General features: G+C 35.5%; 6 protein-coding genes and 2 long non-coding RNA genes across 12 annotated transcripts in view; 1 reads left to right on the plus strand and 7 right to left on the minus strand.

Moving 5' to 3' along the window:
• Positions 1–1,076: 1,076 nt before the first annotated feature.
• On the minus strand, positions 1,077–1,807 carry LOC136806758 (uncharacterized). Its single transcript, XR_010846604.1, has 2 exons — positions 1,660–1,807; positions 1,077–1,465 (listed from the first exon to the last, which is right to left on the minus strand). It is a non-coding gene; the product is annotated as an uncharacterized lncRNA (long non-coding RNA).
• Positions 1,808–5,995: 4,188 nt separating this feature from the next.
• Positions 5,996–7,439, minus strand: LOC136806744 (uncharacterized). Its single transcript, XR_010846598.1, has 2 exons — positions 7,318–7,439; positions 5,996–6,402 (listed from the first exon to the last, which is right to left on the minus strand). It is a non-coding gene; the product is annotated as an uncharacterized lncRNA (long non-coding RNA).
• An 11,302-nt stretch (positions 7,440–18,741) lies between these two features.
• Positions 18,742–23,336, minus strand: LOC136806745 (uncharacterized). The gene is made up of 4 exons (XM_067063330.1): positions 23,214–23,336; positions 21,366–21,476; positions 20,055–20,174; positions 18,742–18,903 (listed from the first exon to the last, which is right to left on the minus strand). Exons 1-4 carry the CDS (start codon positions 23,260–23,262, stop codon positions 18,803–18,805), a joined length of 381 nt encoding a protein of 126 aa, XP_066919431.1. The 5' UTR covers positions 23,263–23,336; the 3' UTR covers positions 18,742–18,802.
• A 5,897-nt stretch (positions 23,337–29,233) lies between these two features.
• LOC136806746 (uncharacterized) lies at positions 29,234–64,730 on the minus strand. 4 transcript variants are annotated; one of them, XM_067063333.1, is made up of 10 exons: positions 64,530–64,730; positions 62,051–62,719; positions 61,204–61,495; positions 60,699–60,790; positions 55,610–55,840; positions 46,058–46,102; positions 45,058–45,661; positions 45,005–45,027; positions 31,701–31,790; positions 29,234–30,331 (listed from the first exon to the last, which is right to left on the minus strand). In XM_067063333.1, the coding sequence occupies exons 1-10, from the start codon at positions 64,687–64,689 to the stop codon at positions 29,724–29,726; spliced, it is 2,814 nt and encodes a 937-aa protein (XP_066919434.1). In that variant the 5' UTR covers positions 64,690–64,730; the 3' UTR covers positions 29,234–29,723. The 4 variants fall into 4 exon arrangements, with proteins under 4 accessions (XP_066919434.1, XP_066919436.1, XP_066919432.1 ...); XM_067063335.1 differs by lacking the exon at positions 31,701–31,790; XM_067063331.1 differs by having other exon boundaries at positions 45,005–45,661.
• Positions 64,731–70,836: 6,106 nt separating this feature from the next.
• LOC136806747 (uncharacterized) lies at positions 70,837–89,853 on the minus strand. 2 transcript variants are annotated; one of them, XM_067063337.1, is made up of 8 exons: positions 89,732–89,853; positions 89,315–89,450; positions 84,880–85,415; positions 80,862–81,177; positions 79,950–80,032; positions 77,428–77,706; positions 72,379–72,474; positions 70,837–71,885 (listed from the first exon to the last, which is right to left on the minus strand). In XM_067063337.1, the coding sequence occupies exons 1-8, from the start codon at positions 89,841–89,843 to the stop codon at positions 71,269–71,271; spliced, it is 2,175 nt and encodes a 724-aa protein (XP_066919438.1). In that variant the 5' UTR covers positions 89,844–89,853; the 3' UTR covers positions 70,837–71,268. The 2 variants fall into 2 exon arrangements, with proteins under 2 accessions (XP_066919438.1, XP_066919437.1); XM_067063336.1 differs by having other exon boundaries at positions 89,315–89,453.
• A 15,115-nt stretch (positions 89,854–104,968) lies between these two features.
• LOC136806748 (actin, non-muscle 6.2) lies at positions 104,969–107,319 on the minus strand. Its single transcript, XM_067063338.1, has 2 exons — positions 106,816–107,319; positions 104,969–106,081 (listed from the first exon to the last, which is right to left on the minus strand). The coding sequence occupies exons 1-2, from the start codon at positions 107,068–107,070 to the stop codon at positions 105,206–105,208; spliced, it is 1,131 nt and encodes a 376-aa protein (XP_066919439.1). The 5' UTR covers positions 107,071–107,319; the 3' UTR covers positions 104,969–105,205.
• Positions 107,320–114,167: 6,848 nt separating this feature from the next.
• On the plus strand, positions 114,168–119,655 carry LOC136806749 (ribonuclease H2 subunit C-like). The gene is made up of 6 exons (XM_067063339.1): positions 114,168–114,325; positions 115,364–115,435; positions 116,193–116,236; positions 116,546–116,665; positions 118,146–118,246; positions 119,263–119,655. The coding sequence occupies exons 1-5, from the start codon at positions 114,184–114,186 to the stop codon at positions 118,233–118,235; spliced, it is 468 nt and encodes a 155-aa protein (XP_066919440.1). The 5' UTR covers positions 114,168–114,183; the 3' UTR covers positions 118,236–118,246; positions 119,263–119,655.
• Positions 119,656–125,449: 5,794 nt separating this feature from the next.
• The window catches only part of LOC136806767 (TATA-binding protein-associated factor 172-like), a 19,593-nt gene continuing 863 nt past the window's right edge, over positions 125,450–144,179 (minus strand). The window contains exons 4-15 of the mRNA XM_067063351.1: positions 143,635–143,786; positions 141,677–141,754; positions 140,693–140,756; positions 139,636–139,843; positions 139,078–139,208; positions 138,121–138,231; positions 137,549–137,697; positions 136,962–137,105; positions 135,587–135,664; positions 135,315–135,444; positions 128,030–128,121; positions 125,450–127,841 (exon numbers count right to left, since the gene is read on the minus strand). Coding sequence (XP_066919452.1) covers positions 127,559–127,841; positions 128,030–128,121; positions 135,315–135,444; positions 135,587–135,664; positions 136,962–137,105; positions 137,549–137,697; positions 138,121–138,231; positions 139,078–139,208; positions 139,636–139,843; positions 140,693–140,756; positions 141,677–141,754; positions 143,635–143,786 — 1,620 coding nt within the window. The 3' untranslated portion in view covers positions 125,450–127,558. The remainder of the gene's footprint in view (positions 127,842–128,029; positions 128,122–135,314; positions 135,445–135,586; positions 135,665–136,961; positions 137,106–137,548; positions 137,698–138,120; positions 138,232–139,077; positions 139,209–139,635; positions 139,844–140,692; positions 140,757–141,676; positions 141,755–143,634; positions 143,787–144,179) is intronic.

Raw genomic sequence — 144,179 nt, forward strand, 5'->3', positions numbered from 1 at the left:
CTTTCCAAATTTCCACTGGCACTTAATTTCGCAGATGATATGACACCCAAATCCAGGGAATTTAATCCCCGCAAAATTTCATCCCATTACACACTTTTTTCTTATAAGAATGGTGTTTTTTTTCAATTCATTATGAAGATTCTTAAATTTTTAGGAAAAATTACCCTGAAATATTCTTAAGGTATTCTTAGGTTTGGATTCAAACCCAACCAATATCTAGCATGTTATACATACCTCAAGCAAAAATTTGGCATTTTTGTGAAACTTTTTAGCATTGCTGGGGAATAATTGACAATTTAATAGTAAAATGCTCTAAAAATGGGCATTCTTAGACTCAGTTTCCAAATTCCATGATGGTGGTATTCATACCATACTCTTGATTTTTTGGCCAATTTCATCATAAATATTCTTATAAAGTAAGATGATCTCCGACCAGTAGAAAAAATCTTCAATTTTTTCACCTTCATTTTTTCACCTTTATTTTTCTTCTTCATTTTTCATTTTTTCCACAATCTTTTATCCTTTAGATTATTTTCCTTGGAAATATCTTTCCAACGGTGTATAACTTTCTACCATAGCATGAATGCCTTAAAACTTTCAAATTTTTCATTGTCTTTCGTCTCAGTGGATGCCAGTAGTTGGAAATGGAAAATCATTTTTAATTTCTTTTTAATTTGTAAAATTTACTTTTATTGGATATTTCATTTGGGAATGCTTTGTCCGTAAGACTGATACAAGGTCTTAAAGGTTTTGTTTTTAAATAAGATATCGTTTGCTTACTCATCAATTTTAATTTACAAGCTTTTTCACATTTGATTGACACGAATGTGGAGCAATATTGGTCCTAAAAAGGAAAAGAAAAACATTTTTTCGCTTATCTCAGCATAATATAACAATAGGCAGACACTGTCCTGATATGAAATATGTGTCTGATATGAAACGGTAACACTTATGTAAAAAGAAAACCTTTAAGGAACGATAATCGAGTGTTCAAAAGTCCGGCACATTTAACAAGCAATTGCCGGTTTGGATCCTCACCACAATTCAAGTTCACAAAATAGCCGAGCCGGTAAAAATCTTATTCGATCTCTATTACATATAATTTCATTATCTTTCTCAAAAAGTTTAAAAAGTAACATATTTACAACTTCTTTTTATTTATAATAATCTAAATTTATATTTATAGTTAACTACAGTAACTTAAGAATGCCGTCACTGTGTCGTGGCACATAATCGCCGGATTTATAATTTCAAACGTGCGATGAAAACTTCTAGTGTATTTTTGTACATTATTTTGACCCCCGGTTTTGATTTCTTCTCAACTGTCATTATTTGAGATGAAACGTCTTTCCACAGGGGGTAATGAACTGTACTTTCTTAACTCGAACACGTGGATTGATTTGTGATGATTTGATTGGTGGAGACGGGGTTCGAACATTTGATGTTGTTTGTTTCTTCATTGAAGCTAAAAAATATAAGAAAAACAAGGTTTTAGAATTCAGACAGAAAACTCATATCCATTATAAATAACACGAACTATGCTCTCAAAAAAATCAAATTCGCAACTCCCTCAATGTACCAATAAATAAGCTTACAGATTTAAAACAGTATCACAGAAATTTTTTAACATAAAATAAGAAAAATCTATTAGGAACTTACCTAATTTTGTTTTCAAACTTCCTAAATACATCTTTTGAAATTCTTCTTTTGTCTTTTTGTTTGCAAGATTACTGATTACAAGTTTCTTAAATTTTTCCTCCCTGTATATGAGTCTTCTGTTTCCCAACACCTTTATTGTTCAGCTTCCAAACTGTTTCTGAAGTAATAGAAAGATTCATGTGCTAATTTATAGCTCCAAAACCACTTTCGATTCTATTGATCTCCACCGAAATTATTGCTCAATTGCATAATTTATGCATTGCGTCAGCACATTCCAATACGGCATGTTACAATAACTTGACAGAGAAGAAAGAGATAATTGAAATTGTCAAACAAACTCATCATAAATCTTAATTATATAAGGTCATTATAACTTTGGGAAAAACGTCTCTTTCAATAGGTATTTTCCCTTTTAAAGGTCTTCAATTGATAAGTGGCATTATTACCTAACTCTTAGGTAACGGGGGACACCTAATTGCCGGGGGGGGGTTAGAAATTGTACTTCCGAAAACCCAAAAAAGAAATTTAAAGAAAAATATACAAAAATATGATGCTATGATGGGTAATTTTCCAGGCTTTTCGAGATTCTAAGGTGGTCAGCAATCTATTATTTCATATGACTGAGAGAGTTTTTGCCAACCCTCGAACCCAAGGCTTATCTAACTTCCTGATGGACGCGTTGACAGGGGATAAGCGGTTCCTCAAATTTAATGACACTGGCCTCTTTACGTCGCAAAATTGTTTATTTGCCCAGGAAGAAAATTCGAGGCCGAAAGCCATATTACCTGAAATAACCTAAAATTTTGAACATATGGGACATTCAAAATTGGATCAAAATAAGCCTACTACACTTTTTTAAGGATTAATATGCAATCTGATCTGATTCGAAAGTTTATATTATACGTACGTGCATTCATATATTAGATTGCATAAAGTTGCAATGCTCTTTCTGTTCATTCAGTTTGTTGGTTAGTCATAATAAGTTTGCTCTTTCTTGTTTTATCTTTTTTACGTTACTGAAACCATGCTTTATAACAACGCTCAGGTAACACGCCTATCATTTCAAACTTTTGAGCCAATTATTATTAAGGGGGACTTTCTTTAGTCTACACGATCTTTTTTATAAGAATATAAGGAGGGTTGATCTTGGGTGCGAAGAAGCAAATTAAAGACAGCAGGATTGTGTGCCTTCTTAAAAGGGAAAACTTTTGTTCAAAACGACACGAACCTGGCGAGCACAAAACCTTTTGAGGATGGCTAAATAGCATTATGACACATCTGCTTCTCGGCACCCCTCAAAAACATCTGCTGTGGTGGTGGACCTACCATGCTTTTAGCTAAAATTTGACCAAAAACGAAGAATGTTCCGAGTCAAAAACAATGATTTTAGTCTCATTTGAAGCCTTAAAAGTGTCGAGTCAAGTAAGTAAGAACACCCGAGTCTTATTAAAAAAATCTGTTCTTATCTATCTTTCGTTGTCTGTTGTTTTGTTTTGTTTTACTTAAGACGTAGATCGAAATCCATTTGTCATTCTTCCTTGTCCATCCTGTTCTGAGAATTTGACATATGCGAAAAAGTGGGCATCGTGTTGGTGAATGAAAATGCTCAGTCATCTATGTGACCCGCTGATATTCATTAACTCTTTGGCTTAAAATTAGGCTACATACATCCATTCTGATGTTCTGGTATATGGGATATGTATCGTGTATATAATTCCCGTCCGTTTCAATATACCTTATCGGGGAAAAGAATGTCGTTGGAAAGTGACGAAAATTTTGAGGCGACGAAATTTTCTTCCGACGAATTTTTCTCCGATATTTTATCACCCGACCAGGGGAAATGACGAAAGTGCCTCTAGGTGACTAAATTTCTCCCCGACGAAAAAAAAAACCAACTAAATAAAACTCCAATATTTTTTTCCCCGATAAGGTATAGCGTTTTCATTGTCACTACACAAAGTTGATAAGACTGATATGAATCACCTTCACTTCTCGTGTAAAGACACACATGAATGCGTAACGTTCTCAGCCTGTTTGAACTGTACCCCTCATAAACACAAAGTCGGGATAATTCTTGGACGGAAATTCTATTCACGATACCTATATAGTAAGTAAGTACATTTATCTGGTTGCTGTTGGCGGAGCCGGGAGTGATGGAGTCTATCCCCTTTTCTATTTGCGCTAGACCTGGGAGATCGAATGCTTAGGTGGAGCGCCACACCTACTCTCAGCTCCCAGTAACTTACCGCCTAGATCAGATTACCCAATCTAAGCTACTCATCCGCTGAGTTGGCGGTGACCGAGGATCGAAAAATTAGCATAATATTTTGCAGTGAGGATCGGTTTATTTGATTATTTTCAGCGGGGACAAATATAGGAGGATGATTTTCCACCGGGGATGATATTTTGGCTAGTGGGTCTGTAAGAAGGGGATGTATGAATATGCAAATTGAGAGACATTTGAAAAAAAATTGTCAATAAAATGTCGATCCATTGATCAAAACCTAGGGAAAACTGAATTTTAGGAACCAAAATTGGATTCTTATCCTTGAAGACAAATTTTATAACTTTATCATGAAAAGTAATGTAATTTAGAGAATCTAGATTTGAGCTGAAAATCTCTGATTGAGGCATTGATATGAGCATTTGACCGTAGCTAATCTTCACATTTATCCAAAATCAAGGTCATAATATTTGAGAAAAAGGGAAATTCCCCAGGAAGTTTTGAAGCCACAATCGATTTGTAAGAAGCTCCGAAAATAGCCTGGAAGTCTGCTAATCCATCCCAAATTGAAATATTCGATTAAATTAAAGAGATAGCCCAAAATCGACTTTCTCGCCGGAACTTTAAATCTTGTAAAAACGTTAAAATAACTGGAATTCTCAATATATTTCGACCATGATTGCAGTTCAAAAAGTTGATCGATAATCGATTACGCATGATTTCCGCTATGTATGGTATATTACAAATGTTCTTACCATAATTAATTTTGAGGTCACAGACCTTTCTGGTCGAAACGTACAGAAATTGTAAAAGTGAAAGACATAATCACAAAAGACGTTCTATAGACGTAAGATTTACGTCTTTTTGACGTCTTGTGCTAACCCAGCTGGCACACAACGTTGTTTCAACGTTTATATAACGTTCAGAACGTCCACATAACGTTAGATGAACGTTAAAACAACGTTGTGTGAACATTTACTTGTATCACAATCACGGAAAATTGATAATGAAATTTAATTAAGACCTCTTATCGTACATCTCTGTCTCACAGTTTCGCTGGAACTTTTTCTAACACTGGGGATGAAAAATTCTATTGAAATGCCAATTGGAATAGAAATTATATTGTTTATAGCTCACTCAGCTCAAAGAATCCAGTTGGGATTTATTGGAGTGGCATTTTTCCCATTGAATTTCCAATGGGGATGTGAACAAAATCAACTCCCTATTGAGGTGGAAATTGGAAGGTATTTTTCCCAACGGAGGCCGAAATTCTGGCAAAATTTTCCAGTGGACCGGAAGTCCTATCGGGCCTGTGACACGGGAGTGTCATTACCAATTTGCACACTGAGCTCCAGGACAAAATTTCTCCCAGTCCAACTATACAATATACCTTCCAAAAATCCTATAATCTTTTTTATTTTCATTTCCCTTTTTATTAGGTTATGTAATTTTCTGTTAAATTTAGATATCAATCACAATTGAAGTAAAATTACTCCTCAAACAATCAATAATTTTAAAGCAACAATCTATGGTTTACCACTAATAGATACCTCAAAAATGATTATAAATAAACAAAAGGTCTATTTAGATTTTCAATTTTAGTCTAGTAAGCATATCCAGAACATGCTAGAGAGCACGGACATTGACGTCACAATTTCTTTGGAAGTTTTTTGAACGTTTTTTGAATGCTCTATTTATGATTGGTTTCATAGCGTTTTTCCTGATGCCAAATAGCTCTCATTATTCCTTTCGCTAATTGCTTGAGTAATGGACTAAAATCTTTTACACATTTTTTTATTTCAGATTCAATAAAAAAACCGTAATGACCGCTGCAAACTCTGGTAATTGTCATTTTTGAATAGCGAACCATTATGGAAACATCTTTATCGTGGTCAGCCTTTCTTGATATATCTGACATGAAATTTAAAAGAGTATATCCTAGTAAGTGCAAGCGCAAACACAAACCTAATCGGGAAATCAGAGTAGAAAGATCGGAAAATCGAACCCGACTATCGCGATTAATCGGATTTACGCACAATTACAAATGAAAACACTAATTTTAAGAGACTCCTTAACCGGAGTTTAATGAATAAATAAACAACAACATTCTCATATTTTTAGTAATAAAATCTTTATTCCTCTGATATGAATCATTCTACAGAAAACTAAAAGCTGTTGTTAGTACCACGGTGATCAGTACAGTCAACAAATTTCCATCCACGGCTGACGACTGATCCAGTTCCGGAATAGAATTCACAGGTACCAGTAAAACCTGAGTATTCGAATGCGTACGATTGACATGCTGATTTTTGTTCACATTCTCGTTTGCATTTCGAATTCAATTGCCCTTCAACAAGAGGATTGGTTAGTACCCATGTCTCACTGCTTGTTCCGAAAGCTCGACCCGCTCCCTTGCGACCGTTTTGCTGATAAGTGTAGTCACATTTTGGACGTTCGACAGCGGCTTCATTATAGGCGACGACCCACATGATTAATGCTACGGCAAAAATGGCCTTCATCTATAAAAGAAATAAAAGAATTCACAGTTCAACCAATCTCGTATCCAGAGCCACTTGTACCGCTTTGGTTTAACTGATGGATACAACCTTTCTTGAGCATTATCAGAATCATAAATCATAAGAAAGTGAACAAAGGAACTGGGCTCAATTGTGAGTTCAGTCAAGAAATACCTGCGCTTTCAGTATGTCAGACAGAAGTTTAGGATCAGGTTTTTGAAACAGGGAGATCCTTTCTAGGACAGCCTTGCCAAATAAAGTGTATAAGGCAGGGTCGTTAGATTTGATCTGTGACAGAAAATGTTAGATTAGTATCAGATTTGCGAGAGATATTATTAAATGTGATTGTTAAGTAGTGGCGGAGTAGCTCAGTCAATAGTATTCACCTTACATGTCAAGGGTTGTGGGTTCAATCACCGGTCACCACTAACTCAGCGAATGACAATTTGTAAGTTACTGGGAGCTGAGAGTAGGTGTGGTGGTTCAACTCAGTATTCGAACTCTCATGTCTTACTCTAGCCCGAATAGAAAAGGGGATGTACTCCCTCACTCCTGGCTCTAGCAACAGCCACCAGATGAGTATACCCATTTCAAAACTGCAGTGTGTCCCAAAAAAGTAGAAATATTTTTATATAAAGTAAAACCCTCTTAACTCATTATCTAAACTGGGCTTAGAATTATTGAAATTAGATTAAAATTCTCTTTGTAATCAATAGATAATCAATTCCCAAGATGATTGAAAATATAGATAGTTTAAATATTGTTTGAGTATTCAAGTTATAAAATTTCTCATAAATTATGAGGATTTTATTTGATAAAACAATTTGTCCAACTCTTTTGGGACACACTGTATGGCAGTAACTACAAGATGGTAACAGAGAGAAAACCTAGTACAGTTTCTTAATGAAAAACACTTACGATTTCTTCAATGAATTTAGCGATTTTGTGATGTTCTAAGCGCTCCTAGATGCAACTTCACAATATCGTGATATATCAAAAACAGCCTAGACTATGCAACTATTTATAGTACACATATTTCAATTAAGGATCATATAATTAGAGAAACCTGATTAAACAAGGTTAAAATTAAACTTCTAAAATCATGGTTTTGGACTATCCTATATTTGATAAGCCAAATTGACATAAGCGAAATCTGTTCTAATATTTTTCTTGACAAACCTAAGTGAGAAACCATTAATTTTAAAATAGAAATACTTGACTAGCCTTATAAATCAAGGTTTTATTTAGAGCAAATATAGCGTTTAAGATTTAAAATCGGATTCCAATAAGGTTTGCCAGATGACAGCTACGTCCGAGATGATCGAAAACCGATTCTAGAAAAAACTTCTTTTGACAAGGTAATGTTTTTGAGGTTCTTAATCCTCAATTCACGTGATCACGCAAGTTTTTTTTCGAAATTCACGCATTCACACACGAGTTTCATGCAAACTCGATTTTTCAGAAAATCTGAATTTTTTTTTTTTTTTGGGGGGGGAGGGGGCATTTTAAAGTCGGGAAGCTTGCACATGATAAGCGGGAAAAGCGAAAATTCAGGCTAAAACTAGTACAGATTCACACATTCGCGCAATCAAAAAGTGGATTTTCACGTTCAAGATTTTTTAATTCATGCATTGACGCATAGCTTATTCGTGACAAATTTTCGATTAATTGTAACCAAATAAAAAAATTGATTTTATCTTTGTCTTCTTTGATGTTTACCCGTGTAAACTTTGTCTTTGAATTTATAAATAATATTCAAGTTTTTTTCATTTAAATTGATTAGTTTGCATAACATAGACAAGATTTCTGAGTACTCTGCTGTTCAAATTACGTAAGTCAAAATCTATGGAGTTTTATTGATCTAAATTTATTTTTAGGGAAAGATAATTTCAATTTGCGGGTTCGATGAATTAGTGTCGGAAACCGTAATCACTACGGGCTGATTATCCAAAAATGATCAAAAATGTGGTTTGTAAAATAATGTTTTTAAACAACACGTATATTAAAGGACATATTTAACAAATGTCCTACCATTTGCCTACACAGCATTTTTAAAAACTAAAGAAAAAACAATTTTCTCCCCTTACGGCACCACGCGAACACAAATTTTTGAAAACTATTTTGGTTATTCTGCTTCGTCAGCATCGAGGCGCGCCTCTTATCTTCAACGTCACGAATTGCTTAGAAAAGTCTCCAGAACGAAAGAAAGAAGAAATTGACACATTTTTTTTTGAGCATCCAATATTTTTGAAGCCCTCGGATGCTCTTAACTTTTTGATTTTAAGGGAAAAATGTTTTTAGCATGTTCTTATTTTTCTTACCATTTTAGGAATAGTTTTGTCCATTTTCCTAAGAAATTGGGTGATTTAGGACCTGCAAAGCCTTAAAATGTTCTTAACTTATTCCTAATATGTTGGCCATCGGAGCCTCATGTTCCTATAAAGTTTATTCTTATAAAAAACGTGCATCCTATCCTATTTAGCTATTGCTGCATGGTTTCAGAAATGATTAGTAAAAATATTATTGTATCATATGATTCAAGTGCTTTTGCGACATTAGACCATGGCCCTGCCGAGCCGTTGGAAGTGAGGGAGCCAAGGTATTTGAGAAAATTATTTTCCTTTCTTCGCACCTTCTAAACGCCATAAAACACTTTTCAAGGTCTCTGACCACAGTGAATTTTTCATATTTGCCATGTACAAAATATGGATTTCTGCCTGATGTAACCAACATTTTATACATTTTCTGTTGGGCCAACTATTCCTAAGTATGAAAATTTACAAATTGCAATGAAAAAATTTGATGAAGAAGAAAATGAAAACTTTTGCGAAGACCTTATTTTAGACTACAGTAAGAAAAAAGATTTTGAAAAGAAAATTGAGTTAGAAGGTGTATCTTTAACCAAACTAAAAAAAGATTTTCGAAAAATTTTTGTACAAGCTTCTTTGTCTCAAAAACTTGAAAAAGTGGTTTTTGATCTGAGAAAAGCGTTTTTGACCAATTTTCATCCCAATTTTTCGTAGAAAAACAATTATAATTTTTGATACATCAATTCAGAAAATTCTTCCGAAAATTTTTAAATAGTTCAATTTAAATTACTCTTGACAGAATTAATTACAAAACAACTTGCAAAGTCAATTTTTTGTTAAAAGTGTCAAGAAACCCAAAAAAGGTTTTGTCTTCAAATCCCTTAACGAGGCCCCCCCAGCGGACCCTAAATTCACGCATTCACGCAAAAAATTTTCGCAATTCACGCATTCACGCAAGTTTTTCTCGAAATTCACGCAAACCCGATTTTTTGGGAAATCGGGGAAATTTTCGGAAAAAATCGGGGAAATTGTCAAACATTTCTACACATTTGGGTGAAAAGCCAGTTTGCAGAGTCTAAATTATCAGAGAAGTCGTTTGTTTTTGTTAAGTAGTCGAGAGTGGGGCAGACGTTAGACATTGCAATCTACTATAAATGGTAGAATGCCCTCGTATACGAGGCGCCCCAGCGGAACCAAAATGGCAAGGCTGCTACACTCGAGATTTCTCGACCGGGTCTGGTCATGCACTTGAGAAAAACTTAACTCAGTAGTGATTTTTTCCTGTACACCTGACTATAAGCACATTAGCTTAAAGCGCTACGTAAGTTTTTAACTTTAATCACATGCCATCACGCAAAATATTTTATTCTTCTAACATGTCACTGTCGTTTAGAAATGGTGAAACTTCTCCAGTTAAGGTAACGCGATAGTAAGTGAAAAGATATGCGCCTCAGGCGAATTTTTGTACAAAAAATATCTTAATTATTATCAAAAATAGGTCAAACAAACTCCAGGGTGACACCATAATGCTTAGCTAAGGGCTAAGGAGGCGCAACCATGGTTTGCGCAGAGAGGAAATTTTTTGCATTTCTGTCACCTTGCGGTTGGCTAAAAATGCTATCTTTAACACCATTGAAAAAGAATGTAGTCTAAATTCGTTAAGAGGCGAGGTACGATCGCTTGATAGTTTGCAAAATGAGGTAAAAGGATGAACATTTGTTGCGAGCGAAGCGGGCAACCAAAAATTTTAAAAAGAATAGTTTTAATCAGGGCTCGCGTCTTGATTTCCTAACGTGGAGGGGCATAAAACATAGTGACTAAGGGAGGCGCAACCATGGTTTGCGCCGACAGGGGAAAATTTCTATTTTCACACTCTGATGTGCTTAAATACGACTCCATTTCAGACTGATTTTGCCAAGAAATGAGGTTCTTAAAAGTCTGCATCATGGGTATTAAATATTTCTTTGAATTAAAAATTTGTGGTGAGGCCTGACTAAACTATACATGTTTTTTTTTTTGTAAGCAAGTGTCTGCCCCTACATCAGGCTCGCATTATGCTTAGCATTCTATTGTTCTCAAACAATGGATCCATTGTTTAGTTACCAAAAACTGAGCCTGCATATGCTTATAAACGTTATGCTTATAAAAGAAAAAATATGTACTTGCACTCGACTTTTGGCGAGTGCTGCACTCAAAATCTCGAACAAACGTGCCACGTTCTGCGAACTTGGTGAAAAGGGAAATTCCCCGAGTTCACGTAAAAAACAGGGCAGATTCACGCATTCACGCAATAGAAAATGGATTTTCACGTTCACGCAAGTTTTTTTAATTCACGCATTCACGCAATTTTTTTTCAATTTTCACGCATTCACGCAACCAAAAAAGCCCATTCACGCATTCACGCAAACCGCTGGGGGGGCCCCCTTAACAAATTTTCTGACTATGGTCAGAGCCCATAATGGTCATGTTGCTTCCCCTTGACGGGACCTATGAAGATAAGGCCAACACAAAGATATCTTAATTATTACTAGTCATAGCTTTCACTAAATGCCCCCACATAAAGATCATGTCATGCACTTATAAAGCTTTAATGCTTTAAAGATTAAACATTAAAAAATAATCAGGAATAATTGATTGATTTAATTATTGATTGATTGGTTGATTGATTGATTTATTGATTGATTGAGGCGTTTGCTTGAAAAAAATACATACTTTAAGAATTCATGCAGCTTGATAACTTAATAAAATTTAAGGAAAAGCTGGAAAAGCCTCTCAAAAATAAATTTAAAAAGTTATGGTATCATTATCTTACTGATTTTCACATCTCCTGTTTGTTTGTTTTTTCTCCTAGTTTCTTTCTTATAACGATATATGTCATGATTATTATTCACTAAATAGACCTTTTCTAATAATGTCGCAGACATCTTAGATTGTAGGCAAAATATATGGACATACGCAGTGAATAAATTCACAAGGTAACTAATCAGAAATAGCTTGTTTTTTTTTCATTGGCTGCTATATTTCAACATTTCTCTATTGCTACTTTGCCTAATAAACAATAGTCAAGAGGATACTGCGTATAAAATTTATCGAAAAGTTCTGAGCCATCTTAAGTTGGGTGGAATAGAAACTCACTTATCCTAGTTAAGGCCTGGGCTCCACTAGCGTACGCTGTGATTGCACTTCTCAAGCAAAATCTTCTATGTTGTTGGTCAAAAGAAAAGTAAAGGAATGCCATTGTGGTTCATTCAGACGTACAGTCGAGAAAAGTTAAAATGCGCCTAAATTTCTTTTCAAGTGCGTAGTCCTTTTTCATGATGCAATCTTTTCTCCAAGCTGATCGCAGCGCAGACAATGAAGAGACGTGCCTTCAGGAAGCTAGACTTTTTGAGTTTATAGCTAGCGATATACTTTCCCTTTATGGTGTTTCTGTATGACTGTCTGTGTACGTAGTCTAACCACCGTTAAATGCCTTCGGGAAGGTCTCTCCTAACTTAGAAAGCCAGAATTTGGAGCTATTTCACCAAACCACTGGAGTGTAAGTTATTTAGGCTATCACAACTGCATGAAAAAGTTTAACGTGCGCATGTAAAGTTTAACGAGTAAACAAACTTTTTTCAGGTTTTTGAAAGAGATTTACCACACTGAAAAGACGTAAAAACACTCTAAGTGAGGTAAATTATTTTGAAGACCAAAAGAAAAAGTCAACCACGTTTGGATTCAACTTTACATATGCGTACATTCATCTTTTTTGTACTTTGCCGGTTGTTTTACTAAGTTAAGAAGGACTTTCTCGAGTTACGACCATATGATGGTATTTAAAGCTCAAGAAGCCCTATAAACAATAAAGGTAAAGTCTATTCACGATAAGTGTGCACTCTTTTTTCTTTTACTTATAACTTTTGAAGGAATTCTTCAATCTTTATAAATTTGGCATCATTGGAAAGATATTAGTGAGTGGAACAATTTGAAATAAAAAAAACTTTAAAAAGATTATAAAAATGAAGATGAAAATGAAGAAGAAAAAAATGAAGATCTTGTAGAAAGGTGCTATAACTTTCATTTTCACTGGAGAGATTCCTTGATCTTAGGAGATCATTACTGTGAAAAAATTTCATTAAAATATTTATTCAATATAAAGTTATAATACAAAGTTAATAAGTGATTGACCCCAAAAAACAGCAAAAAACTGCAGAAAACAGCGTTTTTAGACTTATAACTTTGTTTGATATCTTTTGACTGAATGATTATTTTTGAGAATTTTTTTCCCAGTAATGACGTTCGATGATTAAGGATTCGCTTCAGTGAAAATGATAGCTATAGCACTTTTCTACAAGATCTTCATTTTTTTCTTCTTCATTTTCATCTTCATTTTTATAATCTTTTTAAAGTTTTTTTTATTTCAAATTGTTCCACTCACTAATATCTTTCCAATGATGCCAAATTTATAAAGATTGAAGAATTCCTTCAAAAGTTATAAGTAAAAGAAAAAAGAGTGCACACTTATCGTGAATAGACTTTAGTTATCAATAAAATGACAGACAAAAATAAATTAGAGTTAGAACAAAAATATCAAATGTACATTTGAAAACTTAAGCAAATTTCTTTAAAGATTCTGTAAAAAGAATTGAAATCATTCTGACTAAATTACAGTAGTTAGCATTCAGTTTCAAAGACAAGAAACAAAATTTGACATACAAAACACTTTTTCTAGTCAATGAATCAGCTCATCATCATCATAACCAGTCTGCCATTTTGTTTGTTTTGATTTGCATTTATAACACTCGCTTCAGCTTTTCAAAGCTAAATCAAAACTAAAATTGTAATATGTAATAATGATAATACCATATAACGTAATATGAAAATATGTATACTACCATCCCGGAAAAAAACCGAACATTTACGGAAGAGACTAACTACGGATATGCTTACGCGACAACAACAACAAAACAATTCGCAAAATTTTGAGATTCCAGTCCAATATCTATGCGTGAAAAAACTATGAGTGCCTCCTCGTCGCTACGCTCCTGCGGGGGCAATTACATTTAATGGACAAATTTAGCTCCAGAAAAAGGAGTCCTTTGTCAATGGGGGGAGGCTTCAATAAGTTAGTAGGATCAACTAGCTTTCAAAAGTGTTTGACTTTATATCAATATAAAATTTGTATTGACTGAATTCGAAGAGACTTCAACCCCGGGGGGGGGGGCACTCGATCTGAAAACGACCATATGTTCGGCCCAAAATTTGGCTTCTAAAATCGGACCCTTACAGTGCAGTGAATTTCCATGAAAAATCATACCCTTACAGTGCACTTTTTCAAAATTTCTCGCCCGTAAGGGCGAAAACTTTTGCAATTTTCCAAGAAAATGTGGAATTTTTCCTCCAAAATTGACCAATTTTGTGCCAATTTTACCAAAAAATTGGCCTTTTATCACAATTTCCTACCCTTACAGTGCAGTTCAGTGCAGTTTTGTAATTTCCTACCCTTACAGTGCACAAGCTGAACTATGAAAAACCTACCCTTAAGGGCCGAACGTCTGGTATGTCATTTACCTTGAGTGCCCCCCCCCCCCGGGACTTCAACCCATTGCAAAAATTTGTTGTTGTTTTGAAATCAGCCGTTCTGTGATATTTAATCGACCGAAAGTTACTTAATTTACAGTAGGATGTGTAAATTTCGACCACGTTTCTCGTTTGATATCGGTTAATGAAAAGTTCCTGATTTTCTTTTTGTAAAAATTACACTGAGTTTCTAAGGGAGTTTAAATTAGCTTTTATCATCACTTTTTAGAAGAAAAACTGGTCCAATTTGTCGGAAGGATATTTACGTAATTATTACAGTATATCACCCCCAAAATGTAGGTGGTCCCAAATATATTAAAATATCTTTCTCTACGAATTCAAGAGTGTATTCAAATTCAACTGACATTTTCGGACCATAGGGGGTATTCATACTGAAAGTTTCAAGCTAATGGCCTTAACGTGTCTAAATCATAAAATGTTTTGTTGATAGAATTTCTATCAACAAAACATTTTATGATTTATGATGAAAGACTAGAAAAGAAAATAATTTTTAATACTTCTTGCTGAATACGTGAAACGTTCAAGCGAATATAATAATTGCATTTGTTTATTTGGCGTAGGTTTGAAGCAGCTTGAAATGTTGTAACAATGAACTTAAATTACCAAACGGTTCAAAATACAACAAGTTCACGTTGAGATACAGAGTGTCCGGAAAAAAATACTGAGTTCAAACATGATTCTGAGTAGAAGGTGTGTTGCGTGTGTTTAACAAAATGTAAGAAAATATATACCAACACAATAATCGTTTTTACAACAGTCATTATGATTAAAAAGAGGTCGTAAAATTGAATAATCAGTCTGTCATAATGACGCCCTTTTACATCGCGGTCCGAACTGACTATTTTCCACTAGATGGATAATTTTCAAGCGCCTTCAGAGGTTTACCGTGTGCGTAAAACAATTAGGGCCAGCTGTTCCCTGGATCATTTCTTCACTAATTTAAGCAGACTTTCCCACAAATTCGGCTCCCTTCCCTGAATATTACACGCTTTTTTATATTGTTAAAAACAATAAGAACATTTTAAGGCTTCGCGGACTCTAAGACACCCAATTTCATTGGAAAATTGACATAAATGCCCAAAATATGGCTAGAACAAGAATATGTTAAGAACAATTTTATACTTAATACTCAATCTCGCGCATGCGTAAAATCTAGAAAGCTGCAAATTTACCAGACTTTGAATTCTAAAATGATTCACGACAAAGGGTTTTCCCCCGGGTTTTCCGCCCCTTTAAATTCATTCACTTTTGTAAATTTTTTGTACTTTCTAAGTTCGTAAGTTTAAGGAAGATTTGGTTAAATTTCAGGGAAATTGAAGAGAAATTTATTTAATCAGGATGCAAAAATTAGTTTTGTTTGCTTTTACATTATGGCTTCACATTACTTGCCGAGAGATAATTACTTTTTGCTGTTATGTAATTACCATAATTATAATGTATTAATTATAAACATAGAAACCGATGACATCACATAACGGATATGATAAAATGCTGTATGAATGAGGAAGTACCAAATATACCAAATATGGTATATTATGAAGGTGAACAAGCACTCCGCCGCTGAGGAATAAAGTGCTGAAAGGTCAGGTTGTTTTGAAAAATACAAAATCATTGAGGAAACCTTAAGTTATGGGAAGGTATATAAAGGGAAAATGAAGAAAAAATGAAACAACAAAATACTCATAAAACCATTTTGACTTTTAGAAGGAAAGGAAGACATTTCGGATTGATTTTTTAAACCAGCAAATCACAAGATGTTTTTTAGCAGTAACCACAAAGAGAATTACAAATCTAAAATAGGTAAATCACTTTTTTCTTACTTTTTATTCCCAGCACCCAGGGAAGAGCGGCCACTGAAGGTAAACGACTTCTGTACCGTACTTGCAGCCCTTAAGGATCCCTGTCTAAGCTTCCTAAAGTTCACCGTAAGGGTTGAAATGAGCAGATATGAGAAAAAATGGACTCTAAAGGCTTGGGAACACGAGAAATTTTTTTTTGCATTGGTGCAATGCAACATGCTCCATCACACCAACCTGAAACGCGTTCTCGTGTCTCCACCCCATTTTTCTTTCTATCAATCCTACTTTTGTCCCATGTCTTTTTGGTTGGTTGGATGGAACATGTTGCATTGCACCAACGCGAAAAAAACTTCTCGTGTCCCCAAGCCTTAATCAAGGGTGTAGAATTTGGAAAATCTGACCAATTTCGGGTTGCACGTCCGGTCGTTTTTGAATCGAGTGCCCCCAGGATTTTATTCTTTCATAAGGCATCGTATATTCTTTATTTTTTAGATTGTAATACCTTGAGTCGGTCAAATTATTAAGACTTAATCTGTTCTCGTTTCGGGCGAATTAGAAGCTACATTGCCCGGTGATGGGAAAAGAATCTTTCGAAACGTAGCCAAACGTAAATCTCGTGATCAAAGCCACGATAGACTTCCAATATGAATATCACTGGGTCGATAAATGCAAACTTATTTATATTTAATTAGAAGCTCTTTTTATTTATACCTTAAATTTGAAAATATGTACTCTTATTTTTTCATTTTCAGCATCTGCGTTACCAAAGCCTTCAACCACTTTAACAACAAAACCAGCTATCAAATCGCTAACATATCCACCCTCATCCAGTCGTCATCAACAAAGTAATCGACCATCATCCAACATGAAAATGAACACGCTCCGTTTCGTCACACCGAACGGTCACGCGTTCAAAATCAATGCCAGAAATTGAGAAGAAGATAGGGATTTGGTTATTAAAAGACGCGACAATAAAACTCGGAAATGATGACATATCTCACAGATGAAAGATCAGGACCTTTCAAGCTGGCAAACAACGTTGTTTCAACGTTTGTCTAATGTTAACAACGTCGAAACAACGTTGTGTAGAAGCTGGGTTTTATGACCAGTTTATGATGATATCAATGACATCAATTACGGCACACTACAAATCTGGTAATCCAGGCTCAAAACCTCACATCGGCCCTTCCAATGTTTCGTTCAATTAGATAGCAGAGTCGACATGCTGTGGATCCCATGAAAATCGAAAGACTTCAAATGATCCAAAATTTACAAATATCGACTTTACAGAAAATGACAAGTCATTCAATTCTCTATGTATTGATCTATGTTTAATTTTCGAACCGATTGCTAGAGACCAGGACTCGCACATTGCACCTAATCAAATGCTTTGTCTTCGAACTGGTAAACAACGTTGCTTTCAACATTATTGATGGTCATTTGTCGGTTGAGTTGGCGATGGACTCTGTTTACAACGTCTCAAACATAGAGACTTTAAGATTTAACCTCTCAATGAGGTCACTCGTTCCCTCAAAATCTTAAATGATTGTGTAGAGTTATTGAAATTAGTAAGAACATGGCCCCCGGCGTGCGCATCGAATTGAGGGGGCCAAAAAAATATGTCGCCCACCATGGTTGGGCGACGAAGAAAATTTTCGACTTTTTGCCCTTATTTCACCCCTCTAAACGGTATATATAAGATTTTTCAAAGTAAAAAAAAAATACTTTGCAAAATATTGGGGGGGCCATGGCCCCCCTGGCCCCCCCGGTGACGGGGGCCATGAAGAATGTATAAAGGGCTCTTTCAGAAAATGTTTGTATATGAAGGGGAGGATATAGTGTCCGGGGGGTAGTGAAAAATCTACAAAGTTTGCCTCGTCCGGGAGGTAAACTTGCTCTGAGGTTAGACCTGCTGTTCGGGGAATCGAAAATCACAATGTCCGGGGGGGGGGGTAAATTTCCAAAAAATGACATTATATCCTCCACCCCCTATATTCGAATTTCTTTCTGGAAAAGCCCAAAATAGCAAAATAGATTTTTATTATTTTGTATTTTACTATTTTATAATTCTGTTTCACAAACCAGACGAGGCCCCTATAAAGACTTGCTCCCTCCAGTCAAGAAAGTACTTCATCACAACTGGAAAACAACACTAAAACCAAGATACGACTATATTGTATCGAGAATTATAGTCAATTTATCTCCTCTTAGCTAAGAATACAACACTGAAACCAAGATACGATTGTATATACTTCAATGCATTTTGGGAATTGAATACCTATTGATTGAACGGAGAACTCTAATTTTATTACAATTATTTTAAGCCCAGTTTAGATAATGAGTTTTGAAGATTTTACTTTATATGAAAAATTTTCAGCTTTTTTTGGGACACACTGTATTAAAGGGACATAAAAGTACTGGCAAAATTTGTAAACAAACCGTATGCAGCGGGATGCAAAATCAAAACAAATGTCACATGTCAAAATAGAAAATCAAAACAAATATGGCTGATATTGATTGTTTCAATTGTTTTGCAAGTTTGTTTTGGGCACGTGATTTTAATTGATTTCTTTAATGACACGTGGTTCGCACAATGTTTACATTTTACTACTTTCATATCCCTTTAAAGGAAACCTTATTACCATTTTATTATCCGTAATACTTTTTTATTAAAATGTAATTTTGAATATATATATTTCATATATTGTCGAGTTAGCAGACTCCACAAGTCTTCTTACACGTCTTTTTAATGTCATCATTTGAACATTCGTTCATCAATTCTGAACAAATTGGATCTTCGTCTGCGCATGCACCTATAACGAAAAAATTCATTATTTGCAATTTCTGTTTTCATTTTTTCTAAAGATCTTCGGGAAGCTTTATCTCTCTTAATGTTGGATTTTTTATCCATTTTGACACCCTCTTCTCACAGACCCATTGTGATCCCTTCCCACTGGAAAAATTGGCCAAAATATCGTCCCTGGTGGAAATTTATACTCCAATTTTTCTCCACGCTAAAAATAACCAAATCCTCACTGTAAAATACTATGCTTCTTTCCCATCCCCACTGAATTATTTGACTTGAAACAATGGAATTTGAATCCCCAGCCATAAAAAATATGAGAATATCAATCCCCATTGAGTTTCAGTCTGTTATTTTTACCCCCACTGTCCGAAAAAACCCCACTGAGTCTGTGAGAAGGAGGCCCAGAATCTTCGAGTTAGAAAACCTCGAGTTAGCAATTTTTGAGTTAGGAATTTTCGAGTCAGCTAAATTATGACGCCATAAAAGTGTAAATTATGACGTCACTCGACTCTAACTCGCTGATTTTTTTTTTCAAAAAAACCTTTTCGAGTTAGCTAACTCGAATTTCTTTTTCAAAAAACCTTTTTTCGAGTTAGCTAACTCGGAGTTTATTTTTTGTTCACAAGTTTTCGAGTTAGTTATCTTAGAATTTTTTAGAAAAAGTTAACTTGAAATTTTTAAAGCTTAAAATCACAGTAGAGAATAAAACATAATGTGTGCTGTGTGATCTACCCCCTTGACACAAGTATTACATAATAGTTTTGAGGCTCAAAAAGTTTTTTGCTAAGCACATACACTTTTTTATAAGCATACGAAAATCCAGTCCAAGACATGCTTAGGCCCCTCGGGCTTGACAAGACTGAAAAAGGCTTTTTTTTAAATGCTTATATCCTAAGCAAAATTTTATGAAAATTCCTAAAATCTGTCAAATCAGCGAAAATGAGAAAAAAGCATTGTTTTTGCAGGCTCGAAATAATGCTTATCATATGTTAAACGGTATGGAAAAGAATGCAACTGCATATTTTGATTTTTTTCCATGCTTAGCAGCTGCTTAAATTTTTCCCATATTTAAGCCTAGATTGTAATTACAATGCTCATAAAAAATGTGATGAGGCCCATAAAGATTTCATCTATGCTTAGAAAAACCTGTAACAGTACCTCCATTATCAGTTGATCCACCATCACAAGCATCGCACATGTTTTGACATTTGGATTTGACCAAAGGATTGTCACATTTCCCTTGGAACATTGGACAGAATTTCGAAGCATCTGAACAAGCTATTTCAAGTAGAAAAATATGCATTGAACACTATATTTTGTATATATTGAGTCATTTGGCAGGTTGACACGTAGCAGCTTTTTCCTTTTAGTTTAGGTCGTTTGAATGCAAAGTTTGCACAGATAATCGAATAAAGGCCCGCGTCCGCGTCTGCCAACAGCGGACTACCGGCTTTAAGAAACTCTGGTTCATGGCTTTGTACTGCTTAGCATTCTAGCTTAATTTTTGACCCAAAAAGAATAAAAGCCATTCTTTCAACCAGTCTTTTTCTGAGGTGGCACTCGATTTGAAAACGACCTTAAATGCGGACAAAAATCAGAGTCCCAAAATTGGACCCATACCATACAGAGAAAGCTGAACAAAATGTGACAGGAAGAGAAGTGAGAATCAAGTACTCTCAAAAACTTTAATTAGGTAAACTTTCGCGGGGATTAAATTTGGCGGTTTAGCTCATCCGTGAAATGTTAAGATTTTGTGGGAACTTAATTTCGCGGATGGCACTACGAGGAGACAATATTTTTACTATCTAGTGCTTTTTACTGCCCCATCATATTTTTGATCATTGGGGAACAATATTTCGCGGATAATGATTTTCCTAATCTCCATTGGAACTTGACACCCAAATCCGCAAAACTTAATCCCATTAAAGTAGAGGAATTTTCCCCCAAGTAGCATTTTCAATTACTTAAACTTTATATTCTGCCAATTGAATGCGCTAAACCAGAGACATTTTATCACCTCCCAGATAAGATAGCTTTTTTAAAGGTTTTATTTTTACATAAGTGTTCCCGTTTAATATCAGAAACATGTTTCGTATCAGGACAGTGTCTGTCTATTGTGCTGACTATAAGCAAATGAAATGTTTTTCTTTTCCTCTTTCTGTCTATTGCTCCACATCCGTGTAAATTCAATGTGAAAAAGTTTGTAAATTAAAATTGATGAGTAAGCAAACGATATCACTCTTACTTAAAAATAAAACCTTTAAGAACATGAGATTCAATTTCATCCCAAAGGAACAACCTCAGACAACCTTAGCCTCAAATTTCAGAAGCTGTCTCAAATACCATTTTTAAGCCTCAAAATCACAAAACAATAGTTAATTTTGAGCCTTAGCCAAATGATAGTGGTTTTTATGAAAATGTAATTTGATTTTAGGGAGGTGCAAAACAACAAAATTGTTTCATTATTACCTCCTGTACCACACAGACCACATTTGGCTTTGCATCTCATTTTCATGATTGCATTTGAGCACATGGAAGTTGGGAAGAATCGACAATTCCTTGATGCATCAGAACATGTTGCTAGAAAAATGAATTTATTAAAAAAGATGAGTTTTATACTTGTGACATTAAAAATAGGAATCCGAACCTTTTTAAACTTAGTAATTAAAAAATTGAAATTATTAAGAATGGACTTACTCTCGGGTGCCTGATAACCGGGGGCTTTGGAATAAGCAGGTGGAAAATTACTCAAATGTTAATGAGGGGGTTGGAATAAAAATGTCCTGGGTGGAAACTTTTTGAAAAGGAGGCTAAGCTCTAGTTTAGACGGCCCACTTTTTGCCCTGCCTATTCTAATTGTGAATTAAAGAGGGCATAAAGTGGGCTGTCTAAAGTCGATGCATAGCCCTCTTTTGACGTCAATGCAAAGTCTTCTTTCAAACCTTTCCAAGCAAAGATTTTAACAACCAACTTTGTGCCCTCTTTCTGCCTACTCTAACAATTAGAATAGGCGGGGCAGAAAGTCGGCCGTCTAAACTAGAGCTAATACATCAGAATTAGGACAAAAGAGGGAACTTTCAAAATCATTTTCCCAAAAAATCAATAAGCAGAGGGGTTAGAATTAGAATGTCCTGGGTGGAAAATTTTCGAAAAATTAATTAGCGGGGGCGGGAGACGCTTATTAGGTACCCGAGAGTTTAGACGTTATGGAGCAAAAGATGAAATTTCATTAAAACCTAAGAATGAATTGAAAACTTGAAGTTAAATTTGTCATTGAAGAGTTCTTAGGATATAAAAGTAGCTTATAAAAGACATTATAGAAGAAGGGATAGAAAATTTCACAAAAACCTAAGAACAAATTGAAAACTTGAGTTAGAAGCTTTAGACTTTAGGAATTACTTTATTGTATACAGCTTTGCTATGCCTTTAATTAAAAAGTGCAAGCATTTCAAGAAAAATTCAATCCACAACCTGATTGAGAATCTAAAAAGTCTGCAAAGCTTTTATGGCCTTTTATACAACTACCTAGAGGTTGAGAAAATATTGACATGTTTTTATAAAAAATAAGTATATACTTTGTTCCATTGAGCTTAAAGCCTGTAAGGCTAGATAGGAATCTGTAACCTTTTCAACGCAAGAAAAAAGGAAAGCCTTAAGATCTCTGTCGCATTTGGATTATTGAATCTAGCGTTTTTTTTTTTTTGTTTTTTTTTACGTGGTGCATTTCTCGTTTTATCTTACTTAATACATAGCGCTTGTTGAAAACCAATTTCGTCACTCGTTTTGGATGGAAAATGCACGCTTTTTTATAAGAATAGTGTCCTTTATTCTTAAGAATGTGCCAAAATTGAGGGTGAAATATTCTTAACGTATTCTTACTTTTTTAGACTTGACTTTTTTGCATACCTTAAAGGAAGAAATTTTGGCGGGAATTTAATTTAGCGGATTTCAGTTAAATCCGCCAAATCCGCCAAATTTTCTTTCCGCCAAAATTTCTTCCTTTAAGGTACATGAGAATTGATCAATTTGAGAGTTTTGAACTTTTGAGTGAACATTTGGGTTAAATTACATTTCTTCCTCAAAGCTTCAATTTATCTCTAACAAAGGAAGCAGCTTTTTCTGTTAACCAAATACAATGATCAAATTCTGTGAAACTCACCCTAGAGGGTATTTTTAGGATTTGGCCAATTTTCACCCTGATATTCTTATAGAAGATATTCTTATAAAAAAAAAGCGTGTAGAAGACTTGCTTTATTTCCCATCCCCTAAGAAAATTACTCTCTAGCCTCTTCAGGCTTAAAGTAAAAAAAGACATACCTGAAACTGTTGCGATGAAGGCAATCGTCAAGAAAATTAATTTCATCATTTTGGTTGTCAGTTGTCTTGTCCTTGGAAAAGCTTCGTTGGTAAGATATTTGCTGAGCTGCTGTCTGGCTACCAGTGGTAGACTTTTTATACGACTAGAATATTTGGACACCTGCCAGCTGCTTTTAACATTGATTAAGAAAAATCTTTTGCGGAAGAAATATACAACTAATATTTGAGTAACTGCCGTAGCTCAATCTCAGATCCCAGGAAGTAAATTAAGCCGAAAATTAATTAATTTATTGGCGTCTTTCTGTCACATGGATATTACAATAAATATAAAACATAAAAAAATATTGAAAATTGTATTACTAAGATGCCAGATTTCATTTCCCCAGGAATTTAATGAAAGCTTTTATATTTTGGATTTGTTTGCTCACCTTTTTTCACTTCAATTTTGGAAAATATTTTTATGCCGGCGGAATGGGAGAAGCGAGATTTTAAGGATTATAACAAAGTAATATCTAAAGTCAACACTGACGACGGTGTGGTTGTATTCTCCACTACATAATTAACAGGGGGTTTCATGGTTGGCGCAGGAGCGAAATCGGCCCTTTTTTGGGACGGAGTGGTGGAATTTGACGAAGATTTAGGCGGTATTTCGGAAATTGGTTCCTCTGACGGAGACGGAAAATTTAAAAACTTTTAGAGCGAAAAAGCGAAATTTAGTAGAAAAAGTTTTGACAGAATTTGGGAAAAATTTGGCGGAATTGCGGATTGGGTAGCACCTGAACCCCCCCCCCCCCCCAACAAACGGGAGGGAGTAGGAAATTGTTTCAAAACACGGGTGTTGGAAATAACTCTTAGGTTCCAAATAAACGGGGAGGGTTGGAAAATTTAAGGTAAAAATAAGGTAAATATAGGCTAAAATCAGGCTATTTAGAACAAAATCAAGGACATTTACTTTGAAAGCTGAAAATATTTTTAAAAATTAATAAACGGGGGGGGGGTCCTAATAAGGTCCGGGGGCTTCTTTCCAATAAAAAATGGATTGGTTCTTGCATAATTTTTAGGCTTGAAGAAAATTCACTTTAAAGGGAGAAACTTTTTTGTGGCACCCGGTATTAAATTCAAATTCACAAATACAAACAAATGAAAAATAACGATAATATATAGATCAAAACTTACATGGATAAACTATTTACGAATTTTGAAAGTTTTCTGAAAGTTTATTCCCTACGAGAAATTTAACACCCTTTTCTCACAGCCCTGCATTTCTATTGAAATCCCAATGGGGATAGAAATTCTATTGTTCTAAGGCTAAAAAATCCAGTAGGGATGGTTTTGGAGCACAATTCTTGGGATGAAATCATCAAAGTAAATTTCCCTTGTTGGGCTGAAATTCTTGGGGTTTTTTTCCTTGTTTTTCTCAACGGGTACGGTGGTGTGGCTGAGGTTCCCAGTGGGTCTGATACACAGGGGTTTCATTTAAAATGATAATGATGAAAGAAAATATTCAAAAAAAGACTGAAATGAAAAAAAAAAAATTTTCAGTCACGTAAACAAATCAAATTTTGAAAAAATGCATATAAAAAGGCTACATGAATGAAATTGAAATGCGTAAAAAACTAAATTAAATTACCAAAAAGTTAATTCGATTATAAAATCATTTAAAATCCTACTGAAATTCAAATTATTACAAGTAAATGAAAGATTCTTTGTATAATCAATATATAATCAATTCCAAAGGTAATAAAACAATAACGTCATAATTAATAAATAATTTGACGTCAAATTTTTTCTGTGCTGCCACGATCCTGAAAATGCAACAATATGGCGGAAATCAACGAAAATTCTAACAAGGAAATTCAACAAAATTATGGATATTGCACACCCAATAACTGTTTAACAAACACCATCGTAGCAGATAACGACACCTTACAATGTAGAAGATGTGATAGACTTGTCCATTATGCTTGCTCTGAGCTCCCGGCCTATCAGATTCAGCTTTGTCTGCAATATAAAAGCCGGCGCTTCGAATGTGGAAATTGTGTTACAATAACGCCACTCTTACTTGAGAGGATTAAAACAAGCAGACAAAAATCTCGCAGTAACATTACAACGAAGGAAGCAGATAAAGATGAACATCATCATGGATTGAAATTAGGTTTCAACGAGAGAATAACCTCTCTAGAAAGAAAAGTCGAGAAGCTAATGAATGAAAAAGACGTCAACAAAGAACAGAACAAAAAACGATCTGAAACACAGCTCAACAGCACAGAAACAAAAAAACAATCATATGCAGAAGTCACCAAAGAAGATCTACAAAAACAAGAGGTGACCATAAAAAGTTTCATCAAATCAGTGAACGAAGAGGAGCGTTGGCTCAAATCAACCAAGTGCAACATCATGGTGCATGATTTAGGTGAAAACAAGCACGAAAACGAAGAAGAGCAACGAGTTGGTGACAAAGATTTTATAGAAAGAACACTGAAACAACAAATGGGTTTCGATGTGACGATAATCAAGGTAGAACGCATAGGTGCTCGTAAAGATGAAATGTATACAAATGAACGATGGAGACCATTAAAAGTTATTCTCAAGAGTGAAGAAGAAAGGATTAGAATACTTGCATCAGCCCACAAACTAAATAAAGACGATGATTTTAGAGTATCAGACGATTTTTCAAGGAAAGAACGCGAGATAATAAAACAATGGCATCGTAAAGCAAAAGAAACAAGACGACTTGAAGTCGAAAATTTCGCATAATACTCGAACATCAACGACGAAGACGCGTGAAACGTGACTCCTGCAGCATTATGCATTTTGAATGAAGCGTTACACAAAATATACACAATGTATTGTACACACAGGTCATAGATACCCTGTTTTTTTTAATGAAAAATCTCAATCCATTAAAAAAAAGATTCCTTCAAAAATGCGACTAAAGAATTCCATTCTATAAAGCGTAAACAAAATCTTTCAATTCAGAATAATTCAGAGAACTGCAATATACTTGAGAAAAATAATTAAAATTTTTTTTGAAAATGAAAAAGAAAAAATGAACTTTTCATTCTTTGATGCCAGAAACCTCGTTTTGTGCTTTGAAGGAACTTGTGATAAATACTTCTTTCACTTTTACATTGTACTTTTCCAGAAAAAATTTGAATATGGGGGGGTTGGAGGGTATAACATTTTTTGGAAACCCGCCGAACCCCCAAACAACAGGTCTAAGCCCCTCGCCCCGGACAAGCATCAGTTGATCCCAGCAAGTTTACCCCCCCCCCAGGACAAGGCAAATTTTGTAGATTTTTCACTACCCCCCTCCAGACACTATATCCCCCACCCGCCCCATGTACGGACATTTTCTTGAAGAGCCAATTAAAGGCAAAAAGCAGTTGAGTAGTTGAACTCCAGTATACAAACAACGGTACCATGATTCAAAATGAAAATCCTAATTAGCAAAAAGTGTATCAAGATCGGTGAAGTTTGATTGAAGCTCTATTAGTTTGATTTATTACTTTGTTGCCCATTCTTTTTACATTCCGACGGCTTATTCGCAGACGCCCACGCTAAAGCTTAAAGAGCGAGCCAATATCTATCATCCCATCGGGAAGGAAAAGCTGGAACTTTTACTAACCAAACTCATCTAGCACCGATCAAAATTCATCGGATAAAAAACTGTCATCATTTTAAAGAGGGACTGCTGCACATTGTGCAGTGGTGTATGGTGGGCTCTAAATGTCCTTTGTACGGGGGTGAAAATAGGTTAATTTGAAATCTGCTGTACTGTACACCCCACCTTACCCACCGTAAATCACCGTACAATGACAATGTACGGCAGTGTCTAGGCAGGGTCGTTTCGATTATACAAAAATCATTGCTGAATTTCAATTTGACATGATTTCTAAGAAATATCATGAGATGGGCGCGGGTAACTTGCATCAGTGGAGGCAGGAGATTTGAGGGCATACATAGCCCTCAAGAAATGAATGACCCGTTTGGTCATTAAAAATACAAAGTTAAATCAAAACAAAAATGGTAGGTTAGAGCTGCAAGCGGAGCTGCGTAGTTCATTTGTTTTGAAATTTTGCTGCTTTGATTGGTCAAATGTTATCTGATGCAAGTTACCCTCTCCGCTCCACTGATGCCAAGTTACCCGACTTCAGTTCACGGTACTTGCTAAAACTGACTGTTTGTCACAACTGGTTTCACTATTAAAACACATAACTATCTGGTGAAAAAAGGGGAAAATATCATACCTGTGCTGTTTGTAGTTTTGGTGAAGAAGAGAAGAGAGGGTTAATAATGTTGTTGTTCTGGAAAATTAACTCTTTTTGTACTACTTACTGAGCATGATCAATTTGTTGGTGCATTCACTAACTACACAAACATAAAATACTTAGTAGTAAACAAATATTAAACCTCTTTAGACACTCTACAGAAGACCAGAAAACATGATAAAAATTTATACCAGCAGCAAGTTTCAGCGAGCATGTGCAATCAAGCAGCCATTACAAAGTTCTCACGATAAATGATGTTTACAAAGGCTTGGTTACACTTCTTGCACTAGCGTATTTTATTTATTAAGAAAAGTCCTGTTTTTTATCACTTTTTATCTTTGTGAGTGAGTCCACCTTTAGAATATTGGCCGTAGTACGCCCGCAGCCAAACGCCCACGCCATAATTTGCGCCCCAAAAAATGTCTCGCCACATACATACATACATACATACACGGAAGGCTATCGTAATACTTTCGCTAAGCGAAATTAAAAACATCGAAAGAAGAAGACAAGAGTCTTATATGGAAAGTGAGAGGTAGTCCTAGGACTAAACTCTATTTAAAGAAATTTACGACGGAAACAACATGATTGTAAGAAGAGTGGGTTAGATACCAAGGTGCCTAACTGTAAAACAGAATTGACAAACGAATGGAATGATAAGATCTATAAATTGTAAAGATGTAAGATTGTTTCATAGAGGTCAATAGACCTGAGAAATACACTTCTATAAATAAATAAATAATAACACTCGATGTAGGTTTTTTTTTTATTATGTCGAGTTCCGAAAATTACAATTTTCTTGAATTTTAAAACCAGATAATTAAACCTTCAGGTGCTTTTTATTTGAGAGATTGGTGGGATAGAGCATATTGCATTGCACCAACGCGAAAAAAACTTCTCGTGTCCCCAAGTCTTTACTTGTTCCATTTTTCGTATCAATCGATAGCCCTTTTTAGTATTCCCTTGGTGCGCAAATGTACATCTTTGAAAAAAATCATAGGATAAATAAGGACAAGTCAAAATACAGTTTCGTGAACATACAGATCATGAACATATAAACAACCGGACGGCTATCTTCCATTGTGTCTTTCAGCGAGCTTTGTTGTCGCCTGTATTTCAAAATTGGTATAAAAAATCCGACAATATTCCGTCACAATTTCATTTCTTGGAATTACTTAGGTAAAAGGATTGATAAAGCTTGAACATTAATCGTAATTCACAAAAGAATTATTCTAAATTTTTTTTATAAGTTTGCAATATATTTTATCAACATTTTTCAACGCAGAAATGCAGGATTTCAACTGCGTGTATACTTTTGAATCACTTTTGTCACTCCAATAATTTTTTTTATGACAAGAAAAAAAAAGTATGCCAAAGTTGAGAGCCTGTGTCATAAGATTATCATAATTTGAATCCCATACTCTCTAAAATTATTCCATACTTTTGAGTCCAAATTTAAAAATATTAGTCGGAATTTTGACAAGATGACGATGATTTTACCTCCATTATCTTTGTTATGATATAGATAAAAGGCTTGAGAAGAGTAGAACAACAGAGACTTTTGTCGAAGTTTTGACGTTTTTATCAAGGTATTCCCAAGAGGTATGTCATCAAAATTTATTGTTACATTTTATGATTTTAACGAGGCAGAAACGAAGCTAGCAGTGTTTGTTATCTACAAAATACAAAGAAGATCGATGTCCAGTCGTTTATATGTTCATGTACAGATTTAAAACCTTTCACTCGTAGTTGTGTTTCGACTCGATATTATTTATTACGAGACCCTGTACTTTTACACGGTGGCTTGTACTTTTACCTTTTTTATGGTTATACTGTATTGTCACTAACACAGAGATATCTTATATAAATCTAAAAAAAATTGCAAGATAGATTTGTTACGGTTCGGCGCTATTCAATGCCTGAGATATTTTCTCGCCAGTCTTTTGCCGTCCCTTCTGTGGCACTGTCATGTAGTTGTGATCCTTTATTTGGCACACGAACAGCTTCATCAAAGCGATGTTTTATTTTATCCATCTTAAAGCAATGGTATATATCACGTTTTTCAAAAAATCTGCTTTTTGATGAATTAGTACCAGAAAGTTAGTACTAGCAAGACATAAAATCTCTCTAATAAAAACAAACCAACTGACGGCATGATTTTTTTTCAAAAAAAAAATCGCATGTAAGAGTTCGGGGTACTGTAGCTATACGCTATTTCTTTAGGAGGGTGGTTAAGTATCTAGCATAAGTCTCTTAGTCTGACCATATCAACACACGTCTTTACAGCTTTCTCGATGACGTCATTATAACCCAAAGTAGCACAAATTTGGAGGAAATCTACCATTTTATAACCTGGTATGTTTGTATTGATCTTGTCAACGAGGTCAGAGGTTGGTTTAAACTCTCCTTTGAAGGCATTTTGTATATTTGTTATTTGGAAGTCTTGGAATTTATCTTTGAAGGTATTTGTTGCATACAGTTCCCACGCGGTTTCTGGGAGTGCTCGGGAGACTAAATCCAAATCATCTTCACTAAATCCACCAATAGTCTCGCCTCGTGGCTCTACGTCACTCAATTCGCTAATTTCGTGCTCTTCAATACCAATTCTTTTGAACTCTACCCAAGTGAGAGAACCATATTTTTTCTGTAAAGCTACCAAGAAAGCCCTGTTTTGTTTCGACAACTCGTTATTTATATCATTAAGCTCAGGTAATCGATATTTCTCGTCTTCTCTGCCACGATAAATCTTTTCACCAACGCGATACCATCTTTTATTATGATTCAAATCTGCACTTAGTTCGTTCCTATTCTTCTGGTTATTGTACACGTCTTTGAATAATAATGATTCTGAAAGAAAAATGTTTTTCTAAGGTTGAGTACGTCAGGAGGCGCGACTGACAGCTTGGATATCAAAGTTGTTAACTTTTTTAGATTATTATGATGCTTCTGCACTTGGCTCTACTTAGACATGTACAACCCAGGGTTGGTTTGCGCAATATTTAAACTGACAAAATACGCTTGCATTGCTTTCTTATTTTGGAATGAAAATCGATTTTAGGAAGACCAGGCGGCAAACTAAAAACGCCATGATAAGAAAGTGATTTTAGAGGGTGGACAATCCAGTCTAATCCAGGCTTACTGATTCGACAAACCTTTGTTTTGTATTGCATGGCAAAATTGAACAATTGAAATATGTACATTGAAAGATGTTTGTCTACTTATACCGGGTGCACCACAAAAAAGTTTCTCTCTTTAAAAATGATTTTCTCGAAATGTAAAAATGTTAAAAGAACCATTCCTACTTCATTGGAAAAAAGAAAAATAAACTTAAATTTTGATGGGTTATTTATTAAATTCGATTCATTAGATCAAAAGTTATGCTAAATTGAATAAAAATGTTACTTTCGGAAAAGGTTCGCTCGAAAACGGTAAGAATCGAAATATTATTATAACTTTCGATCCAACGAACCAAAAGCAATAAATGACTTATCAAAATTGAAGTTAATCTTTCTTCTTTCCAATGAAATAGAAAAATTTTTAGATTTCGAGAAATTTAGTTTCAAAGAGAAGAAAACATTTTGTGACGCACCCGGTACATTTTACAAGTCAAAGTAAACACATCACTTATATTTCTGATATTTTTCAGAAAATTTAGCTTAAATCAGATGGTAAAGACTGCGATCACTCAGGATTTCAATCCTCTAACGAAAAGAGTTCCTTATAGATTTTTAGAAAGTATATACTCTTAGGTTCCAAATAAACGGGGGGGGGGGTGGAAAACTTTCTAGATTTCAATAAACGGGCTGGACCTAATTGCCGGGGGGGTTGGAAATTGTACTTCTGAAACCCAAAAATAAGGTAAAAATAGGCTAAAATCAGGCTATTTAGAGCAAAATATTGGGCCTTCTCTTTGATAGCTGAAAATATTCTTAGAGATTAATAAACGGGGGTGGGTCCTAATAAGGTCCGGGGGGGTTGGAAAATTTTCGAAAAATCAACAAGCGGGGGGCCCGTTTATTTGGAACCTAAGAGTATGTAGCTGGTCTGCGATTCAGACTACGGTCGTCGCTTATGCTGACATCTAGCAAATAAAAAGGTGGAAACTTTTTTACAGTAGCAAACAGGTCAACCTTAAAAAAAACACACGTCTAATACGCTTTTTATTCTGGGCAAACAGATCTGTTTTAGTAAAGATGGATCGATCGATCAAACTCACCGTCAACTAAATTGATTAGATCTTGGATCTTTTGTTTATCGGTTTTTTGTTTTTTAACAATTGGTTTGCTTCCTTCTGTAGATCCTGAAGCTGAAAATTTTTTCGATAATCTAGAGTTAGTTTGTTCTGGTTTAGACGGTCTACTTTTCGCCCTGCTTATTTTCTAATTCTGAATTAAAGTGGGCAGAAAATTGGCTGTCTAAAGTCAACACATTGCCCTCTTATGTTGTCAATGCAATATGACTTCTTTCAATATTTTTCAAGCCAAGATTGCCAACTTTCTGCCTACTCTAACAACTAGAATAGATTACCTTTCTTGTCATTTGTCTAAAATGTTTTTCCTCGTGAAAATCTAAAATTCGGTTTTGTAACTTACACATCACCCTCTACCATGATAACACAATACAAAGTGATTATACAATGTACCCCTCAGGCAATGGTAATTGCAGTAATTTCGGTAATCATGGTAATCACGCCCTTACGCCACAACATATCGCCCTTTATAACGCCACACCATAATAAGACAATGTATACAATGTACCCCTCAGGCAATGGTAAATGCAGTAATTTCGGTAATCACGGTAATCACACCCTTACGCCACAATATATCGCCCTTTATAACGCCACACCATAATAAGACAATGTATACAATGTACCCCTCAGGCAATGGTAATTGCAGTAATTTTGGTAATCACGATAATCACACCCTTACGCCACAACATATCGCCCTTTATAACGCCACAATAAGACAAAGTATACAATGTACCCCTCAGGCAATGGTAATTGCATTAATTTCGGTCATCACGGTAATCACGTCCTTACGCCACAACATATCGCCCTTTATAACGCCACGATAAGACAAAGTATACAATATACCCCTCAGGTAATGGTAATTGCAGTAATCACGGTAATCACGCCCTTACGCCACAACATATCGCCCTTTATAACGCCACACCATAATAAGACAATGTATACAATGTACCCCTCAGGCAATGGTAATTGCAGTAATTTTAATAATCACGGTAATCACACCCTTACGCCACAACATATCGCCCTTTATAACGCCACAATAAGAAAAAGTATACAAAATAGAAAAAAAATTCACTCCATTAAGAATTAGTGAATAAGTATCAAAGATAATCAAATAATATAATCAATAATACAAAAACTGGCCATTTATTTCATTGGATCTAAGGCCAACATCAATCGCTACTGGACCAGTTGTGGTACCATAATCTTCTGTAAGAAAAGATTACTAAAGACCACATTGCTTTAACACACCAGGTTAGCCCTGGATCATAGAGGTATACCTTTATATTTTTACTTCAAAGTCAACAACCAGGGTCCTGTGGCTGGTCACCCGGGCATTTTGCCAAATCCTGTGGAACAGCTGCACATGACAGTTGACGTCAAATACAAAACTGGACGGTTGTCGTCTGAAAAATGCCCAAAGATGGCGGAAAAAATTCAAGAAAATAATCAAAAATCACCATCAATAAACGACTTTTGCAGCCCGTCAAAGTGCATCATAAATGAAGAAAACGCACTAAAAGATACCCTACAATGCAGGAAGTGCCACCGTTTAGTCCATTATCTTTGTACAGAACTGCCACTTTACCAGATCCAGATATGCTTGTCATACAAATCAAGAAGTTTCCAGTGTCAAAACTGTACCAAAATCGCACCACAGGTAATGGAAAGGTATAATTCAAATGAAACATCAAAAATTGAAGGATTCAAAAACGAAATCAAAGCTTGTGAGAATATAATGAAAAGGCAAGACGAAGAAATAAACCATTTGAAAGCACAAGACGTCAATGTTATGGTCAACGAAATGAAAGAAACTATCGACACCAGAATAACCACGCTTGAAAAGAAGATTGAAAGCATCATCGAAAAGAAAGAAGAGAAAAGACCACCAATGAGCTACGCTAAAATCACATCCAAACACATCGAGAAAAACATTGGAGATGGGATTCGAAAAGAAAAACAGGAGGAGCAGCTGATTCGATCTACAGCACGCAACCTAATTTTTCATGGGATTGATGAATCGACAGATGAAACTGAAGCAGAAACAAAAATCGAGGACGAAGAATTTATCCAAGACAAAATTATTGGTCAGCGGCTCCATCTGAGGAATATAAAGATTACCGAGACGCAGCGGATCGGGAAATTTACGAAAGAAAGAGAAGATAAAGCGAGATACCGACCAATTAAAGTCACATTTACGAACGAAGAGGACAAGAACACAGTGTTGCAAGCAATAACAAAAGAAAAAGGCTTTCCTTACCGAGTGACAGAGGATTTGACCAAAAATGAAAGACAGATAATTAAAGAATGGTGTAAGGAAGCCGAAAAAATGAATGCTAAAATCAAGGAAGAAAACACAAAATGGAAAGTCCGGGGGAGCCCGCGAAAAAAACTCTATTTCAAAAAGATCATTGTAAAAAGTACGAGCGGTTTATAGAGGCCCATGTGTCTTCACGGTGGCCTGCAAACCTGTAAAGCTTTATTATTATTATGACAGTGAATCTGATCACGATCAAAGGGGATCCAGAAACCCCCATCTTCAAAGCTCGCTACGTAGCAAAAGGCTATACTACGAAAGCCGAGAAGGGACAACCAAAAACTTTTTCAAAAACCCAAAATCTTTATCAAAAACCCAAAATCTTTTTCGAAAACCCAAAATCTTTTTTTTAAACCCAAAATCTTTTTTAAAAACCCAAAATCTTTTTCAAAAACCCGAAACCTCTTTTCGAATCCGAAACCTAATTTTTCAAATCCGAAACCTCTTTTCGAATCCGAAACCTACTTTTTCAAATCCGAAACCTACTTTTTCAAATCGAAAGCGAAATCGCTTGAGGTTGTTGGAGATAAGAAATCAAAACAAACAAAAATGGCTGACAGGACACTGCAGGACATAGAGTATTGCCACTCTTGCAGGAGTATTGTTTTACCATCGTATGTCTACTGCAAACAATATGGGGTGCCCACAAGAAAGAACGAATGTACTTTGACAGATTTTGATTCACACAGAAAAAGAAAATTAGCGAAGACAAGACCATCATCCACTAAAAAAACTAAACCACCTTATGCAGCTTCCACTAGCACTAGCACTCGTACATTGACTTCCTCAAAGGATGTTTCAGTAAACGTTGGATTGGCTAGTTATGAAGAATCGATTGGCACATTAAAACCACGTAGAGGAAGAATGTCTGTTACAATCAAAGATTCATGTAATGCAATTGACTTAAAATATGCAGCCATCGACAAATACAGTAAACATGATCAGAACTTTTGTGGATTAGAGGATTATGTCTTGCTCTACCCTGATTTCGCCTGTGTTTTTTCGTTGCCAGGGTCCAGGAAGCCTTTTACCGTAAAAGACTACAAAGTAGATCTAAACAAACCTTATTCAAAGTGTATCTTTTTGCTTTGTCTCAAAAATGATTTTGATCATGTATTTGACAATTTGAAAAAGGATAATACCTCAAGTGAGAGATCCTCAGAAAGTGATTCAGAAAATCAACCTCGCAAAAATGATAAAATAAACAATTATGATCATTACGTACCACCTCCTGAACCAATTTATCAAGAACTTTTGCCAAATGTGGAGGAAAATCATCACTATGTCCCTGATGAGGATGCTAATCCTCCTGATACTAGTGGAGATGTATCTCGATTGATGCCAAATGTGGAAATCAAAACAACTACAGACAAACGTTCTACAGCTAACAACACAACAGCAGAAACACAAGCTTTACCGACAATTATCAATCTTGAAGAAACTCTGCCATATGTCGACTCTTACGAAAGTAAAAGAGAAACAATTTTGAATTTGCTCAACTCATCAGAAGAGTTGTTTACTTTAACTATCAGGAGGAGAAAGATATATCTTGACACAATGCAAAAACTCAAAATACACTGGGCAGAAAACATCAAGCCTTTTAAAGTTAAGTTTATTGGTGATTCTGAAGAAGCTGATGGAAGTGGTGTTTTGAGAGAGTTTTTTTCCTTGTTTTTTGATGACGCAAGAAACCACATTCTTGCTACTGGTAGTTCAGATAATTACACATTCCTTCACATTACTGAGAAGATGAAGTCGAAGGAAAATCATTATTTTGGAAATTTGATAGGCTTGGCTTTGATAAATGGTTTTGCTGGTCCAAGATACTTTTTGCCTGGAATAGCATGTAGATTGTTAAATGTTGAGTTTATACTACCAAACTACACGGATATTCCTTACTTTGAAGTGGCAGAAAAACTGGAAGCCTTAGTAAATTGTGAGAACGAAGAAGTTTTTCAGAATCTAATTGAAAATTTCACAGAAAGGTTTGCTGCTGGAGTTACAAAACCGAAAGTTCAATTTGCTGAGAATAATGATTTCATAAAGGACATATCTTTTCATTTTTGTATGTCTCAATGTAGTGAAGAAACAGAGCAAGTAGCTGATGGTATGCAAATCTTTGGTTTCAGAGCAGTAATGCAGCAGCATCTTGAAAATAGCTTCAATGAGCTTATTCGCCCAGTAAAACAGTCCACTGAAGACTTACTCGAGGTATACAAAGAGAAGAAATACAGTGAAGACATTGAAAGGAAAACTGTGGAGGAAGACATTGTTTATAATTTCACAAATTTTTTTTGAGAGTTTTCATCATGTTAAACAGTACAGAAGAAAAGTTTATTCGATTGAGGATGCCAAAGAAGTAGATAAAATCATCACATTTCCAGATGTCTTCAGATTCTGTTCAGGATCCAAATTTGTTCAATGAAAGGAAAAGGAACTATTAAATTTGTTTATCCTTCAAGTAAAAAGGATAAAGCGAGACACATCGAGGCATATACATGTGCCCTGATGATTGTTATTCCAGTCAATCAGAGATATATTGACAGTCAAACATTTATAGAGAGCTTCTGCGAGGATATTTTATCTTATCCCGCATCAGTAAGATTCTAACAATTTCATTGGTCAAAAGACATCACGTGGAGGTGGGATATATACCGTATCTGTCTCCCTCACGTTCGATTGAGAAAAAAAAGAAGACATTGCATATTGACGAATGCGCTTTCGAATGTTTTGATCAAGATTCGAATGTTTTGTTTTGAAAAGAATTGAAATGGAAATCGAAATCGAAATGGTCGGGTTGAAAAAATCAACAAACAGAAGATCTTCAAAGTTATTTTGATTTTTACTTTTCTTGAGTTTATATGGATACAGCACGAGTTTTAATTGCGATGTTATAAAATGCAACTTTCACGGATCCCACTTTCACTGTTAGATTTACTTAGTAGCTCTTTGATATGATGTAAGTATCTACTTGATGGATAGTTCTGGAATTTTTTCGTGGTTTTGGAAAAGATGCAAGGGACTTCAACGGGATAAATCCGTTGCACGGTCGTCTCGAGGTGGGATACGGGATATACAGGGATCAGTAAAACCGTATTGGGACTCGGCAAGCCTCGCCACCAATACGGTTTTACTGACCCTGTATATCCCGTATCCCACCTCGAGAAGACCGTGTAACTAATATTCTCCAGGCTTTGGTAAACGATAACTTTTATTTTCTAGGCTTCACTTAAAAAATATGTAGACATTTTTGTTGGAAATTTTCTTTTGATTTATTGCTAGCTGATTAGTTAAAACTGATAGTTTTTTATTTCTCTAGTTCAGAAAATGAATAGGGTAATTGTTTTATAAAGTCTGTTCCAAGAAAAATGACAGTCCGTACTGTTTTAAACATTGCTCTTAAGGGGAAAAATATATAATGTAAAAAAGTAATTCTTTGTTGGAAAGATAATTTTGAGCAACTTGATACAAGATTTTTAGAATTTCCAGAAAATTCATAGTTATAGCTATATATACCTTTGTATATAAGATTTACTTTTTGCTTCATTATGTTTTATACTTGGTTTGGATATTTCCTAGAAACGAAAGTTTTATATGGGAGCTGTTTTATTTCTGTTTTGGCCGAAGTATCCCATAAAAAATACCACCTTCGACTCTTTTTAGAAAGTGTCATCTCTTCCCTCTTTTTTATATGAATCCAGAATTTGTCATACAAACAATTAATCTTTTGATAGGAAATATTAGTGAACAACAATCTGAACAAATGCATTTAAGTGATGATCGAAAACATTTTTGTTATTTATAAACGACCGCTTAATTGTATTGTATGAGGTAGAGAGAAGCTTTTGTAAAACGAACGACTGTCTTTGTCACTTTTTATACAAACAAAATCATATTTCTCCAAGATGCGAAGAAGGTAATTATTATAGGACACTCTGCAGGTATTTCATATTGCTTTATAGTTTTGTTGATATATGGTCATTACCTTTTAGATCTAATCCATAAAAACGTCTTTTTGTTAAATTTTCACCAGGAATCAATTTATCGAAATAAGAGAAGCTTGTATCAGTATCTTTTTGTCAGTCTATTTTTAAGATAGGTATCTAAATCTGAAAGCACTATTAGAGGAATCAAATTTTAATTGTAGCTGAATAATAATTCAAACTTTTCTTAGTAACATTCTATTTACTTTTATTCCAAACTTTGAAGAAATACTTTTAGTGTAAAATATATGCATACTTTATACAGAAAGTGTTAGAAAGCGTTTATTATTGTCAAATACATCTGTTTAGCATCTTGCCAATTTGCAGGTGTATATGGTAAATTTTCTGTCTCGATTACATAGTTAAAATAATCTTCAAGTTCTACATCCATGTTATTCATTATCTCTCTTCCTTCTGAAATAATATCCCTTTGGGCTAACAAATTTTCCAACCTTTCATTTATCAATTCATTCCCCTGATTTTCGTATCCTGAAATGGTTGGAGCATGAAATAAAATATCTGGTATCCCTGGCACGGTATCATTTCTAGTTTGTCCCCTTATGTAATGTGAATTCCACTCTAACGTCAGCCTGTCCAATTCGATCTGTAAAAATTCTGAAAAAACAAACCAAACACACTCTTTATGTACGTAATTTGCCAAAACCAACGACTCTCTTTCGACCAATTCTTTAAAAAAGTCGATGACCCATGCCATGTACATTCTTTTGAGGTGTGACCAATAATTTTCAATTCGTTGATTAGCCACTGAAGAACCGTATGAATGAGATTTTACATTATGTGTAAGAAAACATTGGCAATCTGCCATGATACCATTTTCATTTCCAAGATCAGTTCTTAGTTTCGCCGGAGTAACTCCTAATTTGATTACAGAGTTTGTAAAAAAAGACTTCCCGGAACAAGGGGATCATTGTTAGATTTCACGACTTTTATCCAGCACTCTCAGTTTTTAGGGTTTTATATGAGACCTTTTAGATGCTAATTTGAAGAAAGACCTTATCTTTCTGAATTCAAACCTTTTAGGTTTAGTTTTGAGACCTTAGCCGGTCTGATTTTTACTTAGATGTTAGTATATCATGAAAGGTCTGAATTGAAACTCTTGTGTGGCCGATTGAGACCTTGCAAGGTTTCCATTCAAGCAAGGTCTTGTTCTATACACCAAAAAGGTCTCCTTTGTATTTTCGAAATAAGACCTTCATGGTCTGTTCTTGGAAACGGTCTTATTCAACACTTCTAAAGGTCTCAATCACGCGTTTGAAACAAGACCTTCTTAGGTCTGCCTGATACAAGCCTTTTCAATGGACACGATAGTGAACATCCGATAGACAAAATAAAAGGGCTTTTATGGAGACCTCTAAAGGTCTCAATTTTGCGCGCTGTAAAAGGTCGCCAAAAAGGTCTCCTTCAAGACTTCTAAAGGCTCACTGGTTTGAAACAAGACCTTTTTAGGTCTGCCATTTACAAGCCTTTTCAATAGACACGATAGTGAACATCCAATAGACACGAAAAAAAGGGCTTTTATGAAGACCTCTAAAGGTCTCGATTTCGCGCGCTTTAAAAAATCTAGAGCAGTGTAACGACTTCTTTCGAATTTTCGAATGTTTCGAACGTCGTTCGAAATTCGAAAAGTTCAAAATTGGATCCAGAGTGCAAAAATACAATCATAACAATTTTGGAGCCAAAAGGGTGAAGACGGTCTGAAGCTAGTCTGAAAAGCGAAAAGAAAAAAAGGTAAGTAACACACTCTTTACGTAATAAAATTTCTTAAAATCCTTTTTTTGTCAACTGGAGCTATATATCTTTTGATGTGATGAATCCTTTTTTCTTCCACAAACATGGAGCTTTATTGTTGCAAATACACCCATGGAAAGTTTTGGCGAGGCTTGATCGAATTTTGTGCTTGTATTTATTGATCCTACTAGCTAGGCTTTTACGAAATTTTATTTTATTTTTTGTGCAATATTCGTTTCAAATCTTTTATTATATTATTTTTTTCAGCTTCGACATTACTGTAACGAGAATCTAACCCAACATTATGTGAGCCCCCATGTCACTGTCGCTGTAAATCCAACCATCACATTTTCTAAACGTTTGTTTAAAGTATGGCCAGAACAAAATCGACTCTCTGCAGAGGTAAGAATTGAATATATTTTGCCCAATTTTTTTTTTTTTTTCTGGAAAACTTTGAAGAGCTGGATCAAAAGTAAAGAATTTTTCAAATTTTCTAAATGACATTTCGATGAAGTAATAGGCCTAAAAACCAGTTTTGTGATCTTTATCTCACTTCTCTTGAATTTTTTAGCACGCAACTATCCAGCTTTCATGTTAGCACGCAACTATCCAGTTCGTTAAAGTTTCGTGTCACCGTCACCAACAAGCGTCTATTCAATTTTCAACTCTTGGACGTTTGTTTGACAATCTGGTTTACAGTCGTACTTATATAAACAGCTAGACTTTGTCGTGAATCATCATCATTGTCATGAACAAACTGGACACGTACAATACATCTCTTGTACGTTTCGATATCAAAGAACTATTATATACATAATATAATGGATATTTGTTAGAAAAATATCTAGAAATCCTATTGGGTATAATATATCTTTTAGATTGAAATTCTTGAATGTATTTTTATTCTCTTCTTCTCTTAATTATTGTTAGGTTTTGTTTCAGCAATTTAGGCCTTTTGAATATTACAAACCTTCAAAAACGAGTACTAAACATAGTTTCTTTTAGGCACTAATATGGTCTAATTTTGAACAAGACCCCAAACGTTCTGCGATAACGGACTTTTTTCGAAAGGTCTCGTTTAAAATAAGACCTTTTAGGTATGATAGAATCAGAACCCTTGAAGTCTCTTTCGGGATCTAGAATAGTCTCTATTGGGCGCGCTAAAGGTCTGATTTAGAACAAGACCCTAAACGTTCTGCGATAACGGACTTTTTTCGAAAGGTCTCGTTTAAAATAAGACCTTTTAGGTATGATAGAATCAGAACCCTTGAAGTCTCTTTCGGGATCTAGAATAGTCTCTATTAGGCGCGATAAAGGTCTTATTAAAATCAAGACCTTAAGGTCTGATTTAGAACAAGACCCAAAACGTTCTGCGATAACGGATCGTTACCTGATACACCCAAAAGGTCTTAATAAAGACCTTTAAAACTGAGAGTGAGAGGATTCTTCTTGAAAACCCATCAATACATCCATGGATTGGTAAACCATAGGGCTTTAATTTATCGTATCCATCTACATGCCAACAATGATTCGGACCAAGCGATGAATAATTTCGTCTATTAAGTCTTCTTGCCCTCCGTTGTTCAGTACCCTCTGGGTCAATATCTCTCAACAGTTTCATGACTAGATCCCTCTTAACTCTTATCCCATAACTGACTTTTAGTCTATTCCAAAGTGCACGATAACCCTTTATACAGCCAGGACCCCTTATTTCATTTTCAATAATTCGGCACAATGCCTCAACTGAAATGTTTCTCGTTCGTTTTTTCAAGCCATAGATTTTCAGACGTCTTTTCAATGTTCTCAGACTCATGTCAATTCCATGATAAATTCTCAAAAAAACAACTATGTAGTCATATTTGTAATGCTTATTAAAATAATGTTCTATAATAGCCCGCTCATCAGTCAATTCAGGTACAACAGGGGTGTCTTCAGTGGCAAAGGTCACTCCGCAATTAGTACAAAAGAAGGAGTCTACCTCAGCAGCAGTCCCGCACTGAGTGCAATAAACCATTTTGACACTCCCATTGATAAGGTCACGACAACGCGGTTTGAAGAAAAAAAATCAATTTTATTTAATATTTCAATTTTTAAAAAAGATTTCGGGTTTGTTTTTTATGAAAAGATTTCGAGTTTTTAAAAAAGATTTCGAGTTTTTAAAAAAGATTTCGGGTTTTTTTATAAAAAGATTTCGAGTTTTTAAAAAAGATTTCGAGTTTAAAAAAAAAAGATTTCGGGTTTTTTTATAAAAAGATTTCGGGTTTTTTTATAAAAAGATTTCGGGTTTTTAAAAAAGATTTTGGGTTTCTTACAAAAATTCGGGTTGTCCCTTCTCGGCTTCCATACTATACCCAGAAATAAGGTATTGATTATGCAGAGACATTCTCACCAACAGCAAGGGTGGAATCTGTTAGAATCTTGACACAATTAGCTATTCAGAATGATTGGGTGATGCACCAGATGGATGCACCAATGGAATATGATGTTTATGTTGAACAACCTGAAGGATTCAAAGTAAATGGTGAGAAGCTAGTGTGGAAACTTAACAAATCGCTCTATGGATTGAAACAAAGCGGAACTGGAACTGTCTTCTCCAAGAATTCCTAAGTGAACTTAATTTCAAACAGTCATCTGCCGACCCATGTTTATTCTACAAAACCGAGAAATCCGAAACAGTCATTTTACTAGTATGGGTTGACGATATCATCATCGCCTCCAGTTCAGCAGTCTCAATGAAATCGATCAAATAGCAACTCAGCGCAAAGTTCAACATGAAGGACCTGGGTGAACTCTCATCTTTTGTTGGTATCGATTTTGAAGTCAACCCAGATTCAATCACAATGTCACAATCAAGATACCTTACTAACATGCTCAAGAAGTTTAATTTCGAGAAATGCAAACCAAGAAAAACTCCTTGTGAAACCAACCCGAATGCCTACAACGACAACCAAGGTGAATCCAACTAGGAAGACACCAAACTATACCGGCAGATGGTAGGCAGCCTTATTTATGCAATGACGTGCACCCGACCAGACCTCAGCTACTGCATAACCAAGTTATCGCAACATCTTTCTAATCCAACTCCTGGTGATTGGATCATGCTCAAACATGTATTTTGTTATGTCAAAGGAACTGTTGACTATAAACTGAAATTTCACAAAAGCAAAAAGGGACTGAGATTAAATGCTTTTAGTGATGCTGATTGGGCTTCATCTACCGACGATCATCGAAGTATCACTTGTTACTGTACAAGCCTGAATGAACATGGCCCAATCATAAGCTGGAAATCAAAGAAACAACCATCGGTGGCGTTAACCACATGTGAAGCCGAGTACATGGCAATGTCGATCACGTGCCAAGAAAACATTTCCCTGACACCGATTCTACGCGAAATCTACGAACCAAATCCTGCCATTATCAAAAGCGCAAACCAATCAGCTATCGACGAGATCAAGAAATCAACAATTATTCAATGTGACAACCAAGGTGCTATCGCTCTCGTCAAGAATCCTGTCAACCGACCAAAATCAAAGCACATAGATATTCGTTTTCATTTCATATGTGACTGTTATAATGACAATCGTATTGCAATCGATTATGTGCCTTCGAATTCAAACGTAGCCGACGTTTTCACAAGCCTCCAAAAAAGCACCTATTGGAGCTGATTGGAGTCTTTCAACCAACAACTTTTCGGGCGTTAACGGACTTAGTGTCAAGTCCCCACTTGTTGAGCTATATGACGCTCGCCTCGCTACTTTGTTTATATTTAAAGCCGCCATATTTCGCCGTGTCAATTCAAGACAGCCTTAAGTCCATTTTTTCCATTTTGAGATAATTGACTTTAAAGGTTTCATTTGCTGATAACTAAGAAAGAAATAATGCCAAGAGTCTATACTTTTGGTATTATGGGGGCATTATAGTTATTGCTGAAATAGGGGGTTGTGGTCTTAACTCAATTTTCGAAAAAATGGACTTAAGTCTGTCTTGAATTGACACGGCGATTTGTTTACTTCGGAACATTACGTCATTTATTAGAACTTAGTCTTTTTTACACCACGTTTTTCTTATCTAATATGGTAGATGTTTTTTATGCTAGTTACAGAAGATTTCTTAAAACTGAAGTTCGCTTCTACGAATTTACTTTTACTGTGTTTCCTGGAATTCCTTCATCATGAGCATACAAGATTCAACACTCCGTGGTAGGTCCAAAAAATGATAGCTTTCTGAAAACCTTTAGGATTCTAGGAATGACAAAAGCAACACATATTTTTTTTTTTTTTAAGAAGAATATTTTTCAGGCTGATTCCAATCTCATTTTATCTTTTTTAACATAAACTTAAAATCAATTTCAGCCAATTTGACATTAGCGCGAATCAAAAGCATGTTCCTTTTTAACGATTTTGTAAATTCGCAAATAACGTGTTACACTGTAAAGTTTTTCGTCTTTTACCTTTTTCAAACTTTTAAGCTCTTTAAGCTATTCGGGCGACCTTCCACGCAACTGGTTTATGTCTATTCTTTTCGATTTACCCTCTCCCCTTTCCTTATTGTTGAAGAAGCAATCAAATTGACTTTGTGAAACTTGAGTTTCACACCTTTAATGTGGATGGTATGAATATGGTAACATGTGTGGTGAAAATTTGTTGCTTGGTGAAAATTTGTTGTTTTCTTTTGATTTTGGAATCCCCTAGACTTTATATATTTAGGTTGTCTAACGATACTTTCTGCTGCAAACACTGCTTCATCTTCTTGATGAGAGTGGGTACGGATGTACAGAAGCTTCCTGAAGCTTTTGTACTTGCACCCATATTAACGCCTTTTTGTCCGAAAACGCCCGCCGTTCCGCTGTAACGGATGTTGCACATCGCAGCTTGTTTGCTCCCCAACTCTAAATGTTCTGCGAGTTGGTTTTAGATCATGCAGCGGGCGGACCGTTAGACAACCGTGGGAGTCATGTAAATCTATTATTATGATTTTCATTATCAGTAAGTAAGATTTATCTGAAAAGTATCAATTTAACGCGTCTCTCCGCTCATGATTAGGCCTTCTCCACTATTAATAGTGCTATGGGTAGTCTCCTGATCAAAGGCTAGCCATAGCATTAGTACAAAAGTGTTAAGAAATTATCGGTAGAAATAATATGTACTACAAACTAGCGTGGAAATTTCCTCGTCTAAAGTAGAACTTTGAACCAATTATCCAAAAAACGTAGTGATTAAACTTACTATCAACCAAAGAGATACACTTTTCAATTGAACCAGTGCTCCATTGAAATGAACCAATTTCTTGTTCTCGCTGATATATCTTTTCAGCATTTTTAATTACATTATCATAACCCAATTCGTCACATGCATTGAGAAATGATTGCATCGTGAAATCTGCTTTATTTTCCTTAATCATCTCATAAAGATATTCGGTAGGCTTCAAAGGCTCCGACACTTCTGTGTATGCATTTTCTATCTTTTCTAATTCTTCAGCCTGGAACACATCTCCATAGATATTCGTTGCAAATGATCTCCAAGAATCGGCTTTCAAAGCGTTGGAAATTTCTTTCAGCTCATCTTCATGCATTTCAGATAATCTTTTATCCTTCGGCTTGATATTTGTTTCATCTAAGGCGTTTATATCGAATTGTCTCACACCGACATCTTTGAACTCTTCCCACGACAGTTGCGGTTTATTTAATTGCAGAGCTTTCAAAAATGCCTCATTTTGTTTCGCTGTTATCTTGTTGTTGAGCTCATTAAACCTTTTGAGTACGCTTGTGATTCCATTAAATATCTTCTGTCCGAGATGATACCATCGTCTTTGCTTGTCCAGGTCTCCAGATAATGAGCGGATATTATCCTGTTCCCCATAAAACCTTCCGAAGATTTTCGAGCCTAATAAAGAGAATTGAATGAGAAAGCTTCACTTGTCATTAGAATCATGTAAAAGAAAGTTCCCAAATCTGAATATCTAACTGAAGTTCAGAATATCATTAAAAGATAAGATCATTGACCCTAAAAACCATTTGAGACGAGTGGATAAAATTTTTTGTTTGTCCTTTCTGCACGTTGCAAAACACCATAAGACATTTTTCTTTTTTTCTTTGTTTTAATAAAAACACGTCTTTGACATTAATTCTGCAGTAAAAAAGTGACGGGGTTATGCCCGCACTCACTAAATTGAGCAATTTGGTCATAACACCATATAAATGATGAGGCTATTTATTTTTTACGAATTCCGTTTTTCCCAGACACTGTTTGAAGACACACATGTAGGGTGAGTTAACTTACGCAACTGTTGCCATATTGGTTGCCACCATCGTAGCTCTCTACATCCTAAAACGATACGATCACATTTGGTCGACTTTTACCCAAAATCTTGTTATTGTTACTTTTTGATCTTATGCACTGAATAAGCATTTGCCATTATAGGAAGAGCCAAGGCATGTACAGGGTAGAAGTAGAAAAAACCTTTCTGTCTATAATATGGACACGCTTACACTGGAAGGCTTCCTTTATTGCTCCCGAAGGGAGCCTATGTTGCTTCACGAGGCCGTGCTGGGGATCGAGCTGGCGAAAAATTGTTCAAGAACGGGACGATGTAACCTAGTGACCGCAGCATCTAAAAGATTGCCGTGGTGAGCTTTTAAGCTAGCTCGACCGCGCGATCAGATATTTTGTGTTTTTGGCGCTCCAAAGTCATAGCTTGGAATACAACAACACCGCGTGAACAGAAATTTAGCGTCTTTAGCGCTCCAATGTCATAGCTTGGAATACAACAAAAATCAACGAAGCAACTTGGGTTGGGACCAGTTGGTTTCAGAAAGTAGAAGGTATAATCCCATAGACTGTTTTGCAACTTTGATAGTAAGTATAATACTATTTTATCAAAAGTAATGTTTCAGATAGGATGTATGATTGAAAATTATTTTAAAGAATTTCCTTTTGCTTTGTATTCTTGTTGTATAATCCAGTCGAGGATTATGCCCTAAATAAGAGATATACTCTATTTAAGAGAAGGTCTCTTAAGTAGGAGATTTCTTTCTCTTAACTAGGACACTTTTCTTTCTTCGTTAATTTTTGGCCTTCTCATCATTTTGCGCAAGTTTTAAACTTCATAGATCGACTCAGCACAACTTTTTCTCCCTTCTAGCAAAATTTGGTTGAGTTCTGCTTTTGTTTCGTGGACCTAGGATGGTTAGGGTCTATCAATCTAAAGGCCGATCTACATTATGAGAATTTCGTGAAAAGTAATAATATAGATCGGGCCATATTTAAGAAACACGTTTAAGCGCGGTCAAAACGCGGGTCAAACAGAAAGTGAGTCGCTCTTGTCTCTCCTAAATAAGGGGGTTTGAGACAAAACGCGTTTTGAAGGTCGAGGGTGTTTCTTCATTATTTTAAAAATTACGTCAACACATGCAAATGAGGCTATTTATGGTTTTCGAAGTTTGAAAAAGAATGAAAAGGTATTTTATTTTGGTTTTTGGGTCATCGGAATCACGGAAACGTGATCTTTCACGTGATCTTATTTTCATATTGCGCAAATAGTCTGCTCTGAAGTAAATTTGTGAAACGTACATAATTCTCCTAGTTTAGGTAACGTTCTCTTAAATAAGAGACTGAAAATCTCCTAAATAAGGTACTAACTTGGGTATTCTCTTATTTAGGTCATAATCCTCGACTGTAATCAGGCTTCATCAGTTACTTTACTGTTACTTTTGGGTAATTATTATCAAAAATTGGAAAAAACTTTGCATACCACCATTAACGAACCTTCTGTTTATCTCCAGGCGATTTCAATTGAATTCAATTGATCCAAATTTTCGTAATTGAACTATCAAATTTTATCAAACAGAATTTCAATTTCAATTTCAATTTGTTTATCTTTATGATAGTACGAACGTTAAATATAAATACAAGTCTGGGAATAAAAATATCCTATATGAGGATTTCTAAGTCATTCACAGTTAAGTCTTAAAAACCTAGTACAAGACTAGTACAAAAAACAACAACAAAATAAAATTAAAAACTATGGGTAAAGTCAGCAAAATACCGAGTATTTACAGTAGTGTGTAATAAAAGAGAAAACACTTTAACGAAAGAAAATTTTTGAATATTAAACTGTAATTAAAAACGATTACCAAAGTTGAAAACATGATGCAAGAAAACTATAAGCGATAAATGTAGAGAAAATAAAGAACAAACCCTATTGACAACATATACATTATATACATTAAAAACTCTAATTTAATCCAATTTCCCAAGCTCTTTTTTCATGAAAGATGAAAAAGCTGAAAAGGAAAGACTTGCAGATTTGTAATATTTTCCTTGATTCCAAAATTGTGGTGCATAAAATCAAACTATATAGAGGTGTTTGGTTACTGAACCTGATCGAAGACGACCCTGTCGAACGAAAGAAATATTTCTATCCCCAGACAAACAAATTGCGATGCCAGATAAGTGAACCACGCGGCTGGATAAGTGAACGTGTTGTCACGAGTTAACGTTCGGTCGACTAAGTTCGCATGAAAGCAGGCAGAATAGGGATGGTGAAATTGACGCCCATGTGTGATCGCCCAATTGTTTAAGTACGTCTCGCAGACCACGCGTTCAGTCCAGGGTAAGTCTCAAAAAGTAATGTTAAAATCCTCGGACACGCAACAAAAATACCCCTGGAGTCCGGGGAATCGGCAGGGTCGTTCGAACATAATTCAACTTTACCAGAATCTTTTAGTTTCGTGACTGTTCGATTTGGTTGCGGTAATCTAACACCTATCGTTTGATAAAATTTTAGATTAGATTGAAAAAGGGTAATTTGCATCATTTGAGGGAAACTTTACATTGCCTCCAAACTGCAGACCTTTCTTGGTCTGCACTTTGTCTAAGCTAAAATGTAAATTATATGTTTTTGACTTTTGAATTTTTACAATTTTATTACCAGAAAGCTCTACTATTTGGAGGCGATACCAGTTTCCTTCCAGTGATTACCTTTTTTCACAGTAATCAAACAGTCTGATTGACATCACCTGGATATTTATTACAAATTATCCATTGACAGTTTCTTCTTCTCTATTCCTATTTCAGCTTTATGGTTTTGCCTTCCAACTTTCGTTCATTCACCATGACAAATACCATATTTTAAACCATTAAAGTAGTTTTACACAGTGGATGTACCGTCAACTGCCAGATTGACATTATATGTTTTTACAAGGTCTGAATCGCTGCACAAAGGGACAAAGATAGCAATTGTTCAACCAATCATCAAACTTCATTTTAACATAACATTTCAATGACAAGAGAGTTTTGACTTCAAAATGTTGAACAAGAATTGGAATGAATTGTCTGCGTTTTTAATGGAGCTGTGCAATGTTTGTGCATTGGGACACCAAAACAGCAACTATTTTAACCGAACCTCCACAGAATCATCTTTTTTGTACTGTCCAAGAAACATGGATCTGTTTGTTGTTGAAGAGGATGTGGCGATAGAGAGAAAAAGCTGACCAGAAGGCAGTATGTCCCATGTTATCTCAAGTAATCCCATTTTAGAGCAGTTGACAGTCTATACACAAACTTGACATTAACACTCCTTTTGTTGGAGAAATTCCTGAAGGATATTTCATGTTATGTTCCTGTTGTTTGGTTGTATTTTGAATCATTTTGGTTTTGGAATGCTTCTGTATCCACAGTATTCTTTACAAAACAATATTACATTACAATATAGACAACAACTTAGCTGAAAATTATATCATTGTCAAAATATACTCTTGGAAATTATAAATTCATGTTTTAATATGTTTGTTATTTTTATTTTTGTTATTGTTGTTTCAAAGAAAATGCTTTTGAGAAGAAAGTCATTCTATCTAAATATTCCCTGAAGATTATTCCAGACCCTGCCTATAAAACATGAAAAGCTTTTTAATTCAAGCTTTATAAGGTATCTATTAAAGGGGGCATGTTTAGTGCAAGCTATGGCTGAGAAAAATTGAATACTTTGCAATATCACTGTATTTCTGACAAAAATAAACACGGCATTTCGCCTTTTCTGAATTTCGATCAATCACTGTCAAATGCCTGTCATCGGGAGCATCATAGCGAAAGCTAATTGCTAGTTAAATTGTTATTGTAGAATCTTTCATGTTTTACAGAGTCTAACACATTGCATTGTTACTTTTAATCGGTCTGCCTTGATTAAGAGTCGTGAGCTCTATTGTCTTAAAGGGAGAGTACGAGCAACCCTTAAAACAAAAGATTTTATTAAGGAATCATAAACAAAGAATGCGTGCAATGAACAAAAGGTTTTGCGATCTCGAACACGGATGACTAGAAAAAGGGTGTATTCGCACCATAGATTTATAAAGCCCGAAGAGCTAGATATTGTGCTTTTGTTGAAAAGTGGTCCGAGGTTAGGTAGGAAATCCTACCTATCCTACCTAAGTCACGTGAAATTACAATATAATTTCAGCGCTTAGTCAATCAGAAGCTTCGCGGGTTTTCGAGAACAAAAGCAGCAATATTTTTTGCAATATTCACTTTTTTTTGCTTGGAAGAGCTTAAAGCACGCTATCTAGCCCTTTGCGCTTTATAAATCTATGATTCGCACTGTTGCGGAAAATGGTCGTGACTTCTTCGTAAAGACGAAAGACAGATCTGGACTTATTTCGTACTTTCCAGTCTCTTGTGCGTAGTTTTTCTGACTTTCTGGTTCTGTGTGAGTTATTTACTATGTTTTCTAACTTACTGAATGACTTACCGACAGATCGCCACCGGTGGGATTCGAACCCACTAAATGCAAAGTTCCGATGTTTTGAAACCCAATGCCTTATCCACTGCGCCACGGATTCATGCCGAAAGAGCGTTTCTGACGGCTATTTATATTGTACAAACTACAGACCAGACTGTATTAAGAGAAAATCACAAAAGAGTGCTTTTTTCGAGCTCCAACCGTAACCCTAACTGATAATAACCAAATTCCTAGCCAATCTGATACGTAACCACACCCAAACCACACCCATACCAACCCTACCAGGTCGCCTGCAGGTCCTGACACTATTCCCGCATGCCGGATCCGAAAAATAGATACATGTATTTCACTTTTACGAAGAAGCCTTCACCGAACTTTGCTTGAAATTTGGGAACAAAGAATTACACGATTTTCTCCTTCGTCTCTTATTATCTAATTTTTCACGATTGCGTGATTGTATCTCTAAGCAAACTTCAAGCATAATCATTATAAAAACACTGGTCTGAAAGGCTTTTGTTTCTTTTTATTGTTGAAAGATGGAGCTTACGTACCAAGATCGATTTGTTTTGCAAACTTTTTTATCATAATAAAATAGACCAATCCCAAGAGGAACTTTTGGTAACGTGATAAAAAAGTATGCAAATCGCAACTTGTCTTAAAAGAAAATTGAACACAAAGCTAAAACAATACATTGCCAGACCGACGTTTTTTATAATGACTATGCTTCAAGTTCAAGCAAACTTCAAGCCAAAACCATTAATGATCTTGTTTTAATGGTAAAACAGTATTTTCATCAGTGAGAAGACAACCATGTGTATATATCAACGTGAATTCGTTGTATTTCGAAAAGTTTGGTAATTTAAGTTTATTGTTTCAAGTTACCTCAAATCTACGCCAAAGAAACAAAGGCAATGTCAAATAGATCTGTATACCTTATTGGTATTATATTTCGCGTGTTACAAAATTTCGCTGGTACTTAATTTTGCGATTTTTTAGGCCAAATTTCGCGAAATTTAATACACTTCAATTCAGCATTGCGGACGAAGTAAAACTCAGAATAAAAACATACTGGTTAAAAATATTTCGCTCTCTCTTAGAGCATCTTCAGTTTTTTTGAATAACAAAGACTTTAACAATTATATTTAACGACGCTAGAACGGCATTACAATGACTTCTTCAGTTTTTGACGTCACGGAACATCTGGTACACTTCTTTCGCGTATCCGTGGCAGTCTTTGTTGAGACCTGATGGAGCCAGAGTTTGGAGTCTGCACATCCATTTATCTTCGGCTCGTTCTCTTTCTGCGGAGGATGAAAAGTCACTTTCTAGGATCATCACCTCAAGGTCAGCAAAGGAGTGGTCGCGATGGAAATGTTCTGCCAACTCTGAATTTTTCGGTCTCTTTCCAATGTCGTAGCGGTGCTTTGAAAAACGCGTTGACAAGGCTTCTCCTGTGTGACCAACGTACAACTTGTCATGGATCTTGCATCTGGCTGCATACACAACGTTCTTCGTTTTGCAGCTACCACCATTGGTTACACGTTTAGTGATACCATTGTGAGTGATTTCTGACTGGGTGACAATGTTCGGGCATAGCTTGCATTTACCACACGGTTTCGTGGTGTTTTGACGTGGTGGTCTTTCCAAGATATCATTTCGCACGTTTTCGTGACAGCACCATCCAGACAAGTGTGTATTCCAAAGCAACAGATGCACACTTATACCTCAATGCCAAATCTTGTCATCCAAACCATGTCATCAGAAACATCCCGAAGGGACAATCCATCAGAATCCGTCGAATTTGTACGAACGTAGCTGACTACATCAACCATGGCAAACATCTCCTTCAGTACTTTCTGAAAAGAGGGTACAGACACGATGTTGTTGAAAACGCGTACAAAGACGTCCTGAAGAGCAGCCGGGAATCTCTCTTTCGTTCAAAAGAAAAAGATAAACAAGATCAACAATCCATCTTCGTCTGCACACGGCATCCAGCTCTCAGACACCTATCATCACTTCTTCGTCGAAACTTCAACATCGTCAAAAACGACATCACCTTATCGACCGTCTTCCCTTCAACTCCAACAGTCGCCTTCCGCCGCCGAAAAACAATCGCCAAAAAAATCGTGCGAAATGATATCTTGGAAAGACCACCACGTCAAAACACCACGAAACCGTGTGGTAAATGCAAGCTATGCCCGAACATTGTCACCCAGTCAGAAATCACTCACAATGGTATCACTAAACGTGTAACCAATGGTGGTAGCTGCAAAACGAAGAACGTTGTGTATGCAGCCAGATGCAAGATCCATGACAAGTTGTACGTTGGTCACACAGGAGAAGCCTTGTCAACGCGTTTTTCAAAGCACCGCTACGACATTGGAAAGAGACCGAAAAATTCAGAGTTGGCAGAACATTTCCATCGCGACCACTCCTTTGCTGACCTTGAGGTGATGATCCTAGAAAGTGACTTTTCATCCTCCGCAGAAAGAGAACGAGCCGAAGATAAATGGATGTGCAGACTCCAAACTCTGACTCCATCAGGTCTCAACAAAGACTGCCACGGATACGCGAAAGAAGTGTACCAGATGTTCCGTGACGTCAAAAACTGAAGAAGTCATTGTAATGCCGTTCTAGCGTCGTTAAATATAATTGTTAAACGTCTTTGTTATTCAAAAAAACTGAAGATGCTCTAAGAGAAATTTAATACACGCGAAAATTTCCAGAAACTGACAATCGCGAAGTTTAGTACACGCGAAAAAGATTTCCTCGAAAAAATTTCAAAAATCAACCAATCACAGGCGACTTTGGAAATATCAATAAAAATCAACCAATGAGAAGCTTTGAGCAAAATCAATTGACATGTTACAATAGATCTCGTGAAACTACAAGAATTGTAATAAACCATCACACCATTCATCATAAATCTCTTTTTTTGACTTTGATGGATTTGATTATAGAAACCTTCCAGTGTAAACAACGCGCCCTATATGTCGAAAATTAGTATTTAGGTTACACGTTTTTTTATAAGAACATGCATATTTTTTGAAGCCTTCAGATGTTCTTAACTTTTTGAGTTTCAAGCCTAAAAATGTTCTTAACATGTTCTTAACATTTTATGTTCTAATATAGTTTGTTCTTATAAAAAAACGTGTATGGCTTTTATTACACATTAGTACGTTAATTGATTTTGTACAGGGTGTCCCGAAAAAAGTATTAAGTCGTACCACTTCTATACAGGGTGTCCCTAATTAAAGTATCGAGTTTGAACATGCGATTGAGTAGAAAAGTTTGTGTGTGTTATCGCTAAAATATAAGAACGTTCTCCATCACACAGGCTTATTACAAAAGGTAGTTACAACGTATAAATTTATCGTAATGACAAAGAAAAAAGAGGGAAAGCTTAAAATACAATTTTGTGAACACGCACATAAAACTTTCTACTCATACAGGGTGTCCCTAATAAAAGTATCGAGTTTGAACATGCGATTGAGTAGAAAGTTTTAAGTGTGTATTCACAAAATTGTATTTTAAGCTCTCCCTCTTTTTTCTTTGTCATTACGTAACAATAAAAACATACTCTGCCTGTTTACAAATGCAACGAAATTACGATCATGAGAAAAACGCAACAATTAAAACATGTTTGTAAAGAATCGTATGTAAAACTATGAAAATAATAAAAATGGAATGTATGGAACAATAAAAAAGTAAAACGAGGGAATTTGAATTTTTATTAATTTTGATTTTTAAAGACGTACATTTATGCAACATGGGAATAGTAAAAGGGCTATTGATTAATTTATACGTTGTAACTACCTTTTGTAATGAGCCTATGTGATGGAGAACGTTCTTATATTTTAGCGATAACACACACAAACTTTTTTACTCAATCGCATGTTCAAACTCGATACTTTTATTAGGGACACCCTGTAGTTGTGTTCCGACTCGATACTTTAATTAGGGACACCCTGTAGAAAGAAAGTTGTGTGTGTTTCACTAAATTTGCAATGTTTATCAAAGTTTCTCGCTGTGTCATATTAAATTGCAATGAGACATCTTTTATAAATAATTTTTACAAAAAACAATTCTCAATAACTTTAATGTAAATTGTCTTTTTAATCATAATGACTGTTGTAAAAACAATTATTGTGTTGGTATATATTTTCATACATTTTGTTAAACACACGCAACACACCTTCTACTCAGAATCATGTTCGAACTCGATACTTTTTTTCCGGACACCCTGTAGTTTCAAAAAACTGTTGTTTGATTACAATTATGTTCATCATGAGTTTATTGCGTTTCTGTTCATCGTTGTAACCATTTAAGTGTTAATTAATTACCATTTTGTGTTAAAGAAAAAACTAGACGTACACACACAAAGATTAATCAACTTTTTCTGTCAGAGGACTTTTTTTTCGGGACACCCTGTATAGTGGGAATATAATGTGAGAATTTCGTTAGCCGAGCTCAAAACATTTGAATCCTAGAGCGCACTACAGGGTGTCCCTAATAAAAGTATCGAGTTTGAACATGTGATTGAGTAAAAAAGTTTGTGTGTGTTATCGCTAAAATATAAGAACGTTCTCCATCACATAGGCTCATTACAAAAGGTAGTTACAACGTATAAATTAATCAATAAAAAGAGGGAGAGCTTAAAATACAATTTTGTGAATACACACTTAAAACTTTCTACTCAATCGCATGTTCAAACTCGATACTTTTATTAGGGACACCCTGTATAAGGGTATAAAAAGAATTTGGGCAATACTAAACTCCAATGTCGAAGGCCTACTCTCGGGTACCTAATAGCCGCCCCCCCCCCCCGCTAATTAATTTTTCGAAAATTTTACACCCAGGACATTCTTATTCCAACCCCCCCCCGCATTAATTTTTGGGAAAATGTTTTTGAAAGTTCCCTCTTTCTAATTCAGCTGTATTAGCCTCCTTTTCAAAAATTTTCCACTAAGGACATTTTTACCCCCCCCCCCGGCTATTAGGTACCCGAGAGTAATCTTGGGCCAGAGTAGTATTCAAATCTATCACCTTAGCTGACCTTAATCTAATCATTTTATATAAACAAAATATCAAGAAATTACCTTCAATTTCTGGGCTTTCCAAACATGGTTTTGGCGTTGGTGCGTTTTGCCTTGTATCCAAGTTGGCTCGAACAGGCTGTTCTTTCTCGCCGAGATAAATACTACACCGAAATGGTTGTTTGGAAGAATATACAACGATTATTTTGACAAAACTTTCCCCATTTTCCACCTCATAACTTTCGACATTTTGATTGAAGTATACTCGTTGTTTATCCAGTTCAAATTGACACCCTAATGAGTAAAAATATATTAATAGGTTTTTGAACTTAAAGTTTGCACTGATTTTACTTCTTTTTTTTTCAACAAAAATTTCTATTACATCCTAATTGACTACTGGTGTAACGGCTCGTCCAATTCTGTTTAAATTTTGACTAGAAGATTACTCAATCCTGAGCTTGAAAATTGTCCCTTTAGTCAAAAAATATAATATACTTTATCGGGAAAAAAATGCATGCATGTAAAATCTACTTTAATGGGATCAATTTTCGCAGATTTCGCAGGTTTCGCGATTTGGGTGCCGTCCAAGAAATTAAGTCCCAATGGAAATTCGGAAAGACCTTACCCGCCAAATAGTTTTCAGAAAAACTCGAAAAATGTAAAAAAGCTATTTTGTTAATGTTTACTGACATCAAAGAAGGGCTAATAATGCGTATTTCGACAACCAACATGTACAATTTTGCGCAAAAAGGCACAAAAACGTGTAATTATTGTCCTTCTGTATTGCCAAACGCGAAATTTAATCCCCGCGAAAATTCATCCCATTAAAATAGCTGGAATGCACGATTAACAGCGAGTAAGTGCTCTGATTTTAATTCTATTTTGCTTTCATTACCTTCAATTTTCATCAAATACACAAGAAAAATATCATGGAAGTTACTAGACGCGCGTAAAATTAACCCTAATTTTATCAGGGCGGTGTTTTCCCAGGCGCTTTTTTGTTAATAGCTCAGCGGAAAATGTTTCGACACTGAAACTTTTTGACTTATCGACCGCCGGAGGCGGTTTCTTTCATAGTGGTACGCTAATCTCGTTTTCCCTTGGCTCATTACTTTGTCTGCCATTTACTTTCGTTTTTTTTAACTAGATTACCCAGGTGTTTCTCTTTTTTTCCCGGAATGTCTTTTATTCGGAATTGAATAATCGAGACATGAAAAATGACTATATTGTAATCTGTTTTCAATGAATAATCTAAAATGTACTGGAGATGACATGTAGGCGTTAATAATGTGCGCGCGCTCTTTCGGGAGCGTGATGCGTGATGGAAGGCGGTCGTCTCAGTGTGGTTTAGATCCACACTGTGACCTAGTAATGTTATCTTATTAGCAACATGTATACCAGATATTGCTATCATACACCCACTAGATCAGGATTTATGAGTTTCTTTGCACCGGCGTGTGATAAAATCCTGCTAAAACCCTGTAAAACCTCAAAATTTTAATTTTGGTATAACTTTTGATGTAGTTATTAAATTAACTTCAAATTCTGACCAGGTTATAGGTATCAATGAGATGTTTCAGATTAATTTTATTTGCGATTTTAGTAGAGGTTACTTTTTCACTCGTGGTCAGCGGTGAATGTGAAACTTTGTGATGACGTCACCACCAATGACGTCATCAACTCAATTTTTCTGCAAATTCCTTCTATGCCCAGTGAACACTTCTGCCAAGTTTCAAGTCCATACAATCTCTAGATCAAAAGTTATGCCAGGGTGGTGGAAAAAATCCCCTCCTGAAGATACATGGCTTGTAAGGAGATTCGCCGCCAGTGAATAGGGAATACTACAACATAATCTATATATTAATAGCCGTAGTCTGTATGTCGTTTTGTTTGTATGTTTGTCTGTTATACTTTCGTTTTCGCACGCAATGTTTTTGTTCTTCCAAAAGATAACTTTTAGTTCTTGCTCCACAAATTTGTTTAACGATATTCGCGTCGTTTTATAAAGATTTTGTTTTGATTGATAGATTAGACTTTTTCTTTTTTTTTCTTTCTTTTCTTTTGTTTTATGTTTTCGAATGTAATTAACGACCTTATTTGATTTGAGACATTCGAATTCTTTTCAAAACAAAAGAAATCTTTTAATCAGAATCTGTTAAAGGGACCCCTCGCTTAAAAATGATAACAAGACACTGACTTCATAATCATATGAAAAGCAACTTCCCAAAGTATTAGCACGCAAAACTCTTTCTTCGCTCCATAATTACAAATTATAAATTTTGATGTTCACTCAACTTTCAGAAATTTCAAATGGCTTCTGAAGGCCTTCGAATTTTCTCGCGCTCTTGTCGCACCAAGTTGTCGACACAAATGCACCGCAAAATACAGTACGAGTGTAGAGGCCAGCTCTGGTTCGAACAGTCTAGAATCCGCGCTCTTCTCCTAAGAAAAACCCTTTGCTTGGAGTCGAGTTGCGGGTTTATGGAGAATCGGTATCGGCTTCAGAACTCCCAATGAGCCCCGATTGTGTTGGTTTCAGTCAGACGGAGACGCCATACTGTTTTCAGAGGAATTTTTCGATATCTCTACAGGAACTAGCAGTAAGTTTTATGTTCTTTGAATATGCTGTTAGGGTTTTTTGGACCAATATAGTTTGATTTCCTAAAGATCACAAACAAGCGAGGGGTCCCTTTAAAGAAAAGAACAAATATAAAATAGAACACAAGAATCACATAACAAGTTTGTTAGAACAACAGCAACATTAAAAATACATTCAAAAGGCGGTAAAAACTAGAATTCTTTCTTCGTAAAAAGGGACCTTTAAACATCTATGTCGATAATTATTTTGCTGTAAATCTAAGTTATTGTTGAATTTGAAAAATTATTGAAGTTATGACGAAGCAAGAGCAGCCACCGGCTAGGAAGTATGAAATATCTGTTCTTGAGGTCCCTTTCTCCTGGAAAAAACTATCTGTTCTGTATCCTGGGCTCTCCTGGATTATATCATCTGTTCTGAGAAAAAAATGGGACTCCTGGAAAATGTATATCTGTTCTCTAGAAATATTATGCTCCTGGGAAAATATAACAGCTATTCCCTAAGAAAGTTAAAATGCTCCTAGAAAATGAGACCTTTTAAGAAAATTATGAAGCTCCCTGGAAAAAAATCTGGCATCTGGTTGTGTTTTTTACAATTTAGCTCCTGGATTTTTTGAACAGATGGTCCGCTGGAAAATTGTATGTGTTTTTCCTTGAAATGTGCTCCTGGATTTTAAGAACAGATGTCTTTAAGGCGACCACTGGATTTTACCTGGGTGTTTTGTGGAAAGTCTCTCCTAGATTTATCCATAAAATTTACTCTCCTGGAAAAAAGAACAGATATTTCAAAAAAATCTGCCGGCGGCTGCTCTTGGCGAAGTTATTTTATAAAAAAACAATATAAAATTGCGCTATCTATCACGCTTTTTTTGTCTGCGTGTCCTAGCTGCCTTCCGGACTATGGTTGCGAGCTGACTTTCGGCCCTGCCCCTCGGACCCTTAGCAGAATAAAGAGGAGAAGAAACAAGGGAAATTGTGTGAATTTTAATTCACTTTTGGGAACTAATTTGACCAAATTTCTATCTTTCTGGGGGCAAAAAGTTGAAATTTTCCTATTTTTCCGATTCTTAGTGGGACTGAAGTTTGATTTTCCGATTTTTCAAACTGCCATGTTTCAAAAAACACTCTTAAGGCATCCTTAAGTCCGGCACCTACCCATACCCATACTCTTCTCTTGCCTAAGTACCCCCCCCCCCGGGCTGCCTTTTTTCGACGAATCGCGTGTCATGTCTATTATTTCACTCCGCTTATCTTGACATCAAATTTTTCCTAAACATCAAGAACTACGGCAAATATAACGCGAGCCAAGCGAGAAAAAAATCTAATTGCAGAGCCGTCTCGGACGTCGCTGGTCGCCAGTATGGTGTAATTTGGGAATGATGCCCTTTCTGTTTTCTGATCATTTTTGCCACAAAATTCTTTTTCAAAATATGGTTAAAAGATACGTCACCCGGGAGGGATAGAGTAAAACTTTGAAGAGAATTCTTCCCTTAAATTTTGATTTCATCGTGTTTAAGCCACCTTCCCAACATCTCAAATGACTTTAAATGCGCTAAACTGGCGTGCGACGCCGGGTACCGGCTAGTTAGAAAATATAGTGAAAAGTAGGGTATCTTCTGATACTCATAACTCTTTCTGAGTTCATTTCCATGACTCTTTGTAAGCTAATTTTTTGTTTTTCTTGAAAATTATCTTTCTTTTGATATTTGATCTTTTGATAATACTTGCATATTTGGATAACTTTTTTTTCGGACATATTTTTCGGACATGTCCGGTTTTAAACTGTCTGAAAAAATGGTTTCCCCTGTCCGGATTGATGGGGCTTTGGTAACTTAGTATACCCTAGAGAACATCTGTGCCAATTTTCAGCTTGATGGCAATTTTGTCCAGGTCTCAGGCTAATCATGGCGTCCTCCAGCTTTTTGGTCCCCCCTAATAAGAGCTAAAATCCCCCATCTGGCCTTTTCCCCCCACCTGTCTTTAAATTCGTGCTCCCCCCCTTTTGGGAAATCCCCCTAGCCGTATTGTATAAGGGTTGCGAAGTGATGATCCAGACTTGCCTCAATTCGCAAGCTACTATAGCAAAAAAAAGACTCTCAAAATCCCTAGAAAGACAGGCTCATAAGCCTGAATGCCCAAACACACCAGGAAGGTCTGTATTTATCCTATTACTCCCCCTACTAGGTAGAGGACTGAATATGCCCCCTATTCGCCTTTCTCCCACCATCAAGCTTGAAAATTTCACTTCCCCCGTGGCACCAAAATCTGATTCCCCCCATCTTCCTGGGGGGGGATGATCCCATGCTAATTCTACCTGACTAACAGGAACCCCCAAAAAGCTTGATAATAATAGGGTTAAAGGGTCCGTGAAAATAAAAAGAGCGAAAATTAATGAGATTTTAAAAGCAAGAACAATTTTTTAAAGAAAAGATGAAACTGAAATAAGTAAGAGGGGAGTCATTTTTCAGAATTTTCGTTTACATATAGGGGAAGGGTGCTCGAGGCACGTGCACCTATAATAGATTGATGAAAATAAAGATTAAAATTTTAAATATACCACTTGGAAAATACTTCACGTCGGTTTTACTCAGTGCCAATATGATTCGCTTGCAATTCTCTCCATCGTCTTCAATTGTCCAGCTCCAGACACTTAAATAAATATTTCTAAACCATTTGAGTACCAAAAGGCTTTTTTAGGAAGTCAAGTAACAATTACCTATGATATTGATGATAGAGGTGAGGTGAATTTAAACAATGAACAGGCCCTTTGATGAGAGGTCTAAATTCAAAATTATAAACGAGGTCTCAAAAAGGTCTCCAAAGCAGGGTTGAAAATGTTAAGCCATATGTCGCGATTAATTGACACAATAAAAAAATCTTATTTCTATTCTGCACCTTGATCAAAGATAACTCAGTAGCGAACGAAAAAAATGATTTGGTATCAAACATTTGAGTTGAGATAATCGCTTATCTAAGTTTGCCAACATTACCAATTTTTATTTAATTTACCCTGGACTAAAGAGAGAGAGAATAGAAAGCAACTTTCTGAAGAAAAATCTTACCTTTCTCCACGTTTAGCTGATGTTTGACCATTATTTTCGGAGCTGCGGCAAACTATATTCACGTCTCGTAGTTCAAGCTTAAAGAATAGCTGCATGATTCCTAAAGCAAGTTGGTTATCTTTTTCATTCGATGTTTCGAGATTGGATGGAATATTGATCATCGTAATACAAATATTCGGACGATATTTGGTTATATTTTCTAATGTTAATCCATCTCTGCTATTTGCACTCAGTAACCGTTTAAACCATTCACAAGTGTCGATATCAATAAGTAATTCCCCATTAGCCAATCCTTGAATAAATAAATTGAGATTGTATCATTCTATACCTGTAGCTCAGGGGGGTTACAAGTGGTAAGCGACCTAACAAGTCTAAAAAGTGAGAAGAACGAAGGTTTTTTGGTAAAATTTTTGAAAAATCTGACCTTTTCCTGCCTTAAAGGGGGGAAAGAATTTAAAAGATGTTAATATTTCTTTTTTAAAAACAAAGGTAGTGAGCAGCTCAGATTTTCAAACATATTTTTATTTCGCTTTTTTTAATCGAGATCTCATCCCTAAAGCATCTTGAGAGATTTTTTGGAAAGATTTTCTTTGAATTTTGAAAAAGCCTTATTTTTAGAGAACCTTTTAACAATTTTCTTCTCGAAATCGAAATAATTTCCAGAAAAATCATGAATTTTCCGAGCCTTAGAGGGACTACTTCAGAATTTGCTGATTGTTGTAACCCATACAGAGACCCTTATCGTCCGCACGCACCCAGCACCAATTTTTGCCTAAGTAATCTCCCCCCGGATCTCATGTAATGGGTATAATTGGCATTTATTGGGTTTTTATCAATTTTTATTCACCTGTTTTAAAGTCATACCAATCAAGAGCAATGTAATAAAGAACCGGATGCAAAGCCAGTCCAGATGTAGGGTATGCTTGATAAAAACGATGTCTGGATTTTTTTCCACCAAAATGATAGAAATGTGATCTCCGGTTAAGAGGTCGTAAAAACCCTCCGTAACTTCGACAATTACTCAAGAATTGATGATAAGTAATAGGTTTACATAGATCTAACATTGTAGCAAAGGCTTGAATGCCGGGTGGCGGTAGTTTATTATTTTCTAATGACCAAACATCTACAGGTTGCGCATTAATACCACTAGGGATGATTAGTCTGAAATCCATATCTTCAATCTGTACATTTCGGTTTTCCAGGTTTTGTTCAATCATCGGAGCATCTTCATTTCTGGCGTACCTGACAACAACTGAGCCAGGGTGACTTTGGCAGCAGATTTGCGTACAACAAATTGTAGAACAAGATAGGCAGTAGGACCAACAACAATCGTATTCAATGCAATGTGAATAATCGATCCCATAATTCTCTTGATTAGTTCTCATGAATCGAAAAGCTGTATCTTTCGCTTCATGATATTTATTCCAAGTTAAGCGGGCTGCTATGCAACTAAATAGAGCATACAAGGCAACTAAAATGGGGATAAAAGCCAACCATCCAAGCCAATCTCTTCCACCTAAAATGAAAGAAATTTGAATATTAGCCCTTGAATGTCTCATCTTATTTAAAGAGGTCATCGAAAGGCACTAATACTACCCTTGCCGACCGACGGGGGGGGTGCTCTGCTGAGGTTCCAAAAATGGACCCTACGTGGCACTCGTTTTTTCAAAGATTTTGCTGAAATTTGCGAAATTTCCTACTTTTTCTCCAAACTACGAGGGACTGATTTTTCTATTTTGGTGTTTTTGCGATCCTACCTGAGACTCGTGGAGGTTAAAATTAAAAGAGGTACATCCCCGTAACCCATTTTGCCCTAGTACCCCCCCCACCCCGGATCTACGATAGCCACCAGGTTTCTTTACTTCTGAAAAATAAATTTCAAGTAGGGCATTGTAAAAATTGAAAGAGAAATAAAAATCTGACAAGTGATACTTTTATGGACCTACCTGGTTATGCATTTAACACATATAATTGATATCTACGTGAGCATGACCGTTAAACAATCATTCAGAACACAAATAGTGACGATCTATTAAAATTAGTCGTTTGTTTCTTATAAAAAAACGTTTAGAAACCAAAATTTCATGCCCTTGAAATATTCTTTCATATTCAAGACTTCGTGAGCAAGAAATACATCTATCTCATCAAAAAATTGAGTAATTTGCTTTGGCTAAGAACATTGATGTATCCTTATTAATAGCGAATTCTTATAGATAAACATGCGTTTTTTGAGCTAAAAAATTCTTTTTTTACAAAAATCTGCTTGAGCCATCTTTTACCTACTTTCATGCAAAAATTCAGAAAAAAACAATGAACCAATATTTCACAAAGTCCAAAAAACACGTTTTTTAGCCGTTTTTTGGCTCAAATTTGACCAAAATTTTTTTTCTCCGAAAATCGGGCTTCGACACATTCAAGGGTTTATAGTTATGCATCTTTGTGCAAAAAATCATAAAGAATGAAAGAGCTAATCTCGAGAAAAGCTAATACCTAAGTAATTGATAATGTGCTTATAAAAAATATCGAATTTGGCCGGTTTTTCTATAAAAACACGCCAAGCAACCAAAATTGCATGTTTAAACACACATATTTTTCAAAAGTAAGCCCTCGTGAGCAAAAAAAACATCTATCTCATAAAAAATTGAGTAATTTGAATAAGAACATTGATGTATGCTTATTAATAGTGATTCTTATAGATAAACATGCGTTTTTTGAGCCAACAAAATTTTTTTGCAAAAATCTGTTTGAGCCATCTTTTACCTATGATGGTACCCTACTTTCAAGCAAAAAATCAGAAAAAATTAATGATCCAATTTTTCACAAAGTCCAAAAAACCCGTTTTTTAGCCGTTTTTTGGATCAAATTTGCCCCCAAAATTTTTTTTTCGAAAATCGGGCTCCGTCACATTTTGGCCACCACCATTTTGCACCTTTATACCAAAAATCAAAAGATTCCTATGATTCAATCCTGAGAAAAGTTGGTAACAGACAAACGGACGGACGAACGATTTCTTTCTTTTTTTGGTTGAGGGAAATGGGCTTTGATAGTCTATTTCATATTTTCAAGCAATATTGACTTAGAAATTGTAGATTTAGATTTTGTTAAGTCTCTTATTAAATTTTACTTTTTCTACTTGAAACTTTGATAACTTTTTCGAGAAGCTTTGAAACCTCAGGGCCGTCGTATGTATCACTTCCCATTTTTTTAACTTCATTGTTTATAGCTAAGACAACAAACCCTTTTCATACTACCCATTTAAAAAAGCCTTTTTCTCTAGAAAAAAGATTCTCTAGATGAATTCATTGAAAAGATTAAAAACAACTTACTCTTCACAATAATAATCTGCTGACTTGTGGGTGTATTTGTCGGTGGTTGTGGCGTGTTTGTTGTTCTATTTGGCATTCCATTGCATTGTAAAGCACAAAGACATACCAATAACACCGACACCAATGTTTTATTAGTTATTATTGTTATTTGGTTAATCATTAGTTAATGTTTTAGTTTTTCTATAATGAGAAAATAAAATTAGTTGTACTGCCAGCATCGTTTTCATACGAACACTGGATTGTCCGTGACCTTGAGCGCTAGAAATAGCATAGTCATTATAAAAACACTGGTCTGAAAGGCTTTTGTTTTTTTTATTGTTAAAAGATGGAGCTTACGTACCGAAATCGATTTATTTTGCAAACTTTTTGATCATGTGATTAGAAAAAAGACCAATCCCAAGAGGAGATTTCGGTAACGTGATCAAAAAGAAAGCAAATCGCAACTTGTCTTTTGTTTGTAACAAAAGAAAATTGAACAAAAAGCTAAAACAATACATTGCCAGATCGGAGTTTTTTAAAATAGTCATAGAAATAGAAATAAATCTAAAAATAGGTTTTATCAGGGGGGGTCGGTACTAAAATCCAAGACATAATATGAGTACTACAAGGTTTTTTGACGATTTTTGACATACCCCCACCTAATTTTTAAAAAAAAGGAATTTTTGTTTTGACATTTTAGCATAGTGACCACCTAAATAAGGCTTATTTTGGCTAAAAACGCGTACAAAAATGCTGTATTTCATATTGTGCCGTACAAATACAAGACCACGTTCAAAAAAGGGGTCTGGTAAGCGAGATATCATAAATTGTACTTACTTTTGTATCTTATTCCTAAATTTATTCTCAGGAATGGTTTCTTTTTTCCTCTCAATACTCATAAAAGTTGTCAAACGAATGTTTTGATATTTTAATGACCATTCGAATCATTTTCGAATAGTCGAATGTTTTGATGTTGATTTCACCAAATTGGCAAAAAAGGCGAAACAGAAAGGAAGAAGAAAAAGATATTCAAAACTACAAAATTGCATAATTTCAAAATTGCAAAATTATCTTTTTTGAAGAACATTTTTGTCTAACTGGAAAACGATTTCAGCATTTGAAAGAAAGAAAGTTTTACAAGATCGGAATTGTATGGAAATTCAGTAAACTAAACAGTAAACAAGCTAGATGCTGAATGGACCTACCTGATGATGAAAGTTAGATAGCAATGCAAGGAGAAAAATGAAAAAAAATCAGTCAGAAAACATAGCGTTTAGCGAAAATGCATAACGCAATAAATTCATCATTGATTGGTGATAAGGGGAGAGGGAAGGGTTGTAGGGAAAAAATTAATAGAAAGTTCTGGTCGCAAAAATCAGTTTTATTGACAATCGAATCATGCTTGATGGTGAGCATTGTTATCAATAATGTTTTTGTGTCAAAAACATAGAAATACAAGGAAAAAATCTACTGAAAATCTGCAAAAACGGCGATTTCCGGCATTTTCAACCGGAAAAAAAATTTCTCAAAAATCGAACTCAGCCATGTTTTGGGCAATATTAATACGCATCTTGGAGCAAAAAATCAGAAAAAACTAATGATAAAATCTCGAGAAAATGCCAAAAAACCAGTTTTTCCGGCATATTTCCGGCACTTTCGGCCGGAAAAAAATGTTTTTCGAAAATCGGGCTCCGTCACTTTTTAGGTATTGTCATTTTACATTAGTGTGCAAAATTTCATAAAAAAATATAAAGTACAGCTCGAGAAATTCAAGAAATATCGTTTTTCCGGAGAAAATCGGCTGTTCCGGCGATTTTTAGAAAGTTCCGGCTTCAAAAATCAGTTTTATCGACAATTGAACCATGCTTGATCGTGGACATTGCTATTAATAATGTTTTTGTGTGAAAAAACAACGAAATATAAGGAAAAAGTCCGATGAAAATCTGCAAAAACGGCGATTTCCGGCATATTTCCGGCATTTTCGGCCGGAAAAGAATTTTTCTCAAAAATCGGACTCTGCCATATTTTAGGCATTGCTAATACGCATCTTTGTGCAAAAAATCTGAAAAAACTAATGATGAAATCTCGAGAAAATGCCAAAAAACCGGTTTTTCCGGCATATTTCCGGCATTTTCGGCCGGAAATAATTTTTTTTCGAAAATCGGGCTCCGTCACATTTTGGGCATTACCATTTTGCATCATTGTGCCAAAAATCAGAAAAAACTAATGAGCCAATCCTGAGAAAAGCTGGTAACAGACGGACGGACGAACGAACGAACGAACGGACGGACATCGGTTAATTTATAGGACCTCTACCCCACCGGGGTAGGTCCAAAAAAATACAAAGAAGAGACACACATGAAGAGGGAAAAGTTTGTTGATATTTTTCAAGTTGGCAATAAACCAGTATCTCGCTCAGAGTGTTCTATATATCCCATATTGTATTCTGTACCGTGCGATAACATATCCAGGTGACAAATATCGTATAAGGCTTGATCAAGAGGAAAAATTCCAACATAGGGAAATCGAAATATCGACATTACATGTACTCAGATACCAGGGAAGAATGCAGACCCTGTTGAAATAATTGCCACCGCAGCGAGCACAGCGAGAAGTTTCACGTTCCGTAGTATATCCGGCAATACTTTTGGGGCGCAAATTTTGGCGTGGGTGTTTGGCTGTGGGCGTACTACGGCCAATATTCTAAATGTGGACTCACTCACAAAGATAAAAAACAGCGCTTTTCTTAATAATTAAAATACGATGTAAGAAGTGTAACCAAGCATTTGTAAACATTCATCGTGAGAACTTTTTAATGGCTGCTTGATTGCATATGCTTTTGAAACTTGCTGCTGCTGTATGAGTTTTTACCATGTTTTCTGGTCTTTTGTAGAGTATTTAAAGAGGTTTATTTTTCCATAGAGGTATAAAAACATATACCTCCATGATTATTCGTTTACTACTAAGTATTTTATGTTTGTGTAGTTAGTGAATGCACCCGTGAATGCACCAATAAATTGATAATGCTCAGTAAGTAGTACAAAAAGAGTTAATTTTCCACAACAACAACAGCAACACATAGCCCTCTTCTTCACTAAAACTACAAACAGCACAGGTATGATCTTTTTTTTCCTTTTTTTACCAGATAGTTATGTGTTAAATGTTAACCAGTTGTGACAAACAGTCAGTTTTAGCAAGTATTTCTTAGAAATCGTGTCAATTGAAATTCAGCAATCATTTTTTTGTAATCCGACTGTCAAACTGTCTAACAAAATCAAACGATAGCTGTTCGATTACCGTGTCTGATTTTAGGGGAGGTACTGTGAGAAAAAAATTTTGATTTTAATTAGTGGACCATGTACAAAAGTTGCTAAATATCCTAAAAACAGGTAAGAAAGTGAAATATTTGTTGGGGGACCCTTTTTAAGGGTCCTATTATGTTCCTATTATTTGCAATACTACCTATAATATTGAGCAAGTGTAAGGGCCCAAATTATATCATATCAATATTCTATGATTGAATATAATTTAGATTATTGATAAGTGGATAAGTGTAAGGAAGCGATCAATTTTAGATTTATATCCATATATAGTAACAGTTTTTGAATATTGATTTAATATTGACAAGTGTATCATGGCCTCGTAAAAAATAAAAGGATAAAAATAAGTAAATAAATAAGTAATAGTAATACAGGCACGACGCAACGGGTACGGCAGGTACGGCGGCCGCCGTACCAGATTTTCACAAAAATACACGAAGTTTTCCTCTTCGTCGGTCAAATCGCTATAAAATCGCTTAAATTTCCTCATTCGCCGTACCAGATATAAAAAGCTTCCGTCGTGCCTGTAATAATATTTAAACATATTATTTGAAAGGTAGCAGTTAGTGTAGTGTAAGCTTTATCTAGTAATATGAATAGGCGCTAGATTAAACCCCTCGCCATGACAACGGCGCATATTTAAAGGCTTTATTTTTCTTGTAACCGAATAGTTGCAGATTTTTTTCCAGCCCTTTGTGGCTTTAAACTCAAAAAATGTTCAATTTGACACTAAAAGGTAAGGTTACAAAATCGTAAAGATTTGTCTTTCTCCCGGGGGGAGTACTTAGGCAAATGGAGGGTACGGTATGTGCCGCCCTTAAGGGTACCTTTTCTGGACTTCCAAAGTCCCGCTAAGGGTCGGTAAAATCAGAAAATCTAATTTCAGTCCCACTAAGGGTCGGAAAAATAGGAAAATTTCAACTTTTTGCCCCCTGAAAGATCGAATTTTGGTTAAAATCGGTCAAATTTGTCCCGCTAAGGGTCGTAAAATTCCCAAAATTTTCCTTTGTTTTTTCCTTTTTAGTCCCGGTAAGGGTCCAAAGTTCGAAAGTCGGGCGACACCCCACCGTCAGCTCGCAACCCTAGTACCCCCACCGGGGTCTTTCTTTAAATTATGTAATTTGTCTTTTTTTAATGAAATTTGTCGTAGGTGGTAGTGTCACTTTCAGTCGGGGTTGTGGACGGCGAAATTTGTCGTTCTTTTTGTCTTTTTTTAATAAAATGCAGAATTCTTTAGATTTTTATGTTATAAATTTCTGCCATTTTCGCGAAATCGAATCTAAAAAAGATTGAAACCATCATCTTATATTTACGGCAAAAAGTACAACCTTTGATTAATTTCAGGGTCGTCCCTAAACTCAAGATAGTATAAACAGGTTCTAGTAAGGTCTAGTATAAAAAATCTGAAAGATAATAGTAAAAAATATATAAAACATAAACTATAACAAAATCATTTTAGAAAATTAATTAACAAAATTTACAAAATATTCCAATTATTCAGAGTGTAAAAAAACAAGCCACCATGCAGGTAGACTATGTTATAGTCTAAGACGAATCACTATCTAAGAAAAAGGCTCAAAGCCGAAGAAAATTCGCAAACGGATTTTTTACCGAAAAGAGTTTACTGTCGGTAGAGTTGCCGCCGATTTTTTCCTCGAAACTCTCCCACCGATTTTTTCCCGTATACCGCCATAACGCCATACCGCCATATTTTCCCGCCTTTACTATCATTGTAACGGACGATAACATCGTCTACCATGCAGGCTGAATGAACCTACCTAAAGGTCAACGTTATAAAAAAATAGAAAAAAAGGCAAACTGAAAAATCAGAAAAAAATACTAAGCTAATGGCGAGAAATGATCGTTTTCCCTAAAATTGACAAAACGGAATTTCCCCAAATAAGAAAATCCGATTTTTACGGCCAAAATAAACTTTCCAGAATAAACGGCAAAAAATATTTATTCAGTCAAACAATACAGCTTGGAACTCTTCCCTGGTTGGCAATAAAATGGACTATTTTTTTGTTTTATTTTGATTGCTAGTAAGTCAATCAGTGACAAAATTTGGGTTATATGTTTCGATTTAATATTTCTAAATATTTTTTTCACAGTGATGATATTCTAAGATCAAAGAATCACTGCTCTGAAAATGGAAATTACAGCTCAATTCTTCAGGAAGCTTATTCTTCATTTTCCAAATTGTTTTGATTATTATTTTCATTCTTGGTATTTTTCCACTCTTAAATATCTTTTTAACAAGCACAAAACCGCTATTTAATTTGAATTCTATCTATTTGCCGCTGCTGCAGATTATATTGAAACAGACTTTAATTCAAAAAGTGCATCAACCTCCACAATAAGCGGACGAATAGGGTTGGTGTCCGTTAATTAGAAGTGTCCGCTTTTTAGAAACTTTTTAAATTTGTGCTCTTATTTTGGTATAAGGTACTATGAAGGGTTAAAAGTGTAAAATTTTAGTCCCAAAGTGATTTTACAGGGACGGTAGGATATGGAAGAACAATAGAATGATTATTAAAATGCAACATGTTTAGTTTTTATGAATGTTAGTCGTCTTGAGATTCCTGAAATTTATTACCTTATCGGTCCTTTTTACGCCGACCCTAATTTAACGCCGGCCCCTTTTACGTCGGCCCTTATTCCGCCACAGCCTAATTTTGGGCTTACGCCAATTAGGGCCGTAAAATCTTTCTGACTTTTAGTAAAAGAGTACTCGTGCAAATTTTTAGGGTCTTATAGGTCCTCTAGATCAGTTTCTATGACTTTATTGTGAAACGTGATATAAAACCCAGCTAAAATCGCCTAAAACTTAAATTTTTAAATGCTGATACCTTTGGAACTATTTATTCAATCATATCCAAATTTTGACAAGTGATAGGTCTTGACAATGTAAATTTTACTCATCTTCAGCATAGATTTTAAATAGATTTAACATTTATTTCAAGTCTTGATGGAAAATAAAAAGCCCGTAATTATGTGAAAGAAAAACCTTGTATCTTTCAGAATTTTTAAACAGAATCTGAATATCTTTATTGGTTCGACTGTGAAAGTAATTTTTGTAAATTATACATTTGGGTTTTTTTCCAAAAGGTGAAAATTTTGTGATAACAGTCATCAAATTTTTTTTTTCTTCCTGCAAGTTTGTGTCATGATGGAGAACATCTGTACCAACTTTTATGGCCATAGCTTTTCTAGATAAAAAATAATCGAGGGTGGTCCCACTGGGGCTTCAAAAATAAAAAAAGCTTGGGGTTTGTCCGCTAATTGGAAGGTCCACAAATTGAGTGTCCGCCTTTTAGAAACGTGTTTACGAGAATTTGACTAGGAATTGGTCGGGTAAAATAGAATTGTTCGCTAATCAGAGATGTCCGCCTTTCAAAGTCCGTTAATTGGAGGTTTTACTGTATTAAAAAAGTGATTAGTTATGGCTTTCCCTCGCCACAAAGCTGGCGAATAAATTTACCAACATCATTGTAACGAAGTGATTGACCAGTGCAGACATTATAGAATTGTCGAATAGTGTAGTCTGGGTTCCATTGGTTGATCAGCTCCAATAATTGATTTGTTGGATTTTCTCTCCCATATACATATTGATGCGATGCTTCGATTTCTGTTTTCTCGTGTTCATCGAACCATTTTTCGTAGGTATCATAGACAAGTTGCCAGCCATTTTGGTGACTTAAAGCCCTAGCTATATCATCAGTCTCAAGATCACTGAGTGTGTCTAGAGCCTTATCCTTTCGTAAGTTGAGATGTTGTAACTCGACCAAGCCAAGATCCACACATGATTGTTGTAATACACCCCAAGTCAGGTCTGGTAATTTAGGTTTCAATTTGACCAAAAACTTTTTATTATGAATAAAAGAAATATTATTTTTCATGTCTTCTAACTGGTCGTTTCTTTCTGTGAAAACTCCTTGGCCTACCTTATACCATCTACAACCTTTCTCCAGGAAATTTGCCAGCTCTCTTTTGTGGGCAGCCTTTTTGAATACGTCTTGTAGTAAGTAGTTTGATTGTAATGTAGGCGCTACAAATGCTAAGAAAAGAATAACAATATGAAGAAAATTATTTTACCCTTGATAAACGTTCATTGTGTTTTGTATATACTTTCTTGTTGACGAATGAATTTTTCATTAGAAAAAAGGACTCAAGTTGGATGAAAATTTCTTGTTTTCAATGGTTAGGGGTTTTAATTTACATTATTTACAGCTCAATAAGCATTTTCAAAACCATGCTTTTTATATAGGGGATAAGAGAAAAAAGAAATTTCCTAATACGGATAAAATTCCAGGATATTTTTCTCGCTGAAAGATTTTGGTTCATTTGACCAGTAGATAGAAGGCGTGAAACGTTACAGGAATGTCGTCCCTAAATTACAGTCACTATAAGTGTATCTCTTCGGAGTGTCTTTCTAATTTGTTTTGGAAGAATGACCAAATTTTTGCAAAGACGCGAAAGTTCATCTTCTTAAGGTAACGTTAAAACGATTTCATTTAATTTTCTTCATTCAACAAAATATAAAAACATACCATCAGGTTGGTCAGTCGGAGCTGAAGGTTTAACGGGCGGGGTTGGACGTGGATTACTAGCTGGTTGAGCTACATGGGATGTTGATTGTGTCGGAGCTAAACAGAAGAGGTTACTTGTAAATACAACAATCACACAAAAACTATGACAAAATTCAGATTAAGAGTGACGTACCGGTTTTCTTTATAAGAAGAACTGAATTTTTGAAGTCCCCCTGTTCTTAGCTTTTTGAGTTTTAAGCCTGAAAATGTTCTTTAATTTCGCTATTTTGGGAGTATTTTTGTGCAATTTTCTAAGAATTTTAGTGATTTAGTGCTTATGATTTCTTTTTCTGCTTTTTCTTATGTGAATAAGAAATCCCCCAGGGATTATTCAGAATTATGTTCCACTAGTAAACATAAAAACGCTGACAGAAGGCTTGGAAAAAAGTTGAGAATTGAAAGTACCAACTCTCTATTGACGCAGTATCATTCCTAAGCATCAAAATACAGGATGTCCAGAAAAAAAGAATCGAGTTTGAACATGTCATTGAGTTGAAAAGTAATTTATTTCAATTATTTCACCAAAATATGAGAAAGTACTCTCTCCCCAATACAGGCTTACTTGAAAAGTTTGTTTTAACCTATTAATCAACAGCCCTTTAAAATCTACCTTGTTGCACAAATGTATGTCTTTTAAAGGTGAAAGGAAAACAAGCAAAGCTGAATGGACCTACCTGATGATTAGAATCAGATAAAAATAAAACAAACAAGTGATACTTTGATGGACCTACCTGGATTATGCATTTAACACGTTTATAACTTAGGTCACGTTTTTTTAGCTGAAATATACCCCAAAATTTTTTTCTCCAAAAATCGGGCTCCGTCACATTTGAGGGTTTATAATTATGAATCTTTATGCAAAAAATCGTAGAAAATGAAAGAGCCAATCAATCTAATACCTAAGTAATTGATAATGTGCTTATAAAAAAATATCGAATTTGGCCAGTTTTTCTATAAAAACATGCCAAACAACCAAAATTTCCTGTCTAAACACTCGTGAGAAAAGAAAAACATCTATCTCATAAAAAAATTGAGTAATTTGACTAAGAACATTGATGTATGCTTATTAATAGTGATTCTTATAGATAAACATGCGTTTTTGAGCCAACAAATTTTTTTTGCAAAAATCTGCTTAAGCCATCTTTTACCTATGATGGTACCCTACTTTTATGCAGAAAATTAGAAAAAATTAATGATTCAATTTTTCACAAGTCTAAAAAACCTGTTTTTTAGCCGTTTTTTGGCCCAAATTTGCCCAAAAACATTTTTTTTCGAAAATCGGGTTCTGTCACATTCAGGGTTATTAGTTATGCATCTTTGTGTAAAAATCATAAAGAATGAAAGAGCCAATCTCGAGAAAAGCCAATACCTAAGTAATTGATAATGTGCTTATAAAAAAATATCGAATTTGGCCAGTTTTTTCTATAAAAAAACGCCAACCAACCCAAATTTCCTGTCTAAACACATATATTCTTCAAAGTAAGCCCTCTTGAGCAGATAAAACATCTATCTCATAAAAATTGAGTAATTTGACTAAGAACATTGATGAATGCTATTAATAGTGATTCTTATAGATAAACATGCGTTTTTTGAGCCAACAAAATTTTTTTGCAAAAATCTGCCTGAGCCATTTTATACCTATGATGGTACCCTACTTTCGTGCAAAAAATCAGAAAAAATTAATGATCAAATTTTTCACAAAGTCCAAAAAACCTGTTTTTTAGCCGTTTTTTGGCCCAAATTTGCCCAAAAACATTTTTTTTCGAAAATCAGGTTCTGTCACATTCAAGGGTTTATAGTTATGCATCTTTGTGTAAAAAATCATAAAGAATGAAAGAGCCAATCTCGAGAAAAGCCAATACCTAAGTAATTGATAATGTGCTTATAAAAAAATATCGAATTTGGCCAGTTTTTCTATAAAAAAAACGCCAAGCAACCCACATTTCCTGTCTAAACACACATATTCTTCAAAAGTAAGCCCTCTTGAGCAGAAAAAAACATCTATCTCATAAAAAAATTGAGTAATTTGACTAAGAACATTGATGTATGCTTATTAATAGTGATTCTTATAGATAAACATGCGTTTTTTGAGCCAACAAATTTTTTTGCAAAAATTGCTTGAGCATTTTATACCTATGATGGTACCCTACTTTCGTGCAAAAAATCAGAAAAAATTAATGATCAAATTTTTCACAAAGTCCAAAAAACCTGTTTTTTAGCCGTTTTTTGGCCCAAATTTGCCCAAAAACATTTTTTTTCGAAAATCAGGTTCTGTCACATTCAAGGGTTTATAGTTATGCATCTTTGTGTAAAAAATCATAAAGAATGAAAGAGCCAATCTCGAGAAAAGCCAATACCTAAGTAATTGATAATGTGCTTATAAAAAAATATCGAATTTGGCCAGTTTTTCTATAAAAAAAACGCCAAGCAACCCACATTTCCTGTCTAAACACACATATTCTTCAAAAGTAAGCCCTCTTGAGCAGAAAAAAACATCTATCTCATAAAAAAATTGAGTAATTTGACTAAGAACATTGATGTATGCTTATTAATAGGATTCTTATAGATAAACATGCGTTTTTTTGAGCCAACAAAATTTTTTTGCAAAAATCTGCTTAAGCCATCTTATACCTATGATGGTACCCTACTTTCGTGCAAAAAATCAGAAAAAATTAATGATCCAATTTTTCACAAAGTCCAAAAAACCCGTTTTTTAGCCGTTTTTTGGCCCAAATTTGGCCCCAAAATTTTTTTTTCGAAAATCGGACTCCGTCACATTTTGGGCATTGCCATTTTGCATCATTGTGCAAAAAATCAGAAAAAACTAATGAGCCAATCTCGAGAAAAGCTGGTAACTAACGGACGGACGGACAAAGGTTAATTTATAGGACCTCCACCGGGGTAGGTCCAATAGCAAGAGAGTAAGAAAGTATAGTGCAAGGGGGGGTCAGTGTACTAGAAAGCGGCATGTATGTGTACTACAAGGTATTTTTCAAAACTTGACACCCACCCACCCCTGAAGTACACCATACTACATGGAAAAATCCCAAAACCACCCCATACCCCCTATTTACTACCGGGTAGTACCTGGAAAAAAACCAAAACCACCCCATACCCCCCATTTACTACCAGGCACTACCTAGAAAAATCCGGAAAATAAAGAAACTTTTTTTCCGAAAATCAGAAAATCGGGTAAACATTTTTCCAAAATTCGGGAAATCGGGAAAACCCTTTTTCGGAAAATCAGGAAATCGGGAAATTGGGAAAACTTTTTTCCAAAAATCGGAAAAACAGGAAAATTTTTCTCAAAAATCCAAAATGCGTGAGAAATCAAACTTTTCAAAAATTACGCGAGACCATGTGGAAATGCATGAGTCTCACACCCAATGCGTGAGAGTTGGCACCAATGTTGAATGTTTGAATTCAAATGTTTGAATGTTTACATTGACTCAATAAACCTTCATTTCAGTGGGATCTAGTAGGATTTCAATTCATTCCAAGAAGTTTGGAAGAATGATCTTGGACAAACTTGGCTTGATCAATTTATAATAGAACAACTTTACATTTCTATTTTAGCAGATAATTTCTGAACCTTTTTGTTTCCACACTTTTAACATCGATTTTGGACCCAACACCCCAATTATAGTACACAGGTAGTAAAAATAAAATTCGATTTTGGACCCAACACCCCAATTATAGTACACAGGTAGTACATGACAGATTTTTTTCTCAAACACCCACCCACCCCAGGATACATGCCACCTTCTGGTACACTGACCCCCCCCCTGTATAGTGAGCAGTCTAAAAAATTAGAAAAAACTAATGAAGCAATTTCACACAAGTCCAGAAAACCCCATTTTTGGCACATTTTTTGCCCAAATTTGCCCCAAAAAATTGTTTTTTGAAAATCGGGCTTCATCAGATTTTAAATATTACCATTTTACATCAAAGTGCAAAAACTCAGAAAAAAAATCTATCTAATCGCGAGAAATGCTCTTTTTCCCTAAAAATGACATAAGGGAATTTCCCAAAATAAGAAAATCCGATCGGTTAATTTAACCTTTCCAGCGCGCAACATTTTTTGAAAAATCTTTTTTTTTGAAACCAAAACTAAAAAAAACAGCGTCAAAGCTTGTAACTTGAGAGTTAGACAATGATTTTGGTACCATTGGGAAGGTATTTTTGTTTATGCCATTTTAAATCAAGTGGTTAGGAGCAATGGCTTTAAGTCTGAGACTCGGTATATGAGCTCATTTTGGACGTTCATGTACGTCATTCGGGTCTGAAGGGTTAAAGGACCTCCATCCACCAGGGTAGGTCCAAAATGAGGAAAAGAACTCAAAATACAGTTTAGTTAATATACACATATGAACTTTTTATTCATAGTTGTATATCGATTCGATACTTTTTTACGGACACCCTGTGTAATCCATCCATTGTCGTGTGGCTAATATTTTTTAAAAGCATTATTTTCATTGTTCTTAATAATTAAAAGAAGTTTCACTTAAAAGTCGCTAAAAACGAATATTTAGATAAAATAATGGCCGGTCCAATATCAAGATCTTTGGTGAGCCCCCCCCCAGCGGTAAGTCTCATCACGATATCACGCAATTTTTTGTCTTCAATCACGATCACGCAAATCAGCAAAAGAATAGACAATCACGCATCCCTTTAAAAAAAGTCCAAATCACGTTTCACGGCTCAAAATTGTTCAAATCACGATCACATTTTGACCTCTCATCACGCAATCACGAAAAGAAAATTCCAAATTACGTAATCAAGCTACAAAGCTACAAAAAGGTCCCTGTCACGTTATCCCGCCAACTGCTTGGGGGCCTTTTCGATGGACGCTTTCGTAACAGTAAGACTATGTTAAAGAAATGTAGTAGGATTATAAATTTCAACTGTGAGAGACCTGAAACTGGAGGTTCGGTTCCAAACCTTGAGCATCGCCATATAATTTCCCTTATCATCAAAATAAGAAAAAGTTATATGTAAGAAATTAATCACCTGATTTGACGATAAGTAAAGGACTTTCTAAACATGGTCTTTGATTAGAATTTAGACCGTTCGCATTTTCTCCTTCAAGTGGTTCCTCACCAACATATATTCGGCAGCGTACATTTTCAAAATTCGACGGGATTTTCGAAGAATCGATTTCAATCTCAACTTCCAGGGTATTTAAATCATTAATCTTGAAAAGGTTTGGAGCTTCGACTTTGGTTGTTCCATCTTTAGCTACGAAGTAAGTTCTTTGATTCAGCATTTGAGTTGACGATACATCTTTACCTGAGTGAGGAACAGTAAAATTAATGTCAATATATGCTTTTAGCGTGCGCTGTTTTGCTACCACGTGGTAACTACATTCAAGGGGATATCTTGTAACAAAATAGAGTGAAGACTTAAAGAGAAAGGACTAATATACCAATTAAAATAACAGACAGAACAAGGGGTCAAGTAGTTCGTACAAGACACTATACCCGTTAGTACTGTGGTGGTGTGCCATTTGAATTGGATGAAATCACTTAACTCTGTACTAACTGCAAAAAAGGGTGGTGCCTTGCTAAAAAATTGCCAAATTCTGGTACTTAAGACACGAGAAGTTTTTTTTCGCGTTAATGCAATGCAACATGCTTCATCCCACCAACACAAGAAAAAAGGTGCGTGTTTCATGGTTTCTTTTTTTTGTTTCATGGAACAAAAAGTTAGGGAAATACTGATTGACACGCTGATTTTGTCCCAAGGACAAAAGTGAGAGAAGCACAAATGTTATAAAAAGAAAAATGGGACTGCTTGACCCCATCCTGGAGAGGGTCATCTATCCCTAATTTATCAAATACTTAAATCATACTTTAATGTCAGAAATTTTTTGATTTGTGAAATTTTCTAAAACTCACTGTTATCAAAAACTGTCGAACGTGCTAACCGTACTGGCTCAACTTCAGTATCTTTGAAATCACTCGTAGACCCAATTGTAAACTTAATGGCTTAAGAAAAATTATAGCATTTTGGGTTTTAGCCTCCTTTTGGCAAAAAACTCGTCCCCAGGCCCCAAAAATCGAAATTTTCAAAAAATGAAAAAAAGCCTCCAGATATTCACCCAAGGAACAAGTGTGCAAAATCTCAGCCAAATCGAACAATTTTTGAAGTCTCCAGGCTGCCCCAAAGTTTAAGCCTCGTTTTGGCGAAAAACTCGTCCCCAGGCCCCAAAAATCAAAATTTTGAAAAAATGAAAACAACACCCCCCGGGATTTGCCCAAGGATCAAGTGTGCAAAATTTCAGCCAAATCGGACCATTTTTGAAGTCTCCAGCCTGCCCCAAAGTTTTAGCCTCGTTTTGGCGAAAAACTCGTCCCCAGGCCCCAAAAATTAAAATTTTGAAAAAATGAAAAAAATACCCCCAGAACTTCACCCAAGGAACAAGTGTGCAAGATTTCAGCCAAATCCGACCATTTTTGAAGTCTCCAAGCTGCCCCAAAGTTTTAGCCTCGTTTTGGCGAAAAACTCGTCCCCAGGCCCCAAAAATCAAAATTTTCAAAAAATGAAAAAAACACCCCCAGATATTCACCCAAGGAACAAGTGTGCCAAATTTCAGCCAAATCCAAGCATTTTTGAAGTCTCCAGGCTGCCCTAAAGTTTTTGTGACAGACAGACAGACACATACACAGACACACAGACAGACAGACATTGTCAGATTGTAGCTCAACTGAAGTTGAGAATAAAATACACACATTTTTTTATATTGGCAACCGAGTTGCTAAGGGTCCAGCCCTGAGAATGGCCAAAACTTGGCCTTATCAACCTAGCCCTGGAACTGAGCATGACCCTGGAAAGTAACCAAAAATACCTAAAAGAAAGGCATTTTCGACATAATTTTGGCATTAAAATGTGTATTGATGGTGTTTGAATAACGATTTTGATGTATTTCGGTCACAAAATAATATAAAAAGTTAAATTTTTTGAAGTTTTTAGGCATTTTGACTCAAAATCCATAATAAGCAACTTTTTGGCTGAAAAAGTCTTTAGCCCTGTGTCAAAAATTGGGGTTGCTTATAACAACAAATGTGTACTATCCTTTTCTAAAGTTTTCATAACAAGGGACGTTAAAGGGTTTTGTTTTTACATAAGTGTTTCCGTTTCATATCAGACACATATTTCATATCAGGTCAGGTATCAATAGTCTTGCTATTGTTATATTATGTTGACATAAGCAAAAAATATTTTTCTTTTCCTCTTTTTAACCAATCTTGCTCCAAAGCTATGTCAATCTAATGTGAAAAAGGTTGTGAATTAAAAGTATGCAAACGATATCACTCTTATTTAAAAAAAACCTTTAACAATCGTCAAAACAGTTACTTTCACTCTCCACTTTATAAGGAAAACCAGGAAAATTTTTTACATTATCTTCGGGATTCGCGAAAAAAAACATCCGCAAAATATTTCATTCATTCATATTTGCAAAAATAAATTTCGCGAAATACAAAAGATTTCGTGAAAGGTTTAAGCTGCAAAAATTTCTGACATTGACGTACCCTTGGGAAAAGTCTTCAAGTCGCTTTTGTTCAACTTCAGTAAAATCTTCTCCGAATCATTCGACTTTTGAACCTCCCAAACACTATAATAAGAAAAAATATGAGTCTTGCGTCAGTCGATTTTGTTCTCCTTGAATACTTTTTCAAATATTAAGAAATATACCACCTGCATTGACTGAAGATTGCACCAGCATGAAACATCGTGTAGCAATTAAAAGAAAAAAAATCCATCCCCCCCCGCTCTTATTAAGACCCCCCGCTAATTAAATTCGAATCATTTAATATTTTCATTACAGTGTAGATAGACCTTAAACTTGTTAAAATTTTCCTTTTTGTTAGTATTGATTATTATTTTACATGTTCATTTGTTAAAGTTTCTTTTTTGTTGTTCAAATTGATATCAGTTAAAAAAAATTCTGTCTTCAAATCCCCCCTCTTATTCCATCCCCCCACTTATTAGAATTTAGGAAATTTTCCTACCCTCCTGCTTATTCGGACCCCCGTCTATTCGGGAGACAAAAGTACTCCCCCAATATATGAGTAGAGTCACATAGGAAACGAATTCGACATTAAAGGCACTGTCGTGTGCCTAAAAACACCTTAGTATTTATCGCTTTTCCAGTCTTTTTTGAGACTGGAACTTTAAGCACCCTCTAGAACTCTAGCACCCTCCCCCTCACCTTGAACTACTTAAATGGGATAAATATTTGGCAGTAAAAATGAGGCACAAAATCATAAAAAATATTGTCTCCTGATAATACCATCCGCAAAATTAAGCCCCCGCGAAATCTTAAAATTTCGCGAATGAGCTTAACCGCGAAATTTATACCCCGCGTAAATTCAGCCCATTAAAGTAGGTGCGAAAATCTTAAAATTAAATTCAAGAAAAACTGATGATCAAATTTCTGTCACCTTTTAAAATCAGGCATTGTTCCAGTATCATTAGAACGACATACAATATTTGCATTTCTCAATTGCAAAGTATGAACAAATTCCAAAATTTCCAAAGCAAGCTGATGGTCCTTTTCTCCCCAATCTTTGGAATCAGATTCAGAAGATGGAAAGTTCATGAATGTTAGGCACATATTTTGTCGACGATATTTATTTAAAATGCTTTCCCATTCTAAATCCAATGATTTTTGACTTGGGGGATGCTCATTGTCGAATAAAAGTTTGAAAAATTCTTTCGGATCCACATCGATACTTTCAAGTTTTGAATCCTGGAATCCTGAAAAAAAAAAAAACGTAAAAAAAGTTTATTTAGCTTGCGATTAAGAATTTTACAGTTATATAGCAATTAGCGGACACCATCGGGGAATAAGGTTAGTGTCCGCTAATTAGAAGTATCCTTCTTTTAGAAACTTTTGAATTCTGTGCTTTTTTTGTATAAGGTACTATTAAAGTGGTAAAGTGTGTAAAATTTTGGTCCGAAGTGCTATCTAGAGACACTAGGATATGGAAGAATAATGATTATTCAAAAGCAACCCAAATTCAGTTTTATCTGAATCATATCGGATGGTTAAAAAAAAACTTCGGATGTTTGGCAACGTCTTTGAGAAGAATAGATCAAAATACTGTATAAACTTGAATATAATGTCATAAGAACAAGTGATACTTTTATGGACCTACCTGGTTATCAAACTAATCAATGAACATTGAAACAATGAAACACATAAGACATAACTGGTCAAAATACAAAAAAATAAAGAAAATGAAAGCATATCTATTGAGAGAAACTATCAACACTATTGAAAAAGATTTTTGAAAAAGAAATAACAAGCTAGATGCTGAATGGACCTACCTGATGATGAAAGTTAGATAGCAATGCGAGGAGAAAAACGAAAAAATATCAGTTAGAAAATATAGCGTTTAGCGAAAATGCATAACGCAATAAATTCATCATTGATTGTTGATGGGGGACAGGGAAGGGTTGTAGGGAAAAAAATAAGTAGAAAGTTCTGGTCGCAAAAATCAGTTTTATTGACAATTGAATCATGCTTGATGGTGACCATTGTTATCAATAATGTTTTTGTGTGAAAAACATAGAAATACAAGGAAAAAATCCAGTGAAAATCTGCAAAAACGGCGATTTCCGGCATTTTCAACCGGAAAATTTTTTTTCTCAAAAACCAAACTCGGCCAGGTTTTGAGCATTGCGAATATGCATCTTTCTGCAAAAATTCAGAAAAAACTAAGGATGAAAATTCGAGAAAATGTCAAAAAAACGGTTTTTCCGGCATATTTCCGGCATTTTCGGCCGGAAAAAAAAGGTTTTTTGAAAATCGGGCTCCGTCACATTTTAGGTATTGTCATTTTGCATCAGTGTGCAAAATTTCATAAAAAAATATAAAGTACAGCTCGAAAAATTCAAGGAATACTGTCTTTCCGGCGAAAATAGGTTGTTCCGGCGATTTTTAAATAGTTCCGGCTTCAAAAATCTATTTTATTGAAAATTGAAACATGCTTGATGGTGGGCATTGCTATTAATAATGTTTTTGAATGAAAAAACAACCAATTATAAAGAAAAAGTCCAATGAAAATCTAGAAAAACTGCGATTTCCGGCTTATTTCCGGCCTTTTCGGCCGGAAAAAAGTTTTGGGCATTGTTGCTACGCATCTTTGAGCAAAAAATAAGAAAAAACTAATGATAAAATCTCGAGAAATGCCAAAAAAACAATTTCTCCGGCATATTTCCGGCATTTTCGGCCGGAAAAATTTTTTTTTTCGAAAATCGGGCTCCGTCTATTTTTAGGAATCATCATTTTGCATCATTGTGCCAAAAAACAGAAAAAAGTAATGAGCCAATCCCGAGTCAAAAAAAGAATTGAAGAACACTCAATCGCTATTCTTTTCGAAACTTATAAAAACATTCGAAACTATAAAAAAACATTCGACTGACACTCTTATTTTGATTGGCTTAAAAATTTCGTACGATATTTTGTTAACCAATCAATCAAAATATCGTACGATACTTTTCTTTCAACCAATAGAAATTTTTGTTTACATCAGGGCGATTACAAAAAAGCGGGGCTATTACGGATTTATCGCCCCGCTCGTCCTTTACAAATCTAAGCTAAATGTAATCAACCATATATATAATTAAATTAACAATGAGAAAGAGACGTACCTAAAATAGACATGTCTTAATGATGATTATACTGGGGCATTTTTTCATTTTTTATGAAGAATATATTCACAAGGCTAAAAACAAAAACTTATTTGTTGGGAAAAGCATTATTAACTCTGGCATACTCAAGACAGACAAACACACACTCTCTGATCATATTTGTAAAACAAGGTATTTTGATGGAGAGATGGAGGTTTTTACACACATGGTTCTTTCCAATAACATTTCTTTTCGTAAAGTTTTACCAGATAATTAATTTTAACTGTTAACTTTACATTCAAATACCTTCTGGTATCTTTTAACACTCAATGGGATAGTGAATTACATCATAAAGAGGCGTATACATTAGACGATGCTATCGTCCGTTTAAAGTAAATGCGAGAAAGAGTTAGGGCGTGAGGGCGAATTAAACAAAATAGTAGGGGGAAATTTGTTCGTTTTTTTGAGGTCGCTCGATTTTTTTAGTCAAATCACTTGTTATACATTTTTGGAAAGCTAAGGGGTAGGGGAATCAAAATAACTTGGGTGCCAATTTTGTTTCGGACACTATGGTATGATTTTCGGACAAATACGACGGTCTCGGGCAAAAATCGTAGGGTGAAAAAATAATGAAAATTTCAGCTTGAGAAAACGGAGACCTGTTATATATTTTTGGAAAGCTCTCAAAAAATTAAGATTAGTGATATATTGCGAGTATAGGTGATTTCAGTACCTAACTCGAGATTTTAATCCTTAAAAACAGTGGTTTTCAGTGTTTTTCAGCCAGAGCCAGCTGTTTTGTCCAGTTTTTGCGCTTTCGGCAGCTCAATATCTCGAGTTAGGTACTGAAATCACCTATACTCGCAATATATCACTAATCTTAATTTTTTGAGAGCTTTCCAAAAATATACAACAGGTCTCCGTTTTCTCAAGTTAAAATTTTCATTATTTTTTCACCCTATGATTTTTGCCCGAGACAGTCGTATTTGTCCGAAAATCACACCAAAGTGTCCGAAACAAAATTGGCACCTAAGTTATTTTGATTCCCCTACCCCTTAGCTTTCCAAAAATGTATAACAAGTGCTTTGACTAAAAAAATCGAGCGATTTTACAAATTTCCCCCTACTAAAAGAAAGGAAAGAAGGAGAAAGCAAGTCGAATAAATTTTAAGCACTCTTTTTTGAAGTGTTTTTACACTTTTTGAAAAGTAATTTTTGACTTTATGTAATCCTAATTTTTGAACAAAAGTTAAGGTAGACCCCCTCCCCATAATTTCAATAAAGCAAGGGAAACCTTACAGATCACTTTGATAGCTTTGAAAAAGTTGCCAAACATCCGAAGTTTTTTTAGTATAATCTTGAGGTCCCTGTAATTTATAATTTTTATGACGTAAGCAAATTAACCGATAGGATAAAGGGAGCGCTCCAAACGTATGTAAGCAATTTGTTCAATGAATTTTTAAGTGTTTAGTTTTGATAAGTCAATCTTGTCTAATTTTTTCTATGAGCAATTTGACCGTAGATGTCCACTAATAAGAGAGGAAAAAAGTAGGGTTTTGGTCATTTCGTGCAAATATTTGTCCACTAATTAGCTAATTATAGGGTCCGCTGATTGGAGGTTATACTATAATTTTCAAATCAAAATAAAGGCATAAAAAGCAGATTTATCCAAGGTTTGCCTAGATGAAAGGGGTGTGACAACAGAGTAGCAAAAGCCATCTGTTCATCGCGGCGAATACATACCTATATATAATTAGTCTCACTTCTGATGTCCTTTAAAGATTAAAAACTGAAAAGTGTCTTAAAAATATACATACCAACATACCTTGAAATTTCAACCTCAAATCGTTCCAATCCAACACAACATAATATAGAATCGGTTCAAGGCCCATTCCCGCTAACATTTTATAATCTCTATGCTCAACATCCCAGCATTTCTGATTTTTAAAATGGTAGCAATGTGCTCTTCGAAATTTTCTCGAAAAACCATTGAATCGTTCCAAAAATTGTCGGTAAGTAATTCGATTGCATTTTTTAAGAAGATCGTAAAAATAATTAATACCAACATTATTCAATCTTTTATTGTTTTTAAAATCGTTCTGTAAATTTTGTTTTGGGCTTGTACTGATGTCAACCAGTTTCTCAGGACCTTGCTTCATGAGAAGTGGATCATTTGGTCGATTTCCCGTTCCCGATGAAGAATTTCTTTTTCCTTTTTTACAACAACAAATACATTTATTGTTTTGATCACAACATTTTTGTGTCCAGCAAGTCAGACCTGACATGAACACACAGCAACTCCAGCAAATTTTCCATTTGTTCCACCATGAATGCTTAATGTGATAATTGACTTCACCGGATCTGAGAAAAGAATAAAATTTGTTTTATGCGGGCCCTAAAATTGAAAAAATTATGATATTGAATTCCACTGAGATAATTATATTCTTTGAAAGAGCTCTAAGAGTATATTACTAAAATCAGCCACTATAAGTTTTAGAATAACTTTTTACCCCCTTGAAAAATAAACGAACTTTCCTTAGACCCCTGGAAAATCCACAGCATTATTATCCAAAGTATATGATATTTACTACAACGACTCAAACCTCTTAAAGTGTTATCTAGGGCTGTTACTGGTTTAATGAATTTGGATGGTGTTGCTTGAAATAGACGCTTATCTTTTAGACGCAAAAATAGACTAGGCTTGTCAAGGGAAGAACATAGTATCCAAAAAAAAGAAAAAAAAAAGGAAAAGAGTCACTTTTTTACCTCTAGAAATCTCTGTCAAGGTTCCAAAACAAAGTTTCAAGAAATGAAATTACGAAAGAAATGTTCAACCTCTCGGTACACTACGGTGGGGGGATTCAAGGTTTACGGTAACACAGTATCGGCCTTTTTTCTGTCCGGCATTTCGGTATTTTAAGAAGAAAAAGTACGGTATTCCGGTATTTGAAATGCTGCCAGTGACGGTAAATTGCCTAAAAATGCTTCGGTATTTCGGTATTTACTCATAAAACTTCAGTATTTTGGTAACTTTAGAATCTTTCCGAACTGTTTTCTTCATAAAGAGACTTCCAAAAATCGCCTGCAACGCTAAACTTTCTTAAATTTTAGAAAACTACACCCATGTTTTCTAAAACGATCAGTTTTGACACAGTATGTATATACCACTTTAGCTCCCAAACAGTAGCATGGTGACATGGGGTCAGAAACAGCTCCACCTCTAGTCAGTCTAGTGGCAAAAGTGTTTTTCCTCAGCTGTTAAAAATGGAAAATCTTGTGGCCCTGATAATATTTCTTCAAAGGAATTGAAATTACATGAAGCAACGTCAGTTTCAAGCCTTTTCAAAGTTTTTTGTTAAAGTATTGAGCATGGGTCCTTTCCATCAACTTGGAAAACTGCAAGGGTATCCTGTATATATAAAAACAAGGGATCAAAGAAAGATTGTGGTAATTATCGTTCTATTTCACTGTTATCTATACCAAGTAAAGTCGTTGAGAAATCCATTTGCAAAGCTCTAGTTGGTCATTTGGAATCATTCAATCTTTTCAGCAATTTTCAATGGGGTTTTCGCAAACAGAGCTCTTGTGAAGATCTTCTTCTTCATATGACAGAGAAATGGCTGAAATCTATTGATTCGGGAAAAGTTGTTGTTGTTTTATTTATTGACTTTCAAAAAGCATTCGATAGTGTAGCTCATCCTATTTTGCTTGATAAACTGACTGGGTGTGGAATATCTGGATCATTTCTTGAGTACATAAAATCCTATTTAGATGATCGCTCTCAGTATACAATAATCAACGTAACGGTATTACATCAGATAATAGTCAGGTAGAATTACATAACTACCCAGACAAAAATGGTGTAGAAATGAAATTTTGCACAGAGGTCCAGGAACATGTCACGAATCACCAAAAAAAAAAGCCCCACCCCCAGGAAGATGGTTTAATATGTTTAGATCAGCCGTTGGCGAGGAAAGCCCGTGATCAGGGCTACATAATTAAATCATCGACGTTCCAATTTACCCATCTCAGTAAAAATGCTGCTGCCATCAAAATCGTCATTGTTTGGACTTTAGAGGTCATATCTCGGGTCCACGTGGTCCAAATTTCAAAAGTGACCCCATTTTCTTTATCTACTCATCGAGAGGAATCTCCCTGTCTAGTTATTCTTGACATTTGAAAACCATTAAAAATCAGTTATCAAGGGTCCTCCCCTTGATTAATTGTAGAAAAAAGTACCATGTTTGCCATTATGGATTTGAGGGTGTTCCCATCTTCCTAGGGGTGGGGCTTTTTTTTGGTGATTACCATTTTTGTCCCGGTTTTGGCGGTTCATGACCTAATTCTACCTGACTATAAAGCAAATGTTCGATATGGTGTACCACAGGGATCCATTCAAGGTCCTAATTGTTTCTCATCGTACATCAATGATATGCCAAGTGAAGTCAATCCTATTGATGGAGAGCTTGATATGTTTGCAGACGACTCAACTGTTTTCGAGGAGGGTGACACTGTTGATTTAACAATGGTAAAAATGGCTGTTACTGCCAAAAAAGTAGAAGTGTATTCAAAGAGAAATTCTCTTACGATACATCCAGGGAAATGCAAGATTCTTGTGATTTCAAAGAAGCCTTTTATTGGTCCTTTACAGGCTGTAAAACTAAATGGTAAAGTTGTTGAATGCGTCCCTAATACAAAATGTCTAGGCGTGACAATAGACCAGCATTTAAATTGGGAAGCACATATATCTGAATTGTGTCAACAATTTTACGCAAAAGCTAAGAAACTCTATACTATGAGAGCCATGTCGAAAATTACCTTATTGACAATTTATTTCCAAGGTGTTCTGCAGTCTGTCCTCTATGCAATACTTATTTGGGGTAGCTCAAATCATCTTCAATACTTACCAAATATTCACATGAAAGCTGCTCGTTTTATAATGCGTATTAAAAAGTCTGTACCCGATTATGAAGTCCTGAAAAAGGCAGAGTGGAAACCAATTGAGTATTATTACAAGGGCTCAATAGCATCAAAGGTATTCACAGTTTTCTATAATCTGTCACCAAAACCACTTTCTTCACTGGTATCAAGAAGTGACAAGCGCAAAAACCGGAATTCATTTAAGCTTGAATTGCTCAGATATAATTATGTTGGTTAGAAGAAATCATTTTGCTATCGGGCGACTAATGTTTGGAATGTTTTACCAGTCGAACTAAGGCAAAAGACTTACAACCAATTTAAAAAAGGTTTGACTGAAAAAGAACTTGATAAAATCACCTTTGGCACCTTAGCCACTGGTAGAGCCTTACAAGATGATTTTATATCTTACTAGAATCATCAGATTATTCTAACTCTTCTAGATTATTTATTTATTTCTCTTTGCCTCTGTGCAGTTGTTAAAATCCAAGTTCTGTAGGTTGTGTCTCGAGTTTTGCTAAACTAATTCTATCCTAATACCAATTCTTTAATCAATCCAATATTTAACTAATAAATCCAGGTTAATATATACTTTTTTATAAAGACTTTAATACTAATTGATTTTAACATATTTATACAATTACTTATTTTAATATAATCATGCAATAAATATCATCCATTTATTTATATTTTCATAACTATCTTAATATTTTATTTTACAATTTTAGTAGGTCCACATCAGTATTTTACTGCATTGTATATTTTACAAAACTTACACCTTCTTATTAATAATAATAGTGGCAACTTTTTTGTGGTTATAGTCTTTATCCACTATCCTTTAAATAATGACTTTTAACAAAAAAAGTGCTACCTTCTCTCAAGCACTTACAAATATACTTTTTCTTTATTAGAGTAGAATTTGATCCAAAGGCAAATGGACGGACTAAACCAATCTGGAGTCCCTTTCCCTGATTTCACATCACTTAGAGCTATACATACTTAGAGCTAATAACAGTTGAAAATGAAGTTTTCAACAGGGTATCCCTTACTCCTTATTTCATCAACAATTCTTGCAGTTGAAATACCTTTCCTCACGAAATAGGCCCAAAACGAAATGTAAAAGTTTTTGGTGACGGTATTTAGAGTTAATTGTGTCCGGTATTCCGGTATTTCAGAAAAAATTGCCGGTATTTCGGTATTTAGTACCCCTTGAAACCCCCCCCTTCTATGGACAATAAAACACACATTTTACAAAATGGGAAAATTTTTCAAACTCTACAACACCACTTATTTTATCTCCCACATTTTGAGAATCAAACGATTCCCCGGAGAAAATTATGTACTTCATTAGCTTTGTGGCAATTTCTTGTGTACTTTTGTACTTGCAATATGCCAGAATAGCCAGAACTCCTTTGATGACAAGGGTTCCAATAACCGCTACAACTTTTTTCCAAACTTCTTCTGTAACGGTTTCTTCGTCTTCTTGAAATAATAAAAAAATTATTTAACAATTTTTTAACATAGAAATTTCTCGCTTGCTATTGCTTGATTATATAAATAATTAGATCCAGCAAGAAAAACAGAAAAATCAAATCCAAGAAAACTTTTGAACTATAATAAAGACAAAGCCACTAAATTCAACCAAAACAATACCAATAGCAATACCAAAAGAAAAGGCAGAAAAACTGAACAAACAAAATACCTTAAAATGAAAAAGCCTTGGGGAAGGTAAAAAATTAATAAGAGAATAGAATATTCACCTTTAGGCTTTGCTGTTGATTCAGTTGTGCTTGCATTATTTATCGGATTTCCATTAATTTGCCATAATAAAATAGAAAGTACAATAAATGTTGAATTATTCATTAATTTCATCTTTTAGTCTGAAAGGTAAACATTTTATTATTAATAAGAGATTCATGCATATTTTTGTAAAGTAGGTATATAAGTCTGCGACCGCAGTCGGATGCTCTACCACTACACTACGGTCGCTAACATTTTTGTTAAGGGCTACTAAGACTACACAATACTTTGTATAAGGTCTAAAGACTGGTATAAAGCTCTGTTATCATTAACATTGAGCACTGTTGTTGGGTTTGGCTTACGCAAAGCATACACAATACTTTGGTGAACAATATTCCACGATATGGTTTGCAGAGTGTAATGTAGGAAGTAACCAACCAAGAGGTTCTCGTATTGTCCCAAAAATATGACTCGTGTACTTAATATTTCAGTCACTAAAACCTTTGTCCACTTTTTTTGGGAAACACTGCATTATAAAAAGGAATTTTCTTACAAACAATCCCCCTATAATATTACAGATCGAACTGGTAATATAGGTGTCCACCTTTTCAATCTATTGTGAGCACTTTACAACATATTGCTGATGGTTGCTAGTAATGTATGCAGCCCTTAAGATAATACAGTCAAGGAAATCCCTCAATAGCGGTAGTAATTTTTTACTACAATTGTGGTGTATAACTGTACATCGTTTTTACATTTTTCATAGTAGATCTTTATCTTGTTTATATTTATTGACCACCCGGGGGGGTACTAGGATTGCGAGCTGACGGGGGGGTGCCGCCCAACTTTTGAACTTTGGACCCTTACCGGGACTAAAAAGGAGAAAACAAAGGAAAAATTTGGGAATTTTACGACCCTTAGCGGGACTAATTTGACCAATTTTGACCAAATTTCGATCTTTCAGGGGGTAAAAAGTTGAAATTTTTCCTTTTTTTCCGACCCTTACTGGGACTGAAATTTGATTTTCTGATTTTTCCGACCCTTAGCGGGACTTTGGAAGTCCAAAAAAGGTACCCTTAAGGGCGGCACATACCGTACCCTCCATTTGCCTAAGTACCCCCCCCCCCCCCGGGATTGACCAGCACTATATGAACCCGTTATAAGCCTTTGTAGGCTAACCACGAATGAAAACTACCGCAACTGCAGCATACAGCAATTGAGGGAATTTCCTGGCTGTAATAGTTGAATGGGAATTGAACAAGCTACATGCTGAATGGGCCTACCTAAAGATTGATGTAATATGAAAACATGAGAAAAATGACAAAATAGAAAGAAAATGCTGACGAAAAAAAGTTCATAGCAATCATGATATATCATTCAGAATACGTTAAGAGGTTGATTTTGTATTAAGCATTACACTAAACCCTCTAATAGAGTCTGTAAAATACCAAAAAAGTAGGTGACCATTTAAGTTAATTTGAATTATCAGTGTATATCTCTGGTCAAAATTTCAAGCTCATTGTATTTTCAAATCATGAGATATCATTTGGAAATAAGTTGATTTCAATCAGACTTTATTAACCCTTTTAATAGCTTCTGGTCTTTAAAATATAAATACAGCAGGTTTCTGGATCAAAATGGTAAAAGTTTCATTCAAATTATCTGGAAATTTGAATTAAAAACTGAAAAATTGAAATTGAAATTAAAACAAAATTTCATATATTCAATAAGTCCAGATGTGTCTTCCGCAATTGTGTGTCAACCCGCAAATCTTCCCGCCTGAAGTCCTATAAACGAATAAAGTATTAGCTGGAGTATTAGCATTTTATTTCCGTAATATTGCGCATTCAATCGATCTATTCAATTGATTCAATTGTAGTCCCTTGCTTTTATTTGGTCTCATATAGTGTATTTGCGCTCAAACTTATCAGATTTTCCGAGGTGTATTGGCAGCCAGCCATGCTGAATATATAAAGGAGTGGGCGAACGTGAAGGCCTTTTGAATAACTATAATCCAGCAGAAATTTTACAACACAGCAGTTATCTAGGGACGAGATAATTTAATTCATCCCATTTGTACTGGCTGATGGAAAGTTATGTATGCGGAGTAATTTGTTATTAATTAATTGTTATTTATTATGTTTGCCTTCTCTTAAACCACTATTCGGCAGTTTCAGATAAAACCATTACCCCCGGGGACCCCCCGTTTATTAATTTTTAAGAATATTTTTAGTTGTCAAAGAGTAGGCCCCTATTTTGCTCCAAATAGCTTGATTTTAGCCTAAATTTACCTTATTTTTGGGTTTTCAGAAGTACAATTTCCAACCCCCTGGCAATTAGGTCCCCCAGGCAATTAGGTCCCCCCCCGGCAATTAGGTCCGGCCCCTTGAAAATTTTCCAACCCCCTCGTTTATTCGAACACCCTGTTTATCTGGAACCTAAGAGATTATTTTTATGGTGCATACGGGAATTTCCAATATAGGCAGAGTAAAAAGTAATCTTTTTTTCAGCTGAAGGCTTCATATATAAGATTTTTATAATTACTCCTAATTATCTCACACTATCTAAATTTCCCTCGGCATTAGCAATTCAATATTCTTATTTGTTAACCGGTTACTTTTTCGAAGCGGGCTACACAACTTTTTGCGCAATGCAATTGGTTCTTTTCGCATGACGACGGGCCTACAATGTAGGCTACATTGTCCAGAGTTACCCGTCGTTAGGAAAATTCATTGTGACTTCACTTTTTCAAAGGAAAATGAACAATGCGTTGACATCATTTCTCTCATTTTTTATTTCTGACGTCAGAAATTATAGCAATTTTTTATCTCTATTCGCTTGTTTTTTCTGTTTTATTTCGCTATTTTTCCTGGATAAAGCGCTAAAAATCAATCGAAGCTGAAGGAAACGGTTAACAAATACAATAATGGCCGGTTTTTTTCGGGCTGTACTGAAAATATTGCCCTCGGTCAACGCAACAACCTCGCAAGCTCGGTCGGTCGTTACTTGACCTCGGGCAATATTTCTCAGTACAGCCCTCACTAACCGGTCATTATTGTATTAAAGTAAATATAAGATGTTATTTTTGTTATTGAAACATACAAGTCTCTAAAAGATGTTACAAGAAAACTGATTTGCAGAGCGAGCATGTCAACTCCACACACGTGTTTGAGCCTTTGACTCACAAATGATCAAATCAAAAAGTTATAATTTCAGTTTGAAATATTAAATTGCTTGTCAAAAGATACCTCACCCAACCTGAAACTCTAATATGATGTCAATACCAATACCAATGGGCAATAACTGCAGAGAGAAAACAAACGGATGGGATGGGTATCTAAAATCATGTACATGCCTAAATAAACTTTCACTTTCGATATAGCGCGACGTTGTGTTAGGCTCGGATCCAGGCCACGCGCCACTTTTAAGTGACGTAATCATATGACAAAATTTCTGTATCCTTGCCGGGGGGGTTTTTACTTTTACGGTATGACGGTATTGGGCCTTTTTACCCCCCCCCCCCCCCCGTAAATCGGTACGAGAAAAGAACGACGGGATTACGGTATTTCATTTTCTACCGGTATCGGTAAATTGCTAGACTGGGAATCCAGTCGTTTATAACGTTTTTGTTGAAAGCGGGAAATTTTTATGTCGGGATATGGTTAAAATAAACTATATTGATACTCCTGTCAAGTTTTCTACTTCCTATTTTTTACTGAGTTAAGTCGTCTAGCATGCTAGACTAGTAAATTGCCTGTTTTTTTGTCGGTATTTGATATTTTTATCAATAAAAAACGGTATTTCGGTATAAACCTTTTATTTAGTTTCTTCATGAGTTTCATGCACCCTCGACTCCATGGCTTATCTAACCCCCTTACGCTATTGATGATTCTGATGGACGCGTTGACGGGGGATATAACGATTCCTCCAATTATACGGTACTGGCCTCTTTAAGTCGCAGAATCGTTTATCGGCCCTGGCTCGCGAGGGTGGAGTTTCATGCAGAAAAGTTTTCAAAAAAGATAAGTCTATTCCGCTATTTTAACCAGTAAAATTTTCTTGGATGTCCTATTGACTTATTGTCATGTCATGGTGAGGTTATTCAAAATAAGCAAAACTTTACGATATCTAAACAAATATTTTCGTTTTTTTTCTGCGGGCGCATTTTTTTAATGACAACTTTTGTGATGCAAATACTGCATCCAACGAACGAGTCTAGATAAAATTTCTCCGTCAGCACTAAATGATATGGTCGTCTATCCGTATTCACTTATATTGCAACTACACAATACAATATACTGCAGTAACTCAGAGACAGTAAAGGCGGTATTTACTCCTTCAATAATTAGTAAAAGTAGGTAGTTCTAAACTAAAGTAAAAACATCTTGTGCAGCATCGAACGATTAAAAAATAATTCACATATCATGATGCATATTTTTGCCAACAAATGGTTAGGCTTCTGCTCATCCTCTAGCGAAAAAGTTTCTTCCTATAGGAAGTATAGGTCTGCGAATCGGACTAACAAATGGTCAGTGTTAAATAAAATCAAAAATTGTGTGACCAAAGAAGGCATACTTGGCTAACAATAGCGTATTAATTAGGGCCGTTTTTCAATAACAAAAGAGAGCGAAAATTGTCGAAAAATTTTCGCGCTCGCTTTGCTCGCGTTCTTCTTTCCATTTATTTTCTTTACTCCGATAGGGGGGTTAAACTTTAGAATTCGCGTCCTATAGTTACACCACAGGACCACCTCTATGAAGCCTGTGTTGAAGTCTACGGCTTCTCAGACCATGATTGGCCCAAACCTCGATTTTAAATTAATTCTCAATATAAAAGGCATCTTACGGGTCTGCGAGGAAGAAATTATTGGGGGAAAGGCTTAATTTTGCATTTGCCTCCCGTAACAAGCAAGTAGTTTTGGCGCGGCAGACCTAAAATATTGCTTTATGAAAGCTCAAATAGCTGTAAAAGAGGCCTTTTAAAAAGTCGACGATATCGAGAATAAGGTCACAAAACTAGCAAAACACTTTATATATTGGTTCGTACGTGAATTGGCAAAAATTTGTGCGTGAGAATACCTGAATTGAGGGTTGACTAGGGGGCCTCATAAAGTACAAGACTTGTTTGTACAGTTTCTAATTTGTTACTTACTACACAATAGATTTGATAACTGAAAATTCATTATTTTCGAGAAAAAAAACATAACTATAATATCGGTATCGGTATTAGGCTTCCTTCACCGACGGTATTACGGTATTTGACCCAAAATTTTGTCGGTGTGACGGTATTTAAGAACCCTGAAAACCCCCCTCCCCCTTGCCTTTAGGGCCCTTTAGCAGTGCTCATATCCCGAGAGTAGGAGTTTTACGCTCGAAACGAAGGAAGATATGACGTAGCCTAGCATGGACGAGGTTGCCAAACTCCTAGACTGGAGTCGTTTATAATGCATGTAATACTAATAACTAGTCATAGCTTTCACTAAATGCCCCCACATAAAGAACATGTCATGCACTTATAAAGCTTTAATGCTTTAAAGATTAAAACATTAAAAAATAATCAGGAATAATTGATTGATTTAATTATTGATTGATTGGTTGGTTGATTGATTGATTGATTGATTGATTGAGGCATTTGCTTGAATAAAAATTATATTCCATTAACAAAATACTTGAAGAATTCGCAGCTTGATAATTTAATAAAATTTAAGGAAAAGCTGGAAAAGATTCTCAAAAATATATTTCAAAAATTATGGTATCATTAGCTTACAGGTTTTCACATCTCCTGTTTGTTTTTTTCTCATAGTTTCTTTCTTACAACAATATATATCGTGGTTATTATTCACTAAATAGACCTTTTCTGATAATGCCTCAGACATCTTAGATTGTAGGCAAAATATATAGTGGTGAATAAATCGACAAGGTAACCAATCAGAAATAGCTTGTTTTTTTCATTGGCTGCTATATTTCAACAATTCTCTATTGCAACTTTGCCTAATAAACAATAGTCAAGAGGATACTACGTATGAAATTTATCAAAAAGTTCTGCGCCATCTTAAATAGGATGAAATAGAAACCAATCCTAGTTAAGGCCCGGCCTCCACTTGCGTACGCTGTGATTGCACTTCTCAAACAAAATCTTCTATTTTATTGGTCAAAAGAAAAATAAAGGAATGCCATTGTGGTCCATTCAAACGTACAGTCGAGAAAAGTTGAAATGCGCCTAAATTTTTTTTCAAGTGCACAGTACTTTTTCATGATGCAATCTTTTCTCCAAGTAGCGCAGACAATGAAGAGACGTGCCTTCAGGAAGCTAGACTGTTTGAGTTTATAGCTATATATACTTTCACTTTATGGTGTATCTGTATGACTGTCTGTGTACCTAGTCTAACCAGCGTTAAATGCCTTTGGGAAGGTCCATCCTAACTTATGGAAAGCCAGAATTGGAGCTATTTCACCAAACCACTGGAGCGTAAGTTATTTAGGCTATCACAACTGCATGAAAAAGTTGAATGTGCGCATGTAAAGTTAAACGAATGTAAACAAACTTTTTGCAGGTTTTTGAAAAAGATTTACCACACTGAAAAACAGTGAAAAAAACTTTAAGTGAGACAAATCTATTTTGAAGACCAAAAGAAAAAGTTTGTTTACATTGATTGACATTCAACATTCATTCACTTTTGGATTCAACCAGAGATTTGGGAAAAGAGGATAAGAAATGCGCTATTCATCTATTTGAAGCTAGGCTGTAGAATCTTTTGTTTCTATTGAAATGTCTGCGGCCGATCGATTGTTTTTATTCTGGACCAATCAGAGCGCTTGATTCGTTATGCGCACAAGACTAGAAGTACAAACAAAAAATGGCAGCCGTGATTGAAATCGAAAGTGAAATAATTTTTTTTTTAAATCGCGGATTTTGATATTTTTTATAAGCACTTTTCACTTTGAACGCAGTGTTTCTCAAGCCTTCGTCGTTGTGCCTGAAGGGGAGAATTTCCCAGCTTTGACCAAAATATTTTCCTTATAGAACGATCGAATCAATTTGATCAATTTATACATACTGTAGCTAAAAGAATTGAAATTCACATTATAAAACCAAAAATGATAAGCTTGTAAAACTAGGATAATTTTTGGTTATTTCTAATTAAAAATATCCTTCTCTTAGTAGAAAACATTTATGCAACTCTTTTAATTTGTAAATGCTGCTAAAAAATGGTTTGAAATTTTTCTAAAAAAGATTAAACCCAAAAGGTTTTTTTTATGATTCACCTTCAGTTATAACACCTGGGAAAATAAAGATGTATTGCATGAAAAAAATCAATATCGCTCATGACTTTCCATTGAAATAAAATTGAGAAGACTATAAAAAAAGACTAAAACCTTCCAACTGATTTTAAATTAGTACATTGATTCAGATTGTATAACTTGAAAGCTGGACTAGAAAATTATATCATTGCTCCATAGAGGACTAAATTCAACAGATGTGTAACTCATTGCTAAAAAATTAAATACATTTACATTTGGAAAAAATATTGGAAAAATAATATCAGCCTGTGCTCAGAAAAACTTGTTACATAACAACAAGTGAAAATCTGTGTTCAAGTAGAATTGTAGAATTTAAATAGAAGCACTTTTGGGGTCTCCTAGTTTGTTTACATTTGGTAATTTTGGCCCACATGTTTCCTGGCTCTGATGACTTGTTTGGACCATCTTTCCAGGCAGCCTCAAGTTTTGCATGTATAAAAACACTTTGCCTTTGCAGTGGTTGCTTTTACTTTTTCGTTTTTTAGCCTGCAGGTCCACATCAGTTTTTACTGCCAATGTATATGGAATTGTATATAATATATGTATATAATTTTGTATATAGAACCTGACCTGCATTAACAAATAAATTAATAATAATAATAATAATAATAGCCAGGGACAACCTGGATACAAAACAAACATCCAAATAAATACAGATTCGATAAAAATTCTCCAGACTGATCAAATTTACATAATACATATATGGAAATCCACTTTTTCCAGAGAACATTTTCCAAGTATATGTCCAATTTCAAAGGATATGTAGGCGGTGCTCAACCAGGTTCAACTGTTCATATCCACGGTTGTCCAGAAAACATTTACAAAGTATTAACATCATCTGCATATATTTATTATTCCATTCTGTTTTGGTCAAGCTAAATAATGCACGTAATATAGGTTCTGCAGGTTTAATTTCATTTTTAGCAGACTTTTCCATGCCTTAACGTGACGGTCAAAATGCAAAAATGTTGAGTCATCCTGAGTCAATCTTTACTTCATTGCACCAGTGCTTGGATGGCAAATGGCCCATACTTAACTTTCTGTGGAATGGTTTTTCTGGGTAGTGTTGTTATAAACAATATTTCATAGAGAAAATGACGATAACTAGCCCTGAAAATATATAAAATGAAAATCTACTGTAGAACTAGGGCTTTTTTGTTTTTGTATAAGCAATAATCTGCATGAATTACCCTAACACAGACTGTAAAGTTCACCGATGAAATTATGTTTTGGCTGCAAAATTGTCCAAGCCTTGTGAGTCAATCCACTGACCGGTCAAAATCATGGCCCATCAATAGTCAGACTTTATAAATATCACATGTCGAGGTTATTTGAACTTTACAATGTTTTTGTTAGCCGAAACTTGAAATTTCCAACCCAAAAGTCAATGGTTTCCCTAGATAAAGCTAAAAGTACCACAGAGGAAATCAAGTATACTTACTGAATCTCAAGTCCATTACCATGGAGGAAGTTTTTCTAAGATTACACTATTTTTTCCATCTAAAAGTAAAAAAAAACAACAAAATTATCAATCGATTTTGCCCATCTTAAATCAAAATGCCAAGAAGTTTTAGAGAGTGCCCAGGAAAACTAAGGCATAGGCGGTCACAATCAACCTTCCTACTACCCATAAAATTATGTCTGCAACACAAAAAATTCATTCAGAGCAATACAAGCCAGAAAGAAATTGGTCCCAAATTTTCAAAATTTCAAGCATGCCTCATGTCCGCCATCTTTACTCCCAGAATATAGAATGATTTTCCTCGATTTTCTCAGGGGAAACCCCCAGAAGATCAAAGATTCACTCCCCAGTCTCTTTTTCACAAAGAACTCACTGGAAAGCTTTATTCAAGGACTTTTTTCTTGAACATTGGTTAACCTGTACGTAACGCCATTTTGTTTCGGCCTTCCTTCTTGCTCAACTATTCTACAGCCTTGCTTCTTCAAAGGGTGCCGAATTCAAAGGGAAAGAATAGGAAAACAGCGAGCGGCAGCGGCGTTTCTTATCCTCTTTTCCCAAATCTCTGATTCAACTTTACGCATACATTCAACCTTTTTGTACTTTACCGGTATCTTGTTTTACTAAGTTAAGAAGGACTCGAGTTACGACAATATGATGGTATTTAAAGATTGAGAAGCTCTATAAACAATAACGGTTATTAATAAAATAAAAGACAAAAAGATAAATTAGAGATTGAACAAAAACATCAAATGTACATTTGAAAACTTGAGCAAATTTCTTTAAAGATTCCGGAAAAAGAATTGAAATCATTGCTGAAGTGAACTTCTGACTAAATTACAATATTTAGTATTCAGTTTCAAAGACAAGAAACAAAATTTGACAAACAAAACACTTTTTCCAGTCAATGAATCAGCTCATCATCATAACCAGTCTGCCATTTTGTTTGTTTTGATTTGCACAAGTAATATTGTAATTCGTGTTATATCATACACTGTTTTGATTTGCATTTATAACACTCGCTTCAGCTTTTCAAAGCTAAATCAAAACTAAAATTGTAATATGTAATAATGGTAATAGCATATAACGTAATATGAAAATATGTATACTATTACCGTCCCGGAAAAAAAACCGAACATTTACGGAAGAGACTAACTACGGGGATGCGTGGGCGACAAAGCGCAACAAAATTTCGAGATTCCAGTCCAATATCTATGCGTGAAACTATGAGTGCCTCCTCGTCGCTACGCTCCTGCGGGGGCAATAAACACAAATAATGATACGGGATTTAGTTTGTATAAACGACTGGAAGAATCCTGTGTTCCAGCCTTATAGATACCGGGCCTAGCTACGCAGAAACTTGCGTAGCGAAAAAACAATTTATCAAGCAACAACAAACTCTCAAAATAAAATCAACTCAAATGAAACATTTTTAACACACAAATCCACACACATTTTATTTTCAAGAACTTTTTTTGAGCAGGAAAAAATTTTAATTGCGATATTGACACTTTTTTTTTGTTGGGAGTTAGTGCACAAAGGTTTCTAGACGACTAAAATTTACTTTTTTGCTTTATTTCTAATATGTCTGAATTAGTCGTCTAGCTTGCTAGACTACCAAACTCCTAAATTTTACACGGCAGAGGGTTATCGTGTAAAGGATTTCCAACAAACACTGGCTTCACAGAGGGGGGGGGTACTGACCTTGACAGATTGAAAAGTTGACCCTGTCAGAACGAAAATTTGAAAAAAATTCCCATTTTCACTCCCAGACCCTTACAAGCTTTCAAGAGCAGCCACCGGCTAGGAAGTAGGAAATATCTGTTCTTGAGGTCCCTTTCTCCTGGAAAATACCATCTGTTCTGTATCCTGGATTCCCGGGCCTGGATTATATCATCTGTTCTAGGAAAAAATGGGACTCCTGGAAAATATATATCTGTTCTCTAGAAATATTATGCTCCTGGAAAAATTTAACAGCTATTCTCTAAGAAAGTTAAAATGCACCTAGAAAATGAGACCTTTTAAGAAAATTATGAAGCTTCCTGAAAAAAAAATCTGGCATCTGGTTGTGTTTTTCACAACTTTAGCTCCTGGATTTTTTGAACAGATTGTCCGCTGGAAAATTGAATGTGTTTTTCCTTAAAATGTGCTCCTGGATTTTAAGAACAGATGTTTTTAAGACGACCCCTAGATTTTACCTGGGTGTTTTGAGGAAAGTCTCTCCTAGATTTATCCATAAAATTTACTATCCTGGAAAAAAAAACAGATATTTCAAAAAAATCTGCAAGCGGCTGCTCTTGTACGTTATGCTTTGTCTATTTGTAAAATGTTTATAGGATGTTTTTATAATAAAGAGTTGACAAAATATCTTTGTTTCAAACTCAGAGTTTCATGGTGCACAGGTATCAGGGGGGATCGGGTTCAATAATCCGAAATGATAAGCCGTCGTCGAACATAGAGGTCGTCGTCGCCGTGCATAGAGGCCGTGGTCGGACATAGAGGTCGTCGCCGGACATAGAGGTCGTGGTCGGACATAGAAGTCGTCGTCGTTCATAGAGGTCTCAGCCCAATTTTTTCGGTCTTTATTTTATAAGTTCTGGTCTGGAAATTTGACAACACAGTCTTCAAAATAACACCTTATCGTATTTGTGTATAGCAAAGTCACGACAGAACGTCGTCTTCTTCGATAACATAGAGGTCTTGGCCGGACATAGAGGTCGTCGTCGAACATAGAGGTCTTGGCCGGACAAAGAGGTCGTCGTCGAACATAGAGGTCTCGGCCGGACATAGAGGTCGCCGTCGAACATAGAGGTCTTGGCCGGACATAGAGGTCGTCGTCGAACATAAAGGTCGTCGTCGAACATAAAGGTCTTGGCCGGACATAGAGGTCGTCGTCGAACATAGAGGTCGTCGTCGAACATAGAGGTCTTGGCCGGACATAGAGGTCTTGGCCGGACATAGAGGTCTTGGCCGGACATAGGGACATAGAGGTCGTCGTCGAACATAGAATTCGCCGGGGCGGCTCGCATCAACGAAGGCGGTTTATCTGGCGGGGTGGTTCTTGCTCAGGGTGGTTTTCGCGAAGCGAATATACATGAGCGAAGCAGTTTTGCTATCGTGTGCATGCAACCTCGTCCCCGTGTATCCCAGGCTTTATTTACGTTACTGATTGACGCCAGAGAATACCCTGGTGTTGGCTGATGCGAGTTCCCCCTCTCAGAGGGGGAACTTCTCAAAACAATACGTCATAAAATATTCTGACGTTACAAAGTTAGACTGCAATGCAACGACTTCAAAAAAGAAGAACGAATGAAATCTGACGTTTTGTTTTTGAATTACGTAATCTTTCGCGTTCGAAAACCAGCCAATGCCAGGGTATTATCTAGCGCTATCAGTAAGAATCAAAAAGCTGACAATACGCAGGGATCGAGGTTGGTGTGCATGTACCTTTAAATTCTATATACCAGGGGAGCGAGCGCCAAGGAAAACTTGATGTGCGTTTTCTACGGTACCGAAAACATCATTTCGATCCATCAGGCGGCACTTTCTCATACATTTCTATCCGTCGCTTCCGTAAATTTGGAACAATTGGTTTTTAGTGTAGAGGATGTATACCAGATCTAAATAGTTACGGAGATAATCTTCGGGCGAGTTTCTGTTCTGATTATCTCCGTAATGTTTAAATTTGCTTAGCCTTAGATTTTACGTCTCAGGACTGAAAATTACTTTTGAAAATTAAAACTTATTAAAAGGTACAATAGTTTCGGAAAATTTTACAAACTGGTCCGTTTAGTACTAAATATCACCTAGAACCGTTTTTCGGTATATTTTGCCTTAATTTAAATTTAAACTGAATTTCCAGGGTGCTTTCCTATTTCAACAAATAGGAAATAGGTGGCTGAACTAAAATTTTGTAAATCAACTTATTGGTAAGCCCAGGAAAAACAGCGGATTGATCTAGAAAAATACTTGCGGTACACATTTTTTATAAGCAACCGGGTTGCTAAGGGCTCAGGCCTCAAAATGGCCCAAAAAAATTAAGCAATTTGCTTAGTAATCCTGACGCCTCAAATCCAAATTAGCAACTTTTTTTCCTCAGCAATAAAAAAAACTCGGGCACAATTTTAGAAGAGAGCCTTGCAATGATTCGAAAGATGCCTTTACTGTCCATTTAAATTGAAAAATTGTCGAAAAATTCAAAATTGTGCTTTTCAACTATTTTAAGTTTGAAAATCTTTTGCCCCCTGGATTTTGAAAAATCCTTAGCGAAAAATGGAATTGCTTTTTTAAAATTTTGTAGACTAGGAGCTATTGACGCAAACGCCATTTTGACCAAAATTTCAAAATAACAAAAAAACTTTTTAGAGTTGAAAACGAAGTAGGCAAGCAAGCTCGACGCTCGCTTGCTTCTTACTTCGCGCTCGACGGCAATTTCAAGACATCGAGTAAGAAGCATTAGCGAGCGTCGAGCTTGCTTGGCTAAAAACAAAGCGAAGAACCAACAGAAATGCCTACAATGACTTATATTGAAAAAAAAATCATCACCCCATTCATTGATCATTGATTAATTTCCAAAACATCTGAAATCTTCCAGATGACTTTAGAGTCTGGCTGGGCAGAATAAAAATCAGAATGGCCACTTATCTGCGTCATCCAGTCTATCAAAAAACTCTAAGTGACCTCCAGGCTAATGATCCCGTTGTTCGACGGCGACTTCTATGTCCGGCCAAGACCTCTATGTCCGGCCAAGACCTCTATGTTCGACGACGACCTCTATGTTCGACGACGACCTCTATGTCCGGCCAAGACCTCTATGTTCGACGACGACCTCTATGTCCGGCCAAGACCTCTATGTCCGGCCAAGACCTCTATGTCCGGCCAAGACCTCTATGTTCGACGACGACCTCTATGTCCGGCCAAGACCTCTATGTTCGACGACGACCTCTATGTCCGGCCAAGACCTCTATGTTATCGAAGACGACGTTCTGCCGTGACTTTGCTATACACAAATACGATAAGGTGTTATTTTGAAGACTGTGTTGTCAAATTTCCAGACCAGAACTTATAAAATAAAGACCGAAAAAAATTGGGCTGAGACCTCTATGAACGACGACGACTTCTATGTCCGACCACGACCTCTATGTCCGGCGACGACCTCTATGTCCGACCACGGCCTCTATGCGCGGCGACGACGACCTCTATGTTCGACGACGGCTTATCATTTCGGATTATCATGGAGGTAATAAGAAATAGATGGAGAATAAATGACTTTTATTTCATTGTACCTAATCATCGGAAGCAAACGGCTCCTTGGTTGCAATGGGAAAAAGTGATTAATTTTGTGTGCACTGGCTCATGGGAATATTTAAGTTCATAAAAAACTGAATAAAAAAGTGTTGGATTTTTAACAGCTCTATTGTGAGATAGCTTTGTTGATCAAAATGAGAAAAAGCTTGCCGGAACAAGCACAAAATCCTATATTTTTAAGGGCCTCCTCTCATAAAATCATCGATAAATTTTAAAAAAAATCTATATTACGATTAGGTAACCTTTAAATTAATCATCCATCAGAATTTGAAAGCCCCCTCCCTTTTAGACGTAAAGATTTCTAACGAAGAAATTTTCAAGGAAAATGTGCTGAAACTCTCAAAATTAGCAATATGTTTGACCAAAAATACATCAATATGAAATCATAGAACTATTGTAACCTTACTACGAGAAAATTATTTTTGTATCGCGTTTGAACAAGAACTTTTTGCATAAAATGTTTATTTCAATTAGGATAACATTCTCACTTCTGTTCTTATAAATTTACATTTCGGATTTTTTTGCTTCCAATGATAGTAAATCAAAGAAAACCGATTTGAATGAAAATATAAAAGAATTTAACGATAACTTAGGCCATTACCGAGTCATTTATTCTCCATCTATTTCTTATTACCTCCATGGGATTATTGAACCCGATCCCCCCTGATACACAGGCACCAATCTTCAGTGAAATGAGATAACGTTAGAAAATAAAATACAATATGTTGTCTTCAAAAAATATTTATGACGTCACATTTGAACGTCATCAGGTGGTTCAAAGATATCAAGCTGAAATTTTCGTCTGTGTCTACATTTGGCAATAATTTCTGATCTCTTATTCAGTAAGTTCTTGCCAGGATAGTTCGCGATCTCGAATTTCTCGGCAAGACACAAATTGCATCGTTTGGTATCTGGAGTAAATGCTTTGGATTTGCGGATGGTTCGCCAGGATACGGTTTTTATAAATATACGATTGGTATTGAAATGAATATGATATTTTCGTTTGAGGTACGAATTAGAAAATAAGAACCCCTAGTCCATTATTTTTTCATTTTCGCCTAATGCACTCAAATTTTCTTCCCGGCAATTTCTCACTCATTCCCTCCAAGATCACAATCAATAAAGGACGAACTCACTGTTAATTTTTCGGTTTGTCCAATTAGATCTCAGTAAAATAAAGACAAAATTAATTTCAATGTTTTGTATTATTTTTTCAATGTTTTTTTTACAATTACAAATTTTCTTTTATTCACAGAACAAACCTTATTACAAAACGTAAAACTAACATAAAACATGGAAAATAGTTAGAAAAAGATATTCCAAAAATTTGAAGTAAGTCTCCCAAGTTAAATCTAGTTAAGATTTCGAAAAGCCCAATAGTTTGAATGTAAATTTTTGGAGTTCGAAGTTTACCATTCCCAAATAATTTAGAAGCATTTTCTGTGGACAATTGATGGACCAGATTCGTCATATTCTTGTTTGGAGATCCACATCTGTTGGAAAGTGGAGAGCGAGGCCAAGATGGATCCTCCAATCCAGACAGAGTATTTTCTTTCTGGTGGAGCAATGATCTTGATTTTCATGGTTGGTGGAGCGAGGGCAGAGATTTCCTTTTGCATACGGTCAGCAATACCTGGGAACATAGTCGTACCACCAGATAATACAGTGTTAGCATATAAGTCTTTACGAATATCAACATCACATTTCATGATGGAGTTGTAAGTTGTTTCATGGATACCTGCAGATTCCATACCAATGAAGGCAGGTTGGAAGAGGGTTTCTGGGCATCGGAATCGTTCGTTTCCAATGGTAATGACTTGTCCATCAGGCAATTCGTATGATTTCTCCAAGCTAGAGCTTGAGGCAGCAGTTTGCATTTCTTGTTCGAAATCTAAGGCAACATAGCACAATTTCTCTTTGATGTCACGGACAATTTCACGTTCAGCAGTGGTGGTGAAGGAGTATCCACGTTCGGTCAAGATTTTCATCAAGTAGTCGGTCAAATCACGACCAGCCAAATCAAGACGGATGATGGCGTGGGGAAGAGCGTAACCTTCATAGATTGGGACTGTGTGAGAAACACCATCTCCAGAATCCAAAACAATACCAGTGGTACGTCCAGAAGCATACAATGACAATACAGCTTGAATGGCAACATACATGGCTGGAGAGTTGAAGGTTTCGAACATGATCTGGGTCATCTTTTCTCTGTTAGCTTTTGGATTCAATGGAGCTTCAGTAAGGAGAACAGGGTGTTCTTCTGGTGCAACACGTAGTTCATTGTAGAAAGTGTGATGCCAGATCTAGGTAGAGGAAAAAGTAGAAATTAAATAGTTTCTAATTGATGAACTACAACTATTTCTGATTTTCCCAGAAAGAAGTTCAAAACGCAAGGACTGCTTTACGCAAAAATTTAATGTAGAATACAATGCGAAAGGGTGTTATTTCCCATTTGCCCACAGCTTTTCCAGTTCAAAGAAAAACTGAGCCTAGCTACTGAAACTAAGTTTCTCCCAGCATGGCTGAAATTAAGCGTGTGACTATACATAGCCTATAACGATCTGCATTAATTGAAATGTTTCGCATGCGACAGTTAAAGCGCACATTTAGAAAGATTTCCCAAACTTACTGAGGTCCCGAATAGTAGAGGGAACTGGCTGAAGAACTTAAACATCTAATACTAGCAATTGTGATATTCAACCTTTAAAATACCACCATTTCCCCTCGACTATTAAATGGATCTGAAAGTTTTATAGGTACCAATAAACAAAAAAAAACCACAATTATCATACATAGTATTTAATAATACCCCCACTTTAATCTTTTTCACTATCTTAATACTATCCCAGCAAAAGCTTTTCTCAGCGTAAAATTTGTCACAAAACTCATTTCCTGGACAAGAACCAGTAGAAGAGAAAATGTTTGAAAAAAAGTCCCTTGGGCTGTTCCTAGTTCACAGATTTAAAAATATGGGCTATAAATATTTGTTTATGCTAATGCAATGATAAAATAATGCGAAGCAACAAACTGCCCTCACCTTTTCCATATCATCCCAGTTGGTGACGATTCCGTGCTCAATGGGGTATTTCAAGGTGAGGATACCTCTTTTGGATTGGGCTTCATCTCCAACATACGAGTCTTTTTGTCCCATACCAACCATGACACCTTGATGACGAGGACGTCCAACGATGGAGGGGAAGACAGCTCTTGGAGCATCATCTCCAGCAAATCCAGCTTTGCACATACCAGATCCATTGTCTACGACGAGAGCAGCAACATCATCATCGGCCATTTTGTTAAATTTAGAAGTTAAAGAGAAAAGTAATGAATTTCGTGAAATAGGTTGTTCTGTCAGCTAACTGCAAACTGGAAGTGAATTGTGGAACTTGAGGTGCAGCCTCTGATTTTTAAATCTTCATTGAATACGTGAACGCCCCTTTGTGACGCACCTGTGGTATGAATGAAATTTCCATATATGGCAAAAATAACAGGAACAATGCAAGCGTGTTGACGTTGTCGCGTATGACCATATATGGAACCTAAAAGGAACCGACGAATAAGCAAACGAGATGAATTATATGGGCAATGAAAAACTTCCACGAAAATCCTTAAAAGGCCAATTTCTAGTCCAAAACAATATTTAAATTCATGATTACACATTCAAATCTTAATTTTTGGGAATCTTACATGCACTATGATACGAATTTAACTCCCGATTTAACTATAGGAAATATAAAACATCATCCTTGCTTTTCTATGGCGCGCCCTTCCACTTTTTTGTTTACAAGTTTGGCTACCATTTTTAAAATGGCGAAATTAATGACGTATCGTGAACTTTTTACGCGGGAAAGTTTTTTCAATATCTTTATAGGGGGCTCGAAATCAATATTGTTGGGATTGTAGGTATTGATTTGTAAATTGAACTATTCAGTGTTTTCTTCGATCATATAGATTTGATACAAAAGCTGCTAAACCAAAAAAAGAGACCCAGTTTTCAGAACATGACAGTTAGTGGAAGTACCTCAATTTCAAGCATGTTCAAAAAATTGTTAAGAAAAAATGACCCGTAGTTACTAAAACGTGAAACGCCCAGGAAACGGCAGGGAAACGAGGGAAAACGGCAGGGAAACGCCATGGAAACGACTTGGAAACGAGTTGGACAGTTAGTCATACCAGCGTCCTGCCAAAATGCCCAGACGGTGTCAATCGAAAGAATCGAACGCCGAATCAATTGAACGCAATTGAACCCAATCGAATAGTTACAATTCAATTGTCAAACGCAATCGAATCGCAATGGAATATTACCAAGGATTTGGGGAGAAGACAAACCGTGGACCCCTGATATGGACCCCCAATATGGACCCCAATATGGACCACCAATATGGACCCCTAATGGACCCCCTTAAAATGGCGAGAAAAGCATTGTGGGTATTTCCCAACATTAAATAGGTAGCTATTTGTGTTATATTAGTCGTCCTATATAATATAAACGTGATATGATAAGATGCGAGTTGCGAGTTACGAGTTACGAGTTGCATTTAGAACCACGAGTTGCGAGTTACTTTTCAAGAGTTACAAGTTACGAGTTGCATTTTAACAAAATCAAATCGCGAGTTGCGAGTTACGAGTTGCATTTTAACACACAAAATTAAATTAAAAGTGCGAGTTGCAAATTAAAAGTGCGAGTTGCAAATTAAAAGTGCGAGTTGCAAATTAAAAACAAGTCTTTTTTCTAAAATACTACGACCATGATTGTATACGTGGTTCTAAATGCAACTCGTAACTCGTAACTCGCAACTCGCAACTCGTATATGAAAAATCCTCATATAAACATATTACAACAGTTATAGAGTTACATGATACATTCTGTTATTTAGACATAAATTCAGTTCGTTCAGGGTGATTTGTTCTATTGTTGAAATGTTGACACAATGTTGATATTTGAGAAAAATATTGACAGAATCATAAAATATGACGTCTCTTAAGACAAAAACATTAAAAATATTTATTATACCGAAAGTGATGTAGATAGTGTGAATGGATATAAAAAGACACCAATCAGAAACTTGTGACTTCTCAGAGAGGGTTGTTTTAGAGTGATGAGCTTGACCAGATAGTTTATTGTTATTTTCATGACAAAATGACATTTGCTAATCAAAATAATATTGAATTCTTTAAATATGACATCTGTTAAGACAAAATCACAAAAAAATAGAACTATACCCAATGTGATGCTGGTAGTGTAAGCGGATATAAAATGACGTCAGTCAGAAGCTAATGAGCTCTCTCAGATACTGGTTTTAGATTGATGGCACATGAGGCCCGAGTTACATTGAAGAGTTACATTTAGGAGTGTTCGAGTTGCTAGTATAACTTCCTCTGAAAATAAAAGTTTATTATCATAGGAGGGACTTTTTATATAGGTATCATCCACTAAATCTTTTTTCAGAGGCAAACGATATGGGTAATATTATGAAAGTTCGAGTTACTTGAGTTGTAACTCGGCTCTTCATGTCTCAATCTATGGTTTGTTAAGCCAAAAAACATTGTTCTTGAGTATATCCATAATTATTTGGACTGAGCAGAGCAGCTCAAGTAAAAAATCAAACTCAGCAGAACGCTAAGTTCGAATAACTCGGAATAACTCGGAATAAATCTTAAAAAGACTTATCGTAATCAATGTGATGTTGGAAGTGCAAATAGGCATAAATTATTTCAAACTAGGGTTGTTCAGAGCTGTTTTTGGTATTTCTTGCCGTTTTTGAGGGGGTCCATTAGGGGTCCATATTGGTGGTCCATATTGGGGGTCCATATCGGGGGTCCACGGTTTGTCTTCTCCCCCAGGATTTGCCGTTTGATTGCTTTGATTACGTTCGATTGAATATACCTTTTTTCAAAGAGGACGTCCTGTTGAATAATTATGTAGTCCAGCCATAAAAACAATGATAGAGCCATGCATAATTACTGTATCTATCTATCTATATATTTCAGTAGTTAACAACATAAATGTTTGTTCTCCCTACATATAAAAGCATTAACAAAAATAAGATAAATGAAATTGGTTTAATAATAAAAAATGTTTGTATGTTTATTCAATAATAAATATGTTAAAGATTCTAAAAAAATCTAAGTATGTTTGGTTGAGGACAAAGCCTAGGTTATCGAGATTAAGAGTAACAAGCATAAGGCTAAACAAAATGTTCTGAGAATGCCAAGATACGTGGAGGCAAAGTAGTAATGAGAAGTTTGAGCCTCAGGCTTAAGTCATGAGTAGTAATTAATAATATTGACGTTCTAGGCAAACTAAAATGGTGTAAAGTTAAATCAAAAGTTAAATTAAAAGTTGAAAATTTAATTTAATTTTGTATCATCATGCATATTGTAATAATTATGCATGGTTTTAGCATTGTTTTTCTGCTGGACTACATAATTATTCAACAGGGTGGCCTCTTTGAAAAAAGGTCTATTCAATTACGTTCGATTGATTCAATTGTATTAGATTTTATTTGCTTTGGTACGGTACTTAAGCGCTCGGGCGCCCACGCTAAAAAGTCCTAACAGAGTGATCCAATTTAATTTAATCGCAATCAAACTCATCGAACATAATCTTAATCGAACGAAATCGAAAATACACCGTTTAGGAGTGTCGACTGCGCACGCGTCAATCCAATTTTCCATTGTTTTGATTTAAGCGACCACGGAAAATTCACTCTCCTCCGTAAAAAAACGGTAGGTAAACATCTGGTTCTCATAAGGAAACATAGCAGAAAAACGGTAAGTAAAGAACTCCTTTTAAAATCATAACTTCTTTTCCTCTTGATGAATTTTTGTGAAATTTTCAGGAGAGACTTATAAAATTATCATTGATATCATGTTCAAATATCTAAATCATTCTCATATGTGATTGACAATCAATCGAACCAATCGAACATAGTCAACTATCAATCAAACCAATCTAACCTTACTCGAACGCAATAACACAATTGAATATTACCCAGGAATCGGCTGTTTGATTGAGATTTGATTACGTTCGACAATCGAATCGCAATTAGGCGGCAATCACAAATATCTTCGTTTCGCGTCGCCCGACTGACTCCTAAAAATTGAGGAAAATTTAGTTGGTGAGTCGGTAAATTCGTCGGACTTTTTGTTTTGATGAAAATTTTATTATTACTGATTTTTGTGAACGATTTCTAGCGTATTCGCAGCATTTTAACATTTTTTATCATTACACGTGCCATTATGTGTCAAAGGTCATAGTGTTTAAACTTCATAATCTGAAACCACGCAAAACATATACGCGATTTGGCCTCCTGCCACCTCAGTTAACGTCAGTTAACTCCCTTTTACCGCCTCACAGACCAATTTTAAGAAAACCCAAAAATCTTTACTACCGACTGACCGACCGACTCACTTTTTAGATCCAACGAGGAAGCAAAATGAAGATATTTGTGATTGCCGCATCATTTGATCGCGTTCGATTACATTCGATTGGTTTGATTTTGATTTTTGTTCGACGTTGTTCGATTGACACCGTCTGGAAATGCGTATCAAAGATTAATGCTGCGAAAGCGCTATATCGTTTACTTGACTCACAAGCAAAATAATGCTCCGCAAACGGGATTTATGAAAAAATAACCTGGCGCTTTTTAATGAAATTAACATTTTCAAAAACTATTAGAAATTGCCCAAAATTTGAGCCATAGATGAAAAAATTTGAGCCAAGCCAACCTTGAAAACTAATTTGAAGATCAACTTCCCAAGAAAAAGATCTATACGCGCACCGCCGGATAGGCTACTTCCCGGAAATTTTGCTGGACCTCAAACACTGACCCATTTACATGTGCGGAATTATTTTCACTTTAGTGTATAAACAAGGCCTTTAAAAAATCGAAGAGCTGTCTCGGGAATTAAATGACAAAATTTGGTTGGTTGATATTCTGGCTACTGCACGTTAGCAATCAGTCATTTTGTCTCATTTTAAGTTTTCAAGTTTTAATTAATTGTCTTGGGAACTTGAACTTTATTCAGGTAACTCTCATCCTTGTTGTTTCAAAAACATCCTGTAGATGACTAACTGTGACTAACAGTTGGAATATAAGAGTATAAGAGCCTCACATGTCACAAGGTGCTGTAGTATAGTGGTAGTCAACCTTGGCTTCTGTGCAGGCGGCCTAGGGTTCGATTCCCACTTACGGCAGTTCCCTTGGCAAGTGAACGTTCCTTCGCCCGGGTCAACCCAAGCCATGTGAGGGGAATTGGGTAGTCAGTTCAAGGTGCTCATTAGTAAGTGTCTATAGTTGCGAGAATAGGCTTCTAAAGTCTCCTGCAACTCAACCAAATAGAAATAGAAATGTCAGTTGTCTGATATTTCTGTACCTTTACCCCATCAGTATAGACCTAACTCGTCATACAAAAATTACGGGAAACGCATATTTGGACTTTGTACCTTATGCTGCACACAGCAAAGGTGGGACAAAAATCAGCTTTTTGAAGTTTGCAAAAAAACGCCACATAATAGAAGATCTTTCAAATTCAGTATGTGAATAGAGCAGTAAAAAATACAACTTTTCTATTTTTCTAGTAGCCTGGGAATCCAAGCTCATTATCTTAGAAAAAACAAAAAATACCTCACCTCACAAAGTTCTAAGATTATAGAGCTTGTAACCTGTACAACGATTGTTTTCTGTAACAATGGAAAGACAATACTTCGCTCTCCACCGTTTCATTCGATGTTTATCCAGAGTCTCTATAATAAATCCATGCTTGAGGGAACTAATTTTCGCATAACTTATTTTCACGGTACAAGGGAGCTAAATTGGTGCATTTTGCAAAACTAAATTTCAGGGTTAAACCACTTTTTGCCGAAATACTGTTACATTCCTAAAATTTTATTTTTATGGAAAATACAGAGAACGATTTTCGCGGTAGACACATACTAAAACCTGGATCTCCACAAAATTCCAGCCAAAATTTTAAAATTTGAGTCCAATTTTCAAGAATTTACGATCCTTTTTGAGGGAATAAATTTTTTATTTTCGTAATTTTGGAACACTTACTTTTAATGATTTTTGTACCCCTTTGAGGGACTTTCGAGGGTGTGAAAAGAGACCTTTAGGTGGTTACAAATAATAGTTTGCATCATTTTCGGCTCCAAAAAGTGAGAGGGTTGGTCGGTCGACAATCGGAATTGTAGGAAATTCAAGATTTTTTAAATTTGAGATGGGCCTGGATGGGCAGAAGTCATATATATCAGATTGAAAATAAACGGCCTGCTATGTTAACTTTAATCAGATTAAATTGCGCGAAAAAATTCAAAAGTGTTATTTAATTCGGGAAATCATGAAATTTAATCTCGCAAAAGTTAATGCAATTTAAAGTATGACACGGGTGATTTTTTGAGGTTGAAGTTTACAAATTTCTGGTGTCAATATTCAATTTCTTAAACATAGCATCTTTTTGCATCTTTCTCACATTTTCAAACGTCATAACGACGTATAATTAGTAATTAACTAGATGGGTTTGAGTCTTGGGGAATTGGATAAGTGTATTTTGATGAGAAATGTAATTAAAATGCTATGAAGAATCATTATAATGGTGGAGGGACGGTGAACAATAATATCATTACTGCGAACAAGGCTTGTACATGAGAAATTGGCAAAAATCAGCGAATTGTTTTTCCAGTGTCTATAATAATTCCTTGCCAAGGTAGTTGAAAAGTGAGCTTCAGAAACTTAGCCAGTTTTATAAGTAAACACGAGATTTTTCGTACCTTCAGAGAAAATTTTCAATCTTATACAATCTTATGACGGCTATCCTGGGAAAATAGCAGAAATTTTCTAGAAAAGTGAGTAGAATCTGAAGTGGAATCCTATGCAAGACAACGATAGCTTATTTTATCAGTATTTGACAAAGTGCAATTAGCGTACGAAAGTGCTTCAAAACACTCTTTTTACTTTTGCCCCGTTGATTCAAATGCTCTAAGCTCCCGTAGGCTAAGGACCTCAGACTAGAACTGCTAATTATTAGGTACCTGAGAGTAATCCACTTGACAAAATTGAGAGAAAATGAGTCACCAAAGTTTGACCTGTAAACTTACATTTTAACTCTTTTTTTCACAGATTTATATAGTCGAAATCCTGTGTAACCTTAGAAACAGATCATGTGAAAGTACTTATTGACTCATATTGAGTTACATTCTTCAAGAGGCCGTTTTAGATCTGTAGTTTATTGTTTTGATGGATCTCAATTTCATTTTTCCATTTCTTAACAAACCAACAGCCTTTTTGTGGATATTTATTCTAGATACTTGTGAATTGTCCTGTCCTTTTGTTTTGTGGTTTTTGTTCTTTGTGTTTCCATTTGAATAGTTGAAGGTTTCATACTTCTAGACTATACACATAAGATGAGCACCAAAATTGTAACTAGAAAATTGGAGAAAGAAAATGCAACTTTGCACTCTATAGCATGCAATATATGCCATAATGGCGGAGCAGAAGTTGACAAATACTTTAAAACATGTACCAGAGTGGTGGATAATGAAACAGGTATATTTTTCATCTTATTTTATTCTTAGGTTTTGCTGTTATATTAGGAAGTTAGTTACCTTAAAGGGTATAAATTAATGCGAGAATAAATTAATGTGAGCAATCCCCCAAAACAATTTATGTTTTGCGGAATGAATTAACGCGAATAGCCCCATTTAGGGATTTTGTGGAATTGGGTCCAGAAAATGAATATTTAGGGTTTACACCTCCAAAATCGGCAATATTTTAGAGAAAAAAAATGCGAACCTTATAAATGCGAACGACCGAAATTTTGCGGAATCTAATTTTGCGAAAAGGGGCCAAATTCGCATTAACCAGTTCCGCACGAATTAACTCCGCATTAACTAATTCCGCATTAATTTATTCTCTCGTGAATTTATTCCCTTAAGGTATGTTTTATTATCAGGATGTCTTCATAGCTCGAACATGCACGGGGAACACAGATTTGTTCCAGTTAATGAAAGTTCGAGTTATTGAATAGGGTTTAAATTTATTGTTAACTGAAGGGACGAGAAAACTTGTTTGAGTTAAGGAGACGTTCGAGTTAAAGAGACTCTACTTTGTTAAAAAATGATGCATATTGCAAAGTGACCTCAATAAGTAGTTTTTTGAATGAACTCAAAGGAATTTTCGTAGCACTTTTCCCTACAACTGTTTTCCTCACAATTTGAATTAAAATTGAGTTTTAACCACCGTATAAGTGGTAAAAATACTTGGAAAAAAATAATGAATAAGTCCCTTGAAATAAGTCATGGTTAAAAGCTCATCATGGTTTCAAAACTCAGCAATTTTCTTGATGCACAGTGTTAGTGTAAGTAAATATGCTTATTGGAACTAATTTTCGCGGGAATTAATTTTAACGTTTTTCATGGTTTTTTTGGCAAAACCGCAAAATGCAATTTTTCTTTTCGAACGCGAATTTAAGTTCCCGCGAAAATGAGTTCCAATAAGGTATGCTTGTCTGGGAAATATAAATAAATCCAAAAAGTAACATTTTTACAGTTATTTTAAAGTTATTTCAATTTAAATTTTTTGCAGGTATTTTTAAAGCCTCTTTTCGTGGAAGATGTTTAATGGGGAAGAATGTTCAATTACCTGATGGTTATAAAGGTTTGTGGTTATTCTCTTTGGCGATTGCAACTGTTGTTTTGAAATTATGGGCTTTAAGGGTGGCAATTCTAAATAAAAAATTATAAATTTTTAGCATAATTTTTAAACCTCGCTTTCTTTATTTTTATTTAATCTTTATTTTGAATGCCCGTTTACTTTTTTTTTAGTCTAAACAGGTCTCAATCTCAGCATTCTACCCTTTTTTTATAAGAATTGAAGAAGTAGAAGCGAGACTCGTGATTCTTAAAGGGTCTCAAACGTGCGAAAAAGTGGTAAGAGAGAAAACTTAATAAAAAGCCGAAACTACTTTCTATAAGCTTAGCATTGTGTCTCTAAGCGACGCTCGGTTTAAAATCTTTGAAGTTTTAAGAAAAACATTCTCACTGAGAAAAAGATCATTATTGATCATTGTTATCAAATACCTCCGTGTGACAGACCTGCTGGGACCCCGCCCCGCTGAAAAATTTGGTCAAAATGTTCGTCCCCGGTGGAAAAAATACCTATTATCAACCACACTGGGATATTGACTTTGGTTTTTTACCTATTTGAAATTCAATAGAAGAAAGTTTCACTCCAAAACCATTTCCACTGGATGTTTTGAGCTAGGAACAGTAGAATTTTTATCCCCATTAGGATTGGGATCTAGAAATTTTCCACTGGTGCTGTGAGACAGGGGTGTTATTAAGGTTTTAACTTTATCTGTATTTTTTTTGCTTACTGGTGCTTTTATCCCTCAACTTATGATTTCATTTTTCAGGTGTTGTGTTGAAAGAAACGGCTTCCGTCTATTCTGATCAGCAGGTGACACATGCTTTTTTATAAGAATAGCAATGATAAAAAAAAATGGCTTGCTGAACAAATTTTCTCTGACCACGTATTTTTTTACCGAAGATTACTTTTTATCGACAATTAAGTTTAACTGAGAATTTATTTTGAACTTACGAATCATTTTTTTTACTGACAAATTTTTCACTGATAAGGTATTTTGTGAATTAAATGAAAATTTTCCAGAGATTGGTTATTGTTGGATTAGCTATGAAGCTCTTTGTCTTTTTCCTGCCTATCTTATGCCAAAGTCAGATCTTTTTTCATTCTACATTTATTTTTTAGGATCGAACTCTTGAAATCACAGAACATTTTGACCAAATGACGTATTGGAATTTGGAAACGAAACCAACACAAAACGACCAATTTGTCACTTCTATGGACTGGTTGTCGGCCGCACAAGTTGTATGTTTTTAAAAAGGCTTCTCTAATTAATTTATTGCTATATCTAACATGAATTTCATTGGGTGGGTTTACATCTGTAGGGGAGAATCGATTAACACTCCCTTTGTCGATAACAATTCACAACATAAACGAAACAAAAGCTCAAAATCAAATCAAATCAAAAGAAATCGTGGTATTTCTATTGTATTTCTTAATCGATTCTCTCCTAGATGTAAACCCACCCATTGGAGATTCTGCATTGTTCCATGTGGAGCTTTTAATATTTTATACCTGTTGTTGTGAGATGATATTAATGCGCCACTCACTTAGTCTAACCTACGGCATGAGCCGCCCTGAGGGTAGGTTTTTCGTGACCCTCGAAATGCACTTTATGGGTGTACTTTTGATAGCGTACACTACAATGATCCTCTTTTAGCTGGGTACAGTTTTGACTCACATCCGTTATAATTTGTTTTGCACATCATTTTATATCATTGAAAAGCTCTCGAGAATGATATAAAGGACTTTTAGGTAGCCTATACAAGACGTCTATTCATTCCACTTTATTGGAGCCCAGCTTTTCGAGCTCCAAACATTCGATTTTTTGACGTCACTTTAAACTTTCGTAGCTCTAGCAGTAGGGAAAAAACGAATATGCGTCAGAACAGAGGGGGGGATACCAAGTCAGTGTACTGACCCATAAGTTACTAACTTTATTTTAGGATTTATTTCCAAAAAAAATAGACCACCACCCTTTTTAGTACACTGTACTATTTCATTGTATTTTTCTCAGAGGACCACCCTTTTAGACACTGTACTAACTTTGTCAATGTATTTTTCTCAGAGGACCACCCTTTTAGACACTGTACTAACTTTGTCAATGTATTTTTCTCAGAGGACCACCCTTTTAGTACACTGTACTAACTTTGTCAATGTATTTTTCTCAGAGGACCACCCTTTTAGACACTGTACTAACTTTGTCAATGTATTTTTCTCAGAGGACCACCCTTTTAGTACACTGTACTAACTTTGTCAATGTATTTTTCTCAGAGGACCATCCTTTCAGTACACTGTACTAACTCAATTTAATCTAAAAAATACACCACCCCACTGAACACTTGAAAGGCTTCGTTTTTCATAAAATCATGAAAGTGGAGCCCATCAAGAAACGAAATGAAATATCCCGGTTTTTAAGGCGTACAAACTTTCGCGAGCAGAAACTTTCGCGATTTTCTGGAATTTTGGCCCTTTTTAACAGGGCAATTTGCGAAACTTTATGCTCGCCAATGTTTATACGCCTAAAATACTCGCTAATTTTTAAGCGGATATGGTCGATTTCGATTCAAAATTGTTTGTTCTTCCTCTTTGCCTGTATGAAAGATTTTCATTTTGTTATGTGACATTTGTTTTGACATGTGTATCTCGCTGCATACAGTTGTTTACAAATTTTGTCAGTACTTTTATGTCCCTTTAAAAAAATCATCAATTTTATGATTTTTAGCTACATGCTCCAGTTGATGATTTTGAAGAAGAAGAAGAAGTGAATAAAGAAAATGATTATCAGCCCAAATGTACACCCCCTGAACGATGATCCTGAATCTAGTAAGTAGGGTAATTTATAGACTAGAGTCTACTTCTGACTGAACTTTGCTTTTTGATATTTTTATGACGCTTTTCTTATAACGAGTCCAGTGAAGTAGACTAGGAGCATTTGACGAGGTCGCCATTTTGAAAAAAAAATGTTAAAAAAATCCAAAGAACAAAAAAGCTCTCACAGTTAAAAGATATAGTTAAGAATAAGAAACGAACATCAATAACAGATTTTCATCTGTTTTTACCTTCCGAAAACAAATAAAACCTGCCTAAGCAAAAGGATATTACCATATACTACCGGTCCACTTAATCGCGTCATTCAGTCTATAAAAAAAGCTTTAATTGTTCCCGGGGCTAGGTAATTTACTAAATGTTTATTATGCATTCTCAGCAAAAAAGGCGCGCTTCTTCTCTATTTCATAAAAAACATTTTCAAAGCTAATCTATACATACAGTGTGTCTCAAAAAGAGCGGAGAAATTTTCATACAAAGTAAAATCCTAAAAACTCATCATTATAAACTGGGCTTAGAATTATTAAAATAAGATAAAATAAAATCTCTGTTCAATTAACAGATATTCAATTCGAAAGACAATTGACTAGGTTTTAAAGATTTAAATATTAATTATACAAGCAATGAAATTTTGCATAAATTATACGGATTTTACTTTACATAAACACTTGTCCGTTTTTTGGAACGCACTGTATATATGAAGCTGATTTAATGAGGGCTACGCCGTATCTTTTGTTTCGAGCGTAAAACTCCTAAAAGGCCTAAAAGCCAGGAGCTGTCTATTGTGCAGACTAAGCTGATTGCTTATGTTGCAAAAGCAATAGAAAATATTGACTTGATACAATAAAAATATAGACCATTCATTTATCTTATTCAACATTTTCAACCTCAAAGCGTTTTGTTTTAATGCAATGATTTAGCAAGTTCAGCATCTTTTTTATAGCGATTCAGAAGTAAATGTAAATATCGTTAACCTGGTTTTAAGTTTCTTTTTCTATTTTCGTTGGTTTTAGCATCGAGTCGACAATGAACGTGAAAGTTTGCACAACTCTTGCGATTGATTATTTTGTCGGCTATACACTGGTGTGAAACTTACCAGAATATATCAATCATCGAGCGAACATAGATTGGACAATTCCTTTTGCATGCGCCAGTCACCGACAGCTGGTATAAACGTTTGAAAACCATACAACCAACCATTTTATCCTTTGCTGGGCTATATTTATCGGATTTGTTGGAAAGTTTTCGGATTGAAATTGGTTATGAAAATCAACTCATTTAGATTGAAGAACTTTTTTTACATTCGAACCTTTGGGAAGGTTTTGTCCTGTTTTTTTTATAAGACAAAGAATTGTATCAATGAAAAGATAAATACACGTTTTTTTATAAGAATAAGTTTATAAGAACACGAGGCTGAAAATTGACCAAAACCTAAGAACTAAGCCCTTCTGTAAAAAGGGAAATGTTTAAGCCAATCCAAGAAGTATTTGTCCCTCTAAGTTATTTTTTCATGTGAAAATTCTCAATTTTACGTCTTGATTCGCGAGTAAATGTAAATGTCGTGAATTTCACGATTTTTCGTCCTCGCGTAAATTTCTGCTCACTAAAGTTTGTACGCTTAAAGTATTTAAGAACATCATAAGAACATTGAGCCTGAAGATTCGAAAAATTAAGAACAGCCCAGCCTGAGCCAAAATTTACTGGTTCTTATAAAAAAAGTGTGTATTTGAGGCTGTGCTCGGAATAAAAGAACGAAATAGATTCTCTAAAAAAGTGTAATGCTTTTTTCGAACGAAAATTCTCATATTTTAAAGGAAGGAACTTTCTCGGAAGAAATTTTCGTGAGTTCGTGATTTTTCGGCCAAATCGCGAATATTAAGTCCCGCAAAAAAGGCCAAACGTCGCCATCCGTGAAAGTTAATTCCCAAGAAATATATAGTGGAATGGGCCATTCGCGAATGTGAATTCCGAAATTTGTGATATTTTTGCCTCGCGAAAGTTTCTTTCTTTAGAAAAAGTAGGCTTGATTAATAAATCAAAATAAAAGTTATCAATAATTCAGAAATTTTATGTCCTGGGTAAAATCTATAACAATCAATACACAGGTTGCGAAATTTAAAGTCTGAAGACTAATCACGCTTTCACCCGAAATTTTGATGTTGCTTGTTATTTCTGATTGGTTCGAATTTATTGACACTAATTAATAAGGTAATTAACTGTTGTAATTAAAAGCAAGCAACATGGGAATAAAATCACGTGAATTTTTTCGAGTAATCACATGTTTTTACTGCACATATAACTTTGCAACCCGTGTTTTCTGCTTTTTTTCGATCGCAATGTACGGGCCTGGAGTCGAGGCAAATACCAAGGAACACTTTTATTTATTCGAAAGATTTAATGAGACATTCTACCTATATAACTTTAAAATGAAAAAGAAAATATCATTAAAACTTAGCTTCGTTATTTTTTTACCATTAAAGGTTTTATAGTTCCCGTTTCTTATCAGAGACATGTTTCATATCATATCAGGACTGTGCTGATTTAATCAAAAACTGTTTTTCTTTTCCTCTTTTTGACCAATCTTGCTCCACATCCATGTCAATTCAATATCAAAAAGCTTGTAAATCAAAATTTGCGCCCTTATTTCTTTCCTGATATTCTTTTAAAATAAAGCAACATATCCTGCTTCCTTATCTCGGTGTTAAACTGGTTGCAACATTTGTTTTCTCAACAATCAGTGCCATGATATATTGGGCACTTTTGGCTAATTTACCATTTTTCGAAAATTGAAGTTCGAGCGAGAATGTCAACTTCAGGCATTCAACTTGATTTCAACGATTATTTCGATCTGGGAGGGATTTATTGGTTCCTAGGCTATATTTCAAGCCCTACTCACAGATATCTGTAAAGCCCGAAGGGCTAGATAGGCAACTTTAAGCTTTCTCCAGCAAAAATAAGTGAAGCAAAAATTTGACGTTTTAAATTTCGTGCCGATGGATAGGATCTAGCATTTTAATTGTTTTCGGAGCGCGAGATAAAAAAAAATAGGCGGCAAACGCTATTTCACATCACTCAAACCGGTGAAATTGCATATTTTAGTCACGTGACTCTGGTAGGAAATCCTTCCAAAGATGAGCTTCACTTTTTGACCAAGGCCGCAAATCTAGCCCTTCGGGCTTTAGAGATCTGTGGCCCTACTGCGCTACTGGACCATTTTTGAACTTTTGGATCCTCAGATCCTAAGGTCCTAAGTCTTAAGACTCAGAGTTCAAACTCTACCCTTCGAACGTACTTTAGAGCACTTGCAAATCGATTGTGATTTCAAAACACCCCGGTGAATTTCCCTTTTGTGCGAAGTATTTTGTCACTGATTGAAGGTTAACGAATAAATGGACCTTCCAAGCCCGAAGGACTAGACTTGAGACTCTTGGATGGGAAATGAAGCCACTTTTTTCCCCATCCAGAACGCCAGCCCGTGGTTTTTACACAAACACCGGATTGAAAGTAAAATCTATCACTTGATTTAAAAAAATGCAGTCCTCAAAAACAAAGGAACCGCTAGATACAATCCGTCGTCGACATGATTGCGGCGCATTCTAGATGGGAAATAAGTGGCTTCACTTTTTCTTGCCTGGGAATGAAATTCTTCTACTCTAGTCCTTCGGGCTTTAAACTCAATGACTTCGATTTCATGCTTCATTTTAGCACAAAAGTGTTTTCATTTTCTTTTCAAAAAATTAGTCAATTTACTGAATAATCGTTTCGATGGTATATAATATGTTAGAATTGAAGCATTGATTGAAAGATGGCCAGCAAAACACTAAAATAAATGCATATTCAAACCGAATGGACTGTAATTGAGCACAATCTGACATGCTCGCCGAAAAATAACCCCCCCCCCCCCAAAAAAAAAAAATGAACAACGATCAAACAAGCAGGCTGGTCTGTTGATTACTTTTCATCTTCCACAACAGAATTAGACAGGAGAACCGTCCCGTATTTTTATAATCTGATGTATACAGGACGGGTGTGCATAGCACTACTTCGTCACATATCCTTACTTCGTCTCCTGTTGTTATTTTCTTTTCTACGTCATAATTTATGCTAAAAATGAAACAGCTGAATATACATGGTTTCTACTAGATTATTGTTAATCATTTAAACATGACGTACCATATGCTACTATTATGCAAGCTAAGAAGTTGATTGACAGATATCTTTGAATAAAATATGGAAAATTGATTGACAGATATATTTTTCTCGAATACATAAAATAATTACCGTTAGTTGTGAAGATGATGGGCGCAGAGGTAGATAAAAAACACATTTTGACATTATACATTTCTTTAACTGACCAATCATGATCACTACTATACATGTAACATTTTGAAGAGTGAGTGCACGATGAACAATAGTGATTGAAATTCTAAAGAAATATCTCGAAGAAACCATAATAAGCATGCGCGGGTGCTCTACACATGGTCACATGACTTGAAAGTTAGATTTTGCAGATCAGTCAAAAAAATTTATCCTTACTTGGTCACATGACTTGAAAGTTAGATTTTGCAGATCAGTGAGGATGAAATTACGAATAGCAGCTCGTTTCATCAAAAAATCACCAACAAAGCGTCCACTTTCCAATATTGACTCTAATAAACTGCTTGTTGATCGTGAATTGCGTAGTACATTTATCGACTCCCTATCTTCAAAATTACAATCTCTTGATCGCGTAGAGTACGAATCCTTGGAGAAATCACTTCATGATACTGCATCCTCAGTCCTACCAAAAATCACTCGTCAACCACCCGACTGGTTCTCAGCAAATGAATCAGAACTGCTGAATTTAATTGAGAAACGTAATATCGCAGTTTAGAACAAAACAAAACGCATCACACGTCGCACAGCTGCAGCTGCAATACGTGCTCGAAAGGAATTCAAAAACGCTATTAATGTTGCCAAAAGCACTTGGATTATGAACTCATGTAACCACTTGAATAAAAGTCCAAATGCATTGAATCTTGGTACAAAATCGTTTTGGGAAAATGTGAAACTCCTAAAAAATGGCTTGAGTAAACCCCCTCCACCAAAACAAGTCATGATGAAAAAAGAGGACGGAAGTAAGTGCGTTTCGTCAGAGGAAAATGCTGAAGTTTTTCGAATCCATTTTTCAAAACTTTATAATCGTGAAGAAATTTATGACCCTTCCGTCCTATCGTCCATAACACCGCGCATCTTGAATGACGATTTCAGTCATACTCCAAGCGTTGAAGAAATCAGAAAGGTAGTATTGAGACTGAAAAATAAAGCACCAGGGGCATCTGGCTTAACTGCTCCCATGTTCAAATCATTGACGGAAGACGAACTTTGCTTCGATTATTTTGTCAAGATTATTGTTGATATCTGGGAAAATGAAACTTACCCCTCCCAATGGGATCTCGGAAAACTTGTCATCTTACCGAAAAAGGGTGACCTATCGAAGCCAGGCAACTATCGGGGAATCATGCTTCTGGAGACAGCATACAAAGTTCTGGCTATCATAATACACAACAGACTCCAACCTTTCGTTGAAAATCTTGATCATGAGGCACAATGTGGTTTCCGTCAAGGTAGAGGTTGCATGGATGCTGTATTCGCGATCAAACTTGCTCTTAAAAAACGCAGAGAACACAATTTAGAAACATGGGTACTCTTTCTTGACCTTGTCAAGGCATTTGACAGGGTGCCCAGATCATTGCTTTGGCAAGTCCTACAAAAGTTCGGCTTGTCAGACAAACTTATTTCTATTTTGAAAGTTCTACACGTAAATTTCAACGTAAATTTTCAAGTTGATTCGGTTGATAACACTATGCCCTGCACAATCGGAGTTAAACAAGGTGACATCCTCGGGCCCGTGTTATTTGTCATCTACATTGCCGCAATAATGCAAACATGGCGGAAAATGCACGATCGACCGCTATGCATGTACCGCACCAAGGAAGATTTCACGCTAACAGGACGGAGATACAACACCAAAGGATCTGATTTTTCCGTAGACGACTCTGAATATGCAGACGATACTGCTGTGCTTTTTGAAAGTAGATCGGATACAGAAACTTACTCTCCGCTGTTGATCACTCACTTCTTGAAATTTGGGATGGGAATTCATGTTGGTGATATTCGTACTCTGGATAAACCCTCAAAGACGGAAATCCTTTTTGTTTCGAAACCACCGAAATCGTATTCTGATCCTGAATCTTATGACGGAATCGATCTCTCGCCCATAAAGCTCTGTGCGCACACTTACTTCCCCATCGTTGACAAGTTTTGCTACCTTGGTTGCTTTATATCAAGGGACTTTCACAGATAGTGATCTGTGAAAGCTAATTTATTTAAAATTATTTAAAAAATAATGCCAAATTCGATTCCATTATTTTATTAATTTTCTTGTGCAGCTTCTTAGCCGTATACAGTACGTTCTTTATAAAGTTTTTGACATTGAGATTTCAACCTTTACTTTTTGCTAGACGGAACAAGAAAGCGATCATCCATTCACTTTAATAGTTTGTTTGTTAAAACCTTTAAAAAAAAGAGAGATCAACCATAGACTATTTATTGTTTCATTTGTTTATTAACACCTTCACATCAAAGAACAATTTTCTTGTTTAATTTCAACAGCTATAAAGGTGTTACAGAACAATACAATTAAAAAAAAAGCAAGTAGAAACCACCTCTAATCACAAGATCAATCAGAAATAATTTATACCATTATTCATGCATATATTATGACGTAAAAGAGAAAATAACAACAGGAGACGAAGTAAGGATATGTGACGAAGTAGTGCTATGCACAGACGGGTATGACCTGTGAGGCACAAATCTGCCTCAAAAAATTTACATTGGGAAATTCGAATTCAGCGCTGTCCTCACTTACTAAAACAAAAACCAAATTTCGGAAGTTGCACTTTCTCTAAGAAAGTTTGACCAGTAAAAGAATAACAAAAATTTGATTGGCTATGTTTTCAACCGTTATTAGGATCTGGGAAATTCAAACTTTCAGCCCATACCATGCTATATATTTCGCCATCAGTATATAGAATAGGAAATCATAGTATGGATCTCCAGGCTACAACAAAATCTGCCGAATCATTTGAGTTTTGAGTTCACACCGTTTTTCAGGTGGGGGATTTTCAAACAGCGGTAAGGAAAACCACGATCAATAAATAGCTGATAATAATAAATACTCTTTCTATTTTTTTTTTAAAAAACACAACGAGTGATACAGTATAAATCTAAAAATGAAATTAAAGACCGGTCTCCACATGCGTGCGCTGCGATTGTGCACCTTTTGGCTTCAATCCTTTTTCAACCGTTACGTCACGCGCCAATGGAGTTACTTCACTTTTCGTTTGACCAATAGCGTGGAAGCTTTGCTCGAAAAAGGTGCGACGGAAGCGCGCGCAAGTAGAGACCGGCCTTAACGTGAAAGAAATTTGAAGAAAAGTTTGCTGGGAAAATATTTGTGCGTTTTATAGCCAAAAGTAATCTGCATTGCAACGCTAAAATTGACAAGAGTAATTTTCGGCAGAGAAGAACTTTGATCAACTTCCAATAATAAATACTGTGAGTCAGAGATGTTTTCAATTCTTGATTGTAAGTTATATGACTTCATTTATCCTGTTGAAAACTCTCTAAAAACCGAAATTTGACCCCTTTCTGGTCAGTTTCAGTAAAAGACAGGGTCAAGATTATCTAATACCGATTGTGGGAAAACAAATTGCAAATAAACCTATAATAATACCTTAAGAGAAGAAATTTTGGCTAATTTGATAAATTGCATAAAAAAATCGACCAAATTCACAAAAAAATTAAACCATTAGGTCATTCGCCAAATTTAAATCTCGCCAAAAATTTTTTCCCAAATTGCACCAAAAATGGCGAATAGGCCAAGTCACCAAAGCTTCTTCCCACCATAATTTCTTCTTTTAAGGTAATATCTTTAAAAATTTAAAATCCTAAAACTATAGGGTGAGCATCATATAAAAAAGAAATCCGAAAAATTCTACGATGAAGGAAAACTATTGTAAAAACACGAACAATTCAGTCTTCTCAAGATGTACAAAAGCATTACGGCCCTCGTCAAGTTAATCAATACATGAGAAATTTTGCAGGAGATTAAAAATAACAAAACGCAATCGTTCACATACGATAATTACGTCCACTGATGGCTGGTTACATTTGAAATGAAATTCGATAACGATGCTTGTAAGGCCTTGTAACATATACTTTTACTCATCTCGAGATGACTTTATTCTATCTTAAAAATTCTAAAAAGGTCATAAGTGGAGGTCCACCGTTGCCAAATCAATTGATTTACAACACGAGGCTTTGGGTTCAGATTGTCAAGGGTCGAGTTATGTCAAATACAACCAACCCCTTGAATCAGGAAAAGCATGCATATTGAACTCATACATTCGACCCTCCTAAATTCTCACCCGTTTCCTTTCATGACAATATCAAAATAAGCGATTCATTGTGGGATTGTTTCGAGTGTATTACAATAGAATTCCCTCGAGGAATTCCTAAGAGATTTCTATTGTAACACACTCGAAACAATCCCACAATGCATCGCTTTTTTAGAAAAATTAAAAACTCCGATAAGGTCTATACACACGGGTTTCAGAATAGTTTATTGCTTTGATTCTATGTAATTAGGTCGAAAAAATATCAATCAAGTAGTGGCACCTAAAACGTTAATAGTTTAGCTTATTTTTTTCAGGTTTTATAACGATCAGTACAGATTGTCAACATGAAAACAAACAAACAAAAAGAAACAGGCTGATATTGTTGGACACAGTGGCAATTTTATTCACTTGAGTCTTTTTCGTGCGGGACGAATAAGATTCAATGTGAAACCCGTGCATTTCGGAAAAAGTGTTATAAACTCGAAACAAGTCAGTTTTTCACCCTTTCACCAAATTTATGGTTAAAAAGAGGAGATCCAGAAATTATATTGAAGGTATGAAAGAGCAATGTAGGAACCATACTTGACAGTATTGACCGTAACATTCTATATTAAACTATCCAAACTTTATTTAACCATCACAGATTTCATGATTGTTTGGGTCTTCCTAGCGGTGCTTTGTGAATCTGGTTCCGTTCCTTTTTTCCATCTATCTGTGATTAGAGAACAACCTGTCAATTCATCAATTTTTTAGCAAACCTAAAAAGTTGCGTTTGGCCTTTCTGAATCACTTGTTGAATCCGTAAATTCTCTCATTTTCCATTCCTTTAGCATCCAATCCATTCTGAGGATACTTTATAAACAACCCATCAGTTTTTCAGCGAACCCATAAAATTGTCTAAGTCGTATTCGTTTTCGTATTGCTTCTCATCCCACAGTTCATCCATCTCGTCCATTATCGTCTTCAATGATGATTTAGCGCCAGTGCCGCTCGAAGCGCTAGACGATGTAGCACCGTCTTTCCTCTTCTTATCATCTCGACCACTATCGACGGTGAACAAGTCGAGGATTTGTGATGTGTCCATGGAATGGAGGCTGGAGTTGTCTTGAGTGATGACGCTGTTAGCAATGTTCAGTTTGAATTTTTGCAAGCTGTTAAAATAAAAAGGCATTAAAAATGCTCATTATGCTCCATTTATCAAAAGCTCTTATAAATCTAGCAAAAGAAGAGTTCAGTTTTTTCATTATATTAAGCGAAAAATCTGACAATTTAAAAATCAAACATAAACCCGAAATAAAATAAAGCAGTATATACACAAGTTCCCTATGAAAAAACCTACCCCATGATCTTCTCTTCGAGGGTTCCGCGAGCGATCAAACGATAAACGTTAACAACTTTCTTTTGTCCGATACGATGAGCTCGGTCCATAGCCTGTCAAATAAAGATTCATAAAAAGTGTGAGTGAACTCTTTAAGAGATGCGTTGTAAAATCTTTGAACCTTTTCTCCAGATAGAATGAAAGTTACTTCGACTGGCACTTGTACATTTTAATAATTTGTAAAAATACAGCTTTTATACAACATTGTAAATGCTCAAAACACGTCATTGTCTGTTCTTAAAAAGTAATCGGATACGAGACACTGGATTTCTGGTTCAAAATCGAAGCTGTTGGCCAACACGTAGGATTTCCTCTAAAGATATATCGTGCATTTCTGAAGCAAATAAACGGGGGGGGGGGTTGGAAAAAAAATTCAAATCAAATAAACGGGGGGGCCTAATTACCGGGGGGGTTGGAAAATGGACTTTTAAAAACCCTAAAAAGGGTCAAAATGGACTAAATTTCGAAAAATTAACAAGCGGGGGGGGGGCCTGTTTATTTGGCACCTAAGAGTATAGACTTTAATCTAGGCGTCCCTTACGTTGGTTGGTCTTAATTCTCACTAGTTTTAGCTGGCTCTGTGAGTCAACGTATGTTGTTTTTTTTCAAAAGAAATTGTTGTTTTCAGCGAAAATCGAATTTTGCAGACGAGCCGATATCTAGCTGTCTCTGACTTTCTTTCACCTTTATTTTTAAATCTCCTCCCCAAAGAAACAGAAAGAAATATTTCTCATTGTGATCGAAAGTGGTGCGAATATAAATAGTGTTACACTGAAGAAGGACTCAATACGAATTCAGTAGTAATTGTAAGAATATTCATCTGAAGAAACAGTCAAAAACCAAATATACATTTGTTAAGAACATTTTAAGGCTTTGCCGAATCTAAAACACACGAAAAATGGATAAGATACACACAAAATGGCGAAAATGAGAACATGCTAAACACATTTTTAGACTCAAAACTCAAAAAGTGAAGAACATACAAAGGCTTCAAAATTTTTGGATGTTCTCATAAAAGAACATGTATTTCCGAAGAGTCATTAAAATGGATTTTGGTCACAATTATGCAGAATTTGAGAATGAATAAAGCCTTTTTATATACTTCGCTGAGATGAAAATCCATCGGCCTGAGACGAAAGAACTATTAACAATGACATCCACGCATCTAGAGTACAAGGTAAATTTCAGCCCGACAGTTGTTTTGCGCTTTTGTTTTGGAAAACCGAAAGTTAAGTAAAGGGAAAAAGGTTGAAATCTATTAGGCTTTTTGTCTTTTCATGAAATTTAACTCCTTGAGTCGATGGTACGGAATATAGCAGAGGTTTATTGAGAGAAAAGAAGGTTCAGGGGCGTTTTCACTAAAAACAGTGGAGAAATCCAAAACAATATCTTTTCCTTTCGAAAATGAAAAGTTCAAGTTGCTTGATTGAGGAAAGGAGAATGTCGGCGTGGGATAAACGGTCTTTGAAAGAGAGAACAGAACTGTAGAGAAGTTACGAGAGTTTCTTATGGAAAAAATATCGTGTAAAAAAAAGAAAGAAGACTTCAGATTTCACATATTCACACTTTCAGTGAAAAGTAAATGGAGAAACTAGACTTAGACTGTAGACTTCTTCGGTCAGTTGCACAACCTCAAAGTGACGTCATGTGAAAATCAAGAAAAAAAACCACAAAATATTTCTGAACGAAAAAAAATGGTGTTTTGGGTGATAATGTTCTTGAAATAATTTAGTAATAAATAAGTAGGAGATATTGATATTGCTCTACTTAAATTGTTGTTCCTCATATAAATTATTCAAGACCTTAGACCTGGTTTCTATTTAAAGTTCTTTCGACAACCTCTACAACAGATTGTGAGAAAAAGCTTGATAAAAACCAGGTCCTCTAGTAAGTTTGAAGTAACAAAAAGAAGGGAACCTGAAGAAAAGAATTGGTAAAATCGGAGAAACTGAGTTCAGAACGTGTGAAAAAATTCACACCAAGCCGTCAAATGAAAAGAATGAAAGGAATTTTTTTGAACAGGGAGGGAGGGAGGAAAAGGTATAAATAGAGCGAATAGTGAGAATACGAAAATCAGTTTACGAAAAAAAGGAAGAAAGAAAGATACGTGACAAATAGGATAAAAAACCGAAGTATTGGACATTAACATAGAATACAACCAACCGTTTGGTCATATATATTTTAAACAGAATGGTTAAGCGCCGCTCATATAGCTCCACTGACGACTGCTTCCCACGCAGCAAACTATTATCACCACGGACGCCCAAAAATACGCCAACCACCACCGTCAGATTTGATTTCTCTAATATGACGGTAACGCCAAAACGACGTTCCGTCAGCTTATCCGATAGTACGGAGAAAGTCATGGCATTTAAGAGAGTGTGCCGGAAATACACGATCAGTACCGAGATCGCTGAGCAGTTGGCAAAAATCGGGGACGAAATCATGAAAGATTACGACTCCATTTTCAACAGTTTCAATATCGCATCCCTGTATCAATTTTTCGACGTGGCGATGGGCGTAAAACGGAAACGATCCAGCAACGGTCAACAAAAAACAAGTCGGAAACGGAAAATTAGCGGATACCTTGGGATAGTGATTCTCCATATTTTGACGAATATGTAAAATAAAGTAGTTTTTATCTGTGAGCATTTAAAAAAATATTCATATAGGTTTTATTATTATCCACATATTTAGGAAGTTTTATAATTATAGGCACACCTTTGGTACAAAAGTTTAGGTAAGAAATAATTACCAAATATGGATGTTCCATAGCACATTTTGTCAACTATGTTCAAATATCATTATCCATATATTTAGGAAGTTTTATGAAGTACAAATAATTTGAAGAGAGGTTAGGAAAAAATTACCAAACACGGAATTTCTGTCACGACTTTAATTATAAGGAAAAATTGTCTTTCTGGCGGTAAACTGATCATAAATAGCAATTCTTGTTCACAATTTGTTCAAGAACTTTATCCTTATAGAAAAATTATTACAATCTCTTCAATTACATTATACCTAATATTTTAGGTTATTATTAAAATATTACGATATTTTATCATCTCGTTGTAGAGGTATGAAATTATTGCTTTAATATTTTTTCAAAGCTACTTTTTATTTTACATATTTTATTTTATTTCATTTTTCGAAAATCTTCAACGAAGAAAAAATCAACCTTGTATTTGATATTAATTTTTTAATGAAAAAAGGAAATAAAAATCAGTGAAAAATAAAAATATTTACAAGTGACGTCATTAAGAAAATCGGAAATCTGGTTTTTCGGTTTTCCTCGATAATATAAAAGAAAAGCTCGGTGACGTAATTCAGAGCCAGATCGACAGTATAAAAAGTAAGGTCTAAATCGATATGAGAAAGATGTTGAGCTTGCAAAAAAAATGCAGTTTCTAAAACAAACCATCAAAACAAAATAGCGTGCGTTTCGTCCGTTGATTGACAATATAATTTCTCCTTTCTGTACTGACCATTAGTTTAAGACTAAGAATTAAAACAAAATTTGTTTAGATTTCTGATTGCAGAAAGAATATTTTGCATTGCTTTTTCGAAATCAGTACACAGACAGCTTCAAACATATTGGCTTTAATTTTTGACTGTTTCAGACATTTTTGAATTGATGATGAATTTCGACAAAAGTTTAATTTGCTTCAAGCTGTTTAACTGTCTAACCGGTTAATTTAAGTACAGTTGAACTCATGTAATTCGAATTCTCAAGGGACCGAGAATTTTGTTTCGAATTACATGAGTTTCGAACTAAATGAGTTTTCATATTTTTGACCTGATTTGATGAAAAAAGACTTCCAAGGTTTACTTTTGAGCAATTTGTATTTTCGAGCTAGAATAGTGAAATACTAGTATAAATAATCTTGACACAGACATGTTTTGAAATTTAAAAGTCAATTCATAATTTTTCAAAAAAGTCTTTGATTGTCGATTGTTTCATTTTCTGCTCTCGTTTCTTGGAAATCTCCTCCGATATCTTATGAATCAGTGGGATGGCGTTCGGTGATTCGAAAAGGGTCATATTTTTGAGAGTGTCGATAGCCTCGTCAATCAAAAAAGTCGAAAATTTGAATGACATGATTAAAATTTTTTCATTGGACCTGAAAATCTGTTCGATTTAAATGATTTTTCGAATTACATGGGTTCCAATTAAAGGAGTTTTCTTGTAACGTTTTCAAGGTAAATTCTGAGGGGACCAGAGAATCCGTTCGAATTAGGTGAGTATTCGAATTATAGGAGTTCGAATTATAGGAGTTCGAATTACCTGAGTTCAACTGTACGTTTGAATTACAACGAGTGTAATCTCTAAATCTAAGTATCACCACGATGAACAAATCTCAAAATCCGACGATTTTCAAAACTCAGTTAGAGTTGTACTGGTTGTAGCTATTCTCAATTTACGTAATTTTCCCAATTATTCTCGAAACCTTTGACCATTTGACTATTTTTCTTTCTTAGGAGAGGTTATCGTAGGAAAATAGAGGCGGGCTAAATTGCAGACTTTAGATTCCTAATAGAGGGGGGTTTGTAGGGGCTCGAAATACCGTTTTCCCGTCAAAATTAAGACTGAATCCCGGAATCCCGAAAACTTAAAAAAATAATAACACCGTCACACCGGTTTGTAGAGGTTAAAATACCGGAATACTGACAAAAAATAAAGCTAAATAATGTCACCGTCTGATTTTAAAATGCCGTTTTCCCTTTTGTTTTTTCGTCAAATCCCGTAATACCGAACTAAAAAAGGGCCAATGCCGTCACACCGTCAAAGCACAACCCCACACCCTCTAATACGCAAAAATTATGTATTATTAAAGGGGCTGTTATAGAGAAAGAAAAGCTAGCAAAGAACATTTCGAAAACTTTCTTTTAAAAGTGTGAAAAAATTTTAAGTATTCTTTTTTATATGAATGTTGTATGTATAGGGGGACCGCCTTATGCGAAGTAAAATTGCGAAAGATTCCATAAAATGTTACATTTCAAAACCAGTAATCTGCTTTATAGTGTAATACACCTTTCCCGAGATGTTTTCGACTTTTTTGTTACAATGTTTGAGTGTTGCAGTGATAGAAAAGAGCTTTTGAGTTCAAATTTTCAGGATTGATTCGTCTCTATAACATAATCATAAAAATAGAAATTTTGATGTGATTTGAGAACCTTTAAAAAATAGCAAAGGGTTCCACTTACTTCTATTCCACACCAAAATTGATTAGGACTTTTATCTCTCTAAAATTCGTTCGCCAACTATGTAGCCGAGAGAAGCCGTCCAATACAAACATTTAAACAAAATCATTTTCCATAAAATCAGTTTGGACATATAAGAAAAACGGCAAAATTAGACATAAAATGCTATTGGGCTCTTCCAGAAAATGTCCGTACATGGGGGGTAGAGGATATATTGTCCGGGGGGTAGCGAAAAATCATCAAAATTTGCTTTGTCCGGGGGTAATTTGGGTTGTCCGGGGGTAAAACCCGTTGTCCGGGGGGTAAATTACTGAAAATTGTTATATCCTCCACCCCCCCATATTCAAATTTTTTCTGGAAAAACGAATTGTAAGTTTTATCCAAGATTTCATCGTTTTTGAGGAATTTACCAGCATATAAAATCGTCCACCAACAGGCCTAATGAATATAAAGAAAGTCTTTTTGGGACAAACCTTCGTTAGTCACTCGATTTCAATGCTCGGATTAACTTTCTGTTGCGTTGCACTCCTTTCAAACGTTGGATTCGAAAATATGCTGACGGTGTTCTGGTCCGAGTTAAACAACCACGAAAAACCTTTTGACCGTAAAGCAGGCACTCAATGGACATAGCAATCATCAAAAGTGCTAAACTTTTAAATAACACTAACCTCACAAAGATAACACCAAATTCTCGGAAAACGTATTTGGGACATTTTGACATTGAGACCACCTATATCACTGCTCTCGATCGGACCAATTTTACGAAAAGTTCTGAAAAATAGCCACTTTTGTGACACATTTTTTCCAAAATTGATGCTTTGCTCTTCTTAGAATTATAATCTTAATCAACTGCATTTCTCTCTCGATTGGTTTGGGAAAAGAACAATAGTGAAACAATCACCCAAAAGTAAAGTATTTCCAACAAGACAGATTTCACACGGAGTATTTTTTTTACGGAAAAGAATCGGTAGAATAATACTCGCTGATTGATATAAACGCAAGGAAAAGTCCGGTCCAGACAGAGTACTTAGATATATTTCTAAAAAAGAATATGAAATAAACTAGCTTGCACGTGTATCAAAAAAAAAGTATACGTGAGGTTTAAGATTCGAAATGCGCTTGTAAAATGTGAATGTAATGAGCAAATGACGTCAAAATAAATAACTGTAAAATTGGGAAAACTTCGCAGAATAGTAGAGCGCAGGGCATATCTACACTACAAAATAGCACCTAAACTGAAAAGCTCTTGATGTAAACTAGCTTTATCCAACCATTTGCTTTCCCTTTTTATTTGTTCTATATCTTCTTACTTTGATGTTAAATAATTTTAAGTTGTTTATTTATTTTCCCGAAAAATCAACTCTTCTTTTACGTAGACAGAGAGGTTTGTAGGTACTGGCTGCAAAAGAGAGGTTTGTGGGTACTGGCTGCAAAAGAGAGGTTTGTAGGTACTGGCTGCAAAAGAGAGGTTTGTAGGTACTGGCTGCAAAAGAGAGGTTTGTAGGTACTGGCTGCAAAAGAGAGGTTTGTAGGTACTGGCTGCAAAAGACACGAGTCACGTAACAATCTTCTTTGAAAAAAACATTCGAAAGGAATTAAGGCTTAAGCGGTTTCAAACTGTATCTAGTTATACATGAGCAACCAGGTTGCTAAGGTTCGAGACCACAAATTAGCCGATTTTATCTTTACTATCTCGTTAAGTTAGAGCTTTAGATAATCGAACCATGGCAAATAATAGCTCTTGACCTAATAAACATAAATGGTAGATATCAGGCGTGGTCAAAGCAAATCTTTTAGAAAATGGGCTGGAATGCTAACAGGGTGGCCAATAAATGAGTGAATGAAAGAATAAATGAATGAATGAATGAACGCATGAAAAGGTGAATGGATGAATGAATGAATTAATGAAAAGGTGAATGAATGAGTGAATGAAAGAATCAATGAATGAATGAATGAATGAACGCATGAAAAGATGAATGAATGAATGAATGGAAATATGAATAAATGAGTGAGCGAATGAAAGGATGAATGAATAACTACGTACCTGTAGATCTTTCATAGGATTCCAGTCGTGTTCGACAAAGATGACGGTATCAGCTCCTGTCAAATTCAGACCCAGACCTCCGACATGGGTGGTCAGCAAAAGAACGTCTATTGAAGGATCGTTGTTGAAGCTAAGTCAAGAAAGGTGACAGATTTAAGCATAAGTTGACGATGAATTTAAGATTTAAAACCTCGTGATACCCGAATTATGGAGACTCTATATTTTGAATGGTAAAAAAAAGAAACTTGCAATCCTTAGATATAATCTCTTACCTTTGGACAATGCTATGTCTTGATCCAGCAGGAACGCTACCGTCCAGCCTTGAATAAGTTACTGACGGCATTTGAGCCCTGAAACGAGGAATAATATCGAGAATTACCAAGGAACTTAAAGGTACTATACCTTATCTTTTTATACCGGCCCTTATTTAAGTTATAGGGATCGGAATTAAATTCAGGGCCGGGCTAAAAATGGAAAAAATGAGCTTTGGCGTAATCAAGGACGGCGTAAAAAGGGCCAACATCAAATCAGGGCTAGCGTAAAAAGGGCCGATATAGTACTTAAATTTATTTTTCCTATCCTTCATCATTTTGAAAAATTTCTGGAACACATTTTAATGGTCCTTGGATATCTTTTTCCGATGCTAAGCAGTTTGAACCAATAAGCGTGACTCGCAAAACAAAATTTAAGCAAACTACTATTACAGTAAGTACTAAATTTTGGTACCACGGTCACATGCTACGGTCCTTATTCTCTCCAAAACGAAATAATGACGCTGTTCTATTGGTTAAATTCGATTTTTACGTCATTTCAAACCAATAGAATGACTTCATTTCTGACCAATAGAATGACTTCATTTCCGACCAATTAGCCTACGTCCGCCCAAATAAGGGGAATTTGTGCAAAAAGTGTTTATCTGGAACCCGATGTAGAAATTTTTTCTGACACGCTAAAAGCTTTGAAGGTCCGAAAAATTGTGACCGATTTTGCAGCGGGGAATGACCCCCATAGTATCGTTTTGGGGATTGGGTTACGGGTCCAACCGTAATATATCCAGAATTACGCGAAATAATATTTGAACCCGGCTGGGGATGAGGCACATCAAACATTCCTTTTCGATGGGAATTTGACCAACCATTGGGAATAACAGGTAAGTAAAAGGGAGGCAATGGGACATTCCATTTTATGACCATACATGGGGGGGGGGTGGTGGATGATCATTTCCAGGGGATAATCCGAAAAGAATCTCCAGGGGGTCTAAAGAAGTTTTTTCATTTTTCCAGGGCGTAAAAATTTATTCTTGAATTTCCAGGGGATGAACGACTGATTTTAGTTCGTCCATCCTCACTTAAGACATGAAAATAATTTTTTCTAAGGGTTGTTTGGCAAATTTTGCCATTTTCCAGGGGTATCTACACTTTTTCAAGAAGTTTGTTTTCACTCGAAAAGGTTCCTCTACCCCCCCCCCCTGTATGGAAATTTTATGCAACAGCCCAATATAGCTTAAGATACTCTCACTCATGGGACCAGAAAAGTTCTCAAATCACGGATAGATTTGAGTTAACAGTATAGCTTCAGATTTCGGAAAGTCTACTGTATAACCAGCCAATTATTAGGAATTTTGAAACAATAGAAAGGAATAGTTACTTTAACAAATCACGTTCCACGATGTTGAGCATAGATTTGAGTTGACAAAAAATGAGCGCGCGATGTTGAGAGACGACAGAAGTGAGCGCGTCTTCTGAGCTGTTGTTGTCCGAAACACCGATCCCACAATCCAACAGTAGTTGTCTAAAAAAATAGAAAAAGGGTTTTGTTATTAACATGAAGTGCTAAATGTAGATGCCATGTAGAATGCCATGGTTATTACCCCTCCTTTAAATAAAATGGACGTTTGTTATTAAAGACGCTTGAACTTTTTTGCTTCCTCAAAATGGATGGTACCTTTGTTTCTAGAACATAGAAATTTAGATTTTTACTGTCTTTTACTTTTCTAGAATCCAAGTTTTTAGTTGCATATATATCGTTTGGATTTTACAAATCACATAAAATAATTTGTCTATGAAACGACAAAGAATGAAGTCCTACTTACTAAAGTTTAAAAAGTATCGATACACATTGCTTTATAATCGAGAAAGGATAGAAACGTTCTCCGTTCTCAAAATAAATAGCCAAACAGAAATCCTACTACTGAACTTATCCCGTTGAAAATCGTGGTTAAATCATCTCCTTACTTGAGTGCAACAAGTTTGCCAGAGTGTTGTACATCATTGAGTGAGCTTTTCTCACACCTCAAGTCTTCAATGACCGTATCGTACTCAGGATGTGATTTGGTCAACACCAAAGATGGATGGTTACACACTTTACGCAAGTATTGCAAAGCCTAGAACAGAAAGGAATGTATGCTTTTACCCAGCAAATATTAGTATTTTGAACGAAAAAAGGAAAAATTGCCCAAAAAATATGGGCAATTTAAGTAGACTATCGTTTATTCAAACTTCTATCATCCGAATCTTTCTATAATTCGAACTTTTTCTCAGTTCCCTTTAGGGAGAAACCCTCTGAAAATACTCTTTGAGGCCCTCTATCATTCGAATCTCACGTTATTCAAACAAAAAGAGAAAATGAGTGTATTCATGATATGCACCATTACAATGTCTTCTGACATTACATCACGGAACCAATAGCTGATTGGTTGGAAGTGACGTAAAATCAGTCAATACGTAACCTTGAACCAATCAGCTATTATTGGGTGGAATGGAAGACATTGCAATGGTGCATATCATGAATTCCAATTTATACTGACCTGGAAGATATGACCAGTAGCTTTAGGTTGCGGTTCTTTCTCCTCACTGTTGACACTGGAATCAACATTTCTTCGTGCCTTGCTCCGTGAAAAATCTTCGTAAAGTTTGACCTAGAAATTAATTGACTCATACTCATTTTATAGTGAACAAATTTAGGAAAACGCGAGGCTCAAAAATAAGTTGAGGACATTTTTGCCTTAAATTAGATAAAAGATTTACGAGAGAATTTTTCACTTTTCGCCCTAATTTACCAAGCGCTCGGGAAAAACCTCTAAATAACGTTAATACACGTTTTTTTTTTTTTTTAAGAAACACACTTTTAAGAAACATGAGGCTCAGAATGCCTAAAAACTAAGAAACATCTAAGAAACATGCTGAGGCTGAGAATGAGAAAATAGCATTTTTTAATTCGTTTTTTTTAAGAATCTTCCAATCAAGGTTCCAGAAATATACATACATAACAGTTAGAAACACTTGAGAAAGTCAGAAAATCAATATAGAAGATATAAGTACCGTAAATTAGTCAATTAGACTATTGTATTATCGACGTGCGTCCTTTAAGGCTTTAGGCTTGACACAGTTTAGAAACATGTAAGAAACATTTAAGGCTCAAAAGGTCGATTTCTTAAGAAACATTGAGGCTGCTTGGTAAAACTAGTTTCTTAAAAAAAAAAAAAAACGTGTAAATTGTGTTTACGTTCAATTCTTCTCGAAACACAGGAAATCATTCAAAAATACTTCAACAACATTAGTCAGGAGGTTTTGCGCTTTTGCATGAAGTTGACAGACATCTTTTTGAAAAAACAGATCAAATTTCTAAATGTCACTTGAAGTAATTGTTCTTCTCGAAAAAGCTCAGAAACCTAGCTAGCACAAAATGTTGTTTCAATATTCATCTAACTTCATACGGACATTCAAGCAACGGTGTTCCCAGCTGGGAACGATGTATTTCATACCTGTAATGAACTAAGCTCGCAATAATAATCTTGAATGATTTTGGGTGGGAGATCTTGTAATACGTCTTCTTTGACACGTCGTAAGAGAAACGGTAACGTTTGTTTGTGCAAGGACTCCATCGCCAGTGCGCCTAAAATGAAGTGGCGAACTTTAATCCCAGTTTGGTTATCACTCGACAAAATGTTTCCCCAATATATAACTTTTATAGGATTTTAACGGTATTAACTTTTACGCAACTTATTTTCATTCTGATTCCGATAAGAGTAATTTTCCTTAAGAACTTTTAATATTTTAAGCTCCAAGGTATACTCTACGTTATACTTTTATGAATTGAAATTTCAGCTCGAGAATAGGCTACCATAACGCCCAGCTGGCACACAACGTTGTTTCAACGTTGATCAGATAATGAGGAAAACTTGCATCCGTGAAAAAAGTAACTGCGAACACATTCAGCTTATGAGGAGCTTATCTCCAGTGACCCCGGAAACATTCGATATAAGAGATGACTATTTTAAAAAGATTATAAGCCTGCTTTTAAAAGAATCGCAAAGTCATACCTGCTTCTTGTTCTTTAGATGATGATTTTGCGTCGCGACTCTGAAGTATAGGTCGGCCAAAACGAGCCGTGAACTCACGTTCCGACCCTAAAAAGCCTGGCATTAAGAAGTCAAAAAGAGACCATAATTCGAGGACGTTGTTTTGAATGGGTGTTCCGGATAAGATAACCCGATGGTCTGCTCTCAGTTGTTTGATCACTTTGGAAAGCTAGAAAAGAACAACAGAAAAGTCTTTTATTTCAGCATCTCTTTAACAGTCTCTTCAACTATAACCCAAATGTCCCCTTAACTTGAGCAATTTTTCTCAACCCCTCAGCTAACAACCCTTTTTATAGCCTGAAATTTACTTAAATCGAACAAAGTTGTGTTCCCCGAGTTATTGAGATTGAAATTACCAGATTTTTATTAAGTTTTACAATTTTTTTCTAGACATTGCACATATATTATATACAGAATTTTCAGGTGAAGAGCCAAATGTAAATTTTGGAAATGCCAGAAATATATCATTATTATTATTATTATTATTAAGTTAAATAATTTAATATTCTGGAGCTCCGCATTGGGCCATTCCATTTTATATCCATACAGGGGGTGGACGACAAATTTGCCATTTTCCAGGGGGTATTACCACATTTCTAAAAGTCTTTTTTGCCTTAAAAAGGTTCGTGCACCCCCTGCATGGAAATTTAATGGAACAGCCCATTCACATTCAGTAAAACTACTGTTGCAATTTTTAGAAGGATAACCAGATGATTTGAGATTAGTGACAAAACTTTTTTTTAATTTCAGCAATAAAACAACAAAAAGAGAGCTTTTCTTAAGACCATAGAAGTATTGAAATTATATACACGACTAAAGTTTTTTGCAATGCTCAAAAAATAGATGGTAAAAAGAAAAAACGATTTGAAAAATATTTTCCTCAAATTCTTCTTCTATTGCCATTGTGAATGGTCAAGAAATAGTTTTTAGTTATGAAATTGTGACGCGTTACAAAGAAAACTCCAAGCAAATTAAAAAAATTTTCATAATGGCTACATCGCATTAAAAGTTGTCTTACTTTTGTTTTACTGTTCTTGATGATATGACCCTCGTCCAATATACAGTAATTCCAATGATGAAGTCTAGAAAGTAAAAGGGATTGTATATCATACACCCGTATCCGCCCTGGCGCCACTGGGGTAATGGGTTCGTGTTAACCAGAACAAGGACTGAATTAACTAGATATTTATTTGGGCTAATTCAACCAACGGTGTATTGTCGAAATAAGCGAGACCTCTGATTTAGACGGCCCACTTTTCACCCTGCCTATTCTAAATAACGAATTTAAAGAGAACCCAAGGTTGGCTGTCTAAAGTTAAAGGCCGGTCTCCATTTGCGCGCGCTGCGATCGCACTTTTTGAATTCAATCCTTTTTGCTTAGAAAAAAGATTACGTCATAAAAGTGTAGCGCAAGCTCAAAAAAAAAAAGTCAACACATTTCTACTTTTTTCAACCGTTACGTCAGATCACGCCAATGGAATTGCTTCATTTTTCTTTTGACCAATAGCGTGGAAGCTTTGTTCGAAAAAGTGCGATCGCAGTGCGCGCAAGTGGAAACCGGCCTTAATGCATTGCCTTTTGTCGTCAGTAGTGCAATGACTTCTTTAAATTGTTCTCAGGTAAAGATTTTAACTGCCAACTTTCTGCTCAATTTTTGCCTACTTTAACAAATAATATAGTGAGAAGAATCTACCCTGTGAGCACTGTTTTGAGACAAGAGGAGCCGAAGACATCTATCATCGCATTGGTATATGTCACACAGCCTTGTTTGAAACAACGTTCATCTAACGTTATATGGACGTTGTGAACATTAGATAAACCTTTAACCAACAGTGTGTGTCAGCTTGGGGTTGGTGGATGGAGCGTAAAATGGATCGAGCAGAAACCCACCTACTCGGGTTGGAGTCTATATCTATGGTGATTGCATTGAACCAATAATACTTCTACAATTAATAATACTAGTAAATCTCATTGAATAGAATCTCATCTTTATTAAACTTACAAGAAAAAATCACAATCATTTCTGACAATGTCATAAGATGCAACTACCAAATTGTGTTTCTTCAATTGTCCTTGTAACCTAAGAGGAGAAACCAAAAATACGACATCAATTCGAAGGCGTAATACGGAACCTCTTGTTTTTTCTATTTGGCAAAAGTATGGCAGTTCTTATACAGCTTTATCCGAGTGACCGTTGACCCCGTAAAAGGCTATCTAAAGGTCCTAAATTATGATTCAAGTACCTTAGATAGAAGAAATTTTAGTGGAAAAAAAATTAGCGGGTTTGACAGATTAGATCAAAATTCGCCAAATTAAGTTCCCGCCAAATTTAAATTTTCCAGCAATCCGCCATATTGAATTTTCGCCAAATTCAAATTATTGTATTCATTCCCCAAATGTATGTATTTCAGGCCTTAAACAGGTTTTTCTCTTATTAACTCTAGTCTCTTTTTAACTAATGGATTTTTTTTTTTTTTTTTTTTTTCTTTATTGAAACATAAACACAGGGTACATTACGAACATATAATACAGAATACTACTAAACATTAATATAGTCCCTCCCTCCGCTAGAAACTTAAGTTATATCGCCAGAGGTAAGGCTATGAAGAAAGGAAAAAGTAAAACAAGGTGTGACGTGGAGAGAGCTATGGTTGTAGTAGACTAAAATAACGCACCACTGAACCTTCCAGATTCATGGATATATTCAACGACAGAAAGAATTATAGTTTGATTTAAAATTAAAGTCAAGCTTTCATCACCGTATAATAAAAACCGACAAAAATAAGAAGTCTTGTAGTTTGTCGAATAGAGATTGTTTCGCATGGGAATATATAGAGCAGTGCAGAAAAAAGTGCTGAGTATTTTCAACTGAGTTAGTTCGACAACCACAAAAAGGGTCTAAAGTATCACGAAAACCATGCCTAAATTTGTGCTCGTTCAGATGACTGAACCCTACCCGAAGTCGATTTAGAAAGACTACACCTTGATTGTCAGAAACATCAAAAACACGAGATTGTTTGGGTCTCAAAAATTTTAAAATTGCATTCTTAAAGGTCTTAACAGAAGGTAGATCTCTTATATTCGCGCCCAGGACATTCCACTGTGATATGCAGTAAGGAAAAAAAGTATTACGAAAACGCTCAGTTCGTATATTAAGAGGATAAATAGGATTTCTTGTTCTTATGTTAACTGGCTCTGTAAGCCTTGCTGGCAGATAGCTACGTAAGTAAGACGGAGCTTGGTTATTTATGATTTTATAGAAAAATATCATTCTTCTGGCAAAGCGTCTGTCAGCAAGGCTTTCAAGGCCAAGTTCAGAGTATATTCTCTCCTGAGACGTTCTGCACAAAAGAGGCAATTCCTGGGCGGTCATATATGATATCACCGTAGTCAAGATGAGGTCTAATGTAAGATTTATAGATGGTAAGAAGAGATCTTCTAGGCACATGTTTGCGAAGTCTGTTAATAAGGCCAATACCTTTATTGGCCTTTTTTATCTTCTCCTCAAGATGGTAATCGAAAGAAAGTTTTGAATCTAAGATAAGACCTAGATGTTTCTGGTGCTCACTGACAGCGATGTTAGTGTTATTGAAGGAGATTACTGGAGCATTAGCAGGAGTGATGGATTTGTTTAGCTTTGATGGGATAAACTCGCGGGGATTAAATTTCGCGGTTGAGCTCATCCACGAAATTTTAAGATTTCGCAGGGACTTAACTATCGGGAGACAATTATCTTTACGATTTTATGCCTTTTATCGCCGAATCACGCATGTTAGTTATTAATACACATTGTAAGTCCTTCCAGTGAACATTTAAAAGTAGTTTATTCACCATTTTTGAGTTTTATTTTAAAATATTTCATGGATAAGGCGTTTCCAAATTTCCATTGGGACTTAATTTCGGGGATGATACCAAAATTCGCGAAATCCGAGAAATTTTATCCCATTAAAGTAATCAAACCTTTGTCGTTCACTGGGAGGCCCAGTATAATGCAACGGGTTCAGGTGTTCTTTACTGCAAAACTTTTCGACTTCATAACACCAATGACCAGTCAACGTTGGTGGGCAAACCACCAAAGATGGTTTCGGCCTGAATTCATCCTTGCCTGAAATCTAAAAAAACAGAAACTTCTTTGTAAGGCTATTAATTACGGCTACTATTAAGGAAATTATTAAATTATTAATTAAGAAAAATCATATTCAACATGACCTTTAGAAAAAGTATTTTCACATCGATAGACAATTTTACTGATGATTGAATGAATTCATTTGTTAAAAAAGACTTTTAAACCACTTTCACAAAGTTCTTATAAAAAAATGACGATATTTTTACCGGGTGTCCGAGAAAACTTTTTCTAAATTTTCGCCTTTTTTCGAATTTTTTGAAAAGTAATGTTTTACTAATTAGACCATAACTTTTGATCTACTTTTGACCAAATTTGATTGATTCTTTAACAGTTGATAGAACTCGAGAAATTCCCTTCAAAGAGGGGGACTTTTTTCTGG

The sequence above is a fragment of the Clytia hemisphaerica genome, unplaced genomic scaffold (assembly GCF_902728285.1).
Source record: "Clytia hemisphaerica strain Z4C2 unplaced genomic scaffold, Clytia hemisphaerica genome assembly, whole genome shotgun sequence".
NCBI lineage: Eukaryota > Metazoa > Cnidaria > Hydrozoa > Leptothecata > Clytiidae > Clytia > Clytia hemisphaerica.

What these genes read in the sequence shown, in the direction of transcription:
- LOC136806745 (XM_067063330.1), bottom strand. Translation starts at nt 23,262, where the DNA reads ATGATGAAATTAATTTTCTTGACGATTGCCTTCATCGCAACAGTTTCA. An exon ending in CTTCATCGCAACAGTTTCAG is followed by an intron (nt 21,477 to 23,213) that starts GTATGTCTTTTT and finishes TCATTTTTCTAG; the next exon opens with CAACATGTTCTGATGCATCA. An exon ending in TGGTCTGTGTGGTACAGGAG is followed by an intron (nt 20,175 to 21,365) that starts GTAATAATGAAA and finishes TACTTGAAATAG; the next exon opens with CTTGTTCAGATGCTTCGAAA.
- LOC136806746 (XM_067063331.1), bottom strand. Translation starts at nt 64,689, where the DNA reads ATGATTAACCAAATAACAATAATAACTAATAAAACATTGGTGTCGGTG. An exon ending in GCAGATTATTATTGTGAAGA is followed by an intron (nt 62,720 to 64,529) that starts GTAAGTTGTTTT and finishes CTTTCATTTTAG; the next exon opens with GTGGAAGAGATTGGCTTGGA. An exon ending in ACCAATATGGCAACAGTTGC is followed by an intron (nt 45,662 to 46,057) that starts GTAAGTTAACTC and finishes TCTCTTTATTAG; the next exon opens with GCTCGAAAATCTTCGGAAGG.
- LOC136806747 (XM_067063336.1), bottom strand. Translation starts at nt 89,843, where the DNA reads ATGAAATTAATGAATAATTCAACATTTATTGTACTTTCTATTTTATTA. An exon ending in TTTGAGGTTGAAATTTCAAG is followed by an intron (nt 81,178 to 84,879) that starts GTATGTTGGTAT and finishes TTTTTTTTTCAG; the next exon opens with GATTCCAGGATTCAAAACTT. An exon ending in ACAATGCCTGATTTTAAAAG is followed by an intron (nt 80,033 to 80,861) that starts GTGACAGAAATT and finishes TTCTTATTATAG; the next exon opens with TGTTTGGGAGGTTCAAAAGT.
- LOC136806748 (XM_067063338.1), bottom strand. Translation starts at nt 107,070, where the DNA reads ATGGCCGATGATGATGTTGCTGCTCTCGTCGTAGACAATGGATCTGGT. An exon ending in ACTGGGATGATATGGAAAAG is followed by an intron (nt 106,082 to 106,815) that starts GTGAGGGCAGTT and finishes TCCTCTACCTAG; the next exon opens with ATCTGGCATCACACTTTCTA.
- LOC136806749 (XM_067063339.1), top strand. Translation starts at nt 114,184, where the DNA reads ATGAGCACCAAAATTGTAACTAGAAAATTGGAGAAAGAAAATGCAACT. An exon ending in AGTGGTGGATAATGAAACAG is followed by an intron (nt 114,326 to 115,363) that starts GTATATTTTTCA and finishes AATTTTTTGCAG; the next exon opens with GTATTTTTAAAGCCTCTTTT. An exon ending in GGTTGTCGGCCGCACAAGTT is followed by an intron (nt 116,666 to 118,145) that starts GTATGTTTTTAA and finishes TATGATTTTTAG; the next exon opens with CTACATGCTCCAGTTGATGA.